Below are 144,179 nucleotides of genomic sequence, written 5' to 3'. Positions count from 1 at the left end.
TTCATAGTTGCTCGAACGCTGGCAATAATACTGTTATTTACATAAAAGCTCTTACATTCATCATTAAATTAAAACAAATTGAAATTATTCATCAAGCCAGTATTTTTAATCTTTTGATTTCTGAATTTGAATAAAATTAAATACATTTAAATTTAGAATGTTTTTTTTTTATAATTAAATCTTAACACTATCCCTCGAAAGCTTGATCTAGAGAACTTTATTGTATACACATTTAGATTTAATAAGATTAGAAATAACCCCAACTACAGTAACGACGTAAACCGTTTGAATACTCAAGCCAAGTTGCTTTCTGAAAATGTAATGAGGCAAGACTATTATCAGTATGGCTCATTTGATTTTACGCTTCCCAATCCAGGCGACCTTATTTGGTTACGCGCCAAGCGATTTTGAGCTTTATTGGCCCGTAATTATGACTATTTAACCGGCCATTGTCAGTGAGTCAACTGAGGTAATCTATTTAGTCGTCTGAGTGCAAAATCTTTCAGCAAGAACGGTGTTTATTGAATGTTAAATGGGTTCAATGAAATTAAAATAGGTTATAACGCTATACGCGCCTCGGGGCTATTAGTATCGCTTAATTAAATATTTACATCGTTCTGTATACTTATAACTATACAATAGTTATTATTAAAGTGTTTCATTATGATAGATGATATAAAGTCTGAATATTTATTTATAAATACTTCGTATCGACTCTTACTGGTATTAATAATAATCTGTTAGAATTGAATAATCGTGATTTGTATATAAATTTGCTATCCGGCTTAACTCGATAGTAATAAGACGCTATTAATATTAAATTAATGAAATCCAAGATCTTATTTATCGTTACATAACGCCTTGTTGACTTCTTTGGAATTTTTAATCAGTTATCTTAATTTGTGTTAAATTCATCTCGTCTAAAGTAAAAGCCTGCATTTGTTGGCTGATTTTGAACTCATATTTAATCACTAACTAACATCAAATACATGAGTGAGAATTTATTTAAAAACGATTTTGAACGTTCAACTTCAGCGATCTATTTTTGTACACCACCTGTCAAAATAACCGCTAACTCACATCTAATTTCCTAAATAGTATCGACGACAGCAATTATAAGTATATTTATATAATTACGAAATTGGTAATTTAAATAAGAAACTATAATCACTTCATCTAAGTATGTATGTTCATGTTAAACGTGTACTCTTAAGTAACAGTTTTTTAGCTGAAATATTTCATTATTCTTAAAAAATAGACATTTTGATATACATTGAACATACTATATGAGATATCTTAATTTAAAACGCTATTTTTCCTAAATTTTTTTGGCAAAATATTAAATAATAATTAACACTGGTTCGTTTTTTGCTCAGAGGATCGAAATTGCGATTTAACGGGGAAATGCTGCTAGCATTCTTGCCACCATTCCACGCGGTCAAGATTTATAGAGTAACTATTTTTAATTCATATTTGTATATATATTATTACTATATATTAAGACTTCATGTTAATAAATCTTATGTAAATATTTTTTTTATGATAATATAAATATTAACCCAAAACCAAAGTAGGTAGCTACGATCAGAATGTTACAGAAACAAGTTAGTTACCATATTCTTGAAATGTATATTCTACTAAGACGAACTTGCAAGAGGCGATCAGGCAATAGGTTAGCTTTTCCTTAATTAATGTAATTCTAACCGATTTCCCAGAGCCATGATGGTCCAGTGGGTAGAACGCGAGCATCTTAACCGATAATCGCGGGTTCAAACGCAGACAAGCACCACTGAATAATATTCATATGCTTAAATTTGTGTTTATAATTCATCTCCTGCTCGGCGGTGAAGGAAAACATGGGGAGGAAACCAGTATGTGACTAATTCAACGAAATTTAGCCACATGTGTATTCCACCAACCCGCATTGGAGCAGCGTGTTGGAATATGCTCCAAAACTTCTTCTCAAAGTGATCCTCCTTAGTCCAGCAGTGGGTTATCTACAGGCTGATAATTTTGTAATGTTGTGACCGACTTCGGCCACGGTGGGTATTCTTAAGGACTATACTAGTCAACTACGCAGGATATATCATAGTGCAAAAGTATGTGAGCAAACCCCAGGTGCACTCTATATTCCCTCACTCTCATAATCCGATGGGATGAAATACATGAGTGGAGAAAATTCAAGCGCTGGGCTTAGTGATTTCCGAGATGCACTTCTAACTTCCAAACTCCGAGTTGCTATTATTAAAATCAATCAAAAACAGCCAATAACTTAAAATAAATGTATTTCATAGTCTATATACAATCAAATTTATATACTCTGTAAAGATCAATGTATTGTAATTTAAGCCCCATCTCTTGAAGGTTTTTCAACACACGAGTCAATAAGATCGAGTAATAGGCAAAATTATAAAGATCTAAATGAAATAATTAACTCGAAAATAATTGTTCTCGTACATAATATAAAGCACGAAGAAACGTAATATACTTACATAAGCTCATAAATTATAAATATGTAAAAAAAAACGATATACAATTAACATAGTTGCAAATTCACAGAAACAGATATTATATTGAAACACTAATTTTCAAACAAAACTTGACTTCGATAAAAAATATAAAACGAACAAGGAAAATATTTTCGCGTCTGAAAAGTTAAATAAAACTTGCCCTTGAATCGCTCATCGCAGTTATACTTTATAGAAATCATAATATAATCTTCACGTAACGTATTGTGAAAAGGGCCTAAATAAACATCAATTGGTATTATGCGAATAAGGTAACAGAAACGCATTGGAACTGTGTTTAATCAAGTTACACTTATACGCTATGACGGATAATATTCTAAGTTGATATTAAGCATATTTAATTCTCTCGACCTTACTTGTTAACGACCAATTCTATATTTTAAGGGCGACTCTTTACATATACTATATAGATTTCTATGAATTTTTATGACCAAGGATTTTATTGCTTAAAAAGTATCACTACTGTCTCTAACACTAATAGACATTCTTATTAGATATCGGGAGTTTAATTGGATTAGCCACGCGCTACACTAGGATCCTGAATATATCCCGAGATTAACTCTAGATTAGAACTCCCAAGGTAAGCGAAAACGTGGCTAGTTCATGAAAACCTTGAGAAGATAAATTCTGGCGATATCACATTGAAAGAACTTGGAGCTTGATTGAACTAGTATCTCTTTAAGAATAATTATGTAATTTGGCAAAAAAGGTATCTTTGTTTTGTATAAAATACCAGCTAAAAGAGAAAAGGCAACGGGAATACTGACTTAGCTCAAGCCACAGAGCTGTCGTAGTTTACGGGTCACGAACAAAAAGAAATTAAAGATACATATTGATCGATTCATTTTATTTTATACTAGTTGTTGTCCTAGACTTCATTCGCGTTTTATGTATTTTTTTATACTCTCGTATTTCGAATTAAATTCAAATGATAAACATGTTTTCGTCTGATCGGCTCCCCCATGAAAACACGCAAGTTGGGGTAATAAAACTGACGTATGAAACAGAGATCGTTGTAATTATAACTTCGACGTGGAAAAACATCATCATCATCATTCTTTTTTCCTACAAGTGTAATATGATGTCTTACATTAAAATTAAAATGAAATAGAATCGGGCCAGAATTAAATTTAACAATATTCTCGTGGAGACTGCTAAAAACTAAAAAAGTTAATTATTTATATTACACACACACACACACTATTATTTATATTGAGAAAATATAATTTGTATAACAGACCAATAAAGTGCGACTTGTTTTGATCTGTAGTGATAAGATTCTCTAATAACTATAACGTCCTCATCGTGAAACGTCGACTTAATATTTTATTAATAAGATAGGTGTCTATAAGGAGGCTTGAAAATAAAAATACTTTTTTCTTTGTGTGAACTAAGCAGTATATGTAAAAGAAACGAAGTATATAGTGTACGCGCAATACACACACTAGGAAGTAGAGAAAGGCGCGAAGAGGGGGAAATAAAACACAAAAACATGGAAAACTTTGTAAATATTGTGTACATAGTATTCGTCGGCAAAATCCATCAATTAATAATAGATTGAGTTGCTTTTTTCAAATTAACAGATTTACAATGCTATTTTTACAATAATTAGAGTCCTGTGATGGAACCCGAGCCTAAATTCAGGCGTTTTTTTCTAAAAAGTCTTCTTTTAATGAATAATAAGACTTATTTATTAATTTAGTCTTAATATATTTTTTAAATTTAGTAAATGGTAAATTGATTATTTTTCCAGGTATCTTATTATATATGCGTATACCATTGCCCAAAAACATTCTCTGTACCGTATGCAAACGGAAAGTAGGGGTTACAAGTTTATTCTTATTTCTTGTATTAATATGGAATAGTTTTGTATATTCTTCTGTATAAACATTATATTATCATAAATATATTGCCAAACAGCCGTTAATACAAACATTGAACAGAATAGTAAAAGGTACAAATGAAAGAAGTATCAAATATATGCTCATATCAAATATCTTACAAGATTACTGTCGTTAATAATTCTAAATGCAACTTGGTAATATCTTAATGTTTTTACTTAAAAATATAGGCGTGACTTTTTCGTAAATAAAATGTGTTATTAATTTAAGTAGTGATTTTTTTTCTCGAGCGACTGAAAGTCGTTACCTAAACTCGAGGTAGTGGGCCATAGGAATAAGGAAATGCACTTTTATTTATGAGGATGCATCGTTAAAAACTTTTCTAGCCACTTGCCAAAAGCGAAATCTTTCGATAACTCGCATTTCCGCAGTTTCTTCAGCAGCTCGAGCAAATTTTCCGCAATGTTGTTCTATAAAAATATTTTTCGTTCATAATATTTATTGTTTCTTTTTATTTATAAACGTCTTTATACGTATTGCATAACGTACGGACTTATTTTTGAAACTATATTGGACTGTTTTAGTCTGTTTTACGCAAGTAATATTTTTTTTTTTATAGATATTAGAATTGTTAAACAGTTAAAAGGGACACTTCTGCTTATAATTGAATGTTATTCTTTTTAAATACACATTGCAAACTATTTGTATTTAGCTGGTGAGTTTCTTGCTCATTTATTATCCGTGGAATCTACTTTCCACACCGGTGTTAGCTTTGCATATATTTTAATACTATAAACATGACTATTAAATGTGCCGGATGTGTGGAAATCATGGGTCTCCTAAAATAAATAATATTTTGATTTGATTCGAATCATGAAATCTATTCGTACACTTTAATCTTTTGTATGTATTTTATCCAGCATACATCAAATTCCAGTTTCAACTGCTACGATTTTTTTTTTTATAAATTTTCCGAACTTTTCGAAAGAGTTTTTCTCTAATGAGCTTCAATATATAAATATATAAATGGCCATTTCTATCACCACTAATACTTTAAGAAATAATAAAATTAATTAATTTTTAATTTGGTGACGTAATGCCAAATTGTTATTTTGTTTAGTTAATTGTATTAATCGTTATTATATTAAATTATATGAATATAATATAAAATAGATATAACTTTAAATGAAATAAATTTCATTACATAATGAATGTAATATATTTTTTTAGTAATTACTTAACTACATTTATCTTTCCAATTAAAATATTTACAGAGCTATTTCATTTTAAAAATAGCTTTCAAGATGTTAATTGCAAAATGTATAATATTATAATTTAAATTAAAACTCTTACATTCATCAAATATAATTATTGAAACAATCCATACCCTCCGGGGATAGAGCGACCTAATGAAACTCGGTAAATATAAAAACTGCTGCCTACTCCTTTTTCATTTACGGTTACTTGACTGTATATATTTTTTTAGTCCAACAAGTCCAGCTAATTAAAGAAAAAAGCGAAAACAATATAAAGGCTTACCAACCATGACGGTCGAACCCGCTTCGAACGTGCTCCGAGTCTCAAAGCTCCTGAGTAAATAATAAAGGAACTCGAGCCAGTAAGACCCAACTTACGTGCCATTTGTAGCTTCTATCGCACTGGTAATAGGGAATGAAATTCATTAGCAGTGTAATTTTGTGTGGGCTGTATGCCTGAAATATTAATTGCCTGAGAGGTTATGGAATGAAGCACCATTGGGCATGATTGCAAATTAGCTTTAACGTGCGATTTCATATTTGTATGGTCTTGGCGTACACAATGAGCTGAATGATATATCAATTCTCAAAACTCAACTAAAAATAGAACTACCTACAAAAATAGTTCTCGGTTACACGATTAATTATTAAAAGAGAGGTCAAGTGGGTATCAGGTATGAATGGTATTCGTATTATCTGAAACAAGATAGTACAGGTCATTGACTTTGAATGGACACTACGGTATTAAAACTTGCTTAATGTTATATTAGTGTCAAAGGTTATTGTTCTATTGTTTAATGGGAATTAAAAGGAACGATTGGACCTGGTAATCAGAGACGGTTCATTGATATTGTTACTCTCATATGAGAAAGAGATTCTTTACAATGTCCGAATGCCAACAGCCATTCGCAGAAGAATAAGTACGATATTGTCTCTTGTATCTATAATTGCATTGTTGATTTTGGGGGCTAACTTGTAAGGCTTCATATCAACATAGACTTGGCTTCAAACTTTGTGTCAAGCCAGTAAAAAACGAAGTCGAGTGTCTTGCCCCGGTTGGATTTGAACTTCTATCAAATAACGAGTGTGAAGAAAAATAGAGGACATTTGTAATAGAACATACGCTATTACATCTTCTGAGGCTACTGTGTCCAAATTAGATCGGAAGAATATCACTTATAATTGCCATATAATAGCTTACTCAACCTACAAACCAGTGTGCTTTAATTCGGACTACAATGTCCAGTGTAGATAATACCTACACTGGACAAGACAAACCTGAGACGAATATAAGCAGCTTACCATTAAAATCACTGCAATAAATATTATTTATGAAAACAGTATTTTTTATAACTAAAAAATCTGCTGTCATAAATGAAATGAAAATCTCAGGCGTTTATTATATTACGTACGTAAGTGTCAGATGAAATTTGTTTGAAGTCGATTTAATCTATTTTTGTCGATATACTTCCAGGCGAAAGGAAAAGTCAATCTGACACACTTTTATATCACATACACATTTACGTAATTACATTATATTAAACATTTTATTCTTATTTTTAAAATATTATTTACAACTGTCATATAAGACCATTTGGAGACTGAAAAAAAAAATCCTCTATGGAATCCACGATGGAATCTTTTCTACAATAATATACCGATAAATTCACCAGACAATATGAATCGAATATATTAATATATTCGAAAATAAATATAACACAATCCACTGTGACCCTACGAACCTCATTACTCGCATTGATTTTTTATTTCAGTTCGTAATAATCCTCTGACTTCCAAACATATGAAAGATTATTCCAGACTTATTGAAAGTAAATCTTGAGATTCGCTTAAGATATTTCGTCTTGAATTTTTTTAACGAATACTTATATTGGAGTAGCAGACTCATCGATATTAATATTATGAAATTGATAACTTACGATTTCAAATGTCATCTCTTACTTTAAAAATAAAACAAAACTTGTATCAATATAAAATCTTTGCAATACAATTGCGTTGAAGTACGATGATAGGGTTGTCCAATTCAACAAAAGAGCTTCAAAGGGTAAAAGGCAAAGAAGTCTGGAGATAGCTCCCCTCTGTTAGGCGTCGGACATCCGAGGTCGATTGACGCGCCCTATCCGATTACGAGGGGTGCCAAGTAATGGCTGATAAGAGGCGACACGGACTTTAGACTAGACAGGGTTGATGCAAGCATTTAAATATTTTTACCAAACAAAATATAAAATAAATCAAATTTAAATATACTATACTATTTGGAAAATAATTGTGATGAATATAAAAATAAAAAATGAGGATATAAACCCCCAATAATAAGTCAACCATTCACACATGGGACGAAAAGTCATACATGGAAAATTTGAAACAAGTTTTGTGCACTATTTTCAGAAACGTTTCGTTCTGATCTGACCTTTCTGACCTGAAATTGCAAACACAAAATATGCCTTAAACAAATATTGATATAAGAAAAGATAAACATTTCGAAGATACAAAGAAGAAACTATTTTTAGATTTTAATAATGTTATTGAAAGCATCTACAATTCGCGAGCGCTACATTGTTCGTTCGCCATTTCAAGCTAAAATTTAGCAATTTTGAATATCTCTATCAAAATTCACTTAACAATTTACAACTTTAACAGCCGCAGACCGAGTTAAACTTAGTAATAAATGCAAAACAACGAATACGTAACTAATTAAATAAGGATAACTTAAGCGTTGGCTACACTTGATAAAGGAAAAATGTATTTCAAAAACATGATACAAATAGCGAGTCGAAAGAATAATGCCTTTGCTATTTATTACTAAATTTTAAAACAATAAATCCTCTAACACATTCCTGATTGCTTTGAATTATAAAATTGTGGTTTTCCTCTGTTACAGGAATACAAGACCCTTTGAGCCGTTTATAATTTCGTAAGCTTTTTACACACAGGTACATACAAAGGCTGACGTACTATAAATAAAAATATCAATTAGATGCTCTTGAGACGTCTAGACACTTCAGGAATGTTTATGAAACGAAAATAGTGTCCTAAAACATCTGAAAGACTTATAATCTAGAAAGTTAACTGTGCTCAATGATCTGCCATTTTAAACGATAAAAAATTAAGATATTTTTATTATTACAATATAAACTTTGGACTTAAAATCTTCGTCCTCCCGACTGTTGAGTCATTTAAGTTAATATGAAATACTTGGAATATGGAATTATAGTGTAAAATCTTTCTTAAAAATATAATATGTATCTCGTCGTATTGTCTCTACTGGTATCTGGAAAGCTAGTTCGCCTTTCACCAAGAGGCTTGGAATTTTGATACACCATTATACGTGGTCATGATGTGTACAGTTACTAGCTATTTTTAATTTTGACTTGTACATACTAAGGGCCCTAATTCAAATAATCTTAAGAAAAAATATACTTATTTTAATGAAAAGAATAATAAAATAATAATGGTTATATTTTTTTAGTAATTCATTCATAATTTTATTAATCGTACACAACACATACACAACATTCCGAGTCAAAGAAGAAGTCTATATCGTGTCCAAATAAAATTAAAATGTAGTCATCAATATTTAAACATTTAGATTCAGATATGTAATAAAGATGCAGGCTTAAAATAAAAATACACGTTGTACCATCTGACAATAAAAAATAAAAATAAAGATACGAACGACGCGTATTTGGAGATGTGATTATTTAAGTGAGAAAAAAATGTAATAGATCATTCCATTCTTCAATTTTTCAAATCGATCGTTTTCTTTCGTGATTTAAAATTTGCTAGCAGAATATTTTCGAATAAGTGGTACAGATAGATATAAAATATCTCAACAATAGAGATCTATTGTCTTCAGAGCAGTACTTAGCTATAACACAATGAGATTGTTAATCTCTCCTCCTTTCAGATAATAGTTTGTTGAAAATAGAACCTTTTATACGAAGTAAGATGATCAAGTACTACCGATAATAGGTGAAACTAATGGCTTAACATGCTCTTTTAGGCACGCGTTGGAGCACGTCTATATAAATTTATGATAAGGATTAGTAGCTTAAAATAGCATCACCAAGTATTCGATTTTATACGGAACATTACACACACCAGTAGATACTAAATAAAAATTACAAACAAGCGATTTTAAATGCCGTTAATAGAATTATATTAAAAGTGTATTAAGATAATATACAAAGATTGTTCAGGAAGTCTTGTCGTAACATTTATTTTTATTGGTAGAAATTAAATTAAATTATGATTATAAACTCTCATTGAAAACAAAACATTAATAGAGATGCCAGTATCATTTGACACTAAAAGCTATTTGCTCTGACTATATAAGGCCAAGCACGAGGCTCAGTTCCTCTCAGTCCAACAGCCGTGATATTATTCTGTGACTTCGGTTTAGTGCCTTACGTCAAAACTCGCATGATGGTTTACAAATTCTCAAGAGAGTAGCAGCTGGCAGTAGTAGGCGCGTTTGGAAGAAGAAAGATTATTCTTTAAAAAATTATAAAGCAGTATCCACATTTAATAATCTTAATATAATTTCACTTTGAAGATAAATAGACGTTCAATGAAATATATAAATAATTGATTTAAAAGTATATTTTCGATATGTCGTTCAACTTATTTGTACGTTAATCTTGTTAAATATTTATACCGAAATTATTTTTCTTGTGAGTACTTTTAGAAATTTTACCATATTACTGCTTATTTTTGTTCAGTATTTCAAAGTAGAAACTTGTTGGCTCATGTAAAATGAAACGTGTAAGACCCATTCGTATATACCTACTTAGTAATAATTATTGTTTCCTTCGATTTCCCGATAAAAATTAGTGTTTTATTTTAACCTTAAACGTAGTCTATACATTCAACTTTGACCTTGAAATTTTACTCTGTTTAAAAAAAACACTTTAAGAAAATAAATAACATTTTAATACAGTAAAATATATAAAACTTTACGTATAATAATATTTAATGTATTCATAATTCTAACAGAATAGGCGATGGGCCTACGCCCTCTCATTAAAAGCGTTTCTTTACTTCGGACCTTCTCATTATAGAAAAGGTCCTTTATAGCAGACAAAAGGTTGCTTGCTATAAAACATTTATAAAAGTGTACTATATTATTTCGAGTTTTAACTTTCTTTAAATAATAATACTTACTATTTTAAGTTATTTTTTGTGTATGTGGTTATTATAATAGCAATATCGAAAATCGAATTCATCAAATATATACGTAAAGTAAATAATTCGAAATTTTATCAAGCCTTTTGAGCTTACTAAAATATATCTACGTATATTTTGAAAAGCAAAACTAAATTAAAAATAAACAAATCATCTAGATTTATGTATGTATTACATTACATTACATTACATTAGCAGCCCGTAAATGTCCCACTGCTGGATAAAGGCCTGCTCTCCCTTTGAGGAGAAGGTTTGGAGCATATTCCACCACGCTGCTCCAATGCGGGTTGGCGGAATACACATGTGGCAGAATTTCGTTGAAATTAGACACATGCAGGTTTCCTCACGATGTTTTCCTTCACCGCCGAGCACGAGATGAATTATAAACACAAATTAAGCACATGAAATTTCAGTGGTCCTCTAAAAGAAATAAAAATAGAAGTTTAAGAAAGGGGTAAAAGGCAAGCGTTTATTATGAAAGACGAGACGTTATTATACTGTAAGTGATGCCGATTTCTAAATCTTATGACATCCGACGTTGTCATAAAATACTGGAATGCTACTGTTCCGTTAGTATAAAGTATATTACAATCGTAGATCGGGAACGATAAATATTCAAAGCAATGAAAATATATGTAAGAGATGATTTCATTTCAATGTTACATTTATATTGAATTTCCTTTTGCTTCTAACAATCAATAATATGTTATATTTATGTTCTATATATAATTTTCTTCAAAACAATTAGAACGAATTTGATTGTTTTTTTATGTGTTTGATCGGGTACCTGGATGGCTTAGATTAGACTCAACAGGTAGCGCTGTGATCGGAAAGTAAATACTATTCTTATTTCATCCTTACGTAATTGGGACGGGCTACTAGTAATAATATTAATTACTAGGGTCATTCCTTGTCAAATCAACCAATGGTTGGAACGATCCCTAACAAATTTGGTGCTCCGAACAGTTTTCTTTGATAACTTATTTACCGTATATCTGTAATGTTATATAAAATAAAATACATTTTTATTCATCTTTATCATTCATCTACAAAAGGAATATTATGTTATATACTTATGTTGTATTTATCTTGAAATTGACAGACTGGGTCTAAAAATTAAGAATTTTGCAAAAGAGTTCGTACTCTAAGGTTTGGCACTATGGAAGGATTGTACGTTGTATGGTAGCTCATCCTGACCTAACCTAGCACACATGCTTTACGTCTTCAGTGATTTAACTAATATTATAAATGCGAAAGTTTGTGCGGATGTTTAGATGTTTGTAAATTTTTCGTTCGTTTCGTTTTTCGGTAAGACTACTAAGTCGATTTTTATGAAACTTCTCAATAACATAGTTTATACATCATAATAACAGGTAGTCGTAGGCTATAATTTATATGTATGTTAATTAGACAAAATATAACGATAAGTGTTAAGTAAGTTGGATTTAACATCTGCGAGCATTTTTTATGAAATAAAGTAATGAAATTTGTTCGTTTCCATGCAAACAAATAATTACTTCTGTAATTAGTGATGCAATTTCAAAAATCTTTTCACTCCTAGAAATCTACATTATACTTGAGTGCTATAGTGTATAAATTATATTTATGTTATATACACTCTATAACTTGATTTATAAATAACTTTCAATATTATTGTCTCTTGTATTATTTCTAACGTGTTTCGGTACGATTATTTAGTATTGCATTTATGGAAGAAAATGAAAAAAAAATAGGTCAATTTATATAATTTTATTCACATTATATTATTATATTTTTTTATTTAGTGCACGTTACTTTTGATAGGTATGAGCACACATAAGATATATCGTAAAGGACACGCACTTCTTAACCTGATTCTTAAGTTCCCCGAAAGAGCGTACAGGTGGCAAAAGTTACACGTTACCATACACGAAAAAGGCAATACAATAACAAGTAGTTGATAAAACGGATCCGTTAAAATAAAATAGATTTAATAGTGAACCAAAAATCAAGGGTCCCGTCCCCTCGATATACACTTAAGATTTGATTTATTCATACAAGATGAATGTGTTTATTTATTCCTTGATATTTATGACTTAACACAAAAATGGTATTAGGAATGTATAAATAATTTGAAATTGACAAACAAATGACTTTTACACATAAATACATGTCACAATTGGAATAAACAGTAGTTCATGTTGGCGCGTGACTATGTGTAGCAGGTAGGTAGCAGCGTCGCGTCACTGAAAGACGCCGATAAACGTAAATAGCTACGCCTATTTTTTCAGTCATCAGGACTCACGTGTTTTTTTCTTTAGTTAAACGCCTTTTCCTTGCTATTTCATTTTATTTTTTTGTTATATTTGCCATTAGTAGATTAGAAAATAAAAAATATATTATAAAGTCGTTAAATGTCAACATGTGCAATTTTTAATCTTAATTAAAATTAGTTACCATATTAGATTAAACAAAAGAAAAGTTCTGCAATGCAATATTTAGCTTGTGATAGTAAAAATCGACTGCCGATTCGATGGATCGCATTTAAGTTGAAAGTTTAAACGTTTTAAGTAAAAGTTAGGAAGTTTGGTCGTCGAATAAAATCTTTGCACACTCAATTTACCACAAGCGTTCGTTGAAACTTAAAACTGACCACGATTGAATCCAAGAACAGAAAAAATATAGAAGGGACACCAACTAAAAATGCGATTATATAATATATATATTTAAATACTAATAACTACTAAGTCTCTTGCCATATCTATATCTTAATATAGTTTTGTAAAATGACGATTCAAAAGTGCCCGTAAAAGAATACTTGAATAAAGTATAATTTGATTTGATTTGCATCAGTATACTTTATAAGTATATATAAATAAGTATACATACTATATTTGAATAAACAATATATAAATTAACTAACGTATTAGGCTAATACAGTCTGAAACTAAGCAAGTTGCAATCAATGACGTAATCCCCATAGTGAGATACGAGTGGCCGATAGAAACTTATAATCCGGGCGACGTGAGAGGAGAATTGATAGCAACTTCCAAGCGATTTGGTTAATCACTGCGCGGCAATCAAACATGAGGGTTGCAGGACTTCCCTTAACTAAAACGTAACGTAAACGTATAAAATCTCATTAAACTAGCTAAAATAACTTTAAACTTATCAAATTAAATGTCAGTCTATGTTCTCATTATCATCTCTCTTTTTTAATGTAATCTGTACAACTATTATAAATGTGAAAGTAACTTTTTCTGTTACCTTTTTACGCTTAAATCGCTAAACCATATTTAGAATAAACCAATATTTAGACGACCTTTATTATGGTGATAGTTTGAATCCATTGGAAGGGGTTAATACACACAAAACTGTATTTATTTATCAATAAATTTGATAAATAAATACAGTTTTGTGTTTATTACGGATTACAAATATGTAATATAAATTGGTTTTCCTCAAATCAGATTACGCTTAGTTTTCGTTTATTCGAAATTCCAATACGAATTAAATTGTGATTGTTATAATAAATACAGATTATTTTTACAGCAGTTTTGATATTTTGGTCAAAATAAAAAACAAGAAACAATTTCAGTTTAGATCATTTGTTATTCTTTTTTTTTACATATCACTGAATTTATTAAAGAATTACCAAAACTACTCTATAACAGCAAAAAAAAAAACACAAAACACTGTCGAAATTTCTGGACGTTTGTTTCGATTGACGAGATAGAGATCGGAATTGTTTGTTATCGTTGGACTAAAATAGTCTAGTCTTTGAGAATAGCCGGCGTGGCTGAAATTCGGCTCCGAGGACTTTTATTGCAAAAGGACTTATGTATGTTAAAAATATTTTTTTAATTACAAAAAGTCATATGTAATGTCAAACACAATTCAATCAATTTTTATGTTCTTCTTTAAAGTAAACCATTTACAACCACCGACCTTATGCACTAACAGAAGCGGTATTCGGTTAGAAGCTGTGAGGTAATTAAACGTAGCGAGTAGTATAAACCTTATATGAAGTAAAACGTAATCGTTAAAGAAACTCTCTCAGGGATTAAACGGAGACTAATAAAACTGTTTTAAAGCGTATAAAGCAATATACATAAATAAGTGACCTCTATAATCTATTCAAATGTTTGCGCTAATTACGAGAGATGACGTATGGTGATGATTTAATCGATGACGTCATTATCGCCATGACTATATGAGAGGCAACGGTACTGCTGTCTGATCCTTGTCTTCGACGCGATTCATGTGTAAGCGCCTAAGGGCCCGTTTATACAATATTCGCACCATGTACACAGTGTAACCACACGAACTATGTATTTACACCTCGAACAATTAGCGACCGCAAAATACGTAGAGTTCGGAACTTTATCTCACGTTAGTATTTAAGAGTCAACAGGTCTGATCATGCTCTGGGTATCGCCCACTTGACATATATTCCACCTTCAAAAAGCAATACTTGGCATTGTCGTGTTCAGGGTTTGGGAGTTGAGTTAGCCAGTGTGACAGGCCCAAGGAACATAATATCTTAGTTCCCAAGATTGGTTGTGTATTTGTAATACAAGGTAAATATTTTTTACAGAGTTTTGCTTCTAATGTTTATGGGCAGTGATGACCATTTACCATCAGGCATTAAATGATCACCACTATTTAAATTCTAATATCATATATACAGAATGCCTTGCTACTTCATACAAAAAAAAACAACGTATTCTGGTCGAAAAACGGTTATGTCCGTACGAACCCTTATATCTGCGTAGTAAGCCATAGTCTTTATGCGCACTCTCGCAGGGAGTTCAGACTAATCAAAACAGTTCCCTAACATGTATCAAAGGGTTCGTTTTGAATACACAAATGAGAACTTCTGTTTATGGTTTATAGTGTTTCCTACCTTCAGGAACAATGATCTTCATCCTGATACTTTGTGAACTATAATTTGTCTGTCGGCTTTATTAATAGCTTAAGAACACCTATTTTTTTAAATAATATTATGCATATACATTTAGTATTATAAATGTATATGCATATTTATAATTATGTATGTAATTATGAATAGGCGCAGTGGACGGCGGAGAAAGTTTTAGGCTGAATTAAAGCCATTTCAACTTATCTTAGGGATCTTAAATATCACATGATGGTTCAGTTTTTATAATAAGGTTATTTTGCATAACCTAATCATAACCCATTTCGTGGCTGGAATTGATTCGAGACGAACTCCTCAACCGTTAATAGTATGGGCACAAAATTTTGTACAGATATTTCACTTTTGTTATTCTTTTTTTTCGCATTGGAAATCTTCAGAACGATACCCGGACCTCTGGAGAAGCACCTGGGTTATGTGATTGGTGATTTTATTCTTACCGGCTAAATAGCTGTCTTCGGTACAGATCCCATGGCTACTCTCGCGCTGCGCTCCGCTCGTTGTTTGGCAGAGCTGTCCCCAAGAAGAGAAGGTGATTTCGACCCCGCACTCCTCGCTAATGAACACTAAACCATCGCGTTATCCTTTATTTTCTTCTCTTTAGATAAATTGAATAAAATCTTGTACTGTTATATCCCTTCCCATATCTCATAATGAAAAATAAAAATAAATAAATTAAGGAAACCTGAACCTTACTGAGATATTATATTCTATTCAGTACTGAGGATATATATAGTACTGAGAGTGTGTAATATTTAAAGCTTAATTCTTCTCTTTTAGAAAAAAAAAAAACAAAAAATATATACTTGATTAAATCGCATAAAACTAAATGTATAAGATACAAAGGAAAAGTTATAAATTTAACCGAAAAAAACAATTTTCGTTCTCTTATACACAACAATCTTAATACTTGCGTCCATCATTCTGTCATAAATATTCCAGAGCTAGTCAGATAGAATCATAAAATTAATAGGTGGACAGAAACTTCTAAGATTAACCAAATTGCTTGGCTTGGTTAATCTCTGTAAGGTTATCAAATGTAACTGGCGAAAGGTTGCGTGTGAGATCGCTTTATATTCCATAAATCTTAATCTTTAAACAAGCTTATTAGGGGTCGATGTAGAGTAACTAAAACAATTCCCAAACACGTATCAAAGGAATCGTGATGAATATACGTGTGTTGTACGCTGCGATAGTGATGTTCAATTATCCTCTTAATTATTCTAGATGAAGATCACCTGAATATAGCGATTCAACATCACTTGATAATTCAAGTGATCTTCGTATAACTCGACGACTCAAGACTTTTATTTGTTTTAAATAATATGATATTTTAAATATCTTTGAAATATGTGTGTCTCAATTCTATGGGAGTTATAGTTATAGTTTAATATCTTAAAAAATAAAATTCAATATGCACACGAACTACAACAATAATCGCTAAAAATATTTAAATATTATTTTTAAAAAATAAGAAACATTACTAAAAACAAAAAATAATTAATATACCTACCTACACTCCAAATAACACCAACTTACCACTATTTAAACAAGTAAATTCATCGAAGAAATCCAGTCTTCATTCAGCCAGATTGTCAAACGAACCATGAAGGTTGAACTGCTACAAAACTATTTCATTCTTACATAATTTACGATTCATACATACATATATAAGAGTGATAAAAATTTAACTAATAAAACTTTATAATTCGTAATTCATTAGCCACATTGCGTTATTTTAATCAACACGAAATCGTGTGTCAACGTGTATTCAAAACGTAATTGCTATTACAATAACAAAATGAAGCTCGGCTTTTACCTAATTGTTGTTTAACTGCCCTCATGACAATAATGTTCCACGCTATTTTAATTATGTACCCCCAGTTTGTCACGGGGCTTATAAGACAATCCTCCTGTGTACAACGAAATTTATATCATCAATTATTAAGAATAATAACACAATAAATAACTACGTACAAATGAACTAAATGACAAAGGTGTAATATATTTACAATATACTATCTGAGTTTTTTAATGTTAATAAAATTTTCAATCTAAATTTGATTCGAAACGTATCATTCATTCAACAGCTCCGTCTCTACTTACATTAGTATGACGTCACTAACGCAATCTTATCGAACTCCAAAAAACTTTCGTGCCTTTGTAGACATTAGACTCAGTCCGGTACGAATTGCCGTGGCCAAAAGCAATTGAGAAAGCATTATTACTTACAAAAATAATCGAGATAATTGCACCAATAAAATTATTGCTTAAAAGTAATTACTAAACGAGGAAATTACAAAAAGTTTTTATTGAGACACATTACATTTATCTTCGAATCATACTTCTTTGAACATAATGAGAGTTCTAAAGTGAGTTTAAAAGTTTTGAAGGTGGAATCAAATATATCGTTTCTATAATGTTTCGAAACTGTTAAGGATATATTAACTTATATAATCAATATAACATAGTATATTATTTTGATTAGTAAAGGTAGTTTGACGAAATGATCTCATTACATACTTTGTATTTAACATCGCAAGAGGAATTCAAGATATCATCATGAACTAGATCAAGCGCCTCTCCCTGCTGATTGATGCGCATCTATGCAGTCTAAACAATAACGAAACGAATAAAAGCATCACGGCCTATATTCAATGACGACATTTGTATACGTCATCAACGAAACCAGAAGTTAGTCTTCTAATAACAAATCGATAAACGACCTAAGTAAAAAAAAAAGTTAATACTAGTACGAGCCGAAATGACCCAGTTGTTAGAACATGTGCATCTTAATCGATGATTACGGTATCAAGCCCAGACACCACAGTTTCAGAATTTTCAAGTGCTTAATTCACATATTAATGTGCTCAGAGATGAAGGAAAGCATCGTGAGGAAACCTACATGCGCCTAATTTCTACGAAAATCTGCCACCAATCCGCATTGCACATTAAAGGCAGAGGAGGCCTTAGCCCAGGTGTGGGACATTTACGGGCTGTTACTAAACAAGTACAATATTTTATTGCTATGATATACGTATAATCTAACGACATATAATATTATGAACAACATCAGTTCAGTAATGAGCAATGGTACATCTTTCTTTTGTTTTATTTAATTTTATTACAGCGAGTTTAAATGTTTGTATAAAGGTGTTCTTTTTCATTTGCATTTTGCACTTGATAATTATGAAGATTTAATTAACAGTTTAGTACTTACGTAATGAGCCGAGATGGCCCAGTGGTTAGAACGCGTGCATCTTAACCAATGATTTCGGGTTCAAACCCAGGCAGGCACCACTGAAATTTCATGTGCTTAATTTGTGTTTATAATTCATCTCGTGCTCGGCGGTGAAGGAAAACATCGCGAGGAAACCTGCATGTGTCTAATTTCAACGAAATTCTGCCACATGTGTATTCCGCCAACCCGCATTGGAGCAGCGTGATGGAATATGCTCCAAACCTTCTCCTCAAAGGGAGAGGAGGCCTTTATCCCAGCAGTGGGACATTTACGGGCTGCTAATGCTAAAAAAAATGCTAATGTACTTACGTAATTTGTCAAGTATGTATATATTATTAGACAAATAATAAAAATAAACAGTTACTTCGTATCCTAGAAATGAAAAACGAATACTTACTATTGTAAAGTAAATAATAATATTATTATACATTCGTATTTATTAGTCCACTCGGCTTTGGCATATCTCGTATACGGATTTAATTTTATTAATATTACTCAATAAAACTTTGGGTAAGTTTGATGAAATATTACGAGGGTAACTTCGGTATTGGGGAACGCGTAATATATACGTCCGCTTTGATGGACTGTGACTGAATATTATGCTGTAATCCAATCTTTATTAATAAGTTATTAAGAAGATATAATAAACAGTGAATAATGTATATATTTTTAATTGATGGGAGAAAGATAGTCTGTAAATGGTACAACATCTAAAGCTCATCACTTGATTTTGTTTTTTTTTAATGGTGCTGTTTAATCACTTCCAATGTTCTAAATTTAAATATTACGAGAGTAACAACTCTTTTTTACATTTTAAATACAATAAAATAAAGCACCATATTAAATAATACTATTTAACCGAACCAGTCATTATTGGCAGACAAAGTTCTCTTTTTTCCAATGTTCTTCATTACTCGTGGAGGTTATTAACCTCACCTTCGTCTTTGCCAGTTTTTTTTTTTACTTTTGTTCTTTAATTGCTTTCCTCGATGCTATTTAAAAAGCTAATTATATTGAAATACTTTAACATATTTGAAATTCAAACTTGTGAGCCGAGAGTGAGATTCGATATTCATATTTTTTGTATTCTTTTTTCTACTTTCTTGATTGCATGTCATGTTGAATGAATGTTACAAATAATAGCGGAGTTCCTGCGCTATAGTCGTAACTACGCTACAACAGCAAGTCACGCGGGGCAATTTCGTAAAACACTAGCAATGCGTAGACCCGCTCTGTAATGTCGATATAATGTTTATACATTGGTTTCTACTAAGAAATAGATCAATATTGATCAAGCCTAATCTAACTTGTAATCCGTAATGGACTTTTTCTTCCTTCCGTGTCGTGTGAATTAGTATTTTATGTTAAATCTGTTTCCATTATCGTAAAGACGGTAAATATTTTTATAGCATTAATAAATGCTCATTTAAATTAGATTATCCTTTGAAGTTAATACGTCGATCTTAGCCGAAGGTACTAGGTTCAATATTTGGATGAAGTGATAGTTAAAATTAATAAATTGGTAATGAAAGCCTTATATGGAAAATATATGTAACTCTGATATATTATAAAAGTCTAGTTTACATATATCGACTTACCTGTAGTAGCGACTTAGCTTGTTGGAATAAGTACCAAGCCTTTACTCCAAGAGAGGCTCAGTGGTGGGATGTATACAGGAGATTACGTAACGTTGTTAACAACGAAAACGGTGTCCCGAAAGTAGCATTGCGTGTTCTCTACGACTAGATTTTATGATGATAAGCTTAACTGAAAGTTTGCTTTCGCGTAATGCCTCCATAACTTCGACCATTTGTAATAATTAACATTGGTTCCAGCGTTCTGCCTACTCACTGTTCAACTGAGTAAGACTTTTGGATAAATTGGTATGTCTAAAATACATTATTTAAGTTGAGATGACCTTGATCCAAATTATATCTTTATTAATAGATTTATGCTTCAACAATTATAAAATTTAATATATTTATGAATATTCATCGACTAAATGTTGTTAGATTATCTAGGACTGTAAGATTGTTTAAGTATGAATTTCAACTGAAGAAATAAAAGTTTACCCAAATGTTATTTTTTTTTAATTATTAGCTAAAAATATAAATTAAAGAAGTATTATATAAGAAGAAACTCGAAACGAAATAAAGAAAGTGATCTTTATGTGACATTGACTAAAATAATTATAATATTTAAGCGATACATGGACCTCAAAAGCAATCGTAAAAATAACCCATACATGGCCGAAGGTCCTGTACAATAGCTGGTAAGTAAGTTCAAACAACTAACCGCCCTGTAGGTCGTTTCGATGCCATGTGTAGGACTACGAACACTCGTGTTTGACCAAATTCTGTCTATTTCTAAAACTAATCTGTTCATACCTTTACAGATTGATTTTAGTAAAATTTCTTTACAATTTTCATATAAATCTGTGCACCAAATAAGTTAATAAGAAAAGATTAAAAGACAAACTCAAAGGCAAATTATATAGAAACTTACAAACAATCTCTACATCTTCAAATTACTAAGAACGTGCAAAAATTTTCTCAAACAAAACACGATTCATGTAGCATGTAAATAAGTCTTTATGAATTAGGGAAGACATCTTTCATCTCTTTTCAGTACGATTAGATATTCATAAGGCGCCGTCGGCCCCACCCGTGTCTGTTTACCCCCCAAACGGATTTGTGTTTTCCTTGAAAGTAAACAAAAAGTTTTAGAAGTAATATGAATCTATAATATCATTTCGAATATTTTCGACGCTACAGTTTTCTCTCGTCTTTAACTCAAATGACATGGCTTTGTGTAACATGACACAAGAGATAAAATAAAAATCACATGTAACTCTAATAATAAACTGTATTGAATTATTATTATCATTATTAATAGATAATATATATAGTAGTAATCAATTGTATAATTAATAAAAATAATCTAATGAAGCAGTGAAAGTTCTTCATAAAAACCAGAAGGACACGGACGCAAGTATGTGGCTCTACACAGCGAAAGCGAAGAAAGAGAAGAAACCAGTATAAAAAAATAGATTGTACTCCTTGAGCTTTTACAATATATTTTAGTCATTTTACAAATCTAACATATAAAAGTAATATTAAGCGTATTCTTATATTAATCTAAGATATAACAGAGGTATATAAACCTTATATAAGAAATATTCTATGCGATCTGCTTTTATCTCCTTTAAATGCTCTTGAAACAGTTCTTGATCAATATATAATATATATTTTATAATATATATTATAATATATATTTTACATACATATTATGTATGTAAAATACAACAATATTCCATATTCCACTTGATTGATTATACTCATTTTTATTTTACTTCAATAGTTCCGTAAACAACTTCGCCGAGATTTGAAACTATTTTTTCAATAACACATATTGAATGACACGGTTGTTCAAGATCTCGATCAATAATATATGTCTTCACTCTTATGACTGGCATCGTACAATATAAGTATCTATAAGATATAATTATTATACAATTTTCATTTGACTATTCTTTTTTTTTATAGTATAGATAGTAAACGATCAGGGAGCAGGCAAGGCAGCTTACCTGATAGAAAGTGATTACCAGTGCCCATCGAATTCTGCAACATCAGGGGCTTGCAGGTGCGTTGCTGGCATTTAATAAAAGTGTACACTCTTTTCTTAAAGGTTCCCAAGTCATACCAAATCTGATTCCACGGAGTGGTTGCGCGAGGCAGAAAATTCCTTTAAAATTGTGCTGATTATTTTGCTGATTTTGTGCTGATATATTTAGTGCAAATGAAACTTCCAATTCTGCACCAGCCAGGTTCCAATTCCTCGGAATATTCCCCTTGATAAATGTGGTAGAAGATGCAGAGTGAGTCAACATCTCTACCTATAACCAAAGGATTAAGCAGGTCGCATAAGGCTTGATCGTAGGTAATTTGAGCTAGTCTACATTGAAAACGGCCAAATGGAAAAACAAGCAGGCGCCCAGACGAGAGTAGCTTAAGGCGACGGGCCAACGTGCAGTAACGTCTGGCCGTGCTGAGTACACCAATCTATTAAGATGCCAATTTGGCTTTACCTTCCAATTGATAGCTGTACTAAATGAGGTTTGAAACATAAGCGCTATGTATTCTGATACTATCTGTTCTCATATCGTAGAGATACGATAAATGGTGATTTTTAGAGGTTAACGCGACAACTTGTTTTTTTTTTTGGGTTGAATTGGACTTGGCTAGCCCCAGTCCGATACTTTGCTTAACAAAGACTTGATTTCAGACACGAGTTTGTTCCGGTTTTCGTCAACGTGTTCCGGAGACATATTAGCACGGCTGTTGTATTAGGTGTCTACGATACTGCCGCCCATATGAAGGAAGCCTTGAAAGAAGCGCTTTTAGCCGTACGCGATTGTAGGCCTTCGCTATGTCTAAATTGTCTACATCCCATGCATCCTAATCTGCATAATGCATCCCTCTTGGTCTCAACTATTTCCGCTAGTGTATTTGTCAGGTAAACAGAGGTTCACCGAGCTGAGCGACGCCGACGGAATAGTTTCCGTACTGGCACTCGCGTACGGGTACTGGCGTTCGCTAATCATCTGGTGCTTCTTTAGGTACCGCAGGAGCTGGTAACTTTTAATTGGTTTATAATGGATGGACCTCTTGACTACCGTAATAATAGTAAATTAGGCTTTGTACTTTAATTTTTAATTGAATTTATTCACCTTTAATTTCTCATTTCGAATAATAAAGAACATTCACGTCTGTTTTCTTTGTCTTGTTAATTAATTGTCAAAAAGTTAAGACTCTGAAAATGAACTTGAAATTACGGCTATAATATTTGATATATAAAATTATTAAGAATTTTCTTAGAAAATAATAAATGTTCTTTGATTGATCTTGCAAAGTAATTATTTTATCGTTACGTATTATTTTACCAAAAGCATATAATTAAATCTTAAAAGTAAAAACATAAACAAAATGAAATATTTATGAGATTAAGATTTGTGTACATTAAATATTTAAAAATAATTCTAGGGTAAAAGATTTTTTTTGCAAATTTATCAATTTAAAATAAATCAATAACCAGTAAAATGCTTCCACTGATGATAAGATTTGAAGTTTATTCTAACACGTGCTCCAATGCTTGGTTGATATATGTAGGTTTCCTCATGATAAATTATAAACTCATTTTATCCATATGAAAACTCAGTGGGATTAAATCCGACGTCTTTAGTTAAAGCGAACACTTTCCCTGTCCCGTGTATCGCATATGATTCATGCTTATTGTTTAACTCATGTTTAACTACTGACTCATCTATTCGGGCAGATAACCTGTTAACATGTTCAAGCCACACCTCAGCTCAAATGAATATACATTTACATACAAATATTAAAATTCATTTAAGTACTTACCTATGACTATACATAACATTAGATATAAAGAAAATATTTAATTCATAGATTAAGCCAACATTACCGATGACAACCCGCGTCATATTAGCTAAAAGTCTTTAACGTTATTATCTAGCTGTATCTCATTTTCCTATTTTTCGGATCAACGTATCTAATACTTATGTTACTAATGAATGACAATCGAATATTGTCGATCGAATATAATACATAATTATATCATATGGCTTTTAATAATCTGTAAAATAAACAAAACATGATACTAACATCGCACATATGTTTTTATACATAGACGTAAAAACTTTCCACCGACAGGATTCTTTCATAGAAGATACTGTGATTCTATACAAGGTTAGACTATTTAATATCAGCAAATTCTTTACAAGTCCTAGCTACACTAAAATTTGTTCCCAAAATGCTAATGAACCTTGTTATGATTCATAGACGGAGTGTAATTTCAAAAGTTTTGATGAACGTTTCAAATCAAGCCGTAAAAAAACACGATTATTTTTTTAACTTTTTTATTTCTTTATAATGTTTATTATAGATGTAATTTATTTCGTGCACATTGCACAATCAAGTATCATAATACATACAACGAATATTTATACTATTGTTATTTGTATACAATAATAAACTTTTCACGTAATAACTTGTTTTCGTTATCGAGATCTGTCACATAACCTACTGAGAATAAATATTTCAATGAAATATTTCCCTCGGAATTTATACACAAAGATGACTCATCAAAATCTATCGGACAACATGTAAATGTTTATATATACAATTATAATTATTTCGATTTTAAATAAATAGAATATTTTAGTATTAATTTAATGACAGCATCTGTCTTGAAAGCACTTCGAAACCTCAAACTAGAAATGAGGATGTTTTTTAAAACGTGTTAGGACGGGGACTTGTGCTCTGAAGTTATAGTTACAAAGAATAGGTTTTTAGTATTATTTTGTCCAGATTGAAGAAAATAATTATATCACTCAGAGCGTTTTCACAATATCAGATTCGATATTGGACGCTGATACGTCGGATGACTAAAACATATGAAATACTATTATTTTACATATTTTGTCACCATCATGTTTTATCTTTACAGTATCATCGTAATTGGTTGACGTTTAGATCTTTAAGAATATATCATCGGTTAATGTAAAAACGCTCACCTAACCAAAGGAAAGATCACGATTATATATGAGTTTACAGATTGCTTTAAACAAAATAATGTAATATTTATTTAAACTGTAAAATTTATATTTTTTTTTCCTATATTATTACTAAAAAATTAACCTAGTTAATTTCTAATAATATGTTTAATTACACAGACTATACACAGGTCAATATTTTGAATAAAAATACAATTCTAATGAATAGAAAATTCTAAATTCAGAAGTTTGGTCAGGATTAAAATTGGCTGCCAAATAAAGGAATTAAACGAAAATCGAGAATCATTTTATTAAATCTTAAATTTTTCCATTATGAATTTAAAAAAAAAAATGTTATATAAAAAAAATATAGAAACTTAAGTCTTGATTTAAAGTTTGTAGTTTTATAAAGTTCATTGTGTATAGTTTTTATAAATATACAAATACTACAAAGTTCTGCTCGAAATAAATTAATATTTAAGTTAGCTTAAAAATATTTTTGGACCTGTATAAAGTCTTTTTTTATACATAGTATTTACATCATTATTTTAATCCACAGAATAACAGCTAAAATATAAGATACTTACAATTTTACACTTCTTATTTCAGAGTAAAGCTAGATAGAATGATTCGTATATCTTTACTCATTATATATACAGTCCTTGTATGTCCTAAACATTTGTTTTAATATAGTATTGTCAGCTGTTTTTATCATTCCTGTTTTAAATCTTTTGCGTCTCACATATTTATTTCATATTTAATCGGTTAACGTCACTTCGCATTTCACAAATTTTATAAAAACAAGAAATATTTTAAAAAGAAAAACCAGATTAAAGCAATAATTTTAATTACTTAAACAACCTATCTACATTCGAATCGTAAGCAGAGACATATAAACATTAGAAAAAAAAACATATCTGTCTCATACTTTATATTTAAAATAAATACGTTAATCTTAAAATACATATATACAGCTCTATAAGAAACAAGCATCTCTACTTGCTCAGATTAGATTCATTAAATTTTATATAGTATATAACACAACCCACACTATAAAATAGCACAACTATTCTGCTGCTTATATTGATATTTATATTTAAAATGATCACGCAAGTATTACAAGATACAACTATAAGAATATCATTGACATTATCACGACTAATGCCTTCAGTGTCATTCTGTAAGAACATACTTCGAATTTCACTAGTGAAACATCACGTTTTATGATACGCAATTTTGATACATGTGTCTTTTGAATTAAGTGCTATTATATTTATAGCCAATGACGCTTATTACTTTCTGGCGTTTGACGTTCGTACGATGTGTAAAATTTCGAGGACGTTCTTACAAAATAACTCTACTTGTCTATAGAATTAAACTTCTGTTTTATTTAGAACCAGATCATTCATTTTGCGTGGTCACATTACCAAAGTGTTAAAAAGTTAAAGATTTTTAAATATAAAATCATGGTAATCGCCTAATTATCACAAGCATCATTATAAACAGCGAAATAGATCGGAATTCTATTTACACGGATACGTATGTTTGTATGTGTCAAGATAATGCTAAGAAAATACTCGTTGCCAATACGATGCAATGGGTTGAAGTCGGTGCAAAAGCTTGACCTCCTCGCTGCATCGCTGCTGGGTACTCACCTGACAAAGGGAAAATCGAATTTGCTTCTTTGGCAAAAATTAAAACTGTTCTCAACAATAGCATTGCCGATTGAACATCGAATTAATTCGTTTTCTATATTTAATCAATCATAATTAAGGTAACATGTTAAATTTGCTAATTATACTGTGTATTTTTAATATGAGTTTTTGATATAATTTAATGGCAGGGGCGATGTTACCGTATGTTATGTTAGTATGACGAATACTAAGAAGTATTTATTTATATAACATCATGACGTAGCTATTACTTAAAAAATTGGATATATGATTTCTGTTATTTTAATTTTGGCGTCTTATATAGACTTCGGAATCATAGTATATTAGCCTAATATTATATAATGGACAATGTAAAATTGCACGGTACCGAAAAAAAAAATCTACTTGTTGCAAAATCTCAAAATAAAACGAAGAAATAAATAAATATATAGGTACAATAGAAGTCTTGTTTTTTTTATAATTGCAATTAAACGAAACTGAGTAAGATAGCATTTCGTAAAAGGATACGCAACAATTATTGAAACGAATTTATTAAAAATTGACTCAATTAGGTTTTTATTCTCAAGTTACAGTATTTTAAGGTTTCACGCTTGATTGGGGGGAAAAGTTTTTGGACTAATTTGATGTTTTTTTTTAGGTTTCCATAATATTTATACAGCAAGAATATAATAAAAAATAGTTAACGCAATGAGGCGTCATTTATTTTTCGATCGTTAAGCACTCTGTTGCTTCGTTTCATGAGTTGTGCAATATAAATGAGTCGTGAAAAGATCACCATTTAATTTTTTTTTTTTTTTATAAAATCTTCTAGATAATGTGTTTCTTTAATTTGAATGGTATTGCATTAATATATATTAAGTTTAATTAATTTTTAATGTTCAATGAGTATTGCGAAGATAGAACTAAATTACAGCACAGTTGTTTATAAAAATCAATCAGCTCGCTGTTTGAATTTGCAATTTATTTCTTTGATTCATGGATGTCGTTGTTTTAATGGTAACAGCAGGTTGGATTTTATTCCGTCCTGGGATTTAAAATTTCTTCTTCGTTATCTTTGGGAGGTAATTTATCAAGGAAATTGGGTTCTACCTAATAGATTGCATTGTCATGAGCTTTAGATATTATAATATTTTTCACAACTGATTAGTCTAGTGAATTATATTGAATTCTGCTGAGTACAATTATACAAAAGAGAGATAGAAATTATTGCTATCTCTATTACTCACAGTTATATTTTTTGGAATTTTTATTCTTTATAATTTATTTTTTGTTTACATTTATTAAGCTATCATTATAATGTGACATCATATTTAGTAAATAAAGCAAAATTAAAATTTGAAGAGATCTTTTGCTTTCTCGCTGACTGTATATTGAAGTTAAAAAAAATACTATAAATAAATGCGATATATGTAAATATGATTATCATAAACTATTTTTTATAAGGAACACTTCTTTATGTAAGGTAATTTTATAAGGTGCCAATAAATTCTTTATAAATTATAGTATTTGGTTCTAGATTCGAAATTAATAAATTAAGTCTCAAGTTAAATTAGACTTTGTCTTATTTAGTAATGAGATATGGAACTCACCATTCAGTACGTGTACCACGACGCTCTTGGATTGAGCGTTGCTCGGATTACACTGATAGTTCCCTGAGTCTGAGGGTCTCGCTTGCTGGATGAGCAGGAATGAGGTAGTCGTTTCACCTTTCTCTGTCACTACAGATACACCACCCCTTGGCGAATCATAGCTTATTATCTGTGTAAAAAATACAAGAGATTTTCAATAGATCTCCTTCCAACTTGCTTCGGCATATTACAGTTCGCCAATGTTTGCATAACCAAAAAAATGCTTTCAATATCTTTACTCTCATTATTATTTGAAAGGGCAAATTCGATGCGATTGGAAATAGTAGTTTTTTACTGACTACCGCTCCCGCACTACCGCTATTATTAAAAATAAGGTCTGCTTCCGGCCTAACGTTTTTAATGGCATGATAGTTTAAGAAATGTCATCTTCCAGACTTCCGAAACGGACATACTGCTACTTTGAAATTCTCGACGTACAAAACTCAATAAAAATCTATTGAATGGACCCGGGACTTGATCCCAAGGTATTCTTTATTCATTTCTTGTATGTATTGCCACTTGACTATGATATTCCAATGAAACAAAAAATATTTAGTAAACTATTCGAGCTTCAGATTATAAAACAAAAGGCAGATGATGCGTGCAAAACATCGTAGTGAAGCACTAACGGCAAATACATAATAAAAAGTGATTACAAATTCTCGGTAGAGCGAAACGAAACGTCAAATATAAATAAAATTAAAATGCCGACGCTTTAGACGTTTTAACAAAACGGTAAACAGGAACGCGCTACCGGGAATTTGTATTCGCTTTTGTTACTTTACTTTAAGGTTCCGCACGCCCTTCTATTTACTTTTACTCTGAGAGGCTTATAATCTGAGAGGGGAGGAGAGACATTGATTTTTCGTATTGCCCTGATGCATCTAGATTATGGTAATCATTGAAAGAGAAAAACGTTATTAGCTTATATTTCTGATCTTCAAAATAACTAATTACATTTTACTAAGTATCTAATCTTCGCTACCAATAAGATCTCTAGTAGTTCGATTAATATATTTTAGTTGAAGTAGCCAGAAAATGGCTGAACTAGAATGAGCTCACTCTCGCTTTGTCTCGGCATCCCTCGCTATGGCTCGCCACCTCTCGTGTGTCGATATTTTGCGTCAAAGTTTATTCATTGTGTGCTCTCAAGCCTTTCGCCATCGGCCTTCGGCGATTATATTTATCACACATTGACTAAGCTATTTATAAAACTCTATATTTAAACATAACTTGTAAAATCAATATGCAGTACAAAAAAAGGTTGATTGTATTTATTAAATTAAAATTAAAATGATATTCTTATATTAAGAAAATAAAAATCAATTTAAATTTCGAATATTTCTTTATGTATAAAATATAAATATATGTGTATATAATTAAACTATAACTTACCGCATCGTTATGGTTCCAGAATATGTAGGCGGGCGGTTCGGGAGAGTAGAGCACCACGCATGTTAAGTTGATAGTGCTGCCCCGATCGATATACAGGTCTGGACCGCCTATTATTTCCGTTGTTGGTTCTGAAATTTTAAGATAGGTCAGAAACCTGAAAACTTTTGGCTTATCTAATAAATCGTACAATAATCATATGATTGTTAATTATTATTACATAGCCTTACAATTTTTATATTTCATTTATATCTAAATGATTACACGAACATATTCACAAATAATAGTAATAGGAAAAATAAATCTATTTCCAAATCAAATAAAGTAGGTTTTGGCTTGCATTAAAAGTAATTGGGTATTTGTAGTATCTCAAAAATATACTGCAAAAATCATCATTCCACATTAAATATACATACAAACAGCATAACATCCCCTGCTAATAATTCTCCACTATCCAGTTACTTCTATATTCCGCGAGATAATGAAAATATAAAAAGCTGTGCCGTTGTAAGAAATTAATTTCAACGGAGACGTTTTTTACAATACTCTCGGGCGGTCGCCTCCGCGGACTTTTATTACTTAATAATAAACGCCTAGCGATAAACATCGTTAATGTCAGCAATGTTTTACATCAAGATATTAATTTATAAATTTGAATAGCGTTGAAGTTTTAATTTGTGACGTTTTTAATTCTTAATTCAAAATTAAGCTTGCTATAAAAATGCTAAAAATAGCTGTTCTTTAAAGATAGATAAATTTGGCATACCCACGGGTAAAAATTTACTCGTAGTTCATTCACACCTAAATATTATTTCAAATAATAAGGTATTATATAAATACTGCTACCCACCCATTATCTTAGTTGTACAATTTTATTTATTTTTTTTATACATAGATTGCAATATAATTATTAAGGAATCTGATATACGACTAAAAGCAAATATCGAGAAAGACTACCGAAGATGCGAAGAGTTTGTTCATTCAATGAACTGCAACGTTAGGGATATTAGATCTGCCATGAATTTCAAATGCGTTACCCGTTAGACATTAATTGTTATGTCCCTTGTGCCTGTAATTACGCTGACTTACTCAATGTCCCTCTAATTACCTCGACATCGAAACACGATAACAAATAGCTCCAGTGAATATACGAAGCCGAGATTCATAATGAGTTTATAAAGAAAACATATTATTATTATTATTATTGTGGAATTGAGTTAGCTTGTCTTTTATATGTGTACGTGTCTGCTTCTGTAAACGTGTGTTAAATTACTAGGCGTTTATTGTGGAATCCATTGTTTGGAAATGAAAATAATTATTTATTAACTATCCAATACGTTATCTGTATTGCAATTTATAATAGACCTAACACTCCACCACGTACTTTGAAGCTGAAGGCCATAAACCGTCAAGCAAGTTCAACGTCAAATGTATAAAGTTTGACTGCCTTTGACCATATCATAATTTATAGACTTAACTTTGATTTACCTTTAATAGGCTTACAAAATATTAATATAACAGTTAAATTATATTATTTTGTCCTTTCGTACCTAATACTATTTATTACAGGATTGGATGGCCCGTTATATGGCTTTTGGCTGAAACTCATGGGTTTCAATCCAAACAAGCTCAATTAAATTATTTTTTTATGGCATTGGTTGGCGGACGAGCATATGGGCCAGCTCATGGTAAATGGTCACCACCGCCCATAGACAAAGGCGCTGTAAGAAATATTAACCATTCCTTATATCACCTATACAGCACCAACCTTGGGAACTAAGATGTTATTTCCCTTGTGCCGGTGATTACCCTGACTTACTCACCCTTCTAACCGGAACACAACAATACGGAGTACTGTTATTTATATATATTTTATCGAATTTTCATGTGCAAGTAGTGTTTATAATTCATCCCATGAAGACATGTTAGGGTAGATGAAATCTAGTACACATATGCCCGCTGCAAGCGAGCGTGGTTGTCAAAGTTGCAAGTTTTCTCTTTAACGGAAGAGGTGGTCTTTGCACAAAAGTGTGATATTACTAGCACTTCTAGCTTTACCGTGTTGGTAAAAAGGTGAGGTATTCGTTTAGTAAAATGACGAATGGTGAAACAGATTTTTGATAATATCAAATGTTTTACAAAAATATAAATAATAAAAAACAATATGTCAACAAAGTGTCTAATTAAATTTGATTTTTTAAGCGTGTCAATAAAAAAGGAAGTTTGGAAACGATGTTTTTCTTTGAACCGTGCGTGTCTTTAATATGCCGCACATAATTAAACTTGTTCAAACGTAAACATTTTAGTACCCACTAACTCGAGGAGGCTCGTGACGGGGCTTACTTTGGAATAACTTTTTAACGAAATTCAGCTTTGAATGTTGGTTTATGATACTTCAGTTTTCTTCTGTGAAAAGTTGTGAAACAGTTAATTACATTATGAGGTATTTTATTTCTATCGTTATTTTTTGATGGACCTTTATATTATTCGAAGCAGGCTTATCGGCCTGAATCGTACTGTTCTTTAACAGTTATAATATTTCAATTTATTTTTACAGCTCTATGAGAAAGTACTACACAATCACATTGGCTATTTTGTAATATACGGACTACAAGCGATGCAATATTATCAATAATTAGTTGCATTCAAGGTTAAATAATTTTGAGTGTGTCTGCAACAATTTCACTTTCATCACGCACACTGAAATTGAACACGATTTTTTTTTAAAACCTCAATTTTCGAGAGTTTTTCACGTCCAGTATATATATATATAAATTATTGATATATACATATATATCAATAATTTAAACAACAATTACATACAGACCAGATAAAACTCATGTATAATTCCAGTTGGATGTAAATTTTATCAATATTTTACCTTTTTATCACAATATTTTTCTTATTAATTTTGAAAATAATATATACATTCTGAAAGCTTGCTTTTCGTTACTACATTTCCAATAGATCGTCCCACATAAAATAATTTAATTCAGATAAAATTTACAGAAAAAGTTGCATAACGAAAATGACTGTCCAATTAAAATTTACATTTTGCAAAACGCTGCAATTTTAAAATGCCACCACGAATAAATCTTTAACGCTGGGTCATAATTTATGTTCCACTATCATGCTTTTGATGGAGATTAAAAAAATATATATTACAAGAAATTGCTCTTTTTCGATTTCTTGTCATATTTTTGATCATTAGACTATTCAAAAAGATAAATGATTGACGGAAAAAAAATGAGAATTCTTTCGCATAACATTCTTCATTCAAATTTACCTTGAAAATTACATCGCAATTTTTTTGACGTTTGAAAATTTAATTGCCTCAAGCAGAGTTGACCTAAAATGAAGAGCTTCATAATTGGACTTCCAAGTTATCTTGAAAATTAAAACGTAGTCGTTTATATTTAGAATTATATACTTTTTTAAATATCATATATTAAAAATAATATGTAATGTGAAAATAGGTGTTCTACTGTATGGTAATGTCAATCATGGTAAATCCACTTGATAGATTGATCAACTTTTTGCAAGCCCATCTGGGTAAGTTCGGTTAAGTTCATCGTAGATTCTACCACCAAGCAGCAGTACTTAGTATTGTTGTGAATCGGTTTGAAGGATGAGGGAGCCAGTGTAACTACAGACACAAGGGACATAATATCTAAGCTCCAAAGTGTTGGGCCCATTGGAAACGTAAACAACAGTTAAAATTCTTACGGTGCTAATGTCTATAGGCGTCGATGACCACTTACCATCAAGTGGCCCATTTATTCGTCAATCAATCAACCACAAAAAAAATACACATAAATTTATTTTAACTAAATAAAAAAAAAAACTTAATTGTGTATTTAAATAATATAAATAAATAAGCCATTGTAAAGTTACATGCCTTGATTAAATATAAAGGATTATCAATGCAGTTGCAGTTGATGTTATTAACATTGTTGAATTAAGCCAATCAACTATATAAAGCATATTCTAATGGCGGAAGAAGAACATGTTCAATGTAATTTACTAATGGCCCTGCGAGTGCTGTATTATAATACTATTCACGACAAATAGATTACGATTAACATATATTTGAAAAAAGAACTCTATTTAACATAACTACTTATATACTATTAATTCCACTATTTCATTCAAAACGCCATTTTGTTTAAGAATCAACAATGAATATCACAGATAATTTTAGGTTTGTACCAATTGTGAATGCAATGAATGCAAAATGCAGATCATGGACTTTTTTGTTTTATCATTCTTCTTATCATCGGAATTGGCTGCTGTGTTCTTGATTAACATTTAAAAATAAAACTATAACAGTATAAGTACAACTGTATAAGATTCAGAACTGTACAAATTAACAGAGCGTGGGATATTCCTGTTGCTGGGATAAGGGTTCCTTTCGCTTTGAGGGGAAGGTTTGGATCTAATTCCACAGCAATACAATGCGAACTAGTGGAAAATATGTTGTATAATTTCTTTAAAATTATACACATGCAGGTTTCCTCACGGTACTTTTCCTCATTGCCAAGGATAAGATGAATACAACAAGGAGAAGATAAATAAAAATTAACCAAACGAAAATTTAGTAGTCGTTGGTCAGTTAAGTTAAGCCTTCTGACCACATAGCGATCTCAACACTAAAATATAAAAAATGAGATTTGTAATCAGTAAAATAAAGTTAACTTACCGACGACGTTTAGGTGTATAAAATGGCTCATATGTGGGGTCGTTGATATTTGACACTCGTAGATACCAGAATCTCTGTGTTGTGGGTATTTTATCTGAAACAAAATCAAATGTCGAAACATAAAAGTAATTCATGATAAATTGCTTAAAACAAATTTCTGAGTGTTATTATTGATAATATTATAAGTACTGGACTCAATTTCATTTCTTAAAAATATATCCAATAATTGAATCATATATTTTACTATGTTTTCTTATCTTCTTTATAATTGTGTGCGTAAAACCTTTTGCGTACACATAGACATACAATAGCAAAAAATAACCCCTACTTTAAGTGTCAAGTACCATTGCAAATATGTTTCATTTCTTATAAAAAAATTTTAACATAATTTTGTATTAATGTTTGTGTAGAGCTTTATTTAATTACATAACTTAGGTATATCACAGCATAAATACCAATTTACCTCAAACAAGGGCACTCATCGATTTTTAATTTATTTAGCTTAACTTAATTTAATTGTAATATTTATGTGTGTATAATAAATGAATGTCTTTAAAAGTTTATAAACAAAAGAATTAGTTTTACTAAAATTTACTGGCATCACTTACAGATCACGTAAAATCACTAATGTTTTAGGTAAAGTGGTGATAAAGGTTTATCGACTTTTTCATGTCTTTACCGCATTAACTTTATGGAACTGTTGATGTGAAAAAATGAAGTTTTGCTATTTTTAAGTTATGAAAATAATAATGAGAATGAAAGGCATTTTATGATCGTGATTCATCGTCATCATCATTATTTTTCCCCTATTTTATTATTTGTGCAGGGTAGCATATAAGCTACATGAAAAATGGATTTGGAAGACTTTTACGACCGACAGCCTGCCTGACGACTGATTTGAAATTCTTAAGATATTCCCTTACTGCCGAAATTAATGTTATATATCTACAATCCAAGATTGAAATAATGTGATCTAATACCGAGATTTAACTGATATATTATAACCGAATCCTTTTTCATTTGAGCGATTCTTCGATCTCAGGTGATTCTGTGACTAACATTAAAATTTTACAATAACATAAAATGTAAAATAAAAAAAAAATTAAATTAAATTGTGCACAAAATATTTAATTTTTGTCGTAATCGACCGAAAGACAAACTTACACCTAGTATCTATTTTACGAGCTGACCTCAAAAGATATCCTATATTAAAAAGGGGAATATCAATTCGCTCACTTCTAAAATTTTCGATATTCATTAAATATTATTTCAGTCAATGGTGATTTCTTCAGACACTCTATAATGCAGATCTACGTCAGATTAGACTTTATTTATACAAAATATGAAACACTAAAACTAGAGTTTCTAAAATATTTGATTACATAGAGAATTTAATTTTAATCCAATAGTCATATTTTATTATACGACCAAAGAAACAATGGATGGATTGTGAGATGACATCCGACAGAGAAGTATGGAAGAAGAAGAAGACATGCTGCGCCGACCCCAAGTAAAATTGGGATAAGGATAGGATGATGATGATGAGTCGTCTTTTTATAATACAATGTGAAAAAAATAACATGCTTTATTTTACATATTAATTTAAAGACACTTAAATAATTCTAGCCATAATAGAACCCGAACCAGCTGTATGCTGTTAAAAAAATAATTAAAACATTCAAATGTCAATATACAAAAAAATACTCAGTTATTGATTGTCAAAAATCTACCAGACAGTCTCACACATCGCTGTCTCTATTTTTAGACACACTTAGCCTCAATAATTAGGTCGCAGCTGACGGGGTTACTAAGGTTAAGCCAACAAACATAACCTTTTCGTCTTCACAAAAAATGTAATACAGTTTCTATTCTCTTGAAAAATTATCTCTTTCTTAACAAAGTCTACAAAAATTCGGCTATTAAAAAATTAAAGCAATATTTTTATTCGTTTGATTGTTATAAGCACTAAAATGAAACTTAATAATTTCCACGAAATAAAAATCGTTTTGATTCAAAATTTTATTTTCACAGCACACAAAGAACATTATTTATATGTTAAGCTTTTGTATTGCAGAAAATTTAAGAGCAGTTTTAAATTTTCAAATGAAAATGGTAACGAAGAATAATCGTATCATATATTTTTGAAAGTAAATGTTGTTTAAATAACATAAAAATATAAACAATGGATAATAAATTAATGCTATTATTTTTATATGTCTGAATATAAATAATCATAAGCTGCATTATTATATTTTGAATAGTTAACTTAATTTATTATCGGTTTCGTTTGACCAAAAAATTATTCTCTTAATCTTTAAAATTAAAATAAATTTCAAAGCAATATAAACATTTTTATTGTGTAAATAAAAACTTCCAAATAATATTTGTTTGCATCAGTTCCATACAGTAGGAAATAAGTAAACGACTTTAATTATGATACAAATATGACTTATAAAATGTCTTAAGCCCCAAAAAATTTTAACTCAATTAGTTGAGCGAAACTAATATCAAATTTAGCTGCAATAATTAATTTATCGATGACACACACCTAATACGGCAAATAAATCATTTAATATTTAACCTTAGAGCCCAATCAATTAGATGGATAATTCGAGGTATATTTAATATTTATTTTTTTATTGATAAACCTACCTGTAAAGTCCAATCTTCCGAATGAGGCAGGTGTATCGCTCGAAACCTCTGATCACTCGTGTAAGTATAACGTCCTACCGTTAGAAGGTGGATGTCCCGATGTCTCACCCATGACACCTGCATGTTGAGCTATGACAAATAATAAAACATTAAAAATATTAAATTGTTCAAACATTAATATAAAATGTTACCAAGAAGTAATATAACTTGGTGGGATTATATCACGAACGTTTTCAATTTTCTTTTCTACTTTATTTCACATTTAGAAAGAAATTCTTAAAATTGTTTTATTTCTTTTGAGACTTATACACTTCTTTTGTGTTTTTCTTTTAAAATATTAATATGACAACGTTCAAAGTTAAAACGATAACAATTTTATAAGTATAATATCGCCATTATTAATTATAATTAAACTTTACAGGCTGTAAATGTCAATTGCTGATTAAAGGCCTGATATTCCTTTATAAGGAGACAGCTATTTAGAAACGTGTTCTACGTTGCTCTAGTATTGATTAATGTGTATAGTTTCTAATGATTTCGTTACGATTTTATATAGCCCTTGAGCATGGCTTGTTTTATAAGGAGATATTAAACATTTGAAATGTAAGTATATGTGATAAATTTCACTTAGTGGTAGAGCTTTCTACAGGCCTTAAGCCAAGGAGGAGTTTTTTTTTTTAAATAATTTCCAATGACACAATCAGCGTCGCTTACCGCTTGACCCAATTAAGCATGTATTAAGTTTTATCAAAATGGGTCGAGTTGTTTAGGACATATGTGACACTGGGTGGGTATTATCCACTTATCATTTATTCTTCCACTAAATGGCAACTAATATTTTTTTAGTGCCTTTAGTTTAGTGATGGTAAGTACCATCCGCCATTGCAAGGCTGTTTACCTAAAACAAACTGTTGAAAAAACACTTTTAACTAATCTTCAAAGAACTCAATCGAAGACGAGCATTAATCAGAATTTAATTTTGAACTTTATCGCTTTTCAAATACTCTAGAAGATTATCCCCGAACGTAAAATTTCATCAAGATTTACGTAGGATGGAATACATTTATGCCGTTTTAAGTTTAAAACAAGCTCCTAAGCGTCGGAGATTAACAATGGATTATTTATAACAATGAACACATTTATTTTAATTAGAACAGTTGATTAACGGCTTTAATTATCATTGGAAATTTAAAATATTGGTAGAGACTTTTTAGTATCAAAAAGGAGCGGCTTTCCACTTAAGCCGAAACCTCCTCACTTTTTGAGAAAAACGTTTTGATCTTATCCCACCAAAACGATTGGTGGTGTTAAAATATGAATAACTTAAATATAAATAATAGCTATAAACTATTTAATAATTAGCTAATCGTAGAAAGTTAATTAGCCGAAATAAAAAGAACAGGACCAAATAAAACCAAAACTTACTTATTTCTCCATTGAATAAATATTGCTACTTCTGTTCGTAATAAATAATCTTAGGCAGATCAATTTATCAAATATTATGACAATACGAAAATTTGACTAAAAGATAAATATAATAATGAAAATTTCAAGATATCAATATTAGAAGACAATAAAATTATTAATTTCTTGGTCAAATGTCATTTTTTATAAATAATTTTCTTCCTCTAACGTGGCCGCGAGGAAAGAAACTTAAGGTCCACAATATGTACTAAATGATACCACAAACATTTACCAGGTGGCCTAGAAGCAGTCGCTGCTTAATTAAATTAGCTTTGGAAGTAGGTTACGGCCCCTTCGAACGTGTTGGCTGGGTATTGAATAAAAATCTGAACTTATGCTACCGTTAGGGAAACCTGTCGGAACATTAAATGACGCTTCAAATCGTGCAGTGTGCAATTGCACGGTACTGCTAGACGCCCCATTGCGCTCAGATCTCTTCAATTACATAACCATAGCAAATCGTATTGCCAGTAGAATGCCAGTATTATCTTGTATATTAAGACATAATAATAGAAACCTAACAATAACAATTAGATTGTATTAATGCGATTAGCCTATTATATAATGATTGCTAATTAAAGTCAATAATGCTTTCAATTTATTCATTATGTTTTAAGATAATTATTTAAGTTACGTAATTAGTGAAAGCTGCGAGTTTGGAAATTTGATAATTTATTCTAATGTATTGTTAACGAATATAATTTCCTTCTGCTTCTACTAATGAGCTGAAAGGATCAGTATATTCAAAAGGAGATGGAGTACAGCGGTGAGATGTTGCTGGTATATAATTTTCGTTATTTAAATAAGTTAAATAAAAAAAAAATTAACTTATTTAAATAACGAAAATTATATATTTAAAAAGCGAAATATCACTCACAAATTATATAATTAATAAAATCTCAGAAACTATAACACCTACACACTTGAAATTTGGCAGGTGGGCTCTTTGTAGGGTGTAGACATCCGCTAAAAATTTACGAAACTCCACCCCTAAGAGGGTAATACGTTGGTTGGAAGTTTGTGTTTTATAAATTTTGCGCGGGTAAATCCGTCGGTTCAGCTAGTATTATATAAAGTCAGCCCAATTTATGTTGGACAGTATTTAATGTATATTAAATAAACCAAACGGTTGTGTCAGAATAATTCTTCAAATCAGGATCTTCTACATCATTAAGAACTTATTCATTTTGCGAACATTACGCTTCATATTAAACATTCATTCTTGAATCGCGAAGTCGCACATTGTATAATAATTTCATTATGATAACATAATAAGGGCGAGCTTCCATCATTGTGAATGGTTTTAAAACTCTCGTGTGGACGCCAGCTATCTCGTTAGCCCGACTTGTTATTTATATGGAAGATGCGGCATCATGCCCTAATGAGACTTTTATTTATAAAATTGCTTCTACAATAGGGACTTTAAACTTGCATTGTGCTATTGTTACGTTTCATTTTAAACGAGGATTTTGTGGTACGCCGCTATGTAAATTGGACGTTGGTTTCGGAATGAGAGGGACTCGTTAGTGTGAACGTGTGCACTTTTCCATTTTAATAATGGTATGCGATACGTATTTTTAACTTGATTTATAATACATCCAGTTGGAATGTTTCCATAGTAATTTTAAATAGTTCTCGCAAGTTCCGGGCAACGAAGATTAGTTTTGTAGTTGACTACAAAATGCAAGGTAATGTTGAACTTCTACAAGAGCGTAGGTGTGTTTAATTTTGAATACGACAATTTGATTGGTGATTGAACATTTCTTAACATTCAAATTGTGATATGAATATTTTTATTAAATATAAAAAAAATATTTTTTTATTAAGAATTAAAGTATTTGAACATGTAACGTTTTATAAGTGACCTTTACTTTTTTAAGGAAACTCCAGAAAGCTTCAAGATAGTATTTAAAACAAAAACTAGAACGTGATTTTTCTTTTCTATATCATTGAACTATTATTTGATGGTTTTGCTAATGCAATGTGTAAAAGATACGAAAGAGTTAATTTTAAAACATCACTGTCATCGGGTTTTTATTAACAAAAACATTGATTTTTTTACAAATATTCAATAAAGATGCGAGAATGTGTTTATTAAAATACCATTTTATTTAAAGAACAGTGCTCATTTTAAAAGTACTTAAATAAAGCGAGAATAACTTTTATAGATGTACAAACAAAAAAGTAAGATAGAGATTCTATCTCCAAGCAACTACAAATACAGTCTTGACATACAAAGCGGACTCCCTCAGAAGATCTAAAATGAAATCTAAGTTTACGCGAGTCTATTCTTTGAATCGTGAACTTCCTTAGAACGCAAACTGCAATCCTATTAGCGACATGGTAAAGAAACAGTACTTACAGTTTTATTTCCCAAGTTTTTCACCCGGCAGTTCAAGTAAGCGGTCTTGCCAAGTAATGCGGTGACATTCTTCGAAGCCGCTAAGTCGAAGTATGGTCCTGTGCGAGGGGTCGGTCTTGGTGTATCTACCACAACCCCCGATCTAATCACGTTATCTGCAGCTGGTGGTGAAGTCGCTGACGTGTTCGTCGGCGACCCCTTGCCAAGTTCCCTTTGTGCTGACGATACTATGGACAAGAATAGTTACATTTAATGACGTACATTGAAAAGTTCGCAAAATACATCTATCGCATCACACAAAGATATAATTGACATAAAATGATTACTATTTTAAATATTTTTTTTTAATCATTAAGTTTGAAAATTACGTCGGCATTTTTAACTCTTGATTTAAAATTAAAAACAAATGTACTGTTGATAGAAATTAAATTCAAACATATATAGACAACTATAAGTACAGTACAGTAAATAAGGTTTATATTATTGTGATCCACGATAAATCTTAAATATTATATTTATAAACCGCCAATTCTTTAACCATTATCAATAAACATTTAGGTCTATATATACGATTAGAAATTGTAACATAAACGCATTCTGTCAAATACATTGATTTAAATATTGTATTGATGAATATCTAACACTTTTGAGTGTTAGTCACAACATCGTAGAACATCTTATAAACATTAATTAATCGTGTTGTCAGCAACTTAATCAATATAGGTTACACGTTAAGACCGCTTGGCAAAACTTATGCGCGTGTAACTCCATACACGTAACGGAAGTGAAAACGATATTTGATCAAGGTCGATTATGACGTCAAAACTTTTTACTTTTGCTGTCATAGCTCTTAAAAAGTATCGCTCCGATAAAGTTCTTAACGATCAGTCTTTCGAAAACAGTTTTACGATGTTTCACATAAATAAAATAAAATATAATAATTTTGAGTGATTACTTATCGTATCGTGTTTCAAATCAAAATTTCCTTTTACTTTATATATTAATATATTACAAAATATTTTTTAACATTTTAGTTCTAGAAAAGAAAAATTTTTGTTCGAAAATTGTTTAAATTAGGTGAATACATATAATTACTATGAAACCTTAAAGACGAAAATGCTATACTAATAATAGTTGCTCTTGAATAAAGAAAATTCTTAAGCAATAAAAGTACTCTTTTATACGAATATCTGAACTCGAATAATTGCGAGGGCTGGGTACTGTAAAAAATAATGAGCTTAACAACAATACAATATGAATTCCACTACAGTTCTATGAAAATGTCAACAGTCGTTTGAAATAGAGGAATAAGCTACAGCTAGAATACAATAATTTATTTTTTCTCTGCCTTTATTCCTTTTGAATCTTCCAGTATAGATTAATTAACTATTCTTTTTAACATTATTTTTCTATAGAGAATACTTAGTTTTTCAATTAAATGTAGATATTATATAGTAATGCTGATCATATCTTTACTAATAAATAAGGATAAGTTTTTTTGTTGCCAAAGCGAATATATAAAACTTGTAACAGAAGATGCAGTATATGTTGCCTAATATGTTATAGAGCCGGACGATTGATAAATAAAATGTAATTTATTAAAATTGCCTGAATATTTTGTTATTAGTAAGATGATGCATGAAGGTACTTGTTTCACTTCGGTCTGGTGTATGGTGTTTTGTTTATGAAATGCTACACAACAATTCAGCGTAGATGGCCTCTTTTTGTGTGACTATCATGATTCAGAAGAAGTCGATGGGAACGGAAAAGGGTCGATAGCACTTAGCTGAGACGACGAAGACATCGTCTCGGCCCTCCTTCAGCCCCGACGCCCGGGGCTTAAAAGATACGGCACAACCCTGGGGCAGTGTACGCGTAAGGTGGGGGGCTCGCGTATCCTATTTCAGACGGCCCTGAGAGGGAGGACTGCCTGCCACTAGCGAGGAGTACGGGAAGGTGAGTTCATCTTCGTTTTGTTTAATTCGTGGCAACATGTAGCAGAATTTTATTAAAATTCAATGAAATCAATCAAATTAAATACATGGTTTTCATGTTTCCACGATGTATTATTTCATGGTCGAGCAAGAAACGAATTTATAAACATAAATTAAGCACATTCAAAATCAGTGATGCTTAGTTAGGTTTGAACCTGCAATCATAGATTAAGGTGCACGCATTGTAACATTTCATCTCAGCTCAGACACAACGAGTAGAAAAAGATTTTTTGGAGATTACTCCGGGCAATAGAAAGAGAAAAATAATTGCTTTCCCATAGCCATAACAACTTGAATGAGGCAGTTTTTTGAAATCACAGACAGACACGTCAATTTTATTTATTTATATAGGATTGTGTGTGTTAGAGCGTAAAACTAATCAGGAGTGAGTGGACGGCACTTTACCCGCAGTCAAACTCTCGAGTGGACATGACGTGTCATGACTCAGGACTCGTGCGTTTTGGCAGACAAGTATGAAGTTAGGAATAATTTGAAATTTAGCAGCATGTCATAATTTCTAGGAACATCGTATAAATTATTTGTCGTGTATTTGGGGGTATCGTATCGTGACTAGAATATTCATAGTTCGTTGTTGAACAAATCATTGTGTAATCTATCTTGAATGTCTGAACTATGAACGCAACTCTATCAACGCTTAAAACTTAGCACATTCTTATTGGGTTTATAATTGTAATAGAGATTTAAATAAACTGTATCTTTTAATGCTACGATTATAAATAAACTAATTTATTTTAATATTTAAATAATGAATTATAAATGGAATGGAGGATTGAAGCTGGACAAAGCACCATTTTGCACATTTACATGTGCTTAATGTTATAGTATTGCTTGGTGTTGCAGGGAAATCACGCAAAGACACCTGCATGAGTTCTATGAATTCTGTAACACGTGTGCTCATCAACTCACATCAGATCATCACGGTGAAACAAGCTCCAAGTCTTCTCATTTAAAAGATAAGAAGCCTTAATTCACATTATAAATAACTATTTATCAATAAAAAGAAAACTATACAATGATGTGATTTGTAATCATAGTTATCTGGATAAATATAAGTTGTAATTTTACACCGTATTACGTCATGCTTAAGGCTATATTGGTGTAAAGAATTCTTTACCCATGAGTTTTTATGTCAACGTATAAAATTGAAGGCCTCGATATGTTTTAGGCACGCCCAAACATAATATTTGCTTTACCAATGCCTTTCCACCAAGTGCTTTTAGTCCACGCACTTAGACGGTAAAATTAGGATGGAAACAAAGTGATGTTAAATAATGAAATGTAAGCAAGGCTTATACGTAAGTAATTCATTTTAAACATCAAAACATAAAACTGTAAAAGCGTATCGTATATATCGTAGCGTAAAATATATATTTTTTTGTTTTTGTATAATTTAAAGCATCATATGAGGATAGATTTATTAACATAAGAATTAATAAAATTAAGTGCTTAAATATATACAAATATGAATTAAAAATAGTAACTGTATAAATATTGACCGCTTGGAATTGTGACAATAATGCTTGCAGCATTTCCCCGTTGAATCGCATTTCCGATCCTCTGGGCTAAAAACGAACCAGCCCTCCTGTCACCAGTGGAGTCAATAAGGCGAGGTGTAATACTTTTACTTTAGCATCATATTGTATCAATTAAAATTTATACGATTAAATAGCAATTTTATTATGTTATCATTAAGCTTAATTATTTAAATAAATAGTAACCTTGTACCTTTTAAAATTGTATTAGTTCATATATCCAAACGGTGCCAGTAGTAGGCACATAATAAAAAACATCTAGTCGAGGTTTTTTAATATTATAAATGTGAGAGAGAGAAAATAAGTCATATTATGAATATTTATTTAAGTTAGCGCTGGTTTTCCTTTTGTTTTTTGTAAAATAGCGATGTCTCATGTTATTAATTACGAATACCTCCAATTAGCCGTCATTATTGTGATACAAGTAGGTATTATAATAGACCAAGCTGTCCGAATCGAACCAGAAACTTTCACAGCCCTAGTTAAGCCGTTGCGATATTGACATCCTTAATTTCCTTAGTGCACAGGTAGCAGTTTTAATCTTTTTTTCTCCTAAGTTACTTAAAAAGGACAAGCAGTTATTACGTAATCTTGTTTATACAATGTTTTTATCGGTTTCAATAAGCGTATTTAATTTATACTGATTAATATGTGATGAGCTAACAGCCTTGTCTGAGATCATAAATATTCTAAAATAATAATACATCAATGTTAAAGGAATAAAATGATAGCGTTAAGGAGAAACTAAAAATTTTACTCATGAACTCAAAAATCACGACTATTGTTCATATGAACTTGTTTATAATAGTATACATATAAATACATAAAACAAAGGTGTACTTATGTTTCTCGTGCCGTCGACTTATGACTAAGCTCTTAACTTAATAAATAAAACCAAAGCGAGACAATACTGTTCACAGACGTAAACAACATTTACATTAAGAAATTGTATTTTTATGTAGTTTTTGAGTAAATGGTGATTACATTTTTATTTATTTTCTCTCAAAATTAGAATAGTTTCTTTAGGAATTTGCGACATTATTTATAGCATGACGTACATTTTTATTTATTATTAATATTGACATAGTTTGAGTGATTTAGTTGACATTAATAATTATTAATGTCAACTAAATCACTCATTTCTTATTATAATAAGAAATGACTATATATTAAGGTATTATAATATACAATTAAGGTCACACTCTGTAATAATTAGTAATTTACTAAATAATCTGTCTGTAATATAGTCAAACCTAGCATTATCATTAGCATTTTTTTTAGCATTAGCGGCCTGTAAATTTTCCCACTGCTGGGCTAAAGGCCTCATCTCCCTATGAGGAGAAGGTTTGGACCATATTCCACCACGCTGCTCCAATACGGGTTGGTGGAATACACATGTGGCAGAATTTCGTTGAAATTAGACACATGCAGGTTTCCTCACGATGTTTTACTTTACCGCCGAGCACGACATGAATTATAAACACTAATTAAGCACATGAAAATTCAGTGGTGCCTGCCTGGGTTTGAACCCGAAATCATCGGCTAAGATGCACGCGTTCTAACCACTGGGCCATCTCGGCTATTAGTCAAACCTAGTTTTTCTAAATCTTTAAGCATTTACTTCTTTGTTTTGCTTATTTGCTTATGTGACTATAGATCTCGAAATTGTGGGTTCAAATTTCGAATCCAACCAATAAAGTTAATTAAGTTTTTTCCAGTTAGGAAGACGATATTATACTACTGTGCATTGGCAAAATGGTATGTAAGACTGTCGGTCCGGCTAACCTAATATCTTCTCGGTCGTTATGGTCGCCCCATCAGAGAGTGACTGCGAGGGAATAGGGAATGCTCATATACTTTCACATACCCTTGTGCAACAACCCACACAACCCGTGTCCAACCGTACAGGGATATAAAATATCCCTGTACGGTTGGGCAGTCCTTGAAGTTCACCACGACTGAAATTGGGTCACGAGAATATTCATTTATAAGATAGTTTTATTTCCTTCTAAAATAACATATCACATAAACAGTGTATAACTATTATATTTAAACAGTAAAAAAAAGTAATCCGTATGTGTATTTATATAAAACTACGTAAATAAATGTACGGCCATTGAAAAGTAAACTCGTTAAAATTTCTCTGCACTGAAAAATATATTTACAGACTGATCACTGAAATATTTTTATGTCTGTGATACCTCTAACACGGCGCTCGTTACCAAGTCTCTTTGACGTCTTTGTTTCTTTGATTACGGTAGCGCTGACGATATATTTTCGTAAATCTAACGTAAATATTATAACAAACGATATTTCCTGTATAGAAATATACAACTGGTATTCGGTTATAAATTTCTACGTAATATGAGTGAACTTCTATTAACTGTAGGAATTTAATGGCTATGAATGAATTTATTAATATACTCCTCTGTTCGGTAGTAATAAATTTATTACAAAAATATATTGTGAGACAAGAAACAGACTCTATTAGTTCTAATAACAAATACCACGGTCGAACTTTTCTCATTTGTTTGCCAAAATTATGTGAAATTAAGAATATTTTCGACTATAAAATGCTTAAATACTTATGTTCGAATTCTTACATAATATTATTAATTAATTACATTGCATTTCATTAGCAGCCTGTAAATTTCCCACTGCTGGGCTAAGGCCTCCTCTCCCTTTAAGGAGAAGGTTTGGAGCATATTCCACCACGCTGCTCCAATGCGGTTTGATGGAATACAAATGTGCCAGAATTTCGTTGAATTTAGATACATGCAGGTTTCCTCACGATGTTTTCCTTTACCGCCGAGCACGAGATGAATTATAAACACAATTCAGTGCCTTATTTTTAACTGCAAACATCGTTTAGAACGGGTTCAAACCGCTAGACCATCTCGGCTCTCTTCTTCGACTTTTCCAAGACTTATTTATTTTATCTAGAGATTGAATATAATAACTAATATTAAAATAATAAGGTTGAATAAAAAATCTAAAAGATTACGAACAATTTTTTTATCGCTATTTTAGACATAACATAAATACTTATACTATGTACGGAAATATGTATATTATAATGAAAAAAAAAAAAAACAATTAGAATTTTTTCGAAATTCTACAATGATAAAATAAAAGAATTATTATGCTACAATTAATATTTATGTTGAGGGATTTTTTAAAATTGAATATTTAATACAAATGTAGAATAATATAAATAGTAATATAAATGTATAAACACAAATTAAGCAGATGAAAATTCAGTGGTGTCTGCCTGGGTTTAAACCTGAAATCATCGGTTAAGATGCACGCGTTCTAACCACTGGGCCATCTCGGCTCCATTATGATCGGCTCGGTTAATTAATGATTAATTTTATTAGTAATATTACATTAATGAAAATATGTTTTAATATTAGCTATGGAATTACATTGAAACGACTGGGCTGTTCAAAATGAAAATCAAAATATTCATTATTCAAGTAAGCTCATAAAAGCACTTATGAATCATATGTTACAGTGAATTAAATGTAAACCTACCACTGGCTACGAAAGTAGATTCGATGGAGAAGAACTGGCGAGAAACTCATTACTTATATTTTTCATCATTTAAATTCCATATTATAGTAAAGTAAAGTACAAGTAAATCTACATATATCCTCCCCAGAAATCAACAAATACCACGCTTTTTTGACGACCTCCGTGTTCGAGTAGTGTATACACAGGTTTTAATGGGTATGCCACTCCGAGGTCTCGGATTCGATTCCCGGCCGAGTCGATGTAGAAAAAGTTCATTAGTTTTCTATGTTGTCTTAGATCTGGGTGTTTGTGGTACCCTCGTTCTGATTTTCCATAACACATATGCTTTAGCTACTTCTATTGGGATCAGAGTAATGTATGTGATGTTTTCCAAGATTTGTTTTTTTTTTATCTTTGGTATAATTTTCTATTAAGTAGATACCACCATCATCATATTATGTACCACCGCCAAGCAGCAAACCCTAGTATTGTTTTGTTTCAGTTTGGACGGTGAGTAAAACAGTGTAACTCCAGGCATATGAGACATAATACTATTCCATAAATCAGTGGCTCATTGGCGATTGAATGGTTATTTTCTCACGGTGCCAATGTCTATGGTTAGTGGTTGCTTGCCAATTTGCCGGTCTGCCAAACTATGTCAAAAAAAATACCTGTGTCATAATAATATATGACACAGTTGATGGGTATTACAATGTGTACTTTAATAAACTAGTGTGCTGGTAATAACGAAGGTCTAATGACCCGATATGTAAGCCATATATTTTGATAATTGATAATGTTAGGCGAATTTATTGTGTCGGCTTTGTAACTTTTCGCATCTAGCACACGGTGCAAGGTATTATTAAATGGATGCACTAGGTTAATTGCTAACGCTGTGTTTGACGGTATAATTGATTGTCTCATAGCTTTAACCTGTAAGTCTGCGTCTGAACTCTGGGGAGCACTAAGAACGGGTTTTTCGAAGTTCATTTTGTTTCGCTTCGTTTTCGATAAATATGGAATTTGGCTTTTAGGGTTCTGTTTATAAGTAAAATACAGCTGGAGGATCGTTTAAAAAAATATATCATCTAAAACAGTGGAATTGGATATGATAAAAAATATTAAAGTGTAAGCTTACTTTTAGTTTAACAATTTAATTAAATTTTGAAACAGTTTTTGATGATGAATGAATGATTGAATGATGTCTTGACTCGAATCTGGACTCAAAATATTCCGTGCTATCATAATTATAGTTGATTTATTGCATACAATTATTTGTTAGCAGGAATACAATCAACAATATTTCCGATGAGATATCACATCGAGTAAAAATAAAGGCCTGTTATAAATGAATTTAAAACAAAAAAAAATCTTTACCAGAGACAATATCATAATTTAGGATACTTATAAACAACATACCCTAATTACTTGTAATAAAACTTATTTAATTGCTTAATATATCATCGTGACCTTTATTATGATTCATGGTCACAATAAAATAAGCGACAAAAATGCGCAATAATAAAACTGACCATTACCGAAGTAAACAATATTAGTGAAAGAGTCATGGTCATAAATCCCAGGGAAAATGTCCCGACAGCGACAGTTGGCGAAATTGCGGCGAAAGTAACATTATATCTATAAGATACGATCCGCAAAAAGGCTGTTATGATTTATATGTTCATAAGCAGACGCTTTAAAACCAACCGTAAATGTTAATCACCGAATTTTATACGTGTTCACTTAGGGAGAATTACCATTGCTCTTAGAATACTGGAATGTGTCGCTTATAATATTGTCATAGCGTATTAAGTATCTATGAGTCAACAAACAAAAGGGTGCGGTGAAGGAAAGAGAGGTATTTCTGCTGCCCGTGTCGTCTGCGCTACGCCGCCCGGCCAGTTCCGTTGCGTTCGTTTACGTGCCAGTATAGGGTAGTATTTGTTTTTATGTTACAGTTTGGCGGTCGAGCAAAGACAATGGCACTGTAGAAATATTAATCATCGCCAATACACCAACCTTGAACTATGAACTAAGATGTCCCTTGTGCCTGTAGTAGTTACACTATGTAATAGTAAGACATTAGGAAAAAATATGTTATTTAGATACACTAACTTATACATGTAACATATGCTTAGAAAGATAAAAAATATAACTACCTCTTTTATATTATCACACGATTTTAGATAGTTATGCGAAACTTTGAATTGTTTTTCGTGAAAGTACTGGCATAAATAAAATGTACACCCGTTCCTTTATCATCATTATGCACTGTGTCAAAGTAGATGACTCATTATTAGTATTTATTGCACTACCTACCTGTCATACTCAGAGTTAATATTTATTTAAGTTACTCCTTAGCGATTATTAGCCGAGGGGTTAGAACGCGTGCATCTTAACCGATGATTTCGGGTTCAAGGTCAGGCAAGCACCACTGAATTTTCAAGTGCTTCTGCACGGCGGTGAAGGAAAACATCGTGAGGAAACCTGCATGTGTATAATTTCAACTAAATTCTGCCACATGTGTATTCCAACCCACATAGGAGCAGCGTGGTGGAATATGCTCTAAAAACCTTCTCCTCAAAGGGAGAGGAGGCTTTAGCCCAGCAGTGGGAAATTTACAGGCTGTTAATGTATGTATGCTAGAGATTATACATGTAAAATCTATATTGAGGAGTATCTTAATTGAGCGTTAAATGTAAGCGTTATTCATTAGTGGCAATACGATTGAAGGTCAAATGTGTTTAGTTTTTGATCTCTCGTACTCAATGGCGAAGGAAAACATCGTGAGGAAACCTGCACGTCTCAAGTGAAAACCTGCATTAGAAAAATATGGTGTTATAAACAAAAAACCTTCTAAAAATAATAATAAATAAGTAGTTGGTTAGCTGTTACTTTACTTTTTATGTTTCTATATATTTTGATATTTTTAAATACGCTTTCATTTGATTTGCTTGTATCTGTGTGTGTAGCGGAATTTGTGAATTTGTGTGTGTGTCTGTGTGAATGTGAAAGTGAAAGTGAAAACGTAATTTTCACTCTCTTCCAAACATCGGATTAAATTGAAACGGCACATTTATTAAAGACCGATTCTAGTAGGATGGCTGCTGCTGGAATGACAAGGTTTTTTTTCTGAAAAAGTATCACGTTGTAAAAAGAGGCCGTGGAGATGAATTGGAAAATTGTCTCTCCACTGGCCCACTCCACCGAAGAAGATCGGAGAGAAGGTCAAATGGGTAAATACAGAGAACTTGCTCGATTATTAATTTTAGCTTTTGTTATATACTGTTTTAAAAGGGTGTTGAAGGTTTGTTGAAACTGTTATTTCTTTGTAATAAGGTCAACTAAAGTATTGATTTGTATATTATGTATTATTGAATTAAGTGTAGTGATTGAGAGAATTATGTTATTGGAGTGAATGATACATTTGAGAAAAGGCACTGTTATCTGTAAATAAGAGAGCCTTATAAGAGTGATTAATATTTTTGTTTTGTTCCGTAGATATAATATAAATTTATTTTTGAGACAAAGATCCTGTGGAACGCAGACATAAAATAATTTCGTTACACATATTATTTACTAATGTTCGAGTAGCTATCTGACTTTTCACGAGTGTTATTAAGACTCGATCCCGAGTTATATCAAAGTCAAAGTCAAAAATCTTTATTCAATATAGAAGTATTTACACTTGCTTATTGATTGTCAAAAATCTACCACCGGCTCGGAATTTAGCACCTCGGACCTGAGAAGAACCGGCGAAAGAAACTCAGCGGGATATATATACATATTTTTTTTTTAAACATTTTCCATGTACAATTTCAGTTATTTGAAACAGCCTGGAGGCGATCATTTCATTCCCAAGGTGTGCAGTCAACTAAAAAATCATTAGTGTTGTAATATCCTTTAGCACACAAACGCTCTTTAACGACTCTTTTGAATTTTATATTTGAATAATTTTGAACGTTTTCTGGGATCCTGTTGTAAAAACGTATACATTGCCCCAAAAAAGAGTTACTAACCCTGTGTAATCGGGTACTTGGAGTAACAAGTTTATATTTAAATATAGTAATCATTTTATATGAGATCAACTCATATTATGGTTATATAGCAGCTTTTAAGCAATTAGTACGTTCATACGTCTCTATAATTAATAAAGATTTTGACATAATTATGATATGACAATAATATTATTTTGATAATATTTTAAAAATTGAATAGAGGAAGAATTACTTTTATTTTTAATTTAAGTTTTATCGCGCTCATTATATAGTTTGATATTATAAAGTAAATTTTATTTTCAAGAGCTACACATAACGAACTATTAATATTAGCTTTAATTAAAAACGTTGCTTCTTATAAATACATAGCGATATCTCCTTTAAAATAGCATCACGATAATTGTGAAATTCTTTTTTTTTTTAATATATAACGTATTTGGGTCGAAATAAGAGTTTAGAAGTGTAAATATGAGCGCTGTGTACGTACACTTTTCATATGGACTCGTATGACTCTGTGTACATTTTTTACAATTGTAATAATGAGGTCACCGTAACGGTGTTACACGTCATTAGTGTGTTGTTTTTTTTTTATATTATTGGTATGCGGAGGTGCAAATTGGCCACTCAGTTTTGTTAAAAAATAAGAAATAAATTACAAAAAGAAAATTTGATTCGATATAGTATTAAAATATTAAACAAATATTAAGAGTTGATTGAATTTTAATATTTATTACAGTCTTTAAATTAGAATTAAAAACAAAAATTGATATAAGGAGATCGTTATTGATATCAGAGATAAATTACTAATATTAATAATTATTATACATTTCTCTATGCTTACATTAAAACGAAGTCACACAGCGCCTTCAAACATTAAGTTCTGTCTCCAAACATTAGCTGGAGCTCAAAGTTTTCTAATCTGAAAATAACTAAACTTTTGGCTTCGACAAATATTTGTCTGTGTCCTATTATACTTGATATCAAAGAGCTCTGCATACGAGCAGTCAAAGCCGTTAGGAGTACATCGCTCAAGAATCTTTTATTCATTCTTTGAATTTTATAAGGATGCTTTTCAGTTCGAGGCAACTTATAATTATGCGAGATTAGCCTGTAATATTTTATTTAAACTATATGTATGAGTTATTTAAAAATATATAACGAACGCATCCTTTTAAAATTTAAAATGTGTTAAATTATTTTACAAATGAAAATGAAATTGAAGAAACTAAATGAGTATCATAAGATTATAATGGTATATTTATAAATTATTTGCTTCTTAATAAATATTGTATAGCGAGTGAGACACACTAATTCACTCACTCTCTCTCATATCCGTAACTTGACATTAGAAAAAACAAGATAAAAAAATTATATCTACACAGCCTCTAAAAGACATTTTTTTTATTAATTTATTTGTAAGGGATTTAAAAATTTCCACGATTTAACTAATTATACTTATGTCTCAAACGCTCGTAAAGCATTCACCTTATAAATATTTTAATTCAATACATATTTTTTATATCAAATATTTCCGTAGTTTAACATCGATGTTCAAGTAAAATCAACCCTCGAAATGTATCGATATCGTACCCAACCATCGTAAACAACCAACTTACATCTGTTCCCCGCAGTGATCTGAAAAACTTTTCCCTTTTTCAATACAAAAACGTTTATATCTCATACTTTGTCTTAGTATAGCCGCAGGTTTGGTTTACGTAATGATGAATAGGCCAACAAGAACTTGGTCCACGAAACAATAATTTTATGTAAGTAAGATGACCTCATTCTTTCGAAACCTTTTATTTTAGTACTTTTTAATACAGTCCCTGGTATGCTTCAAGGTCGACTTTGTTTTAGAAGATATATGTATTTTTAGCGACTTAATTGGATTCTAACTAAGTAATGGTGTTATTATTAATGTCATTATCGTCACGTCACCGACGATTGATAACAGGAGTCTTATTAATCCATGATAGATAGGATAGCCTACTCGATACATGACGAATACAGAGTACTGTTATAATTAATAATAAAAAATGTAATATAAGGGTTATTGTTACATTACTGATTATTATTTGGTACCTTAGGCAATATCTGTTTGTATTTTTTAGATTTATTCCCTCTAAAAACATTTCTCAGAGCAAACTAATAAACATACTTGACGACCTCCGTGGTCGAGTAGTGTGTACACCGGTTTTCATGGGTACGCCACTCCGAGGTCCCGGGTTCGATTCCCGGCCGAGTCGATGTAGAAAAAAGTCATTAGTTTTCTATGTTGTCTTGGGTCTGGGTGGTTGTGGTACCGTCGTTACTTCTGATTTCCATAACACAAGTGCTTTAGCTACTTACATTGGGATCAGAGTAATGTATGTGCTGTTGTCCAATATATTAATTTTAATAATAAATAATTTAATACTCAGGGTACTATGTTAACAGTGCAGTAAAATAATAATAATTTAAATTTTAAAGACTGTCATAATTAGATTGAATCAGTGATGCATGTCAGTGAGTCAATGACTCTGCGAGACGATCGCAAATAATTAATATACGTGCAAATATTTCTACATCAACGCAACTGAGCTTGATAAAAATAATCATAAAACTTTTCAGATGAGAAGTATAACTTCACCTTATTCTAGTCGAGTTTCCAATGTTGACTTTAACATTAGTATCAAATGATCTCTTAAAATTGATGAAAGAAACTTGATGGTTAGGAGCTCAAGGTTATCGTTCAAAAACTCCGGCTGCTTACAAATAGCACTGTTCAGCAATGAGCGATAATCTGCGGCATGTATTATAGACGTGATGTAATAGGACCCCAACCTTAATTATATCTGAGTAGAGACTCGCACCGGGTTCATAAGAGTGCAATTTAATGATAATAATTGATATTTATTTATTTATTAGTATATAAATAACCATAAGTGTGAAATATTAATAATAATTTTATTGTTAAGCATTGACAGAAACACAGTTTATAATGTGTCCCCGATATGGATTCAAATTTAGATAATTCCAGCTGCTAAAGTCCAAGTTTTACAGTTTTTGTAACAGCCGTTATCCGATCACCTTTTGAGCAGCGAAGAATTACTTAGAAACGGTAATATCTCCCAAAGTATTCATTCGAATGTTTAAGTGTAAAAGCCAATTTTAATCTATATTAAATTTACAACGTTATTAACTATTTATCTGAAAAATAATTAATTAATTATTTATTAAAGAAAATAGCTTCAAAAATAACCTACATTTTTTTAAGAAATTTCTGTCCTTTCTGTGGATCTTTTTAAGGCCTACACTTTTGTAGTACATAGTTTTGAGGTATCTCCTAAGCTAACTTAAGATGCTAAAGCCAGCGTTAGCCATGTTAAGGCGTATGAAAATAGTGTTCGGATCGAACGCCGTCATAGTTCAACCATTTTGTACAAAATATTTCCAAAAATATATAAACGTTAACCGCTCCCTTTGTTAGTGGAAACCGTATAAAACTCCATTGAGTGGTTTACAAAGGCAGAATCAACTTTGTTTTATGCTGCTTATTTTTTTAAAGGGTATATTTACAACATACATATTTTACATTAAAAAAAGAAAAACAGACTTCGTAACGTTCAGTTACATCAATATAAAACGTACACAAAATTCGTAAATTGTAACATAAATGTCATAGCGGCCCATCTTCAACCAACAACGCAGGACATATTATATAGTGCACAAATATGTGCGCAAGCACAGGTGCACTCAATTCCCTCACACTCATCATCCAGTGGAACGAGTTCACGTGCAGGACCAACGATTTTATGTAGTTTCCGAAGCACGGAGTTTACAGACTTCCAACCCCCAGACTCCAGACAGTTACTACAAATGAATTAAGTTTGTTTTAAGCGAAGTTATAATTTTATAAATATTCAGCTTATTTTTGATAGTATGACCATGTATCGTAACTGCGTACACAATTTTTTATTTATTCTGTCGATCAAATGGCGGTTTAATTTATTATCTTGATGTAATTCAAATCGTTACATAAACTTACGTAGCTTAGATTTGAATGGAAGATGGCATCCAAATAAGATTTACGATTTACTTTAGCCGTTGAAGTGTATAATGATTGTTTGAATACTGGATTAATTAATAATGAAATTCTGTGGTAGGCTTCGTAATCAATTTTGTCTCGCGTTAATTTAACGGCATATTCATGACAGATTTTGTTTTTAGACAATGTTTTACATCTAAACGAACAGGTAGCGAGGTAAGTAAACAGTAAAAATAAACAATAACACTTTTAAAAACTACAAAATAAAAGAAACCAAATAGTATTATCTGTATAATTATGTTACAAATCGGATTAACTATTGTGCTGGTAACACTTGGTGGTAGGGCTTTGTGCAAAACCGTCTGGGTAGGTACCACCCACTCATCACACATTCTACGTCTAACAGCAGTACTCAGTATTATTGTGTTCTGTTTTGAAGGGTGAATGAGCCAGTGTAACTACAGGCACAACGAACATAACATTTAGTTCCCAAGGAATGATTAATATTTATAACAGCGCAATTTTCAAAGGGTGACCGCTTACCATCAGGTGGCCAATGTGCTCGTTCGTTTACCTATATTAAAAAAAAAAAAAAAAAACAAAATTTTACTGCCAATCTGAGTCAGTGAATCTCTCCGAGTACAATGCTTATTTTCATAGGTCGAAATAAATGTATATCTATATATATAAAAATGAATTGCTGTTCGTTAGTCTCGCTAAAACTCGAGACCTGCTGGACCGATTTGGCTAATTTTGGTCTTGAATTATTTGTGGAAGTCCAGGGAAGGTTTAGAAGGTAAGTAAGTATGATAATAACGCTAGGAATTTAATAAAAACAACTTTGTTTTTCCTTAGAAATAGGGATGGTCGATTATTATTGATTTTCGATGATCATCGATGTTAGACAATAAAACATAGATGTTTTAAAATTGATTTTGCTTTATTTAAAATATCGTTACATCTATTTCTCAAATTTAATAATTTCTTCCCTTTAGGACAACGCAAAGTTTACAAAAAAACACCGATGTCATCAATTAACATCGATGTTTAGTGCTCAATAAACATTGAGTATCAATGCTCGGTATCGATGTCATTATCGACGCCATAATCATGTTTTTGCAACATGGTAACCAACAAACCAACCAACAAATAGATCGAACCTTTATTGACGATTGATTCCTCTTATGACAAAGAGTGCATTCTGCATCCTTCTATCCCCCTATATATTATTACTCTTTGCTTCTATCTTTATGAGTGACGGTTACAACTACGTGCGCGAGAACTTTCTTTACTTCGGTGATCCTTTGCGATGTGCTCTTTTTTTAACCTTTGTGATAATGACACTTTACTACAAAGGGTGCGAGAATTTTTCTTACTTTTTTTACGATGCTGAGGAGAACATGAGCTGACTTAGGTTGTCGCAGTCAATCAAATATGCGAAGAGTTACTTCACGTGTTAACCGTACTAATGACCAGAAAGAGACAGATCGAGAAAATAGTCATATAAAATTAAATGTTAGTAGCATAATGAAATTGAGAGATCTCGCAGACTCAGTGCTCCTGTGATTCTGAAACGATCCTGCATTCCACTGTGATCCAGCAATAGATTATTGTGCCGACAAATAGGTAAAAATTGGGGAAATGACAATAATTGGTAAATATTATAAGATGTTACAATACCAGTTGGTAAGCGTTGTGTTCACAATCCAACAGTGAAGAGAACTATTGTCCATGAATTACAATATTTTCTTCATCGGAACAACAATTTAGTAAACATGTTCAAAATAGCATTGGATCGAATGCCATCCGAAAGCCATAATATTGTCGTTCGAGCTGATAAAACACCTGCCGATGAGCCGATGCCGATGAGGCCGATGACACACAAGGAGGTTTAATTCGCTCACCATTGACGAAGTGGATGATGTCATTGTAGGAGAAAATTTACAGTCTAGAGATATTGATATCGTCGGAATAATGATTTGAAACATGTATCTGAAACACACAGGTCTTATGATGTGTTACAATCTCCTTTGATCGTCTGGCAGGGGGAAGATGGGTACCATTTTAATATAAAAATGGTTACACAAGTAACAGGCGCTGATGCCAAACAGATGCCCACAAAAAGTTATTGCTATGAATTTCTATTCATAAAGACTCATGATACGTGTAGGTGAAGTAAATCTTATTACTATCATATTCTGAGGTGCTTTTCCATCAGTTTGCAGTTGACATGCATGTCAAAATTGAGGCTGAACTATTGACATACATCCGTTTGAACCAAAGACAGCTTCGATCAGAAAAATATATTAATTATAAATGCTATGAAACAGTCGGCCCAAAATTGCATGCAGTAGTTACCAAACACATGATACCCGTGTATCTATCTGTATCTAAACTCTGCAAGGTTTATACCTTGCAGAGTTTTCAACTGTATGGTCGACGGCACGTGTTCCAAGCGATTCCCAAGAGACCTGATTGCTGAAACCATCACGGGAAATGATGGATACTCATTGTATCGTCGGCGATCAGTTGCGGACAATGGTCGATTGGTAGTTGTGAGGGTAAAAGGAAAAAATGTTGATGTAGACAATCGTTGTATTGTGCCATACTCGCCAATTTTATTCATGTAGAACATTGTAACTCTGTGAAGTCTAAAGTACGTATATAAATATATTAGCAAAGCGATATGGCCGTCTTCGCTATAACCGATGCAAATTATGATGATCACAGTACCAGATGGGTCGCTATGTAAGTAGCAACGAAGCAATATGGCGAATCTTTCCATTTGTGATCCATGAAAGACAAATACAGTAGTCCAAAAATATAATATAATAATAAATTATATATTAATTACATGTGTAATATATACTTACACATGTAATTAATTGAAAATAATAATAATAAAACCTCATTTATATCAAGTATTTTTTTATTAATTACGAATTTCTATTGTTTGTTTGAAAATGTATTTTATACGAAAGTTTAGCTTTTTTATTTATCGATTATAGCAGTACGAAGTCTGCCGGGTCAGCTAGTCACATATAAATATATAGGGCTTAACTAACGATAAAATATTCCACTGCAAACCAAAGCCCGCGTCTCCAGTGCATGATATAAATGACACATAATTCCATCCAATACGTGCTAGTTTGCTCAGTATGCGAGGCTTCGGTGGTACTATCCCGATTTGACACCTGAGGCGACCTTTGGTTGAGATCAACATTTTCTATCCATTGGTCCGTTTTCGCTAATTTTATTTATTTTTGGTATACATTTGATATAATTCGTTTTTATTCCATTTATACGAATTTCTTCACAATCATTTGCTTAGAAATATATTATATTTGTATCAAGAGGCCTAGAGATGATTAAATTTTACCAGTTTTTTTTGCAATACAAAAAAGATTCACTAACAGATTACGGCCCTTGAACTAAAAGACAAATACTATACGATTATAATAATTATTTAGCTTCATATAGTTCTTCAAGTTACATGTTTATCTTGATAAATATATTATCGTTAATATATTATTATAATTGTTATAGTATCGTTTTCGTAAAATATATAAAACTTGTATAAAAATCCGATTCGTTATAAAAGCATATATCACAACAAGTTAAATTAGGTAACGAAAATGATAATATTTATATCATGACCCTATAAAGGTTTTCCTCCTACGTAGTAAACTTTTCATTCAAGGGAAATCGAGTTTTCCCGCTGATATATTATTCACATTAGTCTAACGTTCATTATTTATATAATATGAGGATAAGTCCATAAAATAAGATAGTAACGAAATATATGTACATTACTAACTATCAGGCTTCGCACGGGTAGTATAAGTTTATTAGGTGATAGGGCTTTATGCAAGCCCGTCTGGGTATGTACCACCTACTCATTAGATACTCTACCGCCAAACAGCAGTACTCAGTATTGTTGTGTTCCAGTTTTAAGGGTGAGCGAGCTAGAGTAACTACAGGCACAAGGAACATCTTAGTTCCCAAGGCTGGTGGCGTATTAGCGATTTACGAAATGGTTACTATTTCTTACAGTGCGTTTATTCGTGTTTACTTAAGGAGAATTACCATTCTGTCTTTTTTCTTATCTTGTCACACACACTAAGATATCTTGTAAGCACGAGCGTCACTCATACTAATGTACGCCGATAATTTTACGTGGAACGGCCTTTGTGACTGGATAGATCCATACAGATTAATTAGTAAAACAATATTTAATTACGATCTGATTCTGAGAGTTACATGTAGTTTATATTAACATTGTAATGTTAAGTTGGCTTAAAAACAAGGAGTTATTTCTAAAGTTCATATCGGATATAGAAGGTCGATATGTAAGCCAATTTGCAATTAGCAGTCAATGACTTGGAAGCAAAATTTGATTTAATCAGCGATAGATTGGTTGGTCCATCTCGAGTTTTTGGGTTGAACGGAATTTCATTAATCGAGAATTTAATTCGTAAGTAGAAGTTCTACTTAAGAAATCCATTGTTGGTCTTTAAACAAATTGTTAGGAAGTAAGTTAAAGTAAAATAACCATGGATATGGATATTTGTTCGCATTAAGACTGATATTTCTAAAAAACTAACATTTATTCCCAAATTCAATACCATGCTTTTGCTTATATTATTCAAACGTTGTCAACCATAAGATTTAAGTTGTAGCCTGAAATGCCATTTAATACTTTCATAGTGAAATCTAAGGCATTTTTATTTGACGGCACAATAACTGTAGAGTAAACAATAGCTAACCAGACGAGCTTGCTTCGAGCCTTTTGGGAAATATCAAGCCAATATAACTTGTCTTATTTGATAAAAATTTACAGATTTTTTTTAATTAAGATATATCGTATCTTTTCCGCGGCGGTGGTAATCTCATATATGTAACTACGAGATATAATAGAATAATATAATAGAATATGTTTTTGCGTGTTACAGGTGCATTATCTATTTCTTTGGTGCATATTTTTTTCTTGTTGTCATAGTTTCATGGGATGGCGATCTCGAGTCAATGGAGATATCAAGGACACGATAGGGTTTCCGAGACATGTGAGTTTAATATTTTGGACTTTTTATCTGGGGCCTAAAGATCAGCGGAATCATGATATGCCAATTATGGATCAACGAGATATACTTAATATGATTAAATTCGTAATGTAAACCAATAACAATTTAAGGAGGCATCATCCTACTGCCTTTAACCCAATTTTTACTTGGGGTCGGCGCAGCGTGTCTTCTTTTTCAATACTTCTTTGTTGGACGTCAACTCACAAGTAACATTATTTCTAACCATATCGTCTTTCACACAATCCATCCATCGTTTCTTTGGTCGCCCTCTACCTCTATATCCATCCATATCCATGCTCAAGACCTTCTAATAATAATTTAAAAAGACAATGGTTTCATAATACGTCATAACGTCAAAATGAAAACGTGACATAAATGTACGCTCTGTAAACGTACTATAATATGTGCAAGCAAACATGTAAACAGTTTTGATGGCTTAAGCCCAAAGGCCGTTTTGGGTACATGTCAAAAATGTTTAACGACTTTAACAAGTGTACTGTTTCAATAATATTTTGTACCTAATTAAAATTTTAAACGAGTTTTCCTCAGGTTTAAAGTATACAGAAATTGTTAATTGCATTCAAAATTAGGAACATTAGGTACAAATATTCGAAAACTAGATTTCTTGATACTTTATTGTAAAATCTATAAAAACGAGTCGCACATCAAGAAAACAACAGCTTACAAAAAATGCTAAGACAATGTTTTCAAAGTATGAATAAAATGTCGTAATTCCATATCATTATACATTTTCGCGATTTATATAACGATATGTTGATGATGTTCTCCTGACTGATTTCGGATACAGTAGCCAATCTCGAGGGAGTCTAACTACGCAGGACGATTTACGTCCTATCCGAGGTACTTCTAACATCGAAATTCTAGGCTTTTACTTGGATTTTTTGTACAGAAAAACTAAATAATGTTTTATTGAACCGACCTGGGGTTCAAGTCTAGAACCTGTTTATCTGCAGCCTTATATGTTTATTTATCTATAGCCATAGACCAAAAAGTTTAATGATTTATTCGAGTATTGACCGCAAACATCTTTATTTTGCTTTATTTACTTACTATTTTATCCAAGATATATTTTTGAGATGAAACAATCAATATCATTAAGCTGGTAACATAATAAGGGCTGTACTAATTAGAAGCGCTTCGTGTAATCGATCCCAACACTTGATAGGGCTTCACTTGTTTACGATATCAATAATTTACTTCGCGAACTTTTAAATGTTTTATAAAGGATGACCTCATTATAAAATTAATTTTAATCAATATTTTGCTGGTCGCTTGTTTAACGACTGCCAATAATTTACATAGTACCTCGCATTATTAAAAAAAAAGTTTTTTTTAATAACATAATTGGAAAAACAATAGGAGACTCCTCGGATGAAAAGCAAATATCGCCCATAGAGATCTACAACACCGAAAGGCTTGCAGGTCTTTCTAGCCTTTAAAGGATAGATTAATTATCTATTTGCTTGAAGGTTCTTAGGCGTATGAATTCAGAAAATCACCGGCGAAAGCTAGTTCTAAGGAAAGGTTTTGTTCAATATCACGTTGTTGTAGATTTAGAATGCTTAAAATTTCATCTCTTTGGCTTATGAATGAGTGGTTTGAATTTATATAATAGTTTTATTCAGTACACAATAGGTTTAGTATAGTTACATATAATACATTATACCTTAATTAGTTAAGACTTTTCTATGAAAGTAGAAAGAGGGCAATAGCCGCAGAACTTATATTGCCTACGAAGTCTAAATGGCTTAATCCGGCCCACAATGTACATATTAATGAATTTATTTAGTTCGGAATACATTTCACTACTTTTTCCAACATATTTTAAGCAAATGGGCCACCTAACGTCACCACAGCCCGCAGATAATGAACTATTAGCAATAGGTATTATCCATTCCTTACATCGGTTCGGAATGCAGATTCTACGGAGAAGAACCGGCAAGAAATTCAGTAATTACTCTTTTTCAACATTAACACAACAAATACTATATCATGTTAGTTAAATATAATTATATATGTATGTGATATATTTTACGGAGTCGGAAACTTGGCGTATAAGCTTATTCAAAACTAAATTATTTACTGTGATCCAATCGTGGATCTGTGATAATGTTCACATCGTCATAGTGAGTTTTTCCCTGTTGACCTTAAAAATCAAGTATTGAAGTATCGTCAGCACGTCAACACTTTATCATATAACCTTTAACATAGAAAGGAAGACCATTTATATATACTAGAAATAGAAAACGACCCAAAATTGTTCTTGTGGAACACCCATTTTTGACTTTATGTTATTAATGAAAACTTGCTGGACTCTTTGACTTAAATATGAAATAATGAGATCAAGAGCTTTACCTTTAATACCGTAGTATTTGAGCTTATAAAGAAGCGTCTCGTGTTCTACACAATCAAATGCTTTAGACAAATCACAGAATACTCCAATAGCATTCTGTGATTTTTCCCAAGCATCTTAAATATGTTTAAGAAGTGCTATTCCAGCATCAGTTGTCGAGCGACCACTTGTAAAATCGAATTGCTCACTATGAAAAATAGTATTTGTACCGAAATGGATGAGAAGTTGATTTAAGATATTTTTTTCGAATATTTTCCTTAAATTTGAGGAAGTATTGAATTAGACCTGTAGTAGCTGTAATATTAATGTAATAAGTGATCTCCCCATACGTATGATGCACGTTGTAAGAAATAAATTTAGGTTAATTAGGATTTCGAAGTGATATATTTACTTTTTCATGCGACGAAATGACCAAGAAAAAAATATTAATATAATAACACTTTATTCCATTTCTTAACATTCGTATGAAGACTACCAAGAATTTGTCTTTAGCAAAATACAACATATTATGTATTCTTAAAAATTATACATATAATTATCATTAATTATAACTGGTAATACGAGGATGAATCCCACCCATTATTTAATGAACCGAAATGAATTTTCCCCTAACACACTTTTTTCCATGAATTGGGAAGAATTAAAAGCAATTATCGGTATTTAATATTAATGTACTTGGTGGCAGGGCTTTGTGTAACCAAAACCGTACTCGTCTGGGTAGCACCCTCACATCAGATATGCTAACGCCAAACAGCAATACTTAGTATTGTAGTATTCCGGTTTGAAGGGTTAGTGAGCCAGTGCAACTGCAGGCACAATGGACATAACATCTTAGCTCCCAAGGTTGGTGCATTGGTTTAATGTAAGGAATGGTTACTATTTTTTATAACGTCAATGTATATGGGTGGTTGTAACCACTTAGCATGAGGTGGCTGATTTGCACGTCTACCAACCTATTATATCAAAAATAATAATAATAGAAAAACATATTTTCGGCCTCAAAGACCACCACTTGTCGATAAAAGAGCTTGTAGCTTACTACATCGTCCTACCCCACTGGTAGACAACTCATCTTTACTTCAAACATAAGCAGGTTATCACTTTTTCTTCTATTACCACCGAGAACTTAATGGTCACTTTTAATCGCCATTATTTTAATTCATTATCTTCCACGTGTATATCTAGCAAATAGACAGCCGAGATGGCCCACTGGTTAGAACGCGTGCATTTTAACCGATGATTGCGGGTTCAAACCCAGGCAAGCATCACTGAATTTTCATGTGCTTAATTGATGTTTATAATTCATCTCGTGCTCAGCGGTGAAGGAAAACATCGTGAGGAAAGCTGAGGAAAAAGTGTCTAATTTCAACGAAGTTCTGTCACATGTCTATCCACCAACCAGCATTGGAGCAGCGTGGTTGAATATGTTCCAAACCTTCTCCTCAAAGGGAGATGAAGCCTTAGCCCAGCCGTGGGAAATTTACAGGGTGTTCATGTAATGTATATATCTGCACACATTTTTTTACGAATACCTCTTAAATATTCTTAGCAAATATTTGAATATATGATTTTATATTATTCAATTCAATTATATGCTTAGTGGCTTGTATAAGTCGGATATACTTATTCCTTACGATAGCGTGAACATAGCTTATTACTTACACGTTCAGAAAATAGGTCGCGAAATACAGACGACAGTGTAATTAGTTATACAGTTTTACTTGAACATTTCTTTATCTTCATTACATTCCGGTGATATTAACATAATGATGCAATGCGATGTATTAATTATAAGATAATTAGGTTATTAATTACACGGCTCAAAATTGATATACGTATTAGGTTGTCAGCAGAGAAAGTATAAAAGTAAAGTTCATAAATGTCTCATTGCTAAAATAAGGCCTCCTGTCATTTTTAGGAAGACGGTTTGAAACCTATTGGTGGATGGATACACGTGTGACATGACGTGAACAATGAGCTAATTAAGAACATGAAAATTCAGTGTTGCTTGTCCGGGCTTGAACCCGAAATTTTATGCTAAGTATCAACGTGATAATCTCGGCTTATATGAAAAAATATAATTACTTGAAAATTTATTTATTTAAATATCATTAAGGCAATTTTGTTTATAATTTCAATTTGAATGATATAAGCTGCAATAATTATAACTTTCATTGAAATCAGACGAACAAATGTGTCCATTATCTTTGCCTATAGACATTTGCACAGTTAGTAGCATGAACCACTCACACAATTACTAATGCTCTGTCAAACATGATATCTAAGTACTGTGTCAGCTTAATTTATGTGGCTTAATGTATCTAACAATTAAACTAAATTGTATATTTTATTACTGACGTTAAACATAAATTGAGCAATTTTTATAAATCCAGCTTTATAACAATGAAATAACAGTAATTATGTATGTTTACATTTATATTAATGTACACAGACTCACGCACCCAAACGTTAGTAAATATTCAATCAAGGTTAACAAAGTAAAAAATTATATTTACATAATATATATTAGTGGCACTTGTGTCAAATAAAACTATTCTTCATTCTTCGTCATCAGTTTTCAATATTCGATTTGAGATTATAATCAACCCTGTTAAGTCACGCAATGGCCTTTTGTCCCCAGTTCACCCTTTCACTCCATTGCTGTGCGATTAACGAAATTGTTCGGAACAGTGCGGCACTGCGCCATTCTAAAATCGCCTATTTGTTACTTAGCTGCACGCACTGTTTTGATTTATTCAGCAACTTAATATTTTAAAATAAACCTTTGCATCTATTTTGACAAGCGTGACGGTTTTATTAATGTTATTTTGTGATATCGGTCTCTATTAATTAGATGTTTAATAATTAATTATTACTAAAGCAAAATTTGTTACATATTTGTATATCTTATGTATTATTGGGATTAATTGTAGTACCTATTAAATCTATTATCTGAATATATAGTTGTATATAGACGAAACTCCCTATTGAAAAATTAATTATTTATTTAAAATTATATAATATAATTTAGTTATATTAAAAATATATATTAATTGTAACTTCATTGGTTTGGCACAAGGCTGCAATCTCCGAGATAATGGGTTACCCTTTTAATCCTTTAAATATTTCTTCATAACGAACCCCTAATAACTTATAAATATACATTGAAATATAATGAAAATGTTGATATTTGTATGAAACGTGTAGAAAATCAGGCTTCTGTTATTGAGCAAACTTAATAATGACATAAAAAAAACAAGTGTGTGGAATAATTTCTCTTTGACATTTTATTGATTTAAAATTAAAAAAATTAAACTAGTTATCATTAAATCAAACCTTACTTCGGTCTTCCACCCACGCGCAATCGTTCTCACCACCCACGCGCTCAAACAATATAAAGAAAATACTTTAAATCGGGCCTTTGTTTTACTATTAAAACAAACTAATATTATGTATAACTTTTAGACGTATATCATAAACGTCTTCGTTAATTAAATTATATAATTCCAACAGACTTACAACAAAAGCACATAGGTTTATGTAATGTTCTATAAACCAATTCCAACGTTATTCGCCGTAGTTTGCGACTACAACGTAACAAAGTAATATGCCTGAAATGCTCTTTGTATTTTTAACTTTATGAATTTGCAATCTCATTTTATAATACATAAATCCAGAATGTAATAATGCAGTCGACATAAACGCGATAATACGGTATATTATTAGGTACCTGGTACATTAAGACTCGTAGGCTAGTAAACTTAATTATAATAATTAATTTTACGAACATAAAATGAAATAAAAACTCAAAAGACAGTCACTACGTTTCCTTAAAGTTTTTATTAGTTTTTAAACTGACAACTTCTAATTTTATTTTATTTTTTAATATTTTACACGGCATAATTTTTTTTTTGAAGATTGGACATAACTGAACTGAATATAAACAAAGCTTTATTGATTGAACTGTTTATATAATGATGATATTGTTCGGAATTATTTCTGTTACAGCAGCCATAGACAACTGTGCAGGTCATATTATTATAGTGCACAACAGCACTCTCTATGCACGTAATCTAATATTTCATTGGGAAAGGAAATCAGAATACGAGACGACTATTTCTTTACGGCATAGGTTCGATCGATCATATGAGCCACCTGATGGTAAGTGATCACAACCGCCCATAAACAATGACGCTGTAAGAAATATTAACCATTCCTTACATCGTCTCACTCACCCTTAAAACTGAAACACAACAATCTGATGAATGGGTAGTACCTACCCAAACGGCCTTGCACAAAGCGCTACCACCAAGTACGTGCATTCTGACTCACAAACATCTACTGATATCCCACTAAATCACATCACTATTTAGTTTTACGCCAGAAAATGTATTAAAATGTTACAAATAACTCAATTTACAACAAATATTTTGATAAGAACAGTGACTAGCGGTGCATAAATAACATAAAATCGAGAAGTAAATATAAACTTGAAAACCGAGTTTTCAACTTTGCTCAGTCAATACATCCTTCCTGGGGCAGGATAATCAATTCTGTAATAAAATCTCGTAGATCATTCTACATTCACCAATAAATAAATGTGTTTATATCATTAATAAATCATTAAGAAGTTTTCAATTATTATTCGTTGATTTTATTACAATTGAATTGTATAACATGACAAAGTATTACATCTATGATTGATGAACAATATTAACCACTGAGTTTCTTGTAGGTTCTTTCAGTAGACATCCCGTAATGTTCATAGTTTTATATTTCACAAATATTGCAAAAAAATGATTTTCAATTGTTTCTTCGTCTCAAGGGCCTATTTTAATAAGGTACTGCTAGTCCGATTGCAACTAAAATCTCAATTAATATTGAATTTATAAAATAATAATCATCAGACGTCGAAAGTTACACTTATTTTTAAAAAAAAGGCACTTGATGAGCATTTCAGTGTAACAAAGAATCTGGTTCTTTGTTACATAGAGCAGAAAAACTGTGCTTTAGTATTTTATCGTCAAAAAAAAAAAATCATATAATTACGGACGGATTCATAAATAAAAAAGACAAGTGAAAATATATTCTGGACACAATGAAACATTATTATTTTTGGATGGTCAATATTATTGTTCACTTAAGTATTACACGTTCGACTTAGCAGGATAATCGTCCAATTGCGTGACACCGTTTATATGACCTCAATCAAATTTATTGGAGGGCACAACTGCTGTGTTCACTAATAAACCTCGACTTGTAACGGTCACATGAAGTTTCAAACTAAAACAATTTCTAAAAGTCGAGAGGCACACCATTATGAATTTCCAAACCATTTTTGTTTACAGTGCCGCTATGTGGCAATTAATATCATGGCATTAGAATTTTCACGGAACCGAAAACGATCATTCTTAATTATTATTCCATAATTTGAAAAGTTTCTTTGAATATTTGCAGTGGATTAAAACGAGTTTTAGTTTTATGACCTGTATTATTTTTATTGAAGACCCAAGACTAAAAATAATGATATTCAGTTAAACTTAAAGAACCTTACTCGTACATTTTAACTATATTAAGAGACGTTTTTGCTGATAGAAGCGAATCGAATTCAATATAAATGGAATGAAATAAAACCCCTTTGGAATATTTCGCTTGAGCGTTCAGATCTCTTTTAATTCTTCGAGTAGAGCTAAGAAACTGATCCCCGCGCTTACGGGAGCGCACGTGCCCCGCCTCTATGAGCGTGCCATCCCCCGGGATCGGTAATCCCGGATAGTTCGGGGTAATGGAGGGAATTTTATCGAAAGAACTTTGTAGGCGGCGCTTTGTAAAAACCTGCTGAGTTGGGATGTTGATTACTAATACTTAATACTTTTCCTTATCATGATATTTTTTCGTTCTAAAAAGAATAAGAAACTTTATCAATAACAATTATTAAAAATTAAAACGACGTAAGTTTTGATTGTTTTTTTTTTTCTACGAAAAAAATATCGAAATATTTGTTGTATTGTCCCAGTAAATTGAATTGAAAGTCTCGAGCGGAATGCAATACTATCCCTCTGAAATTCGGGTTCAACCTACGATAACAAGGTTTTCAAACAATTCCAAAGCCTAGCCCGCCTTTGTGAATGTGAAACTTTACACGGCCTTCATTCGTTTTTCAACAGTAAATATTTAAAGTTTTGACAAGGCACCAAAACAAAAGCTAAAATGTATTCTAGTTTGTATACTTAATATAAAATTAAATAAATAATAGTAGCCAAAATTAGACGCATTATTTATTATTAATGTAGATTGGATTACAAAAATAAAACCAAATCATTCTTATTTTTTATGTAATCAATAGTTAGGAGGCAACGGCCAATGTACTCATATTACATCAATACTGTCGTTAAGGTGTTTATATATATTTCCCTTATAATATATATGATGTCTATGATTTTGTAATAATAGGTAATTCCTTAACATACAATTAAGAAAAGAATAATTCCCCATTATATAAGCTCCACCCATAGATACTTATATCGTTATTATATATTTTTTAATATATTAAATATGTTATATATAAAGTTTCAATAACGATTCCCTGTGATAACATGTAAGGGGGGGGAGGGGGGCAATCTACTTAAATGATTCCTACACAAAATTATACCGAAATTCAATCGTAACTATTATATATTTTGAAAAAGATTTTATTTCAAAAGAGTCTATACAAATATAAATGCCAAACAATGGCAACTCAAGAAGCGATTATCAATGACTGACTCGTTGATCTACTGGTTAGATAATAATATAAGGTCGAAGATCCCGAGGTCTTGGGTGCAAACTCTAAATTAAACCGATAATAAGATATTGGGTCTTTCTATCTAAAAATTCTCAGTAAAAAACTCAGAATCTGGAAGTTGGAAGTGTGTGCACTCCCGTGCCTCCGAAATCACTCAAAGCTGTTGTGGTCCTGCGCCTGCGTGTTGGATTTGACATCTCATCGAATTATGAGAGTAAGGAAATATAGATTGCACCTATGTTGGCATACTTGTGGACTGTAATATATCCTACATTGGACTGGCTGGACTCCCTTGATACTAGCCGGCGTGACCGAAATCAGTGAGGTCGACATAATTATTAATCTTTTAGAATATTTTCATCGCGATTATGATTTAATGATATAGTTGCGTAAATAAAACTGACATATCGGGCTATTATGTAAAATAAAAATCAAAGTTCAACGTAGAACTTGGACGTAAAATATGAAAATGTTTAATGGACATTGTCTCTTATAATTAAAATGTTAATAGAATCAAAATAGCGTACCATTGTATTGTAGTTTTATGGTATACATGACCTGATACCTACACCTAAAATTGGCTCCAGGCAAAGGAACTTCTAAACTTCCAACAAAATATTTATATACATTTTAAATAAGTATATACTTAACCTTTAATTTTTATTAGCTCAACCCCCGAACCCCTTTTAAACTAGACCAACGAGTGTTTAATGTGTTTTTGTACTAGTAATTATTTCCTTCTTATACCTATTAATGCCTTAATTATCGATACGAGATTTCTTATTCCTAGTATTAAGCTATAAAATATTCAGATTATATAATTTGTTCCATAAATACAGAAATTGGTAACAGTACGATTACATTGTCCTCGATCAAACGTAGTGCAGGTTATATGATGTCGATCCAGAAGTTTCACGATCACTAAAAGACAACACGAAAACAACAACGATAACAATATATTTAAGATAAAATATACCTAGTGAAATATTTATTTTGCAAATTATGAAGAGTTTTGAGAGCAGTATGAAATTACCTCAAAGTACAAACGAAAACGGATAAAGCAATGCTACATTATGAATGGAATTCAGATCATCCATGCTAGATTACTCGCTACGGTTAACAAATAAAAGAAAATTTTGAAAGATTAGGTATAATTACATCGTACAAGTAAATATACACAATCTTCAACGATGTTCTGGTATTTAAATTACTTATGTGACCCAAATAACTAGAAATTTCTACACGCATAGCCGAATAGAAATGATTAAATTAATTTAGTTGTATTTAAGGAAAGAGAACGTTTATATATTTCAGTTATTTACATGTTGATTTATTAATATCACTAAATATATATTTTCTATGATATAAATCTGATTCATAAAGATATATTTTTTAAAACTCTCATTAAAATATATAATTAATACAAAATATGTGCGAAACAAAACAAACGAAAGTTATACATAATCTTCAAATTTATTTAAACACCGATAGATAATCAAAATATTACGTCCCTTAAATATACCTACCACTGCTAAAGCTGTTTTTGAGTTTATTAATAATTACATGCTTCATTAGCTCATCTGATACGTACAGGTTTGCTTCACTTATGAGATAAATTATGTAAACGAAAACTCAGTGATGCTTACACTGATTTGAACCTGCATAAGGCTATTCACATCTCTATCTACTGAGCTCTTTGGATAATATGTTAAAATATTTATAAGTTCATATACATTCATATATACTCGAATATAGAGCCTTTATATATTTCTATCAAATGTTCGAAGTAAATTAGCGTGGACTATCGAGATTGTTAATTCAAGCACTCATTGCATAAATTAGGCTAAAACTCGGTGGAAACTGTAAAACTATGCTAATTTAGAAAGAGATAGATATAGGTTTGGGTAAACGATTAACTGAGACGCACTGCTCGAAATGGCAATGCGTTAGGACAATTTTATGTATATGATAGTATTTTGGCTATTCGTGGCATATTATAACTTAATTTGAAATATATAGCGGTAGTAGTACATGGTGGTAGGGTTGGGTAGGTACCACCCACTCATCAGATATTCTACTGCCAAATAACACTACTCTGTATTGTTGTGTTCCGGTGATTTTATACATAAAAACAAATATAATTTCATAAAATCGGTAATACATTACGTTAGGCAAACATGAAAAAGTTTTATTTCGTAGATTTTATATTTCAAGTCAGATATAAAACTGCCGACAAATTACTTTAAAAAATTGAGCTGAATTACAAAGAGACGTGTATGTATAATATTTATAAAGAACTTCGATAACTCGTTGCCGTTTCGCGTAATTAATTTCTGTTAAAGGCTCAAACGGTTCGTTTAAACATTTCACAGCGAAAGGTCAAAGGTAGCTCTTTTAAAGTATATCGAGTTAATTAATTTATTTTGCTCCGACGTGCTCATATGTATATTGGAATAAGATTACTGCGTCGAATCGATCTTTTGGAAATTTTTAAATATTGATTACCTATTTACTTTTACTGTTTTAATAAAACGCTACGCGTTGAAATTTGGACTTTAAAATATTCAACCAGGATTTCTCTGTAATGACATTTGAACTTTAATGTCTTCGTTAATTTTCATGCCTTGGTCCCTGACTGTTATATGTATATATATATATATATTATTTTATCTTTATTCATTTAAAATTTATAGGCAGAAAGATAATTGGGCGAAAAATATTAAGCATGTCTTGTAGCACCAATGCGTCACCACCCTTGAGAACTGAGACAGGACACGTCCTTTGTGCCTGTAGTTACGTTGGCTCACTCACCATTCAGAACAGAACACAACATTACTAAGTATTGCTGTTTGACGGTAGATATTATGAATGGTACCTACCCAGAATAATTTGAACAAAATTACACTTATCATAATAAACACTTAGAATATTAAGACTTTTAAACTCCACATTAACATAACAAATAACTTTTATCATTCAAGTCTATTTTGTAAATATTTTCTTTATGTTTTAAAATCGCCTATTGCTAAAGAATTCGATTGACGTTTCGATAACAAGTGTTCAAAGGCCTTGGATTATCTGTAGATAAAAGATGCCTTTATTGTAAGCAAATAGAGTTCTTTGAAATCACGATTTCAAATAAGGAATAGGTTGGACGGAACAAGACGGTAATTCTTTGATCTCTAGATTTGAATTGGAATCTTGACGTTGCTTTATGAAAGGTACTCCGTGGTATTCCGTGACGTTTTAGTAGATGTATATTTCTTTCCCTTTTAATAGAATGGTGTTTATGCGTAGAAAAGATCATAAAGAATTTTTGATCTCGTCGATTTCTACGTAAGTCAATTACTATAATTCTATTGTATAAAATATGTAAAACTTTTTATGATTCTCTTCCGAGTGGATCCTATAAGTGGGAATAACAGTCCAAAGGTCGAAAATTGAACATACGGCTTTCATAACGCTAAGCGCACATATTTTTGGCTAAGCTATTGAATATAGCGGTTAAAGGCAGTAGAAATATAATTTTCACATAAGTCATATAATATAAAATTTAATTATATATTAAGCTACGCAACGAATTTTTACACGGTTCATCAACAAATAGATTGATTTGAAGTCCTGTTTAATATGTGCAAAACATACATATAATTATAGTAGAGAAAAGCCAAGAATTCAAACTTTTCTAGCCAGAAAAAATCTCTTAATAGCTTTGTTCTTGAATCTAAAAGTTGTGTATAGACCCTTATAGTCACCATGTGAACCACCGGGCCACCGGGCGGGTAGCTAGTTATATATTTCTAGAACGTTTAATTTGCGAGTTAAAGTATAATATATACCCGAAGCGTTAGGTACGCTAGTTAAATAAATCGTTAGATTTAAAACGCGATATTCATGGTGACCATAATTCTTACGTAAAATGTCAGCTATACACACTGATTGCGGTCTATTTTGAAAATAAATATATGATATTTCGATGTAAATATTGCCAACATTGAAAACATTAGACGAGTCACCGAGTTAACTAGTCAAAGAGAACATGTTCCGCATAAGGGCTTAATGTGACGCAATTAAATGAACTGTCGTGTGTAAAGGCTTACAGTACGCTCTATTTTATACTAGATGTGCTCATGAAATTAATTTTCCGTAACATAAATTAGGATACACTTAAATTAAATTATTTCACCAATGCGGATTGGCGAAGATGATTGTTCTGAAATTAAACACATGAAAATTCATGAAAATTCGTCCCGCTTCGTGCTTGTGGGTTTTAACTCACAAGCTTCGCTTATAATCCATGACTTCCAGCCACAGGACCATCTGAGATTATTGATATACCTATCTATGTTCCGAATTAATACGATGTCAAGTTTCATAGCGATTTGATTAGTTGTAGACTTAAAGATATATAGATCTTAATTTAAAACATAACATATATTTAATTATTTGTTATATAATTTATATTGAAATGAATATTTGCAAAAAATTAAATACATTTTCGAAACGGATTTTTTCGGGAATATCGTTCTCATTTCAAATTGCATGTATAATACAAACGATTTCATAAAAATGCACGAAACACGATACATTTCACGCAAACCACACTAATTGGTCAACGTTCACAAACAAATGAAAAACGACTGCTCTCACCATATTCCGGGCACGTAATACAGAACGCCACAGCCAGGAAAAGGCCGATCACCTCGCCGAAACCTTTGTTGGCCATTTTCTCTTTTAGCTTAACCCACGCTGGCTTTTATTGACATTTTTATTTTTCTTATTAAGCCTTCACTTGAGCCCTCGATGCATACCCGGCTTCGTTTTTCTTAACGAACTCTTCGACGACATTTTAAGTTCTGGTCGATGATGACGACTTAGTTTTTCTTTAAGGTTACATCTGAAAAGATAGAAAAAATTGTTAAGTATAAGTAGGTACATAAGGGGTAGGTAATAATGAACATGTTACTAGTATTTAAGTTATTACTATATCTTATGAGACTATAACACTGGCTGAAATTGTCTTTATCAATGTTTAATGCATCAATTATGATTAAGCATATATACATATCATTCTGGAAATAGATAAGTGTAAAGATCTATACTAATATTATAAATGTGAAAGTAACTTTGTATGTATGTCTGTCTGTTGCTTTTTACGCCTAAACCAGTAATCGGAATTTGATGAAATTCGATATGAAGCAAGCTTGAGCTCCAAGGAAGGACATAGACAACTTCTCGTGACTAACAAACTGCTAAAAGATGAGCGACACGGACGACAACTAGTATTTAATATATATTCCAATAAACCGTACAATAGACGAGGTTTTATGATTTTCACAAATAATAGCGTCACTAATACTTTAGACCGAATAACGGACACGAAAATAATAAATAGCTTAATTAACAGAGTATATACCGAGTCTGAATACGAGCGAAGCACGAAATCTAGTTTGTCACCACTTTTAACTGAACTCTCAGCTCCAGGTCAGCTCGTGAACACGGCAGACAAAACTGTGTCAAAATGTCACGCAAAATAAAAAGGTACTAAAGCGAATAAGACCCGAATTATATAATAAACATGCAAGTACTTTGCAACACGAAGCGTCTACGGAATGCTAGAGAAAATGGAAGAGTATTCAACGCGATACGTACACCTAATCCCATAAACGCTTTATATGTGTATTTATTTGCTTTTGTGTCTTATAAGAATGACAGTCTTAGCGGATATATTAGATTAATGTAAATATTGAATGTTCTGAGAAGGAAGCTTATGTTTTTGTACGGTTATGTTGTATTTCTCGAAGTAAATCTGTGGACACTAGTTGTGTTGACTTTCACTTTTGTCACGTGTAAATCCACTAATCTTTACTTGGTGGTAGGGCTTTGTGCAAGCCTGTCTGACAGCCGCTACCTATATATATTCCGCTATATTCTACCGCCCAACAGCAGTACTTAGTATTGTTGTGTTCCGGTTTGAAGGGTGAGGGAGCCAGTGTAACTACAAGTACGAGGGACGTAACGTCTTAGATCCTAAAGTTGGTGGCGCATTTGCTCGTCCGCCTACCAATATCATAAAAAAAAAATCTGCATCGGTGCAGCGTGGTGGAATGAATTCCAAACATTTACACTCACACATTTGTTTGCAATTGACATTTCAAAACAACGGTCAATAAGCCGTGCATTTATAAAATCAATCTGGATTTAATTTAATACATAAAGATGTATTTGTAAATTTGTTCTCAAACTTGTATACTCAATAACGATTTGATTAATATTATTATTTTTTCTGGTATTTCTGATGAAAGACATCATACATAAAAATATATTTACCGATATTTTCACGTTTATATCACCCTGACCCCGAAATTGCTCAATCGTTACTGTAACATATCTGTTATCAAATTGAGCGTGTATAAAGCCTGTGAATGTGATGTATATTTATTCCCTCTATATATTTCGCTTTGGAAATAAATTATAGTTACAGCGTTTATCTGATCTTTATACAATTATTTTTAATATTTATTTTACAATACAAACATGTAAGGATATTAAATAGTGTGTATTTTAAAATTTATCAAAATAAATCACATGCACCGACAAATTCACACACACTCACACATACACGCAAGCTTGCAAATACCCAAATACGCCAATACACACCCATATTCACGAGCACAAATTACCTTTTTTTATTTCATAATTGATAATGTGTTTCTTAAGTTTAGTTCATTTCCTTTTTACTATAACATAAAATAGTTCCTAAATCCTATATTCCTAGAGGGGGCTCTATATCCCGGAGACCCTTAGAATAATGCAACCTAGTTTGAGCTCACGCCTCCTACACACAATTGTACTTATTATTGAGGTACATGAAAAATTTTAAATGTAATGTTAGCGGGGGAGACTAAAACTATTTATCATTGATATCAAAAGTTTGGGCTAGATATAGCTACCCTTACTTAATACACAAGTTTCCTCCATCATACTCATAGACGGCCAAAGCCGAGGACAAAGCGAGCCAAAAATTAGTATATTTTATAATGAACATAAAAAAGTAAAAAAAAAATTAAAGAGAAAAGAAAATGAAAAATTTAAATAGGAAACGAGTAAATGAACATTTTAAATTTGTTGTTGCTTAACTGGGGTATTTAAATAATTGATTACAGGAATGGCAGTATTACAATCATCCCTTAGCAACCTTGTTTGCATAAAAAAATCGTTTACAAGTATGCTCTGGTGATAATATGTACATGACCAATACTTTTTAATAATAAATAATATGATGTTAATTAACAATATAATATAAGAAATAATTACTAGTACTGTATTCTTACACTTGAATAGGACGAAAAGTAGAAATTAAAAAAAAAAAAAAACTGTTTAGGCCTTTTAGTTGGTACCGTCGTCTCCATCGATTCGACACAAGAATATATTGGATCTCATGTTTGACGGTGAAATATATTAACTTCTTGTTAATATATTTCTTACAACTCAATTGTATGAGAACAAAGGCGACTCGTTACAATCCCATGTTCCATGTAACCGATAATTTTCGAAATTGTATTTAAAAAAAAATGCAATGCAAACAGCATGAATTATCCAATAAGATAAGATTTGAGCTGAATTAATACCATTAAATATGTACAAGACAAAGATTAGCATGGAGAAATTTACGAAGGTTGTCTGCTTAAGTAAATTTTCTGTTACAAATTATGGTGTATATTCATGGACGGCTCGGAGAAAATTTAATATTTTCAAAGTGTTCATAAACCGAAATAAGTTGAAATAACGATGTTGGAGCTCCATTTTATTATGTAAACACTCTCCTAAGAGAATGTGAGACTTTGTAAGGCAGGCGAGCGTTATATCCAGATCTAGTTAGTGTCTATCGGTATGGCATACTCGTTTACTGAGCTACATACCTGGATACTTTTATAAATCGAACTTATATTTTCCGTATCAGACAATCTTGTATTACAGGATATTATACCGTTTGGAAAAAATGCAACTCAGAATAAAATAGTGTATACTGGGCTATGAAGAATAAAAATATATTAAAATATTTTATAATTTATTTATATATGCGTCTCGTAAGTAGTTCTGTTATCATTTCTCATAAACCATGTTTTATTAAAAGCAACTTCTAAACGAAAACTTTCTTTTGTCATAAATATATAAATTTATATTTTTCTTTGGATATATTAATGATAAAGGTTTGAACATGCGAATCCTAGACGACGTTCTTGCGGGTTAAAACCTATAGAAGAACCACTGATCTATAGTTTGTTTAACCTACAGTTATTAAATCGTTTGTCTTGACTGATTATCATATACAGTCTAGAAAGCTAAAATTTGATACATTTTTTTTATGACGTTAGCAATACCCCTAGATTCTTTAGGTTAAGTTTTTATACATTTTTCCCAATATATAGTCAGTATAGACTGCTAATTTGTACTTAAATTCAACTCATAGTCGACGATGTAACCACTGCAAGGAAACCTACATTTGTCGGACGAAAATCTTCCGCATTTGTATCCACTAACCCGCTGTGGAGAAGCGTGACGTAACAGGGTTTAAGTCTACTAAAATGGAGAGGAGGCCTTAGTCCAGCAGGAATATATTTACAGATTGTCACTTTAACTTTATCAAATTATTATTATAATTATATCTATATATAGGTACTCGTTCCGGTCGAGGTATATGATTGGAGATTTTCTTTCAGAAATATAGGGCATTACTTATTAAGACACTGAATGAATGACTTTGGTTTTTGAATAATCTGCACAGCTTTATTAGACTTATGCTAGATTTATGTCATGTTCTAGCGTAAGCATTGGACTATCCTTCGCCACATTTTTCTTCATCGACGTTTTTGTTTGAACGCCTTGTTAGTCTGGTGGCTAGATATCAGGCTGCAGATCTCGAGGTCGTTTGTTTAGGCAGTGCTGATAAAAAAAAATGGGTTTTTTTATCGAAAAAAACCAGTAACGACCCGGTTGTGTCAAATTTGCCGTCCCATCGGATTATAAAAGTGAAGGGATAAAGACCTGACCTTTGTTTACGCACACATTTGTGCACTATAGTATGTGGTTAGTCTATCTTAACTTAGCCTTAGCTGATATAGGTTAGGACATCATCATCTTTTAGATTAAGACCACCTCGTTCTCAAATGACTTAATTACTTGGCCAGACTGGTAATATTAAAAAACAAATACTAGCCTTAATAAAGACACTGTATCATTTATAACTAAAATGTTTAAGTATCCTAAGCAACTTCATTCCATCTAAACGTCGTTACTAAAGTTACTCGTCATGTAAATTGCGTGTTAAAGTTTGATCAGTCAGTTTTAGATCTTATTTAACCGTTGTATAAAATAATATATGATGTATGTGTTATATAATTATTATATAAAATAAAGTATTACGATTCTTCTGTCATAGTTGTTTTAAAACTCATATTAATAAAAGTGTTATTTTATTATATGATTCGTTTTAAGCTAAGGAACTGTAACTAAATTTTAACTAGCCCATTAGGGCTATTTATTTTTAAATTACTAATTATAGTTTTCTTTTGAATATTCATTTGTAATATCATCTCGACTACATCAATTAATCTTCTAAGTAACCTCTTAGCATTCTTAAAAGTAATGAAACTAAAATCCATTAAACGGCATCATCATTTGGCAATGAATCTGTCTTTATTGTTGAGTTAACGTTTCTTATTATTATTATTTGAAACAATACAAATGACACGTGAAAGAAATTATAATGATATTTTTTTTACTTTTTTTTTTAAATATTGGTAAACATCACATACATTACTCTGATCCCAATGTAAGTAGCTAAAGCACTTGTGTTATGGAAATCAGAAGTAACGACGGTACCACATACACCCAGACCCAAGACAACATAGAACTAATGAAATTTTTCTACGTCGTCTCGGCCGGGAATCGAACCCGGGACCAAGGAGTGGCGTACCCATGGCTGGTGTACACACCACTCAACCACAGAGTCGTCCAAATTATTGACAAAAATATATATTTCTCTTTCATTTACTTTGGGAAGACAGGCAATGTTGCATTCGTTAGTTATAAGCCATAACCTTCGTCCATCGACTGCAAGAAGTATTAATCAGTTCACCCAGTCAATTCCATAAGACCGAAAACAATTTTTTTTATATTGAAATTATTCTCCACAGGGATGAGTAGTAATTACTTATTACAGTGTATGTATAGAGCGAAGTTCTTTAAATATTTGTGAAATTATTTTATACGTTGCTTAGTGCGAGTAATTATATTTTTATTTTATTTACTATTTATTTTATTCTATATTATTATATGTGCGAGCATTAGCATTAGCAGCCCGTAAATGTCCCACTGCTGGGATAAAGGCCTCCTCTCCCTTTGAGGAGAAGGTTTTGGAGCATATTCCACCACGCTGCTCCAATGCGGGTTGGCGGAATACACATGTGGCAGAATTTCGTTGAAATTAGACACATGCAGGTTTCCTCACGATGTTTTCCTTCACCGCCGAGCACGAGATGAATTATAAACACAAATTAAGCACATGAAATTTCAGTGGTGCCTGCCTGGGTTTGAAGTCGAAATCATCGGTTAAGATGCACGCGTTCTAACCACTGGGCCATCTCGGCTCTTCAACAACATATCAGTCGTTTAAAAGTATTTCAAAGAATATAAGATCATTTAAATTGGATTCAACAAATCTATTTCAACGCCTCTGATTTTTTTTCAAAGAGCATAATTATTTGTAGAACCACTGGAAGTGACTTGAAAAGACCATGTATTATACAAAGGCGTCCGAGGCAGAAATTGTATTGTGTGCGCCCTCTTTACGTTCGCCGCGAGTACCGAGTGTCACTTCTATTTACCGGTACCTAAGAGAATTCTTTGTCGTGTCACCCACTTAATACTGTTTCTTGTGTTGTACATGTTTTCTAATATAATGTTTTATTCACTTGTATACTACGTAAGAGAAGTTTGTATTCAGAACTGTTTGTTCTTTGGAATTTAATTGAAATCCGAGAAGCGTCACTGTACGGATAAATAAATCCAATGTTTGTGTCGATACATTTAATCAGACTATTAAGGACATGCTTTCTATTTTAATTACGTTATTGTAAAATACCCTTTTACTTTAACGTTACACACTTAACTCACTGTTTTTTACTTAACGGCGCTGAATTTGAAAGATAAATTATAGTCTGAATAAAACATAGGTCACCTTTACACCACAACCAAACACACCCCCTCTCCAGGTGAAGTCGTAGTTAGCAAGTAATAACTCATAACAACAGCAGTGAAGAAAATTTGTGTATATTTGTTGAAGCTATTTAACGTACTTAAAATATTTTATATTTACTTAATCTAATATGCTACATAATATCAATCATCCTTATTGTTCTAGTAGCAAGATATAAGGTCGAAGATCCCGAGATCCTGGTTTTAAGCCCCAGGTCTTACCGATAAAAATATTTCAGTAGCAGACCCGAATCTGGTAATTGGAAATGTGTGAAGTATAAACGTCGACTATTTACGTGCTTTGGAATGCACCTAAAGCTGTGCTTAACCTGAACTCTTTCCGGCCGCGTCGATTAGCTTTCCATTGGATTATAAGAGTAAAGGAACAGTGCACTTACGTTTGTGCATAGTACACTCATCCACTATAGTACGACCTATATATATATATATATATAATAAAAATATATGTGCATTGATAAAACTAACAAATAGAACTACGACCTTTTACTCGTGTTAAATTGGAATCGTTGAATGTGTTAGATGAAACTCTCGCGTACAGCTACGTCAATATTGGTAGTCAACCACAGCGCCAACAATCAATATTTTAGAAATATCCATGTTTCATGTATATTGTTTTAACTTCAATCGCTAACTCGTTAAAAAATTACGATAACTAACAGACTTACGAAATTTTATTATATATTATGTATATCATGATAATATATACAGGTTCCTTACGAACTATTTTAGCACACACAAATGAGAACAAATACATTAATTAAAACTCGATATTAGTATCGACGAACAAATATAATAAATAAATTAAAAAAATATTATTAAAAAACGTGATAATCTCAAGATTAATTACATGATATTTTATTCGTGATAATGCAACATTAGCATTTTACATTCATGGGTTTATTTAAACGGGGTCTCAATTTAACTAATCTTAATGATGTAATCAAAATAAGACTGGGAAAAGGGAATAAAATGAGAAGATTGTGATTACTCAAAGGGACAGAAATCTGTCTTTCGTTTTTCTGCCTTTCAAGTTTTTCCAATTTGTCTCAGATGTTAATGCAGAGGAAATGAGATTTGACGCTTCGCTCGATGACTTTGCTTTATAAAAGTGGTATAATTACTGATAGGGATAACTGGATAATAAAAACGAGTAATATTATATATTTATGATTTTCTAATTTTTAATACGTCACAGTAACAATTTAAAGAGAACTCTATTCGAATATTACTCATTAAATGTTAAAAATCAGTCAATGAGGACTCGGCAGGTCAGTAGCGCGTTGAAGACATCAGGAGTGTTTATATTTCTTACCATGCCAATGTCTATGGAAGGTTGTGACCCCTTACCATCAAGTGGTTCATGTGACAGTCTACCTACCTAATTAAATTAAAACACAAAAGGCGATATATGAAGCATAACTATAATAACAGAGGAAAATTTTAATGACTTAATGATGTATTTTATTTGCCATATTGTGGATAAGCCTTTAGGATTTATTTGAAGTTTAATATTAATATTAATAAATAAAGCAAAAGTTGCTTTTGAAATACGCGTTAAGTCACACGGAACACAACACACAATTCGATAACATTTTATGAATATGCATAATTATTATAAATATTTTGTGGTATGTATTTCATTAAAAATAATAGTCTGACAATTATTGCCAACTGCAAGGCTACTTTTCGAAGAATATTGGCATTTATTATAATGGGTAAATACATATGACTGCTTTAGAATTTTAGCCGACGTATTCAGGTTTCCTCACGATGTTTTTTTTTACCGCGGAGCACCAATGTGTATGTTCCAAGCACTCTTTATTTTTCTGAAAACCTTCCGAAAGGTACCCGGGCTCTTGAAGGCCTCCTATGTGAGATCCCTACTCACAAAAATGACTGCGATGGCCGTCTTCGGCAAGGCTTGAGAGGCTGCATCGTGGGATCGTGTCCGTCTCTCGTAATTTACCCCGCTCTTGCCGAGAAGGAGCTTTTTACAGGGGCAAAAATGATTTGCCACTCCTCGGTAGTCCATATGGCGTGAATATGGTCTAACGAGGCTTCTAGACTTTAATGCTATTAATATACTGTGCATTTTTATAAGACTACATTAAAATATTGTTATAACTTATGCAGCTTATAAGTCCGTGGGTAAATTAATAGTAAATTTCAGTTACAAGCAATTTATTATCAATATGTGATATATTATCGCTAGGGTGAACATAGTGTGTTCAATGATCGGTAGTGAATTAATTTATAAACCAAATAAATTATGTATATGCAGCGATTGATGACACAGCATTATTATTTTGAAATGTGTACGATACATCATTATATAATATTTTGAGTTTTCGTCCGTGTCATCCGCGTGTGAGGAAGTGTTAGGTATCCTATGTCGTTTTCTATATCCTGATTTATAATACTAGTTATAAGATGTGTGAAGATATATTTTTCGATTAACTGTTATGATTTATTAAAATAAGGAAAAAATTAAATTTGAAAAAAAATATATTTAAAATATGTTTCAGGTAGAGACTTATCCTAAGGATAATATCTAGTAAATAATTTAAGTTTAATATAATTATATCTAAGTTAATAAGTAATTATAAAGAGATTTTATATAAACAAATTATTTAAAAAAAAAAAACTAATTTTATTGATAGTTCGATTTTTCCGTAAAGAACAAAATATATAATGTTTCGTTTCGTTATGTCCTTGACAATCCATCCTTGAACCGAAAATTATTTATTTATTAATATTTGAGTATATTATATAATTATTATAATGATATAAGATTAGCGATTATTATAAGTTTTTATTTTTATTTATATAGAATAACTTACTCAGGTTAAGTCGTAGGATAAATAGGTTAACGTCTTCGAGTAACTTATGTATAAAGTACTTAACCTGCATTTTAATCCAATAAAGACATATAAATCGTACAAAGCATTTCTAACACATTGTAATTCAATTAAAGTGGCGTCATAATACATTCATATTTAGATAAAATTCCTGTAATTTATACTATACTAATTGTCTCCCGCGGCTTCGCTCGCGTTTTAGGGGTTGGTTGTCATGTGTTAGGCAAAAAAGTAGCCTATGTCCTTCCCTGAAGTTCAAGTTTGCTTCATACCAAATTTCGTCAAATTCGGTTCATTGGTTTGGTATTGAAAGAGCGACAGACAGACAGACAGAGTTACTTTCACATTTATAATATTATTAGTATATTAGTTTAGAAGTATAGATAATACTATCTTTTCGTTCTGACTTCGGACGTGAACAATTCATACAAAGTTACTCCATGCATTTTCCACCCTTAAACATGTACGTCATAAAGCAAAATGTCCGTATTTTCAGCTATCTAAATTCAGTAGCTTTGGGTGTGCGTTGGTACAGTCAGTCACGATGATCGATTTGATAGGTAAACTAATTGTATCTGACCGATTAACCCTTGTATGCAATTTATAATGAATGTCATGCACCAATTTTGCTTATACCACGTACTTAGTTATTTTATATTAAACATTATGATCGAAACAGACGTATACGTTGTATCGATACTTTTAACTTTGCCGTTAAATAGATTTAAATCATTCGTAAAAAGAAAAATTGGTAAAGAAGGCATATTATTCAATACAAGATTATATAGATGATAAAAAAGCGTGGAGTTAGTACTTGTTGATTTCCAAGCAGGATTACATACATATATAATTGTATTTGACTAACATGACTGTATTTTTAAATGGTGAAAAAGTGTAACTACTGAGTTTCTTGCTGGTACTTCTTGATAGAATCTACATTCCGAACCAGTGATAGCTTTACTTAATATAGTTAGTTAAATGACGAATCAAAAGTTCTTCTAAAAGCCTACTTGAATAAAGTATACTTTGTTTTTTTTTTATCTACCTATTTACCCAGACCAGTATATTAGTTTCGCTATTTGTTGCTGGAAAAGCTACTAAAGAGATGGACTCGGTTCTGAATTGAGTTAAACTAATTTAATTTCAAGCATGGTTAACTTCATGTTCTTCACGCACACATAGAGATGGATCACCATGCGCAGAATTTCATAGTTAAGAACACTTCATGTATATAGATGCCGGTTGATATATAATACTTTTTAGAACAAATCTGTACCCACGATATTAAATCTATAAACAATACGAAAGAAAAAACACATTAAGATCACAAGCTTAATGTAACCGCTGTATTCTACGGTCGGAGTCATATAAACAGGCCGTAAAAACAAGTTTGTACTACACATAAAAGATTTTATGACGACGTTGTTTTCAAACTAAGGAATGCGTTAGTGACATGAACTGGGGAGCCAAGACAGTCTTAGATAAAAGATAATTAAACATAATACGTTTTAAAGAAAATAAATGTATATGTACCATAGTTTCCTTGATAACCTTATTGATAAAGTGTCCAGCTTATAGGATTGCGGTTCGATTGACGGATCAAAATATAAATAAATCGCATCCTATTAGTAATTATTTTAAATTAATATTTATCTAAAAAATATTATTAGCCGTAAGATTGGCTCTAAACTATTTCGTGCCTCGGAGGACACCTGAATCAGTCAATTCTAAGGTTCTCTCTTACAGTTAGTGTTTTCTGGTCGGATTTTTATCGCAGTATTAGATTGAGGAAATTAGTGGAAAGTTGGTCATATAATAGCATTTTATGTTATAATAATTATATTTAAATAAATAACTTAGATAACTTTAAATTTTATTTTTGTCTTGTATAATAAAGATTTAAAAGTATTTTTTCTTAGGTAAAGTAAATTTTTTATTTGAATTCATCTGTCTGTGTAGTTTTGTCTTTCAGATGACTTTTTATTTTATTTACAACTTCAACAACTCAAGTCGGACGGTGAATTAAAAAAAAACCGTATAGTAACAAAAACTGTAAAAATGCTCGACAAATTTTAATTATCAGCTCCTATTACTTTGTGCGAGAGTGTCATTAAAATTAGATTTATTTACATAATATATTTATTTAATAATCTCGACAAGATTCCAAGTGATGCTCCTAATGGATTAACGTTCTACCAACCAAAGTGAAGATTTAAATAGACAGTCGAGAGTTATAAAACTAATTTGCATTGTAACACCGTAACTTTAGCCGATGTAAAAAGTTTACGACCTAGAGCGACTAAGTGAATTTATGGCAGGCTATATCTTTCAGCTAAATGCAGTTGCGGGTAGAGAACAAAGAAAGTGTGGATGTGTTCAGCGTAAACGTCTTACTGTAATACTGGTTCTTGTCGATAAATTTCGACCGTGTTTCTATAAAACGGACGGACTGACTGGCGAAACGTTTTCGTAATTTATTGTTTACATTTTGTTTATATTGATACAGTAGAATACATTTGATATATTTTCAATTAATAGAAAAAAAATACACGAATGACTCCTTAAATTAATGTAATTATTTTGATGTCCTACATTTAATACGAAGCTTTAAAAGCTACGATTTCCGTTGAACGAACGCCGATTTCCGCTGAGCGATGCAAGATACCCAATCCAAATCTCTTGGGGTTTTGTCGTCTTCTAAACAGGTATTGGTAGTATTTTTTTTTCAAGGAAATTGCTGGTAAAGGAAAATTGTATATTATGTATGAAATCTTGTCATGCCCTGCCTGCCTTTTGTATTCAATGATCAACGTTGGAGCAGCGCGTTGGAATAAGCTCCAAGCCCTTAAAAGAGAGAATGCTTTACACCACCAGTATATTTACTGCTGTACAAAAACAACGGGATATTTGCAAAGTGATATTACTTCTGACATAAACTATGTAATCAAACGAAATAGTGATGTAGTATGTTGTCCCCTCAGTATTATCATAGGATAGCTGGAAGAAAACACGTTAGCGGAAATATCCTGAGCTCTTATTGCCTATCCTAAGAAGGATATCACAGGATTTTTAGTAGAATAATTTTTCACATAAGTAGATTATTATCACGCACAGGTAGTTTTATAAGTTCTTTAAACTATACACTCGTGTCGCAAAACATTTCACATATTGTAGTTTTGGTTTTAAATGTATAGAAAATAATGCTTCACATATGTTTAAACTTGTTAAAAATATATTACGACTTTACTACATACTTATTACATGTCTAGATGATCACACTCGTAAAATAAAAAATAAGCTTATTTTTATGTCGTTCGAATACCACAACTCTATTTCCGTGTTCAATAATATTTCAGCAAACATTGCGAATGATTTGCCCCAGAGCTTTGTGTAGACTGTAGCGTGAGTAACATTGCTTCTAACATTTAAACTTAGTTTAATCTCATTGAGTGGCTTAGATTTTATTGCTTGAAACATACAATATAACTGCTTTGAAACAAAGCGCTTTAAGAAAGGATTTATTGTATGAACGGGACGTAGATTAATTGAACTCAATGTGAAAGAAGGGGTTAGAATTTTTCTCATTTTATAAACATACACAATAAAATAAATTGTGTAAAATTTTAGAAATATAGCAATTTTTGAAAATAATTGGTATTTAATGTATCTAAGAAACTTTAAATGGTTATTTAATGCGCCTCTTAGCTTAGACTTATAGTACATGTAAAATATATTCACAAACTCGAATTGGAGCAGCGCGGTGGAGTAAGCTCATACTTTCTATTTAAAAGGATAAGAACGTATTTGCCCAGCAATGGGCAATCATTAAAATTGAAATAAATTTGATTATGACACACACTGTTGCAGAATAAAAAAAAAGAAGAAAAGAAAGATACACTATAATAAGATCTGCACAGCCGTGTACCGGCATAAAAAGGTCAGCTTATGTTGAAACGTAGGGAAGCATACAATGTCCTCCACAGTTCAACGCTGATTTTCAGTAACAGGCTGTTACTTTACTTTATCTAAAATATATATTAAGAAGCACATAAGTAACCGTTAATTACCTCTGAGTGTGACAGCGATGCTCGAAACCACTATTACTAATAATTTTACTTGCAATGTTCGTTTGTTATTTTGTTTAGGTGTAATCTTGTAAATTGGAATTAAAACCACTTCCTCTTATTCTACGGAGTTGTAATTTTACAACCTGGTTCGGTTTCAATAACAGTGTATTCTAACAAGCTTGACCTTATTATATACACAGGATTGGCTCGAGACGAAGGAACCCCTCGACATGAAATTTCGCATAAAAATAGTTATTTTTGAAACATGATTTTCACTACAATTTTTTTTCATAGACAAGATAGAAGATAGAAAAGATAATTCAATATCGAATATTTAGTAAATACCTATATTTCTTTTCAAGATAGTAATATCAAATGTCACCCAATTAAAACAGCAGTTTACACAAATAATTCGACATAAGTCGTTAAAATAAAGATTTTATAACGAAAACATTTTAAATTGATAATAATTTATACTGTAGTATGAATAGCTTGTCAGGAGCATATGAAAGAAAAAACAAAGCATTACAAATAAATAGGAAGTTGGCGAAGTACTTCGTATCGTAATATCAATCGTGAGACCTTCTGATCTTATTACGTTACCTAAAAGATGTATCTCTGGTGACGAAACCTCAATAAAGTACGGGCAGGTAAATACGTCACGTAGTGTACTTTTCGCAACGTAAAGCCAATTCCTATCTACGTCTCGATGCGAACAGGCGTAGAATATCAAATAAACTTTGGGATCTGAAGAATTCGATTCGAGTATAGTAGTGAAATCTTATACACTAAATTATTTTATTTTTTTATGTTATAGGTAGCACGTGTATATACGCTACCTAGCGGTATGTGGTCACAATCGGTCATATACATTGGTGCTATAATAAATATTAATCAATCGTTTTGAAACTGAGATGTATGTATTGACTCACTCGCCCTTCAAACCGAGTCATAACAATGCTAAGTATTGGTGTTTGACGGTAGAATATATGATGAGTGGATGGTAGCTACGCAGACGAGCACACACAAAGCCCTACCACCAAGTAAATGTATTTTAAAATTATTTATAACCTTATAAATAATTTTATTATATATATTTATTATTATATACTATTTTATTCCCCTTAAGCTTAAGGGAAAGATCTATATGATCATGGTCAAACCTGCTGTCCTATGGGCCAGAGTATTGGACCACAAAAGGGATGCATGAAAGACGGAGGAAAGCGGAAATGACAACGTTTCGAGGAATGTATGGCGTTACGCGAATGGATAGAGTAAGGAATGAGTACAAGAGGTAGTTTGAAAGGGGCACCGATAACTGAGATGTTACGTGGAAGCCGTTTATCATGGTATGAGCAAGTTATATGGAAGAATGAGAACCATGTTGTGAGGATGGTCTTGAGCATGGACGTGGAGGGATATAGAGGAAGGGGACGACCAACAAAACGATGGATGGATTTTGTGAAAGAAGATATGGCTGGAAAGAATGTTGCTTGTGAGACGACGTCAGACAGAGAAGTATGGAAGAAGAAGACATGTTGATGGTAATAATGATTATTATTTTATTTATAACAATGGCATCTAAACATAAATTTAAAAAATACACGATGTATAGCATAACAAAATTAATATTACATAACGTCCAGCGTATTTTTCTATAAAATAGTTGCAGTAAAACCTATTCATGAATACTGTAGCTGCTTAGCCTTTGTTTTTATTCAAAGTTCGAGCTTGAGCAATGTCCCCCACTCCCCCTATAACCCGACCTTTGGAAGCCGTCCAAATTGCGCTGCCATATTTCCCAGTGGCCGTGATTTAATACACGTAAAATATTTCCCCTGTTAAGATGATGAGCCAATATGTGAGCAGTCCGTTTAGCTATTTGTTATCTTTTAGTTATTGGTAGCTATTTTTGTTTAAATAAATATATCTAAAGTTTGTCGAATTTATAAGAAACTACTTACTTATAGTTAAGAACTTACTTCGATGTTTATTGTATGTGAAATGTGTAATAAAAATAGAGATTTAGTTTGATTTCTTAAAAGTATCAGTCGGTTAATGTCCCCTGCTGGGAAAATGCCTCCTCTTTATGTTGCTCCAATGGTGGATAAACGTGGCAAATTTTCATCCAGCACGTGCAAGTCTCCTCATGGTGTTTAACTTTCAATGCTCGAGATGAATTCTAAGCACAATTTAAGCACATCAACAGTGGCGCTTTCCCGGGTTTAAATTCAGAATCATAGGTTAAGATTCACGACTACAAACAATATAATCATATTGTTTTTTATTTACCTTAGAAAGATCGCTGTATATATAAAACAATCCTAAAACTATTAAATCGCCACCAACCATACACCGCAGACCGTCCATTTTAAGATGCCCCTTAGGTCCAAAATTGCACGATGTTGTTCTGAGTTTTACTCTAGATAATTCATCATTATGCGCTAAGAAAAAAATCTTATTATAATAAGTTAAATTTAATCTAAATTAAATAAAGTCAAATCACATAACTTTTACTTGGTGATAGAACCTTATAAAAGTCCACCCAGGTAGGCACCACTCACTCATCATATATTCTACCACCAAACGGAAAAGCTTAGAATCGTAAGTGAGCCAGTATAACTACATGCACAAGTGACATAAAATCTCAGTTCCCAAGATTAGGATTGGCGATATATGGAATGATTAACATCTTTAACGGCGCCAATATCTACAAGCAATGAGTTACCACCAGGTGGCATATTTGGCGATGCACCTACCTAAACCTTAAAATGCAAAAAAAATAAACATAATATTAAAATGATGATCGTTTAACAGTTAAAATAGACTTCAAAATGAGCAATCCGTAGCAGTTATGATAGTTATTTAATTCGAAGTTCATCACACTTTTGTTTTTAAACTCTAAAAGCGAAAAGATCGTTACTTTAATACCAGCTACTCCAATTACAAAGGCAATTACGAGAGATATTTATAGGCTTGTAAGTATGAACGGGATTACTAAAAGGCTACGAAAAGTCTTCTTTTTTTTAAGTTTTATTCTTCATAAGCTTTTGTGCCTCTTTCATCTTAGAATTATGAAATCTTGAATACTCTACGTTAAATGTTTGATGTAATTCAACCGACTAAGAATATTTTTTTGTAAAATATTTGATTAACAGAATTACTTATTATTAAGTATATAATATATATTTAAAAAAAAATGAAAGCACATTAAGAAGGTGTATGACTGGCGATGGAACTAAAACGATAAATGTTCTTACTGTGCACTGTTGATTCCAGAATAGTTGCAAAATACATATTATAGTAATATTAATAAGTTATAAAGAAGATTTTTAATATAAAGTCATAATGTACCAAGTCCAGATAATTGTTTTATTTTTAATAAATATGGACAGTGAATCGTACGCGGCAACTCCATTCGCTATACAGATTGATCAAAAAAATATTTTTTAAGTAATATTCGACATTTTTGTATTATATTTATTGGCATACTATTTATCAGAAAAGTAATAAAATATTCAAGAACTCGTTTTTCATAAATATATAAGCATGCCTGGGGATTTGTAAAGTTTGATTTGTAATTCATTATGAATGATTTTTGTTTGAATTTTCGTTTTTTTTTTTTCTAATAATAATATAAATTTAATTTTAGTTGATATCGGTTTAATATTCTGTAAAAAATATGTGTTAGTGTCGTTTTTGTACTGATCTCTAATTTTCATCATTTGTTTATAACATTTGTTATGTATACACACTCGTACATAGATAACATTTGTTTTAAATAGTTCTAATCTAAATTTAAGATGATAAATTCTATCGTGAAATAATTTAAATGGCCATAATTGCACCTAAATTATATATTCATCTAAAGATTTATAAAGTGAGAAAAAGATATTTGTTCTAAATTGTTTATTAAGCTAAAAGACCGCGTCGCTTGTCACAAACACTCTTTATATATGCGCCTTCCAGTTCAGATAATAGATTAGGATTGTATGTTCTTGTATGTATCTTTAAAATATATAATGTGTTTTGTGAAGAATAAAATTAATGTTAATAATCGAACCTCTCCATTCAAGCCCAACCAGCTTAAAGTGTCGCTTACTAATACAATTTACCGCGAGCCCTACTATCTTTATATACGAATAAAATATAAAATTATGTTAAGAAATTGTTTAATAGTAATATTGTAAATATTTAAATTAAGAATTTGTCTAACAAATAATATTATGTGCACGAAACTTAAAATAATTCTCAATATATAAAACTATAATAAAAGGTTATATATGTTACTGAATTATTTATTGCATATAATTATATAGCAACGTGCTTAAATTTGGTAGTTACTTCAATTATTATGTCTTATATTGAATAAACTCTTAAACAATTAATGAGAAACATGACTGCATGTTAACTCATGCTAAGTCAAGTAGACGTGTAGCGGTTAATTCAAATAAAAATCTCGATTTTATGATTGACTACCAGTTTTTTCGCTTGAGTCATGTATTGCAAACTAAAACGAAATCGTTCAAAATTACCGCTAAATATAATCTTGTTTGTAAAAAGTTTTTGGAATATAAATTATTTGTAATTAAGCTGATTTAAAGTAAATAAATTATAAAACATCTGAAACATAGTATAAAACGAACGATTAAAATAATTACAAAATGCACGAAGTCGTAACTTTCTAGAACGTTAAATAAATCCTAAGCCTTTGTTAAAAACAGTTTGAAAAAAAAATCCTTCGAACCAACGTCTAAACTCACAAAGCGGGTTCGATACCCGATGCAGGTCAAGTATATCAAGAGCTACTTAACACGAGAACTGCTATCCAACAACTGAAAAAGCTGTAACATCGCATTTTCTATTTGCAGCCTTTTTTAAGTAGAATGATATCAGTTTGATATTCGTAATTTGTTTTTAAAAGTTTCGTTTAAATAGGTATAACATTGGGTTATTAACACTATAAATGATGATCACATCAATGGTCGCATGACATTTGAAATTGATGTTTGATGTAACAATACACTACAATTTATCTTGACAATATATATTATTGGTCAAATTATAGCAAAATAATGCTTGTTTTAATTAATCTTATCTTCAAAGCGCGCCAATAGATATTTTAAACCTAAAAATTGATATTTTATCATTTCTATTCACTCGAGTAATTAGTTCTAAAGGCGAACGACCGACACAGCGTATGAGTAAGATGAGAAACTATACCGACGACAAAGAACGCTGAGTATCAAGATGTTAGATCACCGAAAAACTTTGACATGCGAATTAGGTAAAAAAAGGAATTGACACTCTATCCGCGTCCCGATTTTCATGAATATTAATTGAAGCGTCGCAAGTTATAAATTAAGGTAATCGGTTTTTAAGCACACATCAAGTCTTAAAAAAAATGTGGAACAGTATTATAATTGTTCGTTGAAAAGTGCTTATACCATGTTGTCAAGTGGAAATAATAAAATCTGTAAGTATAGGTGGCAAATGGGCCGGAGAATTACCTAAAGGAAAATGATTGCCACTATCTAAGGGCTTGTAGGTACGTTGCCAAGCTTTAAGGAATGTGTATGCCCTTTTCTGGGAGGTGTCCAAGTCGTATGGGCTTGGAAAACCACTGGCGAAAGTTGTTTCCTGAGAGTGGTGTCCGAGACAGAAAATATCTTAAGAATCGCACTGAATTTTTGGATATCTAGGTGGTGCGGATGATGCTTGGAATTCTGACGCGAAGGTAAAGATCAGCAGCCGGATTTAATCCAAACAATTCGTTGGAACATTCCTCGTGATAAATGCGGTTGAAGATTCAAAGAGACAACTCGATCAAGCACGTTGGAAAGGGCTTGATCGTCGATAATTCGAACTGCTCTGCGTTGAATACGATCAAATGTAATACTACTACGCCGCTTCGGGTTCAGGCGTGCAATTAATAATGTACAAATTATACCATTGTGAAATGGTGCTACAAATACTAGCAATGTTACTTTGATGAAACGCAATATCATTTCTGGGGACTGCAACGTACGTAATAACTAGTTATCCTGTCACTGTTTAGGGCTATAGGTGACAGTGATATATTATAGGTATATTCAAAGAGTAAATTGCCGTCGACCCTGTAAGGCTTCATCAAGTCACCTATTGGAAAATCAAGTACTAAGTTTCAAGAAAGATGTTAGGCGTCAATTTAAGAGCTCATAATAGTGCATCTTTTTTATGGCATTGTTTTGCGGACGAGCATATAGGCCACCTGATGGTAACCTTTGCGCCACCAACCTTGGGAACTAAGATGTTATGTCCCTTTGTTCCTGTGATTACACTGGCTCACTCACTCTTCTAACCGGAACACAACAATACAGAGTACTGTTATTTGGCGGTAGAATATCTGATGAGTAGGTGGTACCTACCCAGACAAGCTTGCACAAAGCCCTACCACCAAGTAATAATAATAAATCTTAAAGATGCCTCAAATATTTACACTTTTCTCTACAGATTTCAGTGTGATCTACAATAAACTGTTATAAGAATATTTCATATAATTATACTTAGTCCTTAATTATCATTTATGTAAAACGATCACAAACAATAACAGATTATTACCGCTCTAAACACAATTCATTATGATTAACTGTCCATAGTCGATGCTTATATCGGTCCCCTAACAGCGACTTGTAACAAAACTAACGTAAATTTTGGGCTATTAATATAAATTACCTAGATTTAAAGGACCTTTGGGGGATTGTATTGATGTTATTTCTCCACAGAACACAGAGTATTTAGATTGGTTCATACATTTGTTACTGATATGTAAGAATGGAATAGTAATAATAGTAGTCTACGAATTCCCCACCAGCTGTGGGGAATTTGTGGGCTAAGGCTTCATCTGCTAAGGACGGCTTGAAACGTATTCTACCACTAATGCGGGTCTATAGTAGTTTTTATACCGATAAATGCAGTTTGACTTAAAAATTTATAAAATGGTGAACATGTTAATTCTTGCATTCGGAAATGATATTTTTATATATATTTGCTCCGTATTATATTTTTTTTCGTTATTTTATCTAAATAAATATGGTACAAAATTTTATACATGAGGTATCTAATCAAATAGCCTTATTTTTTAAGAAATAAACAAATAAAATGCAATGACAATATAGGGAATTTATATCGTCATCGCGCTCCCAATACGAGATCTAAAGTAATTCCTTAGCGGATAAAACAATTGTCGTACAATTTCGCACTTGATAGAACACCTAGTTTCTTTTCGCTATAAAAAAAAAACGAGTAAAACCTTATACGTTAGGTTTCCGAGACATATTAAACATTTGCAACAATTTAGTTACATAATTTGGTATGTTAAAGACTAATCCATTATAAAAATTCTACGACTAGGTGCTATTAAAAATAGTAGAACATTATTTAATCAAGACTAAAATATAAAGGTGATAATTGCTTGCATGATTTTATATTACCTATGAGAAAATAACTGCTCGTCTCGAAAAAAGATCTCGGAACTCATCATAACGCCAATTATGCGTTTCCCCTATATGAAAAGGGGGGAGATGTACTTGCCGATGCTCCTACGTGGAGTATGAACATGTAAATAATAATATTATTAATATTAAAACAGTGACGTAATTATACCTAATGAAGTTGATAATTGTTTACTGACTTAACTATTATATATACCAAATGTACACAAGTTCATTGTTGATACCCAAACGCTTGAGTCTAAATATCAAATTAAATTATCAATGAATATTATATTTTATCCAAGTTGAGTTAGGAATTACTAATTAATAATTATAATTAAATTTCGTTTAAAAATAAACAAACAAAGGCTTTGTATATTAAAATTACTTTATATTTTTATGCGATATGTCTGTAAAAGTCGTTCAGTTTTGATATTAAAAGAATTCTTAAATAAAGATTATTCAAGGCGATAAACATTTTTCATGTTTCAGCATTTTTAAAGCTGTCTTTTATAAAACGGGGCAGAGTCCGCGTATAAACGGTATTTGCGAACTACGCCTAAAGGCTTTATCGAGTTCAGTCACTCGACTAGTTCAAGAAATGATGGCTTTGCGTTTCTATGTTGTAAAAATAAAATTACCTGTTAAATAAAATATCAAATAGAAAATAAGAATATATTTTATAAGAATAGATAATTTGAAATGAATCGGAGAAACATCGCAAACCAAATACAAGCATATGTAATATACATTTTTTAATACTTATTTTTCTCTAACTTAACTCATGCCTTGGTATAGAGTACAGATTCTTACAGGAAATAGAGCCACAAAGAAAAGAGATTTAAATTCCTTTAACTTTAACAGACACAAGCAAAATGTTTTTGTAACATAACATAAATTGTCATGAAAGGAAACACGTCAGCGAAAGAACTGAATACGTTTATCGTATTTTTTTTTTCTACGTAAATTTCAGTAATTATTCTATAGCATATTATTGCCTTTAGCCAAACATATAATTTACAACGTATATATATCATCAACATTCTCAGAATGATAACTTACAGTAGGTTGTAACTGTTTGCTTAGCAACCCTTGTTATAAGTCGTAATAAGATGTTCTCTGTGGGGAGGAAACTCCTTACGTTTTGCTACGTAACAAAGAAGTCGGTTACGCAATAGGAAAATAAACTTACTTCCTCGTCGTATATAGGTATAATTTTGATCTTCTAGAAATTTATTGAGTTATTCAAACTAGACGATACAACTTAAAATACTTAAGTTATTATTATATCAGTAGATCTTGACATAAAAATACTTTGTAAAATGGTTAAAATAAACTCTATATCTGCATTTTTATTTTTTATTTTGGTGATTAAATTTATATAAAGTTACGTTTCCTGTTTTCCCTCCTTGAAGTTGAAATACCCAGAAATCTTTCTTAGCGACCATCTTCGCGAAAGGAGTAACTTTGCTATGTTTCAAGTCAATCGGACCTATAGTGTCGAAGATATCGTGATAAGTAATATTTCTTTTATACAATATGATAAACTTACTGACCGTGCGGTTTTATCTACACGAAAATTATAGAACTCTACCTAAAGCACACAAACCATCACTTCCAATTTAACTTCTCAAAGGGCGAATTAAATAAATACCCTAAGTCCTTCCAAGAAATTGGTTCTATGTTTTAAGCGTGAAGATGTAATAGACAGACTTTCGTATTTATAATATTAATATATATATCAACAATACGTGATTATATGATTATGTTAATATTATAATAATATATTTCCCTTTCTCTTCATTCATTAAGTCTGTAATTGAATGATACTTCGCCTAAAACATGCGTGTATCAAGTTTAAACACACGAACCTGTTTACACGACAGTGACAAATTACACTCCGAAACATGACGAAGACAAGAATTATAATCTTAAATCTCTTTATACTAATACGTCTTAAAACCGTGACGGTATATAATTCAAATTTAAAACCGTATGTAATAAAAATGTACAATGTATAATACTTTATACATTGTACATTTTTAAAGTATATATAAATAAAGTGAAAAACATATCTATTATAATTTTTTTTCCTAGATATTTATTAAAAGTCAGTCATAGATTAAATCATTAATTTTTTTTTGACCATTTTATTATATTTCACAAGTTTATCTTCTTCGTTTTAAAATTTCTTATCAGTTTGACAAGTTTCCACTAGCCAACTTATCCTCGACGGGAGAGATGTTAATTACTAACTCTTTAAAGAAGGTAGTAAGCAAGTTATTTACTTCATCACAAGTGACACATACGCCCTTCCATACTGCATTTGGTGATGTACACATAAACTTGGTAAGGCTTTGTGCAAGCCTCTCTGAGTTGGTACCAAGTACTCATCAGCTATTCTATTTCCAGACAGGAAAACTTGTGTGATCCGGTTTGAGCTAGTGTAACAGGCACAAGGAACATAATATCTTAGCTCCCCAAAGTTGGTGGCGCATTGGTGACGGAATACATAGATAATGTTTTTTACAGAGCCAATGTTTATAGGTGATTGTGACCACATACCATAAGGTGGCTCATTTGTCCGTCCGCCTACAAATACATTAAAGAAAAACATTGATTAAACAGTCATTGCACCATCGACCACCAGGATCTAAGATATCCTTTGTGCAAGTAGCTTGCTTACTCTTTACGCTTTAGCACTGAAATACAACGTAGGTTTTATAAGTCCGCATTGAGACTGATCTGTACAAAGGCCTAACACATATAAACATACGGTTCTAACAGTGAGTGAATATAATATACCTAATAAAAATGATTATCCCACATAATATTGGTCTGTAATAAATATGGATTTAATTTTTTTACTTTACTCCAATCAAAAATAAATAATAAAAATTAATTACGTTTCTAGTTAAGAGTGTTTCATTGTTTATCAATTAGAAAGCGAAAACGAAACTAAATAATAAATAGTGAACTACGTATAAAATTTTTTACGTCACGGCGAATAACGTTTAGCTCGGGGCATTTCGACGAAAGCCTTGAATCTCGTATTTTTTGTAATCCGTTTATTTGTTTCCATCTAAAGAGATTTTTATGTATCGAAAACTAGCGTTAAATCGTTATATTCTGTATTATCTAAGTCTATTCAAAGCAGTAACGAGAAAAATAAATACTATCGATTTTATTACAATATGATACTTTTTCATAAAATGATTATTCAGACCACGTCTGTATTGTATTCTTACTTTATATAAACACTCGTATATTACCGATCAATTGTAAAGACGGTAAATTTATAAAAAAATCTAGACTAGTTGCTAGGTTTAAAATTTCGTACTGTTTTTAATGTAACGGGACGTTCCGTTAAATTACAAGCATTAATATAAGCAAGTTAAAGTAGTTTCCGAACGTAGCTTTGCTCGGAGAATAAACTCGTGGACGAAGCTGCGGGTCTTAGGCACCACTTGTCTTTTTCTGAGTTCGGTTGAGTTGTAAAGACATGAAATCGTATCATATAAACAAACTAATTTTTGCATTTATAATTAATATCACTAACGTGATTCTCTTGCATTTTTGCGGTGTCATATACATTACGAAGTAAGAAAATTACTTTCGTTTAAAGTGACGTAGTTAAATAAAAAGGTTCCGCATAGACATATTCGCAACGAGCCGGACTGTTATGATAAGCGTCTATCTTTGTAAGTCCTTCAGAAGTCCTCAGCTGACCTATCGCTAACTTGGGTACTCATTGTTTCGGGTTAGAATAGTACTTCGCTTATATTCCCAAAGGGTATATTGCTTGTTTGGAAAGCATTGTACATTGTATTTGCAAATATTCGCTCTGTAGATAAGAGCGTCTGTTCCGTTGATGAGAACGCAGCTCGCGGTTAATAAATAGAACGATATTTTACTTTACAAACGTAGTTTGACGAAGGCTTTTATTTTATAAATCAAATTCTATGTTCTACTTTGATTTGGGTTATAGCGAAAACGTACTCATTTGTTATATTTTACGATAGTGTTTTCAGTTTTGATGTATGTATTGTTGAGTTAATGAACAGGTGAAAATATTATGAACTGGTTAAAGCTAACGGCTTCGCTTACTTGATAGTAGATTGCCTTGTAATTTTATGTATAAAAAAGGCTTTGTCTTTCCTTAGGATTCAATCTTGCTTCATACGAAATTAAATTAAATTTGGTTCAGCTCATAATTTACTATTACGTACTGACTTACCTTTGAATTCATATTATATGTATAGATTGTCAATAAATAAATTAGAAATGGTTAGAAGTTCTTTGAGTTTCTATTTATAATGGCTTCCATGTTTTCTAAATATAATAATATACGCAAACGATCCTCGAGGTTTGAAAAGATAACTTAATTTGATATTGTTTAACTTAAGTAAGACATATATTTTTATTACCTAACTAAACTTTGAATTATTCTTCCGCGCGCTTACTTATGTACGCGTGTCAGAAGTTCTACTTTTTCGGTGTTACTAAAATAGTTTTTAATAGCGTGCAAAAAATTAATAACAATTAAATAATAATTATTATTATGATCATTTTTTTTTTCACCACTACTAACTTACTTATAAATTTTAATATATAATAAAATAAACAGTAAAATAAAATAAGGTATGAAATTGTCTATTTTGAACGACTTGACGCTTCATCGTGTAGCGACTTCATGGCACCCTGTGCGAGCATCATAAAAAATCAAGCTCACCATTATTTTGCCACGTTCCAAAAAAAAAAAATAGGTATATCTTCAATAAATATATCATATCACACATATTAGATACTTCAGTTACAAGGTATCATGCCTTAACATATACAAAATTATTATTTTAACCAAAGAAAACAATTACCCAAAAAAAATCGTCGTTTTCGGAAGTAAAATATTAAAATATTGCGAAAAGTTGCAACAATTAGTACATAAATATGTATGCAATAACAATTTAATAAAAAGAAAATATGGCAATTAAAGCGCTTTCAAAATGTTGTATATTCGATGTTATATACGTATAAAGTTATTCTTCTCAGACAAGTTTTCCTAGAAAGCGCTGTATATTATCGATACTTTATAGCCACAAAGCGTCGGACGTAGTGACCCCTTTCTGTCGTATAGTTCGCAAAAGACTCATATTAGAACTTTGCGAAACATTTTGTATCAGGAATTGTGGATGGCATTGCTTTATATGCTTCAGTAACATTATGTATGTTTGTCTACACCTTTATCTGTACAATGTTTATAATGTCAGTTTGATTGTTTGAATGTTAGATATCCAATTCGTTGAGTAATGCTATAAAATATATAAAGACTACGCCACACATTGACGGAGCAGTTGCGATAATTTATTTCAAACCGCGTTTAGTAGCTACTTAAATCTGGAAGTACACTGAATTTATTGTATTTGGAAAAAAATACATCAAATATTAAAAGAAACAGAGTACATTTTTAAATTTTCTTGAAACGTTGGCCAATTTGTCATATTCAAATTATTTATTTATTACTGCTACGGTAAAGGTTGCATACATTTTAATTAAAACTTTTATAGAAATTTCACTTCTAGTCAATATATTTATAATAACTTATAACTGTAAATATTAATTTATAATTACGTCTGTTGGATATTTTGCAGATATAATCATCAATACTACTGATCATATAATATAATTTAATAGCAATGTTGAAAACGATTTGTTTTTAGTCTGCACCAAAAACTATTAATTAAAATAGCATTCAAACCACACGTCAGTCCAATGTGGTGAATTTAGTAAGAGTAATTCATTGGCACGTGTTTGGATTCAAAATATTAATTTTGTATCTAAAAACCGTCCACAAACGTTTAACCGCAAATTAATTTTCTTTTTTTTTTTTAATTAATTAATTTTGAGACTTCAATCCTCTTATAAACTTATTTATTTAAAGAAAGACAATTTGAATGCAATAAATATATATAACAAAATACTAGAATAAATAGTTTTTATTAATTCTGATTGCTGGCAATCACGAATAAATACAGTAAGCTGGCTTAAAATATAACAAAAAATTAAAAACAATCACAAAGAACTACTCTCTCAACTATGCAAGGTGTTGAAGATCATCTCTTTTAATGTAATGAAGTTTAAATCATTGAAATTGTAATATGAAAAATAACGTGACTATTGATTTAACTTTCATAAACAATCTAGTTTTTCTGATGAACGGAAAATTGTTCATCAAAGAAGTTATGTCAAGTTATATATAAGTTTAAGAAGTTATGTCAATCCGTCGTTTAATTTTTATTGGCAAATTTAAATAAAATATCTTAAAAAAATTAACGATCTTTTATCAATTAAAGACATATGCTTACGTCAGATCGATTAATATTAATTATAATTTTGACAATAAATATGAAATAAATGTGTTCATTGTAATATTATTATGGCGTGTTATTAATTACATTTTTCTTGCAATTTGTATAACAGCACTATTCTGGTTCCTTGTAAATAACATTCCATTTCCCAGAAATCCGTATATAAAATGTTGTTATGATATAGTTTTCCTTATTTAAAAGTTTTATCAATACGTGTAGCCTCGTGTTGACTTTTTCCTGTATCCCAACATGCTTCTGTGTCAACTCATCTCATAGCAAACATGTATTCAACCGTGTAAAGGCGGCCTAGTTGAACTCATAATACCCGGCTATTCAACCCAAATCCACTTTTAAACCTCTGAAAAGAACCCGTGAACTGAAATATATTCTTTCAATTTAACTTTGATCTTAATAATTGATATCTCAGCTTTTTTATGCTTTAATCGAATTTGAATTCAGTTTTTAATTTATGAATTTTAAACGAATTTTAATTAGTTTTTTTTTTCAATATATCATAAAAAAATTTAAAATCTTTTTTTGTATTGAATATATCAGCATGTTTTCAATTATTTTTTTTTTAAATAAATTATTTTATAATATATATTACCATTTTATAGTGTTGCAAACATAACACTATATTTTCTCTCATTTTCATAATGCGATTCGAAAGGAAATAATTCCAGTGTATGATCAACCAATAGATGTACGTGCTTTCCAAAACACGAGATTGTAAACACTGCCATCTTCCGAACGCCAGGCTACTGCTGACATTTTCTCGAGAGAACACCATTAAAGGATTATCAGCCCAACATAGAGATTAAGCCCTCATCTTTTCTTTGATATAATAAAATTCGAAATTCTACTAAAACTCGTATGAAAGATATTTTCACTTAATTAGCTCTATAGTGACGTCACGTTGCGGACGAGAAAGAAGAATAAGTTTATTGATTATATTGTTATATAAATACAGATTTTAGTCGAATACACGCAAAGTAATTATCAGTATGTAAGTATATTTGGTACAAGCTATCATATTGCCTTCTAACATCTTCTCGTATTCGTTTAAGGAGGCAATTTTCTTAAGTCGTTTTCATGAGCTATTTACATTTCATATAACTTTGTTTCTAGTAGCGATAGGGAATTTTAACTCATTTTCTGTTCCAATTCATCGTTCAGTATTGAATTATCGATCACTGTGAAATGGAATGGAAAAACGATGCTACTTTTTATCTCGAAGCGTGAGTCTTAATGCATATTTTTACGTCTATGACGATGGAAAATACGCTTATTCATTTAATGTATAATGTCAATATCCTATAATAAGACCCTTAATAGACCAAACGTTTTAAATCATGAATTGTGTAACATTCATTTTGATATTCCGACGGCATAATTCAAATGAAAATCGCAGTTTTCCGCAGATTGTTTCCCTTTAAATACGAGACGAATTTTAAGCAAACACTGAACACCTAATCATGCTTGTCTGGGTTAAATATCGTAATCATCGATTGTGATTCACGATTCTCAAGAAAGAGTCAACACGACTAATACATTATACAAATCATTGTCCTGGATAATTGTTTATCTGATATGACAAATCCACACATTTAAAAAGTAAACGATGACTGAAAAATAAGTCATTCTAGCGGTTAGATATGAATTATTAACATATCTTTTCACCAGAACACAGCACTACCAAGTACTGAAAATTATGCAGTATATAATAATTGATGAGAAAATGTGAGATGATAATTAATAAGCATGAGACTTTCATAAAGTGCGCTAAGCTATGGGGAAACTAGAAGATTAAATTAATTGTAGATCAGATAGTAAATTATATCATTTAAGATTACTATTTAAAGTACAACCGCATTGAAGAAACACGATTGGATGAGTTTTTTTTATGTAAAAGTTAGGCGGACGGGCAAATGGTCCATCTAATGGTAAGTGGTTACCGCTCATAGATATTGACGCCGTGAAAAATAATAACTATTCCTTAGATCACACCAATGCACCACTAACCTTGGGAGCTAAGATGTTATGTCTTGTGTGCCTGTTGCTACACTGGCTCACTCACTCTTTTAAACGGAACACAACAATACTATTTATCGCTTTTTGGCGGTAGAATATCTGACGAGTGGGTGGTACCTACCCAGAATGGCTAAAAGCACAAAGCCCTACAACCAAGTAAAGTCTCTCTTCAGCATATACATAAGTAATATCTTCCATTTATTATTCCATTTCTGAAATTAACTTGACTTATTAAAAATTTGAAAGCTCATGTCAAAAAAACATGAATAAATAAGACATAATACGCAATACAAGATTCTATTCAAGATAAAAAGCGTGGATTTAGTATTCATTGATGTCTGCGGAGGATATGTAATAATTGAATTCTACTTCTGACATACAGTGTAATTAAAACGATAGAAAAGACTGTTATCAACGAATACAAACTCTACGCTTTCTTATCGTCTATGTATTAATGTATTTTGCCCAACGATGGGACATTATCTCTCTTTTTACTTCCCTAAAGCCATTATACGATGAACTTGTATATAAAATTACAGTAATTACAAGACGTGCTTAAAATCCGTTCCATGCACACAAAGAAGTTTTAATATTTTCCTCATGCAAAAGCATTTTCATTTTTAACATATTCTCTTTACTTATAAAATATTAAACAACAAAAGTTTTAAAAAGTGCACAGGTTTGCATGTCTTGTAAGCCACGGGAGATTCGCGTTGAAATTAGGTAAGTAAGGCATATTCAAACTTCCCGACAACAAAGAAGGCACGAGGGAATAGCGACGAGGTTGACTCTGTAATATTAATTTATATCAACTATACTATAGTTGATTTCACTAGCAACGATATCATTCTGGCAAAAGTCCAATACATGACTAATGTAGAACACCATTATGTAGAAACGAAAACTCTGTACATTGTAAACATTTAATGTATGAAATAAAAAGTTAATTATAACATCGTTTTTTTGCATAAGTTTTTACATAAGCAGTAGCTTAGCTTATTAAGTTAAACTGTATGACGTGTTTTCGTAAATTAATTTTGATGAATTGATAATTAAGAGTTCAATTGATAATTGAAAATATGACATATTTTTTTTATATTTTAATTTAAGAATACTGACTTTACCTTCGCCTATATGATATGACTGTGCATTTGAGTGATTTTCTTTCAAAAACTTCTCAGCAACAACTATATAGCGACCGGTATAATAATAAAACTTATAACAGACGGTGCAGCACATTTCGGAGGTTTTAAAATTTCATAATATTTGTATGTAAGTTCATCATCCTCCTGCCTTATTCCCTATTTTACTTAGGTTGGCGCAGCATGTCTTCTTATTCCATACTTCTCTGTCGGATGTCATCTCACAAGTAACATTCTTTCTAACGATATCGTCTTTCACACAATCCATCCATCGTTTCTTTGGTCGTCCCCTTCCTCTATATCCATCCTTCTTCACAAAATGGTCCTCATTCCTCAACATAACATGCCCATACCATGACAGCCGATACTTAACATTATTATGTAAGTTACGCTTCCAAATTTCTCCTTAATATTAGACTATTGACGTGACAATTGAATATCATGTTCTTGTATAATTCTAATAAAATTATTACACCGGTAATATACAGTTTATTCGGGTAATTTTATAGTTTAAATATTTAAACATAATCCATTATTATTATTACTATAATTAACAAATTAATGATATATTAATTATCTTCTAATAGATACAATAAAATCAATGAATTTCAATTACATCAAATTGAAATATGTGTATAGTGTAATATTCTCATTATTCATTAAATATCGAATTAAAATAAAATTACAAAGTTTTTTTGGATAAAAGTTCAAGTAATTTATAAGAGGGTAATTATACAAGTTGAATAACTAAAATTAAAAGAAATAGCGCTATCTTTTGATAAATGAGAAACTGTGCCAACGCGCCCAGTGTTATAAATTCGTTTGAATTATGTACCTGCATAGCCATAAAGAGTTGAAATCACCTTATAATTATGATTAACTTTTATAGATATTATAATTAATTTTATAACTATATTTATAAAGTAGAAGCGTAAAGTTTAAATTGATATCATAGCGTTGCTCGGTTCTCCTCGCCGTTTAACGTGAAAGGTGAGCTTTACTGCGGTGATTTACTGCGGTTGGATATACTTGTAACTTATAATTGAATTTCATTAGATTTCTTAACGATGTTTCCTTATGTCATAACATAAGAAATTCATTGCAATCATGGAGGGTACCGCTGCATATTAGGAGAGACGTGTAAATATTTTTTTCAGCTAAAAAAATAATTGATACATCTTTGAATACTAGTAGTGTGATAGTGGCAAGATTATCTGTACCGAAATGTTATACTTGCAAGATTTAAATGCAAGAATCAACTGCGTTATCACAAGTTGGTGTATAATTATTTTTCTACCGTGATGTTGAATAGTATTCCGTATATTTTAAATATTCTCTGAAAAAACTTATATAAATGTACAGAATACAACGGTTTTGATTAAAATTAATGAAAGCGTTCTTGTTAGAAACTAGTATATGTATAAAAAGATTTTGCATTACCTTCTTCAGCTTTGTCGTAATTGAGTAAAAACTTTGTGTTTTGAGCTTAATAAAGTCAGTCAAGTTAGACTTCAAGTGGTGCGAGTACAAAACTTATAATTACTCAGAAATCTTTGTCTCCTTAGCACTTAGTATATTGTTAAGAGAAGTACAGTCAGCACAAAATATATTATGAAACTAACTGACTTAAAAAATATATTATTAAAAGAAAATCAATGTACACACGAAACTGTTTGATGAGCCCAAGTAATATAGTGGTATGATTCAAGTATCAAAATTAATTATATTTAATTATTCAAATATTATTCAAATTTTCTTTTACAAAAGGATATTTTAATTGACCTAAATATATTATCTAGGTAAACTGTAAGGTTTATACTTAAGTGAAGGTAAATTAATATCAAAGTGATTAGTTTCAAGTGGTTATGCTATTATATTGATTTTATATTAATGGTTTCCATGTAATGTATCAATTCTTGTTCTTAAGCACGAACAGATGGGAGAGAGGAGCCAAAATGACCGAGTGCACACGTGAATCTTAGCTGAATGTTGTCACCCGCGGCTTCAGTCGCGTTTTAGAAGATAGTCGCCTGGTTTTAGCCTAGACTTAACATTTATTGATATCTAGGCAGGTTAAAAATTTAATTGCACTTTATCGACATACTATATAATCAAAATGGTAGAAAAGAATAACTAATAAGTTTCTTGCCTGTTATTCTCGTTAGAAACTACTTTCCGAAACAGTGGTAGTTATACATTTACTTAAAAACTGTACTATGACAATTCAAGAGTGCTTTTATGAGCCTACTCGAATAAAGAACATTTTGATTTTATTAGTAGTCCACGATATGTCTGAGCTATATAGAAAAATGTGATATCCATGATTGGTTCATCTTTATTCCTTCTTCGATTCGAATATACTATATGTGAATTAGTTAGAGATTTCTGTCCACGGCGTCGCTCCTGTCATGTTACCGCAACAAAGCCCATGTCATTCTCCGGCCCATAAACTATTATTATGCAAAAATAACGCCGGTTCGCTACTCTGTCCCTGCGGAACGAATGACAATCATACACGTATATGTATATTAGTAGCGACTTCACGTGTATAATTATATAGATAGCCTATTTCATATTGTTTAGTTTTTTTTTTCTTGTATTGTTCGAAATATAAACATACAAATATTTGTGTAATGTGTGCGTGCGTGTTACAAGTCAGTATTTTTAGCGTATATTAACCCAAACTATACATAAACAGCGAGTATAAAAAAAATTTTAATCTTTGGCTTGATTATGCAGGGGTTAATCTAGTTTAAAGTGGAAAACAAAATATTGTATATATAACTACTTTATTATTTAAATAGTTAACATTAATCATAAAACATAAAATAATATTTTTGTTTGCGAAAGTAAAAATCACGTTTTAAAATTTTTCTTAATAATATTATACTTTTTTGAGAAAGAACTGAATAATTAATTACATTTACAAATAATTCAAGGCTGAAATTAGAGTTTTTTCTTTCACGAATGACCACATACCTATTCTGTTGCATGTCACGGGTACTTTTTTTTTATGGCATTGGTTGGTGGACGAGCATATGGGCCACCTGATGTTAAGTGGTCACCACCGCCCATAGACAAAGGCGCTGTAAGAAATATTAACCATTCCTTACATCACCTATGCGCCACCAACCTTGGGAACTAAGATGTTATGTCCCTTGTGCCTGTGATTACACTGGCTTACTCACCCTTCTAACCGGAACACAACAATACAGAGTACTGTTATTTGGCGGTAGAATATCTGATGAGTGGGTGGTACCTACCCAGACGGGCTTGCACAAAGCCCTATCACCGAGTGACTTCAAATATATTACCTGTTTCCTAAAATCGCTATCGTTCAATTAGGAAGAGAGGATGTTATAATTTTACTGCATAATCTTTTTTTTTTAATACATAATATTATTAAAAGACTATCACTGTAAGAAACATTAACCATCCAAAATATTGTGGATAAATAAATAAACATCAAATACCAGACGTTGTAGATCGAGTTATCTTTTAAAAAAATATCGCTTATATTATTGTCTATTAAATAATATATTGTCATATTATTTAATTAACTTCCTATTTGCTCATTTTTAACGAACTTCAGGATAGCCCTAATACAACACAAGTAATATAATTAATTTGAATATATAAAGGTTTCGAGTTTTCCAACTAATATACCTTTACATTTTATGACGTCACTGCAAATTAAAAATGTAGGTAAGCGATACGTAACGTCGGCCACTATATTGAAAAGGAACTTTTTGCTTTGTACAATTCGCTAGCCGAGTTTCGTTACTTTTTGGACGGAAATGCTTCTAAAATCTAAATTTTTTGTATATGTATCTTGTTTGTAAACTAAATTTTACTACGATGATTTTAAAATAAACTTAAACGTAGCAAAGTGTGATTTCTCTTAAGTTTTTAAAATTTAATCTGCTAAGTTGATTAACTAGTACTAATACCAGTGACCCTAAATACTTCATACGTTTATTAAATAATAAACGTAATGTATATTATAAATACCAAAGTATGAAAAAATACCAGCAATATGATAACATTTACGGATATTTACAATTATACAATAGAAATTAAAATATTGTATAATTGTTGTTACGAATAAACACATTTGTATATTTGTGTGCACGTATACGTTTAATGTGTCTGTGTGTGGACTGTGGAGTGGGTGAAAACACATTAAATATTTCGTAACCTATCTCCGTTACAATCATCAAATTATATATTGGGTATTAAATATAAATTGTAAATTTTCGTTTAAGAGTAATTCACATATTGTTCCGCACGTACCAAGGTTTAAATCATTTCTGTGATCTAAAGAAGCAATGAGCCATGTGGGCGTTATATCTTCCAAGCTACGCTTCGGAAACATACGCTCTCATGTAGAAATAATATCGTTTCGGTGTTTGAAACACATTTCTCAAATGTAAAGTATAACACAACCCAGCTGTACTAAGCCTTTTGTATATTCGAATGTTGTGATGATTTTTAAGAGCAAAAAGTGAAGGAGACGTACTCGTATCATAACTTGAGTGTAAACAATTACGTGTGCTTGTTAATATTTATTTTTATAAAGTGTCAGGATGGCCCAGAGGTTAAAACATACAATTAAATTTAAGATAATGAATTCAAATATGAAATAGCACAACTTAGCTTCTATGCATTTATTTGATCTTTGATTTGATTTGCGCCGTGATGGCCCAGTGGTTAGAACGCGTGCATCTTAACCGATGATTTCGGGTCCAGGCAGGCACCACTAAATGTTCATGTGCTTAATTTGTCTTAAAACTTCGCGAGAAAACGTGCATGTGTCTAATTTCAACGAAATTCTGCCACATGTGTATTCCACCAACCCGAATAGGAGCGGCGTGGTGAAATATGCTTCAAACCTTCTCCTCAAAGGGAGAGGAGGCCTTAGCCCAGCAGTGGGAGATTTACAGGCTGCTAATGAAATGTATTTGATCTTATAATTTATTTCCTGTTTGGTGGTACAAACCTCAGATACCCAAATGTTTTCCACGTTGTGAGAAAACCTTAAAATAAAACTCGTAGAAGCTCTGCCTAACGGTAGGAAGTTTACAGTCTGTAAGTTTAATTTTGGCTATTTCTTTAATTAAAAGATAAAAACTGTAAATATTATTAGCAATACATTTTTGAGGCAATAAACCCGAGTAACTTTGACTGTTCTTTTGAAATATGATTACATTACGTCAATTGATTTACGAATGATTTTATACGATTTAAGATAGGACCTACATCATTAAAGAGAATTCAAAATTATATTTGATTTTTTTTTTATATTTCAAATAAAAATATTATTTTATTCGAAAAGGCTCATAAAAGCACTTTTGAATAGTGTTTAATTAAATATAATACTACCACCGGTTAGGAAAGTAAATTCTACCGAGAAGAACCAGCTACAAACTCAGTAGTTTGTCATTTCCAAAATTTTATTTAGAGTATTTCAATAAAGTATAACTAAATCCAAGTCCACGCTTTTTTATCATTATAAATCAAGTAAATAAATAGTCTGTGAGATATGCCTTAAGATACTAATTGAAAAACCTTTTTAATAACTAAATAAATTTGGAACAAAACTGTAATAAGGAAAAAAATTAGGATCAAATATCCAAAAAACGCTGACAAAACGTCGAGCTGTCGATCTAATGAGGATTTTAGTCGCAAATTGTCGTCTCATCCGTTTTAACCCTGTCATTAAAGTGACGATCTTGGACATTTCATTATAACATTTTATTTAAAATCTATGCTCAAATTATATCTTTTTTTTACGGTACTGCCTTTTATTCTTGTTTTCGCTACAGCTTTAATTAATAATAATTCATCATCGATTTATCATAATGACACTATAGTTACAGTAAATTATAAATGATGTAAATGTTCATTACATGTTGGTGTCATGACTCAAAAGAATGAAGCAAAGAGAGAACGTATGTTACGTTACTGCTACGTAAACTACTTCATTACATAGTATAAAACAAAGTCGCTTACCGCTGTCTGTCCCTATGTATGCTTTAGATCTTTAAAATTACACAACAGATTTTGATGCGATTTTTATTTATAGATATATTGATTAAAGAGGAATATTTATATATATAATACATGCACAATACAGTAGAGAAACACTGATAATTTTAGAGGATTCTGAAGTGATGTCCTAAATAAACACATTTTTGCGCATACATTGCAAACGCTGGCAGAACGCTATGAGATATATAAAAATAACGTACTACAGTATTGTACACCATAAAAAGATCTTCAAAAAAGACCGCGACGGTATATGTCTATCTCTTAGGGATAGCCAAGAACAACCATTTTTGATCCTATTCTTTTTACGCTAAATAATGGCTTAATTTCGAAAAGATCCAATACTTATCCAATGAAATACACAATGTATTTTATATAGCCCTTTACAGCATATAATTTAAATGAATATTTCTGAAGATATTATGCAATTAAAACGCATAGACATAGCGGATTGTATTGTCTAATAACTGAAAAGCTGTGAACGTTGTAAAACATTCATTCCAGCCGTGCGAAGCCGGGGTGGGTCGCTATCTTATAATATAATCCTCATAAATTGTTCTAACGTCACAATTGTAGCTTTAAGCCATTCATTATCTATTGATTGTCAAGTGTAATCTGAAATAATATTTTCTTTACGTCTGTCATTAGGTTTACTGGAAAGTTTAAGTGAAAGGTTAGAATGGCGAGCTTACACAGTGAGCTGCCAATATATTAGTCAATATGAAATATGTATTCAAAATACTACTTGTTCAACTTATTCAAATTGTCTTTAGTAGTTCTGTCGAATCGAAATTTTTTACACAATAATATGTCGCTTCTATGTTCTATTAAGTTATCACTGGTTTGGGATATAGATTATTCTAGAAGAGATAGCAAATAAATTAGTAGGTACTTTTCGTGATTAAATTATATTACTCGCAATAAGGATTTTTTAACGTGACCAGCTGAAATTATAAAATTTATTTTATGAGAAAAATTGAAGTGTTTTAATTTTCAATCGAATACGGATTATTATTTTCTTTTTTTATAATGAGAGGTCTATAATTTTTTTGTTTCATAACAAACACAGATACAAATAAATTACAAGAGATTTAAGGAGGTTTTACCAAGCGCTTTGAATTGTGACTTAAATATAACGCTGAGCTACCGTTAGCTCGTAATTTACATACATTTTACCAAAAGAATACCAGCTGTTACTTTTGTATACTAACTTAATACTGTCAACTAACTTGTTGACTTGGGCCAAGTTAATCCTGAGGTTTTCCTGTGGTAATATTACAGTGTTGTACTAGAAATTGTCCGTACCAGTTCGTAGTTAGAAAATGAGCAGTATTATAAGTGCAAGTGAAGCCGTCTTGGAATAACAGTCCAGTAATATCAGATTAATAGCTCATCGGATTAGTAGAGTGAGAAAATGGGACTTGTATCAACGCATGCACACACAAAGGTTCACTAAGGCAAATATTTCCAACGCAGAAGCTTTTCTTTGAGATTAGCCCCCGTCAGCTGAAATACTGTTATTAAGACTATTTGTATTTAATAATATTATACCGATGATGATAATATCGTTTGGTTTTCACCTTGACGTCCATTCACGGCTAGGATTAGCCATTTGAAGTAGCGTTGAAGAAACTAAATAAAAACTCAGGTGCAGAGAGAGCAGACAATTTGATAAAACCGTTGCTAGACCAATAGGGCAGTTATTCTTGACACAATTATATTGAATCTACTAAACAGGAACCGAATATTAAATTCCTACATTGAAGAGGCGTCGAAATTAATGTCTTCCCAAAACTTGAGGTTCAATCCATCCATTAGCGCAAATTATCCCTGCATTGAACTCCTTTCATTAAAACATTCGCACGTCGAGTGCTTTTAAACAATTAATTTATTTCTTCACAAAAGTCAGAGGTTCTGAATGCGTAATGAAGTTCTGTTGAATGTTTCTGAAAATGTTATTGAAATTTACCAACAAAATATATTATATATATATTTAAATTTTTAATATTATTCCGTAAAGGTTTGTGAGGCTGTTTATTATAGATATATAACAAAAATAGTTTTTTTTTTAAATAAGAGTTTCAATGGTGAATGTAACTCAGGTTAGTAACCTAAAAGATTTGTAGTATCATTCAAACTGATTTTTGATGCTTCAATCGAGTTATTTACCTTCGATTTTCAGCAAATTATATTTGATATAAAGAATAACAAGATTATATATCTTGTTCTTTGACGAGACGTTTTATAATTTTGATAAACTTGTTGAGTGTAATATTACACTCAATGTTCGTATCTTATAATATATTTTTAATAACGGCAAAGATACTACGTTATTAGACACTAAATTGTTAAAGGATATTGCTTTTCTTAAACAAAGTTGATGAGAAAATATTGTACACAAAGCTTTAACTATCTTTTATGTTATTATATGGTATCATATTCCTCATTTATCTTTGAAGTATACACGTGACCTCCTTTTTTCATGAAAATAAATTAATATATTGATAGCTTATCGATCAAAAAACAGAAATGATTAATATATAAATAAGCAATTTATATCACGGTTTATTCCTTCCATTGTAGAGAGCAGTGTATTAAACTTTTATATTCTACTACCATTATTTGTACCACGCGATCGATACTTTGTGCAGTAGATATTTTCACTTATTTAACTACTATAAATGTAAATACATGTATTATGATTCTTTTATTCATTTGAAACTTAAAAATTTATAATTACTAGTTTACAACCGCGCCTTCCCTCAACGTGGTTGTGCGGGGAGTGGTGATTAATTTCTTCGTAGATGTCATTTTATGTACTTCCGACAATTTGTATGCAAAATGTCATAATGATCGGTTTAGTAGTTAAGTCGTGCATAAGTGACGAACAAACAAACTCTTTTTCGTATTTATAATATTAGTAAATGTTTTTCATTTTAATTAAGTGCGACGGCAGCGTTGGTACAAAATAAAAAACAAAATTACTTGATTTATTAAATCTAACTAATTCTGAAATGTATGTAACAATTGGCCGATGACGGAGGACGAGACTCAAATGACAATTGAAAAATACAATTTTTACTTAATTTAAATAAACTTAGTGTCATCAATTTTATTGTTAATTTACTAAACACATTTCGACACTTGAATCACGCCACTGCACATAACTTATTCAGCAGATCCCACGACGCGTGGGAATGAAACAATTTCTAAAAATCAAAACAGAATTGTAATGATCAAAGAGTAAAACAAACGCTTCCGTTTAATTACCTTCTAGATGTTTCCCTGAAGTGTATTATTCCCATTTTATTAACTTCATATTAAAACCATATGGTTATATAGAAGCATACATAAAAGGTTAATGAATTCGTGGTCAAATGAGTCGTGAGCGTTGAATGCTTTCCGACTCGCATAAACTAATTTATTCATCAAGATCTTATCGCGTTTGTCGCAGTGTTTAATGTTAAGTTACGTAACTAATATACCCTCTAATGAGCGGTTGTTAAGACATTGTGCTTTATAATATACAATTAAAAGATAAATATTTATATATTGTTTTGTTTATATTAAAAAATATATACATCTTAGTGATAATAGACATCAATGCTGGCGCAGTTCCTTTTATTGTGTTTTTGTATGTGAATGCTTAGAAAAATTATTATAATATAATAGTTTAAAAATTTCACAAAATGATAAACTACATAACCGTTTTGATCTGACATTATTTTAAGTTTAGTGCACGCCCGTCAAAGTAACCCGTCGCTTAATCTATCGGAAATCTTAATAATATTAAAAATGTGAAAGTGACTCTGACTGTCAGTCTTTAACCACAGAACCAAGTTAGATAAAAGGTTGGTTTTAAGACAAGCTTGAACGCCAAGGATGTAGGCTACTTTTTATACCTAATACCTGAGTGTCTTGTCAAACGTGAGCGAACCGCGACCAACACCTAATATAATGAATATTTTGTAATTATGTATTTAATAATGTGCAGAACAAATTCAGTTGTATACTTAATTTGCCTTTCAGTTTATCCTGTATGTGTATGGATAACATGGGTCGGATATGCCAAATATGTATTCACCAACCCGCATTGCAATGAGCTTTAAGCCTCATCGAGAAAATTTTTGGCCAGCAATGGGTTATTTTACAGGTTTCTTTTACTTTGAGATCTGAATGTTCTGTCTGAATGATGTAATCCAGCTCAATAGAAGACACAAAGCATGATATTTATGATCTCATGAAAAACATACGTTTAATATTAAACCGAACTCGTATGTACATCTATGAAAAGTCTGAAATCATTGACATCTAGAGAAGTTATCAAAATTTGTTAAAGTTAAGTTACACATCACGCTCGAAAGAAAGTCCATTAGACCTCGAATAATTCCTTTTACATTTGAAATTCGTCGAAACGTTAAATATTTCCAACGCGTATTTTGTTTGTTGGAGAGTTGTAACTACATAAATATGTAAACCGGCTATTAGGGATTTAGTAAACTGAAATGAGGTTGGAGGGTAGGATATTACGTAAATTATGAACCTCGCCACACCCAACGCCGAAATATGAAGGTGAACTGTAATCTATTTAAACTACGCATTTTGTTTTACAATAATACCTTCATGAAAGGGATCAGATAGAGGGATTTAATCAAAGTAGCATTCACCTAAATCATCTATATAATATAATGGATCTTGGTATATCTCTTTATGATAGATTAGTTTTGACACCATTTGAACAGTTATGAATGTTGGCAGATATATGAATTACTAGCTGTTACCCGTGGCTTTGCCCGCGTATAATATGAATATATTTACAAATTAACTTAAATGTTACCTTAATGTAATACATCTTTGTATACCACATTATTGTGTGTTTTTTCAACCCTTAGGGTAGAATATCCAGAAACGCTTAAATGCGAATCAACTCATTTTTAATCGGTAGACCAAAAATAAAATGTTATCTTCTGACTTCAAAATGACAGGCTTCCGGGCTAACCTGTATGCGAAATGTCAAACTCTATTTCTCCCCTTAGGCGTAAAATATCCAGAAACGCTTAAATACGTATCTACTGATTTTTAATCAGTAGCCCAAAAATAAAGTTGCCTACTGCTAACTTAAAAAATGACGGTCTTCCAGACTATCCTATATACGAAACGTCAACTCAATTTATGTTCTTAGGCGTAAAATATCCAAAAACGCTTAAATGCGAATCAACTCATTTTTAATCGGTAGACCAAAAATAAAATGTTATCTTCTGACTTCAAAATGACAGGCTTCCGGGCTAACCTGTATGCGAAATGTCAAACTCTATTTCTCCCCTTAGGCGTAAAATATCCAGAAACGCTTAAATACGTATCTACTGATTTTTAATCAGTAGCCCAAAAATAAAGTTGCCTACTGCTAACTTAAAAAATGACGGTCTTCCAGACTATCCTATATACGAAACGTCAACTCAATTTATGTTCTTAGGCGTAAAATATCCAAAAACGCTTAAATGCGAATCAACTCATTTTTAATCGGTAGCCCGAAAATAAAATTTCATGCTTCTAACTTAACAATGACGGACTTCTATACAAACTTTCAACCCTTATATCACCGTAGGGATAGAATATGCAAGAACACTTAAATAAGTATCTACTCCTTTTTAATAAGTATCCCAAAAATAAAGTTTCATGTTTGTAACTTAAAAAATTCCATACGAACATTCAACCCCTATTTCACCCATTTAGGGGTAGAATATGCAAAATTATCTCCAGAGTGGGTGTCATGATATTTTAGTACGTCCTTTCTCAGGCTCTAGACTATTTATGTACCAAATTTCATCTAAATCGGTTCAGTAGGCAGACAGACAGCGTTACTTTCGCATTTATAATATTAGTATGGATTAGATTCTAAGTAACAGTAACGGAATGAAAATGTCCACTGCTAGACGAAGACTTTTGAGAGAAGGGTCTTCCACCGCGCTCCAATGTGACAAAACTTAACTTGACACGTGTAGGCTTCTCAACGATGTTTTCCTTTCCTACCGTGCACGAGATGTAATATAAACACAAATTAAGCAATAAATTTCATTGTTGCTTACCCGGATTGGTACCTTCCGTCAGTAGTATACCTGCCGTTAGTAGTGGTAGTATTTAAATATCGACGATACAAAAACGCTTCATTGTGAAGTTTCCTTGAATAAATTGATTTTGATTTGATTTGATAGTTAATTTTTCGAATCGGATAATTTAATTTTGAATTTAATCACTTGTTTGACAAAATTAAAAAGTAAGCCTTTTTTAACTTTGTGCAAGCCCATCTGGGTAGGTACCACCCACTTATCATATATTCTACCGCCAAACAGCAGTATTCAGTGTTGTTGTGTTCTGGTTTGAAGGGTGAGTGAGCCAGTGTAATTAGAGGCACAAGGGACGTAACATCTTAGTTCTTAAGGTTGGTGGCGCATTGGTGATGTAAGGAATGGTTAATATTTCTTACAACGCCATTGCCAGTGGCCATGGACGGTGGTGATCACTTACCATCAGGTGGCACATTGGCTCGTCCACCTACCGATATCATAAAAAAAATAGGTTACTGAGTGTTTTTGAAACTATAAATAGAATCAAAATGAGTTACATAAATAATATGTCTAACCAACATTATTAATAGGAAGTTTTATATGTTTCCTATTTAAAATTCACACATTCGTACGTAGTATTCTTATGTTGTTTGGCACTATCGTGAATGTATCGTTCATGTGTATATTATTGGGATTTATTTATGTGTAGTTTATTATCGCACCTAAGTATAAATATTCCTATCTTACAGTTGTTATCTCTTCTATCTATCTATTTCTGCACTTACCTGTGTTCGTTCTTAGCCTCTATCACCAAAGGTTGTCTGTGAGAGATCGCTATAAGCGATAAGACCGCCTTTGCGCAACATTATCTAATATATTTTATTTAATTTTTTCTTTCTCTTGTGGATTCATGTGTTGTGCAATAAAGTATTTTATATAAATAAATATCATGAAATGAAGGGAGAGTTTTTTTGGTTTATGAATTACCAAGAATCTACAATAACATGAACGCAGAACAAAATAAACGGCTACTATCGGTACTTATTTTGACACTAACCTATGGACTAATCCCGGCTATAAACTATTTTTGTGCGAAATTTACTTGATCACTGATCTGTTCAACCATTCAAACTGTCGCATTTAAAATACTATTAATTTATGAAATAATTTCAAATACTGTTACTAGTATCGATATACTAGTGTACGATACTTTGTTTCGAATATATATATAAAATATAAACCAATGCAAAGGTTTATGTTCTGATATAAATGTTGTGTTTAATGCTCACGTAGGTACTAGGAATGTGCGAAACAATGCGCTATAAATAAAGTTTTATTTGATATATGCTGGAAGACGAGCGATGTACGAATATAATCGGACCCAACGGTCATGTAAGGAGCCGGTTACATTTTATTTCTATTTACTTATTATATCTCTGACTCATTTCAAATTATATATATTACGTAATATTGTTCTTGAATCGCTTATTGCTAAGTTTTGGGATAAGATTGACTGTGCTGAGACGGCAGCGGTATGAAGCTCTCTTTGACGTCATGCCTCATAGGGAATATATCTACATAGTACTACTATATAGTACATTGTTGTATATTAATATGATAATATAAAACAAATATATGTTTTATAAGGAAAATCTAGACTACACCCTATATAAAAGACTATACCCGCGTGAAATTTATAAAACTTTATAGCACACGATCCTTCACTCCCATTTTCCTCCCATACATACGTTGATTGATTTCCCTTACAAACTTCCGACACTCGTTCACACCCTTAAGGGATTAAAACTTAGCTTTGTCCTTCTCCGGAAGTCATACTATTTTCATACCTAATTTCATTTTCGGTTCTGCGATTTAAGCGTGAGAGGTAACAGAGTTACTTTCGCATTTATAATATAATTAGGTATTTATACACTGGTTATTTTTATCTAACAATAATAACATATAAGCATATAAAAATTCAAATATCTTGTCTAACATATCTTTATTTATAACACAACACTATTTCTATTCATTTCGCAAAACCATTATGATTTTATCATAGATTATTCAAGTATTCGACCAATTATATCGCCTCAATTCAATGTCAAATGTTTTTTATTCGGGTTTTGTCCTCTTGTGATTGGCTAAGCACACAACTTGTGCTCAACGCGCAAGTAAATCAAAATATCAAATAGTTGATAATCCATAATATTTATTTATTATAAATAAAAAAGAAATATTGGACAACATCACATACATTACTCTGATCCCTATGTAAGTAGCTAAAGCACTTGTGTCATGGAAAATCAGAAGTAACGACGATACCACAAATACCCAGACCCAAGACAACATAGATAATTAATGAACTTTTACTACATCGACTCGGTCTACCGAACCCGGAACCTCGGAGTGCGGAGTGGCATACCACACACTACTGGACCACGGAGGTCGTCAAATTGAGAAGCGCGTAGTTAGTTAGTAGTAGTACAATCTGTATAACAACATCGATACTTTATGATGTAAGCGAATTATGACTTATGAATTAATTTAATCAATTTTATTTTCAAAAAGGTTTTACTTTGATTAGCAAAGGAAATATTCAAATGTTATTGTATTTATTAATACTAAAAAAACGATTTCGTATATAAAATAGTCGATATGATTACACAAAATATTTTCAGCTCCATTCCCTACGCGGTGCCCCAACCTATTCCAATTTCGTTCTTTATTAGAATCGTTCCATGTTTGAATCGTTAGGCAGTTTGTCAACCACGGGGCAATATCGATTTTTTTTTGTTTTATTCACTTTGCGTATATTGTAGTATGAACCAATAAATCTTGTGCACAATGGTTGTCTTCCCCGTTCATCAGGGTTTTATACGCTTCAGGATTCCAAGCTTAAGCTTCTTTACGATGTATTTTTTCCTCAATGACGTTTGATAAATGACTCACTCGTCTTATTACTGAAGGTATATTGGATTCGAAACCATAAAATGTTACTTATCCATTCATTGTTCCTAATACTTACTAACAACTTTTTTTTTTATTTCGCTTTTCAAAATATATGCCGATTTCCTTTTTGGAAGAAATACAACGTTTTATAGAGTCATATAAAAAGAGCGAGTCAAATGGCTTTGTGCCAGTTGAAGAATTATTTACTATGGAAACAACATGGCGTTGATACGCGTAATAAAATTATTCATTTCAATAACACAGTTTTAATTTGAAGTACGAATACGAAACCAATTTTTCGCTATACATACTAAAGATATGTCATTAAATCATAAATACTAACTCAAATCCTTCCAAAACGTTATCAATGAAAAACTCCAAACCGGATATCTATTAAAACGGTATTTGTTTCAGCTCATTTATTCATCATACTAGTTGACATGCCTATTCAATTTTAGTTTAGAATCTATGCCAAATTCCATTACCTATGTGTTTCTGGAAGGCTATAGTTACGCTATCATAAATTAAACTACTGTCAAAACATTTGTCAAGTAATAAGTCACATACTTATCAGCAAAATCAAAGGATGTTCCGTCGTATATTTTTCTTAGGAAATGATTTCATATCGGACATATTCCAAGTTATTCTAAATATCGATTAAGTTCAGTTAAATGACTTCAACAGCTACTGACAAGCCGTTAACTGATCAATACAGCTATGAATAATTAATTTATAATCCTCTAACTCATTAACTTTGTTTTTTTTTTATTTTTGCAACTGCTAGTAGATATTAAGTGATGGTAAGTGATCAAACCCCTAAATTTCTTAAGCTATACCGCATCGCTAACCTTGAGAACTAAGCTGTTATGTCCTTCACTTACCCTTCAAACTGGACGTAACAACTACTACATTTATATTATACCAGAATGGGTAGTACTTACCTAAACGAGCATGCTCAAAGCCCTACTTACATGATCGTAATGAAGAATAAATCAACAGAACGCTTTTGTCCCAAAATGTTCTTGAACCTTTTTTTATTGAAGATTAATATATATTTTTTCAAATTGGTGTTTAAAAGTAATAGGTCATTGTATAAATCTAAAATTTTAGTTCTAAGTAAAACCTATTCTACGTTGACATAGTATTTAAATTTGAACTGGACAGTTACAATTAGATGGTTCGCTTATAAAGCTGCAGAAAGAAAGTTATCGAGTTTTTCCGACAACAAATTATTAAAAGTATCCCGAACCATAGAAGTTGACAGTGCTCCCGTCCTTTGGGTCCGGTAACGGATTGTCATCCCGTCAGATTATGAGTTTGAGTGTACAGTGAGTGACATTGTGCTTCCACACATACTTCAGAACTATATTAACTCCTGCAATTGACTATTGTCCGTTAAAAATGGCCGCTACGAAATACTGCTAACATTTTTGGCAACATTCTATGAGATATGTTTTGAATATTGATTGTTTTAAAATGTATCTTTAAATATTTATATTAGATCTAGAGGTAATGTCAATTTAAAAAATAATTTTGTAAATATCATTACGAATAGCCTTTCATTTACAGATTACTAGTATTAGTTATGTAAAATTGATTCGAAAGATAGGGAAAATAAGGCAGAACTGAACTATACCTTATCATTGTTTTAAAAGAAAAAACATATGGTCAAAAAAGCGGCTTCAATTTTTAATTTAAAAATGGCGTGGGTTGTCATTCACAATGTGAATGTAGACTATGAATATTTCATACTAAACATTTATATATGAGTGTGTGTATCTGTTAACCGAATGGTAGTGTGTATTAATATTAGACTTCTGCATTCCTTCCTCCCTAAAAACTTTAACATACTCTACATACATACCTCCACGTTTTTTCGGAAAAATAAGGTATAAATTTACTTCACCTTTTAACATATACATGACACTTTTCGTCAAATGTGTTCAGTAAGTGGCGCGTAATTTGTATAAAGACATAACTCATTATGAACTTTGAAAGTAAAAAAAAAACAACATATTATTGATATTGGAACGCGATGTTTACTAAAATATGTCTCTCAGAATTAAATCAGCGAAGTTATTCATATAAATACTAATCCTTAAAAAAAACAATCTGAGCATGTAGTTATTTAAATTGAACAAATATTCTTCAGTTTTTGTTACGCAAATACGTTACTATATCAAATTATTAACATTTCAATAACGTTTTCATCATTTTTTGAATATTCAATACGATATTCAAATATCACGGATCGTGAGTCGAGACATAAAAATAAACCCTTATAAAGTATACAAAATTCGACAGACAAGTTTGTTTTTAGTTCATAATTGAATTTTTTAATATATTTCTTTTATTTTATTGGCTTTTGAAATTGAAATAATAGATGAATTGAAATAAATGTTAAGACGATTGTCTGAAATAAAAGAAAATAGAATATAAAGTTAATTTAAATATTATATTTCCATATAATTTGAATTGTTGATTTTAATAAAACAAGTGAACGCTCAAATTAAAATGGTGTTCAATCTTCATATCTAACTGGATTTTACTGGTTAGCTCTGGATATCTAGCAATGGTTTTCGTTTAATCTGATACTATAGCATATTCCAACCATAAGAGACATCCACAAATAATCTTGATACTGTCATTTCATTATCATTAACAGCCTGTAAATTTCCCGCTGCTGGGCTAAGGTCTCCTCTTCCTTTGAGGAGAAGGTTTGGAGCATATTCTACGCTGCTCCAATGCGTGTTGGTGGAATACACATTTGGCAGAATTTCGTTGAAATGAGACAAATGCAAGTTACCTCAAATTAAGCACATGAAAATTCAGTGGTGCTTGCCTGGGCTTGAACCCGAAATCATCGGTTAAGATGCACCCATTCTAACCACTGGGCCATCTCGGCTCAACTTGACACTGTATTGATGCGTTATCATTGGCCGAGATTCAAAACTATGATATTTATTTAGGAAAAAAATCTTCAGACAGGAAATAATTCCAACAAAGGTGTTATCGCTACTTTAGAAGTAAAATTAAAGAGAATGCGGTATAAGGAAACCGGCAGTCTTACGTTACTTGCATGACTACAGATTTTTTACATAATTTTTTTAGTTTACTTAATAATATGAGTAAAGAATCATTTGATTTATACGAGTACAATAAATGACTAAAAACTTGAGAACATATAAAATCTTAGGTTGAATAAAACTATGTATATTTAATTAATAGTATTAATTATTTTTACTGTAGCCTAATTAGCACTATCTACTTACGCTATGTGTGACTTTGCTTAGTTTTATATTTTCTAATTATAATTTATAATAATATATACACCAGATACATCGGCTTACTAATATAATATCCTAGCAAATTAGTAATCATGTGACTTAAATACTTAGTATTCATAAGAAAGGTTTTATTAAATATCTTAATCTGATCTCAAATGGCTTTGCCGAAATGTTTAAATAATATATCACTACAAATTAGCCAACTAGACTGCATACTTGTAATTGGCATAAGCCCAACCAAACCAAACTCAACCAAATCTATTTTACTTGAATTGCATAATATCTTTATTTACAATTATAAAATAAATAATTCTTTATTTTCTTGTATAGATTTTATTTTACTAATAAAAATAATTACAATAATTTATAAACCTTTGTCATAATAATTCTATAGATGACTTAGGTATATACTTATATATAAAAGTGAAGTGTTATTTTATTTTTTGATAATAAATAGGTACTACTCCAAAGTTAATAATACATAAAAACAAAATATACATTGTATAAATACAACAAATAATAATTTACAAACAACAATCAAATTGTTTAGTTATTACTTCGTGTAAATACCGACCGTCGTCTGTTGATAAATTAAAAAAAATGTTACAGAACGCTTGTTTGCGAAAGATTATTGTACAATTAGTAAGTTCATGTTTGATAGCACGTCTTGGGAATAATACAATCGCCTCGTGTCTATTTAATTTTTGTATTAAATATATGTAAGTAGTCATAAATCGACGACCTCCCTGGTCGAGATATGTACCGAAGTATTCGTAGTAGTAGAGGTCGACATCGACTCCCGGGTTCGATTCCCGGCGGAGTCGATGTAGAAAAACTTAATTAGTTTTCTATGTTGTCTTGGGTTTGGGTGTTTGTGGTACCGTCGTTAGTTCTGATTTTCCATAACACAAGCGCTTTAGCTACTTACATTGTAATCAAAGTAATGTGATGTTGTCCAATATTTATTTATTTATTTATAAATTGACAAAAAACCCGTCGAGTTTCTTTTGTCGGTTCATCTCAGATCAGAGTATTTTCTTTTCCGAACTAGTTGTTGTGTATAATTTGATGTATACGTAAGTGTAATGTTTGAAATTGAATAAAGGAATTTCATTTGTTTTAGTTTGAATATTGAATTGAACACGGTATCTGATCTATAAATATTCAAAAGTATACATATCAATTTAAAAAATACAACGTTACCAGGTATAGTAACGCGATCGCTTCAAATTATATGACAATCATAGCTCTTGTTTTGGGGTGGGATGTGTAAATAATAGGTTAATTATGTCGAGGCCTCGGTATTTCAAGAAAAATCATATTAAATAAAATATTGTGCCAAGTATAAAAACATAGCCGTACCGTATAGTTCTATCTAAGCTTCAAGTTCCTGTCTCGAAGCAACAAAAGATCACTTTGAAGTATTTATGTGTTCACATTATATTCTAACTCGAGCGAATTTCTCTGAAAGGAGTAATTATTAGTGATTATAATTACCTACATGTAAATTCAAATCTTTAATAATTACAGTTTGGAAGAAAGTTTTTAGTATTATAAGAGTCCAAGAGTTTGCACCGGGCCGTGAGATATTACTATCTACCAACTAATTTTATTTATTTAATAGGGAGTCGAGCGATGATGATTATGGTAAGTGGTCACCACCGCCCATAGACATTAACGCTGTAAATAATAATAACCATTCCTTATATCACTCTAATGCGCCACCAACCTTGGAAGCTAAGATGTTATGTCCCTTGTGCCTGTAGTTACACTGGCTCACTCACTCTTCAAACCGGAAACAATACTAAGGATTGCTGTTTGGCGGTAGAATATCTGATGATTGGGTAGTACCTAACCAGATGGGCTCGCACAAAGCCCTACCACCAAGTAAAAACTAACTATCATTTTGTTTATTTAAGAATTGCAAAAAAATATCAGTACGGAGTCTTGAAGTTACCAATCACATAATATTATATAACATGATATTTAAAGCAAATACGGGAGTAGATATTGCTGTAACTGTACAGCAATAAAACAATACAGAAGATTAAGCTTAATGTTTTTACTCAGGAACCTCAATTTGTTCAGCTTAATACCATGATCACTGTTTTCCACAATTAAAATTATAAGTTCGTTCGTTAACGAGTCCAAATAATTCCAAATCTGGATAAAAAAAGAAAAAAAAAAAAAGAAAAATCAGCCACAATGCAGTACTTCAGACGCAATTATGCAATCACGAGAAACTTGTTAGCGGCGCTTGTTGTTACACAAGTGCCGCGTAACCCACATTTGTAGTCAGCCATTCTCGTACAAAGGATCTTTTAAAACGGCAATACTGAATGTCACGGGTTCCTATACGATTATCAATCAGCAATAACAATAAATGCAAACCCAAGCCAATATCTTTAATATGTCCCGCTGCGTTTCGGTTAGAGGAGTGAGTGACTCAGTGATATTACCTTCACGAAATTGATGACATCTAAGATCTAAATTAGACCAGGGAAGCTCTTAAGTAACGATATATCAACATAGGCATTTATTTTGCCTGCATTATGCATTTATTGTTATTTTTTACTCAGCTGTGAAATTAAAAAAAGAAAATTTAGTATAGAGAAAAAAATTAAGTTTAAAATAAAACCTTAGATTATATTAACATGTTTGATGGTGTATGAAATGGTTTCAGAAATCTGCCTAATGCAATGTCTCATCTGTTTCACCGATACCGTATCCCGCTCATTTTTTTTTTAGTGCAAATCTTTGGTCTTGTAAATAAAGCAAAGCAGAATGTGACACGATATTAACACTATGACGGTGAAATGATTTCTAGTGATTGGATCAAAATTGTGTTAATGAAATTTCATGAACGAGGCTATACAACTATAGTTATAACAAAATGTAATTAAAAATGTATTTATTGATACCCTGAAAGGGTTTTCTTTTCTGTAATTAGGTCATAGCCGCAATATGAAAATTAAAAATGTGATTGAATAATAAAAATGCGAGTGTTGTATTCATATACATATATATTTTACTTTAGCACTTTTTTTCGATTGTAAATAATTAAATGTAAATACCTTAGATGTATAAATATTAGTTTAAGTTACGCTTTTATCGAGCGATCAATGAAATAACATGAACACTTCTATTCCCAGGTAAATATAATTAAGAAATTGATATAATTATGCAGCTATTATGTTTGAAGTTGTTCGAAAGCAAACACATAATATGTTGATGTTTAATAAAAAATCGGAGGCATTATTGTTTTTAAATATATATATATAATTTTAAGTAGAAAGGCAGATTCTCATCCACCCCATGCAAGGCAAGTGTTTTTCTTTTTTCCTTCATTTCGGAGCACGAGATGAATTATAAAAACAAACTAAGCTCATGAAAATTCAGTGGTTCTAGCCCTTGTTTGAACTCTGAATCATCGCTTAAGATTCACATCTTCTACCGTCTGGGCCACAGGGGATATATATCAAGATAATCGTAAGTATCATTTAGCCTCATTTTTTGCTGTAAGTCTCAGTAACTCAAGGATCATACGAGTCGCCGAAGTGAAAGTTGATTAATTTCATTGGCTATCGGTATACCCTAAATAATATAAGCTCACGCTAACTGGAGACAGAAAATTGTAATAATAACGAATCCTTGATTAAAGGCGTTGCTGATAAATATTTATTAAAAAATCATTATTGTATTTCATATTTTTAACCTAATTTACCGCTTTCATGTTTCTATTTTTCAATTCTATAATCTTTTAAACGATTTTAATGCAATCCTTCTAGAAAATATACAATGTAATAAAAAAATATGTTATGAATTAAAAACTGAAAACAAAAACGGGACATGATTCACGGAATTTTTTCATTGATAAAAAAAAATTAGTTTTAAATAAATTTAATATGTTAATTTATTCCTAATGAAAGTTTCATGGCTTTGTTTATACAACTACGGACGTGAGTTGAAAAATGGATTAATGATCATTAGCGCGGCCATTATGCTAATACGCATTTCGAATCGTTTATATTCCACGATCCTTTTTATAAATGGTATGTAATTTTCATAATATTTTTATTTAAGATTTTGAACAAAGATCGAGGACCAAGTGATTATTTAAAATATATTTATATCATTTCAATTCAACGTTTTACGTGTTTCAAATTATGTTAAGATCTTTTGAAACTGTGTTACGTTAACGATTGTGTGTATCGTCAGAATAAGAATTGGTTGAATTAAATTAAATAGTAATAAATTTATTAACATAAGCATTAATAACATTAAGTGCTTAAATATATACAAATATGAATTAAAAATAGTTACTGTATCAATCCTGACCGCGTGGAATGGTGGCAAGAATGCTAAAAGCATTTCCCCGTTGAATCGCAATTCCGATCCCCTAGGCAACAAAACGAACCAGCCCTTCTGTCACCAGTGGAGACAATAAGGCTAGGTGTTATACTTTTGATGAAGCTTTTTGAACCACTACTAGCAAATGGTACAAAAAAGTAATTTGAGATAAGACACGAATATTTAGATCTTTTATTTGCTTCAGCTTTTTTCGCAGCGGCACCGGCTCTTAACGTTATTGAATTTAATTAAATAAATGGAGAGCAAAATTATAAAGGACAGCATTGCTTTAGCTACATATCAATGCTAGTTGATGCAGTGCAGTGACTATTCTAGAAGGTCTTAACAGTATTTGCAATGGATAATTTATTTCATCCACCTGGACAAAATATACCCTCCATCGTATTCTATAAATTGCTGGATAAAATATTTATTAATTTGAAAAAACGTAAAGATCCGCAATCATAAAAAACTCGGCTCAATATTGAGTTTAGAATTGTAAGTTTAACACTTTCTGGGAGTGTAAACGCCTATAGACGGCATGACAATTACATCGTTGTAGTAGTGTAGTGTGTAATTAGATGTGTCAAAGGAAAGGTTAACAAATTTGTATGCTTAACATTATTTTGAACTGTATAAACTGTATTATTTACTGTAAGCTGTTTTAATCCTCCAGTAGCTTAAAACACTCAATAGATTTGTCAAAAATCAAACATAAATTATATGGCGTAGGTTTTTGTCTTAACGTCTCGGCAGTTCAAAAGATCCGGTCACAGGTATCGTAACCGATCGATTGAAAATTACGCATTTTATTCGACAAACTTAGTATTTATTGTTGATTCAAATAAGATAAGAAATAAGATTTTAAACGAAATATAATGTTATATGACTAACTAGAAATTTATATATAAATCAATACACCCTCAAGGTATCGACTCAACGATATTTATTATTATTATCTATATATACGAGACGGGTTGGTTGTTTGAAAAGTTACCTAAAACAAACAAAGGACTGTATTTGTTCTATCGCTGCTCAAAGTAATACCTAAGAAAAAGATTTTTCGTGAATAGCAAATATGTAGGCTAACTAGTAAAATAAAGGTTGATAGTTTTGTAGCACATCTATAGTACACATGTGTGTAGGCTACACATACCCAGACAAATACTCGTGACCCGAATAAATATTTGTTTTAAACAGAACACGAACCCATTCATAGTAATAGTACATATATAGAATATACAAGTTAAGTTACAAAAATATACCAAAAAATATTCACATTTATTATTTGTAAAGACCCTTAGGGCCTTCATTCGAACTCTAGATTGGGCCAATAAATTCTTTATTGAGTTTTTTCGTTGGGAAAGTCTGTCAGAGCCAGTTCCGTAAAGTAACATAAGCCAGTCGACGAATAACACTTAAAAACATTCCGCGCCTCAAATCCTCGGCCGGTCGTGTCTGAATAAACGTTCTATCGTACTTTGAGAGTGAGAGAACAATAATTGTAACAGAAAGAATAGCACAGATGGATGACATCTCTCTAGAGAATGGTTATCGTAGTTGTAATCAGTCACAACATTATTATTATTTGAAATGTAATAAATGGAATGGAAAATTATATGGAAATTAATTATCCTATTATTTTAAATCATTGTTTGTTATTATTGCATAAGTCTCTACGACTAATTAAGGTGAATGACCTAATATTTATATAACGCGAAATTCTTATATAGGTTGCGAGTCCATGGGTAGAAACTATTAATAATGTATATATAATATGCTGCTAAGTATATTTACTTGAATCACAAGCTAGAATAAAAAAGCTGCTTTTTAAAAACAATATAATTACGTTATTTTTTAATAGAATAAGCAAGTAGCATAAAAATGTATGTATATCATCAAAGTTTAAAGAAAAAAGAATATCTGCAATTCGATATTTTTAAATTAGATGTTACTGTCGGTAACTATAGATAAACTTTGAACTGCAATTGTTAGTGCTTCCTCATTAACGCTCAACTGCGCTTAATGTCACAAACTGTAACTTGAACACGTATAACCTTCTGTTTTCAAATGAGTTTTAAAAAGTTTTCGTAGTCTCAATGTACTTTATGAGTACAGCGCTTCTGCCTATATTTATTCGACTCATTTTAACGATATGCTAATTTCAGAGCAACACACAAAAACAGCTATTAACGTTGTTATATTTTAATTAACCAAATGAAGAGCTATTTTGTTGACTAAATAACTATTATTGATATATAATGTACTAGTTCCTACCCGTGGCTGCACTGCGTGTGAGAGGTAGGAGCAAATTTTAGGTTTTAGGCAGATTGACTGGATAAAAATTAACCTATGTGCTATTCCAGGCTATCTATCACTGTGTCAAATTTAATTAATATGCGTTCAGTCGCTTTTGTATGATTAAGTAAACAATGCATTCATCCAAACTTTTATATTTATAATATTAACTTTCGATTCTAAACTTAAGTTGTAGTTGTTTTAACTTATAATAGACTAAGCATATCATTCTAATACAGTCTGATGTACGAATATATTAATACAACAGTGTATACTAAAAAGTCATATTTGAGATTTTCGCAGGTTTTTCTCGGTAGAGTCTACACTTTGAATGTGCCTTTACATTTAATATAATAGTGTAAAATTCGCATTTTAGCAATATAATTTGTTCATTAGGATTTTTAAAACATGCTTGAATAAAGCATATTTACATAACATATAAACATAATAACATATAAGCATATTTATATTTTATTAAATTTAAATCTAAATATATGTGAAATTATCTTTAAGTAAGTTCAAGGAACATATTAAATTATATATTTCATCTGTATAGTGATTAATGATACTGGATTATTATATCACAACAATTTATCATAATTTGAATAATCCAAGCCAATGAAGCTCGTTAAAGACTTGCGGTTGGTGTTCAGAAAACTTATAATTAACTTGAGGCTAGTTTGAAATTCTGAAATTCAATCGCAACGCTTTGAGAAATTAATCGATGAAATTTTAGTAATTATTAAACATAATATCACTTTTTAAGTGGTATTTAGTTATTATTATTTTTTGATTCTTTATCGGTAAATTGTAACGTTCAATTTTATAATTCAATTCATTTAAATACAAAAATATAGTTTAGTTTAAATTCATTTTCAAGGTCACTGTTTATTCATTCTTATCTATCCTTTCTGTCTCTCACTTCTGATCAATAACCTTGATTTAGGTTTACTTAGACGATAAGCTCTACATTATAATTAAATACAATATTTATGTCGATATTTACGAAAGTTAACTACTACCAAGGCCACACGCAGGGCGAGAAACAAGGTTTGTTAACCATAATAGCGACTTCAATTAATATTACTACTCTATGTTTATTAAAATAATGTAACTTTTATACCCTTTAATTTCGATAAATATGTTAATATAATTACTAAGCCTTAGCTCACACTTTGCAATATTACGTTATTTGAAAGGTGATGTGAGCATTTATATAATCCAGTCTTATTATAATTTAATATGAAAATAAATCATATTATCAAAGATTATCAGTCTCTCAACTCGAAGAGTTACACTGTGCTCTATGGGCATAAGATTTCTGTAAAACAATTTCTATGTTCATTAAAATTTATTACGATTTCAATGAATTAATCCACTCAGGTTAACTTCTTGCAAATTTCTTTAACAAACTACTTCGTTGAATTAGTTTTTCGTAAATGCTTATGTATCTTAGTAAATATACCAAAGTTCATGTTGTTAGGTTATGTAGTTTCAATGAGAAAGTTACTTAACTAGCTAACCAACCAACGTCTCCCTTTGGAGGCGACTTCAGGAAAATTCGTGTTGAGTTGTTGTTTGTATGGAAAACATAAAGATAATACTGATTTTAGAATGTTTTAATAACTTTATTTCATTTTTAAAGTATCATCTTTTTCCTCTCATTACTATATTAACATATTACCAAACACTGCAAACAAGATGGCGCTTTAAATAACGTCAGTTCAGGTTGTCAAAAAACATAATGTTATGAATTATTTCATATAATTTTCACAAAGTTTTAAAGAACAACGTTTATGCTTGGATAAAAACGCATGCAATGTTCGCTTAAATAATTTTACTATTAGTGAAGAAGACTTTACTTGTTTCTGGATATTATTTCCATGTCTTAACACTTAACCTAAAAACTCCCTGAAATAAATGGTTACTTTACAAAAAGGTAGATTGATAAACCAATAAATATTTTAGTTTAAATAAAACCATGTTAACGAAACAACAATCAAAATTCAGAAAACTTGATCCATTACTATTAAAGGCGAGGAAATTAAACATAAAAATATCTCAAAGGTCTAGTATTCACTTAATAATCTTTAACGTATGAGACGCAGTTTCCGTAAATATTTTAAAAATCAATAATAAGTTATTTTTATCACAATATGCTGTGAAGGTTATTTTGTAGCACCTTTAAGAGTTTCCATTCAACGATGCGTGCAATAACTTACACTGGAGCATTTATTGTATATTGAATTTTGATATTTTATTATTGCTGTAATATTTATTCTTAATATAATTTATTGTACACCAAAAACAAAAATATAGAAATCTTAGGATTAAACATATAAAAATTAAAATAAAAAAAAAATAGAAATAATGGTCAAAACAAAAATATAATCTATTATTTTATGTGTTGTACAATGGGCGTTAATGTTAATGGGAGTTATGGCTAATTAAGAACCTCTTCCAGATAACCCAATGTTATATTTAATATGTTAAATATTTTAAATATTATCAATAATACTATCATCAGTAACTCTGTCGCAATTTTTTTGTCGAATTTTTGGTTTTATTATTTTGAACGTTAAATTTTAATAGCCAAATACGTAATTCCATTTTATAATTGGCAAACAACTTTAATCGCTGGTTAGTATTGATCCAAATATGTCTCGCCACGATTTACCAAGTTTTTGAAATCCTCATGTCTGCTGAAATGAAGTCTGCGCGTAAGTAGATGCTTGCTTTTTTTTAAATTTCCATAAATGTATTTCTTTAATTGAGTTTAATTTAAGCAGTAACGTCATTAATTAAAAAAATATATCTAATTTATGAAACTATTTAAAATATTCGTTTATGGCTACTTTTGTCTATAATACTGTTGCCAGATATTTATGACTGTGTGCGTGTGCGTTTATTAATTAAATGAACTTTTTAACTTAACAGTATAATGTTTTAAATAATTTATGAACCTCTATATCTTATAAAAAATATAACCTATTCCAAAAAAAATTAACAAAATTGTAGTTCATTTAAAAGTTCCATTGTAAATTATATTGATATTAAATAGTATAAGATTTCTTATAAGATATAAACGTCTACAAAGTGCAAAAAATATTATACCGTTAAGTATAATTTTGTAATCAGAAAGTACTTCTGAAAATATTAAAAGCAACATCAAGTTAATTAAAATTGATGATGATATCATTTGAAGAAGTAAAAATGAATATCTCATGATAATTAAATTCATATTTTATCATAAAATAAATGTATGATTATTTAACAAGTTCGTGTTTTATTTTCATACTGGTTTACGCATTTCTTGTGTTAGAAGTGTGAGTAAATGGTTTGTAGTATATTTCCCTTTAATCTCTTAAGATAGATCTCTGAGATATAGAGCATATCAAATTCCAGTCATTATAATTCAATTAAATATTGAAATAAATACCATAACATTCTTATGTCATGTTAATATGCTATTGTGACGTCATTAAATTTAAAAGAGTTGGTATATCAAAAACTCTATAATCTGTATCGATTAGTATTTTATCAAAATTATTTATTTAATTCATATCAATATAGTTTCTAATCGAGGGCATTTTGACGTAGCGTATTTTTTTGCTTATTCACTAAAATCTCATTATATTTAAATTATAATCTTGATTACACTAATATTATATTAGTTTAATATATTAAAGTACAAAAGTACTAATTCCTGAAAAGCTATGTAGTAAAAATTCAAAATCAAAGTCGGTCAAACCTTTTCATATATATTTACTACAATTATAATATATAAGGAAATAAAAAACTTTATGTCCAGGTAGCTAAAACTGATTCAAGCGTGCGGTTCGTATGTGCCCGCCCGTTAATTATAAAATGGCTGAACCACGTCAATAGTTGGTTCTACATTTATATCCGCAAAACTTACTAATTAAAGACAAGTCACTTATTCTATTACCGTCTGGTTAAACATGTGTTTAACATGTGCATGTGCACATAAGATAAATTATAATGATTATCCTCAATTAAATAATACTTCAATAAGTTAAAATAACTACTGGAATTATTTAAATTGTCAATAACGATTCCATGTTTTATTCAAATTCGGCTTAATGTATTTGAATTTTATTCTAGCGCGTATAAAATATAAACATAACCCCTGCAATTAATCTGTATCGTTACCATGCCTTAGAAGACTAAGCCTTTACTTAGAGGTAATAATTCCACGTTAACGCAACCTTAAGCTCTATAATCCGTCGGTAACACGACAATGCGACTTTATATTTACAATTTACAATTCTTTTATGCTAATTTTGCTAACCACAACTTACCGGGGGTAGTGTACGATGCACAAACGTAATTCACATGCACGCAAGCACAACACAAGTCACAAACCTCGATCGGTCACAAGCCAATGGGGGTCAATTCCGAACGCATGCGGGCACTATCACGTCACATACACTATGATAGGTCACAGTTTTTATTCAGTAACGTAGTAACGACAAGCGTGCGCCCGTTCGTCGCAGCCTCAACTGGCTGGGGCGACGCTACCGCGCGTGTCCTTCTCCCCTCCTCCCGCGCCACTCACCTCGCACCACGGCCAAATAGAAATAAAGTATGCGCTGTAAGGACAGAACGTAAAAGAAGAATATCTAGATACCTATGGACTAAATTAATCGGATGTAACACGTTGGAAAATTCAAACTTGGTACTATTTTAGTGATCGCTGGAGACTATGAAGTACATTTGAGACGTTATATTCGTTTTAGGTTATTTCGTTGGTAGTTTTTGGGGACTGTATTGGCGACTGATTTAAAAATAGTGGGAAATGAATTTCTATTAAAATGAATACTATGCGCCGTACCTGGAACTGCGAATAGTTTAAATGTGAAGAAAACTTGCATTGTTAATTACGTTTCAAAGTTAATTTTAAACAAGATTTATAAAAAAGCCACGCTTCTCAAATAGTTAGCTGCAAATACTAAGTCTCTTTAGATTTTTCTCAGACTGCATAAACGTTATGTTGAATTTCTCATAAAAGTTCTGCGAAAGTTGAATTGACTTTAAAGTAACTATTTAGACCCTTGTATTATTATAATGAAAGTTTCTGACATGTAACGTAGGCAGACGATCTTAGAAACGTTCGTGGACTTTAATTACCTAACTATAAATTATAGGTTTAATGGGAATACCATTAAACTTATAATTGACAAACATTTGGATATGACAATATATTTAAAATTTTCTATTTTGAAATACATATTAGTTAAGGTCCAATTTATTTTGTAATCAATATAAAATTATTGAATTTAATTTTCTATTAATAGGTATGATAAAGCGCTTAATGATAACATTTAATGAATTTTTTGATATATGTAATATTTTAAGGCCTGTGATTGGATAAGAAATGTCTCTACATGACGTCCAATATATATTGGACAACAAAACTTCAAAACTAGGCATATTACGATACTTGGAAGAGCTACCAACTCTGTCACAAAGGAATATTTATCATTTCCACCGTCTTCAGATAGACAAGCTATTTTCATTTTGGTTTGTGTTTCAATAAACCGAATGAATAATAAGCGATTTGAAAATGTATTTTATACTAGATAAATGACTCTCTATAAACAAGTTGATGTAATTAAATGAATATTTATAAAGATTTTAATATTTATCGTTATAATGCATTTAATATAAACTATTTGAATATTATTATTCTACTTTTAATGAAAAAATAAGCGTATATAAAATTATATATACATATTTCAAAAAAGGGTATCAAGATCATAATTATTTAGATAAAATTAACATAATAATCGTACTGGATAATTATATTATTTAGTTATACTGCAATAAAATTGCTTCAATATTTATCAACAAATGATTATTAAGAAGAGAATTCATCCATAGATAAAAGGCTACCATTAGAGTACTTTTAAAGGATTAGGCAAAAAGCGTCCATACCGCTTTACATCAAACCGTCTTTATAGATTTATTTTCTTTTAAAAGTGTTTCTTTTTTAATTTACGTCTGGAGTTTCAAAACATACTTAGCATAATATATATTCCCTTTACGTTAAAATAATATACATAATGCATTGTTATTATATGTAATTAAATGTAATAATGCCTTAAAAATATTCAAATATATGACAGAAAAAGCAATAATCATTAAAATATTAACGAAGCCATTTGTTACACAACCGTAGTGATGACATCATCACTATGGTTGTGTGCTATAGCTACGCAGAAGCTACGTAGCTTCTGCGTAGCTATAGCGTAGCTCTACGCTTTTTGCTATATTGCTACGTTACCTACAATAGTGTGAAAAAGGTCTAGATGCTATTTTAGTTAGGAAATTTATATTTACATAGATTGGAATTTATAGAAAGCAGGTTATAATCCGAGGATTATTTTTTTTTTTACTTTGGCATTATTATTATAACCGTTTATCGTTACTAAAAACAAATTTGATTTAAATGAATAAATACTGAAAAAAATATGTAACTAGAGTGCTAGTATAATAATAATATGGAGATTTATAAAAAAAAAACAACTGTAATAATTATCATAATAAGCTAAGCAGATGCTAACGTTCCTAGAATTAATTAAATGAAAGACGACAATATGCCTATAAAGTCTTAACACCAGTACTAAATAAAAATTCATTTTGCGCATATTATGTACCAAAATATTAATCAAAATTATACATTTTGTGTTAATTTGTGTATGAGTATTATATGTATATTTAGTAGTTTTAAATTAACAGTAAGAATATATTAATAAGGTTTTACTTGATTAAAAATACTGCTACGACGTAGACTTTTATTCCCTTCCCTGTTTACTTCTAAAACAATAGATACGCCTTCATAGAGACGCCTGAGATTAATTAAAATGAGTGATATTTTATAATAAACTGGCGGCCAATGAACAGAATACGTAGACGTTAAGCGCAATTCACAGATTAAAATCTGGTCACGCACCACTGAGACTTGGTTGTAATCATAACTCATATCATGGCCGGTGGTGAAGGAAAGAAACGTGTTGAAACTACAATGTCGAAAGAAATTTTAAATAATCATTCTGCCGATTCTATTTTCAAGAAAAATGGTGCAGTAAACTTCAATTCCTTCAAAAAAATAGGAACAATGATTTGGCGGTCGAAAATTTGATGGGGGTGGTACCTAACCATACGGATTTGCACAAAACCTCAAAAAAATCAGTATGACTTTTATAAAATTTATAATAATCAAGTATATTAAAACACGAATGTGTTACTGATGCACATATGAAATAATTAATTATATCTATATTTACGTTCGATTGAGAATAATAATGTTAACTCAAATTTTTAATGTGGCACTCAGTATATAATAGTAATTCTGCCTTTTATAACTCAATTTAACGACAGTTCATTCTATAATAAAACAAATAACAGTTTATAAACATCTCACTGCTAGAATATGGCCTATTCTGCTTTTAAAAAGATTGATTGCAACTTATTCTACGTGTGTCTAATGTTAACTCAAATTTTTAATGTGGCACTCAGTATATAATAGTAATTCTGCCTTTTATAACTCAATTTAACGACAGTTCATTCTATAATAAAACAAATAACAGTTTATAAACATCTCACTGCTAGAATATGGCCTATTCTGCTTTTAAAAAGATTGATTGCAACTTATTCTACGCTGCTACCCTGCGAGTTGAATCCACATGTGGCAGAACTTCATTCGACGATCAGATTTCCTCACGTTAGTTTCCTCCAAAACCGAAAACAGAATTATTATCAATTATTAATATTATAAATTATTATAAATTATCAATTTAAGCAGCATATGACATGACAGCTCTCAGGATGCACGACTTCTAAATTAATCGACAAATGTCATCATAACATAAAATTATTTGCAAAGAACGTTCATATAATTTATTCTACAACCTTCTTCGTGAATCATTCCATCTGTTACATTTAATATAATACTATCAAATGATGAAATAAAAGTGCTTGTAATTTTATACTTTAAAGAATATTATAAAGTATACTTTTATTGTTACTAAAATAAATATTGGACAACATCACATACATTACTCTGATCCCAAAGTAAGTGGCTAAAGCACTTGTATTATGGAAAGTACCATAAACACCCAGACCCAAGAAAACATAGAAAACTAATGAACTTTTTTTACATCGGCTCGGCCGGAAATCGAACCCGGGACCTCGGAGTGGAGTACCCATGAAAACCGGTGTACACACTACTCGACCATGGAGGTCGTCATATATGCTACGTAGAGAAAATATAAAAAGTAGACATGGAATAAAATGATATCATTATATTATAACACAATTGTTACAGCCGAAGGGACAATTTCCGTTTCTTAAATTAATTGCTTGATATAAGAAAAGACGAAAATGCGAACCAAAAATAAATCCTACTCGTACAAGCCTAGATAATCGTGACTTTTATTTTTCTTTAATAACTCGAATGTTTACTCAATAAATTGAATTTTTAAAAAGTATTTAGAAGTAAAATATTGAGATAATAAAATTATTTATTATTAATATGGCATATTAGATTATCTAACTAAATATATAATGAGAATAGAAAGGTAATGATAGATGAAGGTAAAATCTATAAATTAAATCATTAAGAATGGGAAACATGAGAAAAAAATACTAAGGATAAAGCAGAAGATTAAATTGGGTAGGAGTAAGGAATATTTAAAAATAAATTAACCTTTTTTTTAATTTTAATTAATCTTTTTAATCTCAAAATCTATATCTCAAGATCCCAGAAAATATATGGCCAAATATTTCAACTGACGGAGGGTTCCTATATATGTATATACTATATAAATAAATAAACTATATTATAGGAAACAACATTTTGACTTTATATGTATAAATACCAACGTAGTTGGTTACTAAATGTATAAAAGTAAACACATCGTATTTAACGCAGTGCCAAATAGGTAATTTGAGTTGAGTTTGACTATTCACTAAAAGTCTCATACTTCTGTACAAAACCGTATTTAATTATACTGCCCTTCTGAGGTATAACTTACGAGCATAGGTTTGCTTTAATTCAAAACTCTATGAAGTAATTTCTGAGTTACGTGAGCAAGTAGACCAAGTTACAAACTCTATATAATATACAAGATACCTTGACTGCTTCATTTGAGTAGTGGCTAGCTTATAAGCTGTAGATCAGGAATTCCTGTATTTTAAAACCAGCTGGGGTAGTAAAAGTTATTGAGTTTTTATTTCCATATAATCGAAATTATTAATCATTTCTTACATTGCCAATGCGCCACCAACCTTGGGAGCTAAGATATTATGTCCCTTTTGCCTGTAGTAACACTGGCTCACTCACCCTTTAAGCCGGAACACAATGATACCGAGTACTGCTGCTTGGCGGTAGAATACCTGATGAGTGGGTGATACTTACCAGACAGGCTTGCACAAAGCCCTAGCTTAAGGTCTAGTTTAATGTCTATTTGTCAAGCGGTAACCTACTCCAAGCATCGCCCATTTAATAGCATGCTAAGCAACTTTGAATTTATGGATTAGTACCGCGGTTAGCGTTCACGGTTTAGTGCCGTTTGTCAATGGAGACACACGAGGCAACAATGACTTTGCACTCGTAAGTACTTGACGAAGATTGATTAAAAATTAAAAATATAATCAAATTCGTCGCTTATTTTTTCACATAATCTCTGCTACCTAGTGATTTCTGATATCTGCAAATTTAAACAAAAAAGATTTTGTATTTGTCTATCGGCATTCGCTTACTAAGCGGCCAGATCCGTCAAATTCCAAGTAAATTGTGGTCTTAGAATGCAGTCAAGATTGACTTATAAAAAGCTATTTAATAACTATGGAATAAATAAACATATGTAATTTCAGTAGTTCGGGATGGCAAAATAAAATTATGTTGTACCATGATGTTTCAATCTCTCTCTATATTTTTACAATGCCCCCAATCATCCAATTGTTTTCCTTATGACAGCTCAATCACTTTTAAAATAAGATATAGTGTTACATGCCAGTATTAAATGTTATAAAATAATATCAACTAAAGTTGTACAAATTATTGATCAATTAATTACAATAATAATTGTAATAATATGTAATAATAATAATAATGTGACATTATTAATTATATTATTAATTATGATATCCTATGACGTAGCACCGTATTGGAGGCTAGGGCTAGTCTCGTAACACATACTATAGTAAATGTACTGACTGTCACCGAAAAAAAAACCCTTTATTACATTAGTGTATTAATATTAGTGAGTAAATAAATACTCCTGTGTTTTTTAAATTAAAAAATATAAATACTTTTTGTGCAAACCTTATAAGTTTGCTTTAGTGTATGGTAGGCTAAAATCGTAATTGAAAACATGCCTTATAACTTTATCTTTATGTAAGAGTGTCGGAAAAAAATGAGTTTAACGTGTCTGCGGCGAAAATTTTACCTTTAGACGGATTTTGACCTAATTCTTTACCTCCTTCGAGATTTACACTCTTACCCAATGCCAATAGAATCCCTTAAGTAAAGTACATATATTTACACTTTATTACTCATATACAGTGAAACTTAGTTAAGTGGGACCTGGATAAGTGAAATACCGCCATACCTGTATAATTTATAAAATGTACTAGTTTCTTTTAACAAGTGAACGATAGTCGGTCAAATAGGACGTGTAAGGGTGAGTGATAGTTAGCGTTTTTAATATATTATAAATAGAGTGTTCCTTATCTTATCTTTTAGATAGTATCCCGCCAAGCGATTGCCTTTAAGTGATTATTGCTTTGACCATAAGGCCGCTTGTTGCACTTCATGAAATTTGTGTTAGTCCCTGTGTATACTTAAGTTTTATAAATAAATAAGTCTAAACTAGAAATCTGTTTTCCCACGGTAGTAAGAAAACGTCCCAGTGAGTGTTATACTAATTTCGTGATGCATTTCATATTTTAAAATATAAGAAAATAAAAAATATCAAGTTTTCAAACGTAAATTGTTGTAAATTGTAATTGCTTATAATAATTTTCTGTTATTCATTTTTCATCTTAAAAATATTGGTATATTTATTGTTTACTCACTATTGTACTACACAGTGATTCTACAATTAAACGTTTCAAGTAATAAAATTAAATGTAAACATAAAATACCTAATGTTTTACAATACGTCAGACGTATCTATAGCTACAGTAATACTGTTATTAAACATGTCGGTGACGCGAACACACGATATTTCACCCATACAAAAAGCGTCTAACGCGCATAGCAGACGGCCGCCGCGCATGCGCTTGTAATGAGCATGTCGGTGACGCAAACCTATAAGATTTTCCTCTTCCAAAAAGTGCCTGATGCGGCTATAGAATTTTACTCTTCAAAAAATATGTTTGCAAAACGGTACCTGATGCTAAATTGACAAGATTAAGACATTTCCAAGTCACAATTGTGTCAGTTAAACTTACACTTACTCTGGCTAATTTCGGTTTGAAAATATGAAACAAATCAATTATTTTACAAAATCAATGGCTGACATCAGACTTGTATGAAGATCAAACTATTTACGATTTATACTTAATCCGTTTTAAGATTAAGCGTTTAGATAAAATATAGTACTAATATTTAAAGCCAACATCTTACAAATAGTGCCAAGGGAACACTAAAAACTCTTTTACGAGGGCCAAGTTCCTAACTCCAATTAACAATTTCATATACCTATAAATCTTTTGCCTGTTGCTTTGAATTATAATGTTTGAATTAAAAACTATTCCAAATTTAAATCACTGACAAAAAATCATGGTTTCTTTGAGTGAAAAAACATGTTTTTTTTAAAGATTTTATTTTCAATATTAGTTAAAATATTATAAACGATTGAAAGAAGTCTCTATAACATTTTATTTATTAAATTTTTTGCCTCTTTTTCTACTAAAGAGCAAAATTATACTGAAGCTTGCATAATTACTTGTATATGTGTTACCAAATCTATTTATTTAATATCAAGATCAATGATTCCTGTTTTTTTTTTATAATTATCTTTTTATGAAGAGTAATTTTTCTATATTGCTTCAATTGTCTATATTTCTCTATTAGTAAAAATGTTAACTCTGGTTCGATTCAACACTGATTCTCAAATAAAACCATTAAATCAAGATGTAGCTATATCTACATTTACAACCGACTGATTATTAAAACGGGCAGCCCTATAATTGTAAATTCCCCTGGGCGTCTTCACAGTAATCAATTGCGTGCGTCGTTATCCATATTTTTATAGCAGTTGTGGAAAAACTAGTTAGCTACGTAATAACTGTAATAGGATTTTTTATTAACTTTGACTATATTGCTGTCTCGGGGAAAATTGCTTGATTGTTTTATGGTAACCGAACAATGGAAATTATGTTCAGAACGTTAAATTTTCTATACGTATCGAACCAAAGTCGTGATTATATAATATGATGTTTTAATGAAAGATTAGTCATGCGAGACTTTATTACAGTCTATGTCCCGATTATGAACTTGTTGGTTTTTTTAACTTACTATGGTAAACTCCATATGATGCTTTTTTATTAAAGAATATTATAGAGTAAAGTCCAATCAATATAATAAATGGTAAATGTCCATAAAACTTTGGGATTCGAACTTTTACCATCACTCACTTAGTAAATCTTAAGATTTACATGTTAGGTTAGGTTAGGCTGGAATGGTAATAGTCCGAAAAAGTCGACCCTTTATAATAAATACTTACATTTACCAACTCATGTCGGTAAATCTTAGGTTTTACTGGAAAATCTTAAGATTGGTAAATCTTAAGATAGTTCGAGCTTTTACAATAACATATACATTGAAATTAAATTAATTATAATAATTGAGGGATCTAAAAGCTGTTTGTCAATAAAAAAGTTACGATCGAGATAACACTCAGGCTAAATTTATAAGCATACCATGTTTAAACACAAAAACGATATCTTAAAGTTTGTGGGTACTTTTAAAAGTTGCGTCTGTCATGGTTTCGAGCTAAGGAGTTAACACGCCCTCTGACGTCAGCTTTATATTTTTTCAGCATTTAAACTCCACCGTTCGCTTGTCGAAACGTCCAATATAATATAAAAATTCACATTTGCTTATACTTTTGTTTTACTTTGCTGTATCGTAATTCTATTTATATTTAACTTGAATAAAGTAATACGGTGCATTTTGATA

At 31.2% G+C, this 144,179-nt stretch overlaps 1 protein-coding gene across 3 annotated transcripts; it reads right to left on the bottom strand.

The window, feature by feature from the left end:
- Positions 1-26,027: 26,027 nt before the first annotated feature.
- On the bottom strand, positions 26,028-135,471 carry LOC125077644 (tyrosine-protein phosphatase Lar-like). Of its 3 annotated transcripts, none has more exons than XM_047689629.1 (8): positions 135,289-135,471; positions 75,402-75,648; positions 41,428-41,654; positions 37,602-37,730; positions 34,950-35,043; positions 30,254-30,381; positions 28,820-28,988; positions 26,028-27,239 (listed from the first exon to the last, which is right to left on the bottom strand). In XM_047689629.1, the coding sequence occupies exons 2-8, from the start codon at positions 75,475-75,477 to the stop codon at positions 27,112-27,114; spliced, it is 951 nt and encodes a 316-aa protein (XP_047545585.1). In that variant the 5' UTR covers positions 75,478-75,648; positions 135,289-135,471; the 3' UTR covers positions 26,028-27,111. The 3 variants fall into 3 exon arrangements, with proteins under 3 accessions (XP_047545585.1, XP_047545586.1, XP_047545587.1); XM_047689630.1 differs by having other exon boundaries at positions 26,028-27,236; XM_047689631.1 differs by having other exon boundaries at positions 26,028-27,212.
- Between the last annotated feature and the right edge of the window lie 8,708 nt (positions 135,472-144,179).

This window comes from Vanessa atalanta, chromosome 4 (genome assembly GCF_905147765.1).
Source record: "Vanessa atalanta chromosome 4, ilVanAtal1.2, whole genome shotgun sequence".
Taxonomy (NCBI): domain Eukaryota; kingdom Metazoa; phylum Arthropoda; class Insecta; order Lepidoptera; family Nymphalidae; genus Vanessa; species Vanessa atalanta.
This window is presented reverse-complemented; position numbering and strand designations above follow the sequence as displayed.

Coding starts and splice junctions, on each gene's coding strand:
- LOC125077644 (XM_047689629.1), bottom strand. CDS start 75,477: ATGGCCAACAAAGGTTTCGGCGAGGTGATCGGCCTTTTCCTGGCTGTG. Junction 37,731..41,427: donor AAAACTTGGGAAATAAAACT/GTAAGTACTGTT, acceptor TATTTGTCATAG/CTCAACATGCAGGTGTCATG. Junction 27,240..28,819: donor CGTGGTACACGTACTGAATG/GTGAGTTCCATA, acceptor TTTTTGCCAAAG/AAGCAAATTCGATTTTCCCT.